Below are 144179 nucleotides of genomic sequence, written 5' to 3'. Positions count from 1 at the left end.
ACATGGTAGGTTACACATTCTCAGGTTACACATTGTAGGTTACACATTCTCAGGTTACACATTGTAAGGTTACATATTCGAAGGTTACACATTCTCAGGTTACACATTGTAAGGTTACACATGGTAGGTTACACATTCTCAGGTTACACATTCTCAGGTTACACATTCTCAGGTTACACATTGTAGGTTACACATTGTAGGTTACACATTCTCAGGTTACACATTCTCAGGTTACATATTCGAAGGTTACACATTCTCAGGTTACATATTCGAAGGTTACACATTCTCAGGTTACACATTCTCAGGTTACACACTGTAAGGTTACATATTCGAAGGTTACACATTGTAGGTTACATATTCTCAGGTTACACATTCTCAGGTTACACATTCTCAGGTTACACATTGTAGGTTACACATTCTCAGGTTACACACTGTAAGGTTACATATTCGAAGGTTACACATTGCATCACGTTTGTTCCTGGAGTTTCCTCACCATCATCAATATACTTTATTTATTTATTTCTCCAACCACACAAGCTCCTACTATTTATAGTTGATCACGTATCCACGTATCATATGTTACATCACATTGATATCAAACGTTTGATCGTATTTCAAAGCCTAAGCAGTCACTTTTTCAACTGGGTTATTTTTGAAAATGTTGTTGCCAATGTTTAATTTATTGCCTGGTTTGATGAAGTCATACAACACATCCACATGGCAGATTCTTCAGACTCATGTGACAGACACTCGGGTTGGAAGTTGAAAAGACTGTAAAATATGGAACTCATTCAGGGTGATGGTATAGGGCCTCAAAGGTGTCAAGGTTATGTAATATATTACTGGTCATCTACTTGTTGGTAGACCTGTAGAACGTATCGCAATGTTCACAACATATTTACTTTGTAGATTAGGATCTTTGTAGAGATCCCTGTCTGGTTCACATCCATCTACAGGATGTGAACCAGACAGGGATCTCTACAGGATGTGAACCAGACAGTGATCTCTGCAGGATGTGAACCAGACAGGAATCTCTACAGGATGTGAACCAGACAGGAATCTCTACAGGATGTGAACCAGACAGGGATCTCTACAGGATGTGAACCAGACAGGGATCTCTACAGGATGTGAACCAGACAGGGATCTCTACAGGATGTGAACCAGACAGGAATCTCTACAGGATGTGAACCAGACAGGAATCTCTACAGGATGTGAACCAGACAGGAATCTCTACAGGATGTGAACCAGACAGGGATCTTTACAGGATGTGAACCAGTCAGGGATCTTTACAGGATGTGAACCAGTCAGGAATCTGTAAAAACTAAGCTCAAATAAAGAAATAAAACATTTGAATTTAAAGACTGAAATACTATTGGTTACTCACTCTTACACCTACTGGGCAGAAACTGTCAAAGTACTCAGACAGAGTTTAACTCTAGCTTTGATAGCTACTCAGACTTCATAGTTTAACTCTAGCGTTGATAGCTACTCAGACTTCATAGCTTAACTCTAGCTTTGATAGCTACTCAGACTTCATAGTTTAACTCTAGCTTTGATAGCTACTCAGACTTCATAGTTTAACTCTAGCGTTGATAGCTACTCAGACTTCATAGTTTAACTCTAGCGTTGATAGCTACTCAGACTTCATAGTTTAACTCTAGCTTTGATAGCTACTCAGACTTCATAGTTTAAGTCTAGCTTTGATAGCTACTCAGACCTCATAGTTTAACTCTAGCTTTGATAGCTACTCAGACTTCATAGTTTAACTCTAGCTTTGATAGCTACTCAGACAGAGCTTAACTCTAGCTTTGATAGCTACTCAGACTTCATAGTTTAACTCTAGCTTTGATAGCTACTCAGACAGAGTTTAACTCTAGCGTTGATAGCTACTCAGACTTCATAGTTTAACTCTAGCTTTGATAGCTACTCAGACTTCATAGTTTAACTCTAGCTTTGATAGCTACTCAGACCTCATAGTTTAACTCTAGCTTTGATAGCTACTCAGACCTCATAGTTTAACTCTAGCCTTGATAGCTACTCAGATTTCATAGTTTAACTCTAGCTTTGATAGCTAGTCAGACTTCATAGTTTAACTCTAGCTTTGATAGCTCCATGTATGACACTCTAGGAACCAAAGAGGGACAAAATCCTAACTTTTCTTCAGCTGTGTCAGTGACTGCTGTTCTGTTCTGACTGTACCCCCAAACCAATAAAAACGCCCCAAGCCAAGAGCAGTTGTTTCTCGAGTCCTGTCTTTCTTCGACCAAGTGTTACCCCTTCTTTCTTGCTTTCGAAAGGAATTAGGGTAGGGAGCGCTTGGCAGACGGGTGGGGGTGTAGGGTAGGGAACGCTGGGCAGGGAAAGTGGGGGTGTAGGGTAGGGAACGCTGGGCAGACTAGTGGGGGTGTGGGGTAGGGAACGCTGGGCAGGCTAGTGGGGGTGTAGGGTAGGGAGCGCTGGGCAGACTAGTGGGGGTGTAGGGTAGGGAACGCTGGGCAGACTAGTGGGGGTGTAGGGTAGGGAACGCTGGGCAGGCTAGTGGGGGTGTAGGGTAGGGAACGCTGGGCAGACTAGTGGGGGTGTAGGGTAGGGAACGCTGGGCAGGCTAGTGGGGGTGTAGGGTAGGGAACGCTGGGCAGGCTAGTGGGGGTGTAGGGTAGGGAGCGCTGGGCAGGCTAGTGGGGGTGTGGGGTAGGTAGCGCTTGGCAGACTAGTGGGGGTGTGGGGTAGGGAACGCTGGGCAGGCTAGTGGGGGTGTAGGGTAGGGAATGCTGGGCAGACTAGTGGGGGTGTAGGGTAGGGAGCGCTGGGCAGGCTAGTTGGGGTGTAGGGTAGGGAACGCTGGGCAGGCTAGTGGGGGTGTAGGGTAGGGAGCGCTGGGCAGGCTAGTGGGGGTGTGGGGTAGGGAGCGCTTGGCAGACTAGTGGGGGTGTGGGGTAGGGAACGCTAGGCAGGCTAGTGGGGGTGTAGGGTAGGGAATGCTGGGCAGACTAGTGGGGGTGTAGGGTAGGGAACGCTGGGCAGGCTAGTGGGGGTGTAGGGTAGGGAACGCTGGGCAAACGGGTGGGGGTGTAGGGTAGGGAACGCTGGGCAGACTAGTGGGGGTGTAGGGTAGGGAGCGCTGGGCAGGCTAGTGGGAGTGTAGGGTAGGGAACGCTGGGCAGGCTAGTGGGGGTGTAGGGTAGGGAGCGCTGGGCAGGCTTGTGGGGGTGTAGGGTAGGGAGCGCTAGGGGGGCTAGTGGGGGTGTAGGGTAGGGAACGCTGGGCAGGCGTGTGGTGGTGTAGGGTAGGGCGCGCTGGGCAGGCTAGTGGGGGTGTAGGGTAGGGAGCGCTGGGCAGACGAGTGGGGGTGTAGGGTGTCTCAGGCCGAGTGTGAACAGCTGAGAGGTGTGATTTCACAGGCTCGCTGCCCCCTGTCAGGCTCTGATTGGGCTGGACAGGAGGTGCAGGCAAGGCCCAGGCTTCAGAGAGACACCAACAGGTGGCAGGCCGCTGCTCTGTGCTGGGGCTGGGGAGGGGGGCAAGCCGAGGAGGAAGCTTGGGAGGGGGGGCAGGCCACGGCGGAGGCTGGGGAGGGGGGGGCACACCCGGTGGATAGAAAAGGCCAGGCGAGGAGTACTGATCTGGACACAATCCACTGGCTGGACACAGAGGAAGGAACACCAGGACGGTACGACAGGAGAGGAGAGGAGAGGAGAGAAAAGAAAGAAGGAGAGAGAGACACAGATAGGTAAGATAGGGACTGGAGGAGAGGACAGCAGCCCAGGTGGGAAGGAAGGAAGGAAGGAAGAAAGGGGAGAGAGAGGTTGATGACTGCTACAGGAATGTTGGGGTCTGGTTGAGGGCCTGGTTGAGGGCCTGGTTGAGGGCCTGGTTGAGGGTCTGGTTGAGGGCCTGGTTGAGGGCCTGGTTGAGGGTCTGGTTGAGGGCCTGTTTGAGGTGTGTTGGCTGTGTCACTGTCAGTGGGAATTTAGTTTGGAGTTATGGCACCAGGTGTGGCTGAGTTATGTTCTGTTTGTGGAGATCTGTTGGCTGTGAGGAACTGTTGCTGGGCAGCTTTTCCAGTAAACCTTTTTTATAGTTAAATACTTTGAAGAAGTATCTAGAAGTTCTGCGAATTGATAAAAGTGAAAGGCTCCTGATTGTTCAATAGATGATTCTGATGTTTGCTACAAGTAGATGGTGAAAAAATGACTATAATATTACTGTTGTGACCAAGGAATCTTTGAATCTCTGTAAAAACCTAAAGTACTCATAATCAAATATCTTAGAGTCACATGTTCTGTGCTCTCTCTCACCATCAAATCCCCCTGATTTGCTGTACCATGTGAGCTGAGAGTGGGGTGGGGGACAGGGGACAGGGGGACAGGGGACAGGGGACAGGGAGACAGGGGACAGGGGACAGGGAGACAGGCGGAGCAGCAGGTGTTGGAACAGTTGTTAGGTAATGTCTATCTGTGGTTTATGACGTTGGGACAACGACACTCTGGACCACTAGCAGGATGAGGAGCAGAAAGGAGAGGGGATGAGAAGGGGGCACAGCCTGGGTGCAATCTAGAGGCCTGTCTGCTGAGGTGTCACACGGTTCCTGTCTTTGATCAACAGTGTGGTGTCAGGAAAGTGAGGACCATGTTAGCTGTTAGCTGTTGGTTTGCCTTTGTCTTGTTAGATTCTTTAAGGTTCCTAGAATGCTTTTAGGTTCTTAGAATGCTTTTAGGTTCCTAGAATGCTTTTAGGTTCCCAAAATTCATTGCAGAGAAGGGAAAGATGTAGTAAGGTAGAATTTAAAATGTTCAGTGGAGCCAGCTTTCTGTACGGAGTTTAGTAGAGAGTGCAACAAGGATAGACTGTCTGAATGACCTATTTCCACACTACGATGGAGACAAGGAAGACTCTGGGATGTGGATGAGACCATGAATCGCAGTAAAGGTACAAAAAATGATTTTGTTAAAAGTAAAAGTTGAATATTATATATTGTCTTGCCTCTACTTTTACTAGTGGTGGTCATCTTCAAACCGTTTCGTTGTTGAGATTTCAGTCAAATGTATTTATTGGGGTTTCAGATGTCACAACGTGACATACGGCACAATGTTGATGAACTTTAATGGCTAGTGACCTTTATGTGTTAGTAGTCAGTGTGTCTCACCCCTCTTGAGTCATCTAGACACATGAAGTCTAAAGTTACTGACCACTAGGGACAGGACAGGCAGCCTGTCATCCAATAGGACTGCAGCATTATCCATCAAACTTCGTCCTCTTTACACTGACTCAGTTTAGAAATAATCTAGGCTATGTTGTGAAAATCCTCTTGATAGGAAAGTATTTCGAATGATTCAGATCTCAATTAAACATTTAAAAAAAAAATTGATTTAGGAATTAGATTTAAGACAATCGTCCCATTGAACAAGATTGAACCTTGTGAGTCTAATCTAACTGTGTGGCAACGTCAACACCACAACGGGTCGTCGTCCTGCTACTGCTTCCTTCAGGTTAATCACCGTGTTTCACTTTAAACTGATTATGGAGGGAACTTCAGTTACACCCCCCTCTCTCTCACTCTGTCCCAAATGACACCCTATTCCCTATGTAAGTGCACTAATTTTGTACAGGGTCCGTAGAGCCCTGTTTAAATTAAGTGCACTATATAACCAATAGGATGACATTTTGTATGCCTCTACAGTTCACCAATAGGATGACATTTTGTATGCCTCTACAGTTCACCAATAGGATGCCATTTTGTATGCCTCACCAATAGGATGCCATTTTGTATGCCTCACCAATAGGATGCCATTTTGTATGCCTCACCAATAGGATGCCATTTTGTATGCCTCTACAGTTCACCATTGTTAGACAGTTAAGATTCTGCTCACACTGCCCTGGGACTGTGTGGTAATGAAAGGGTGCTTTGTGTCCTCTAGCCGTGGGCCTGTCAGGGAGGACATCCTGTCGTTGCCTCCTGTGAAGACATGCTTCCTTATATCCCCATATGAATACTGCCGTTATGGAATGTAAGGAAGTGTGTGGTTACAAGGGGAATGGAGCTCCGAACTGAGAAGAGGATGCTTGTCTGTTTGGATGAAAACTAAAGGCTGCAAGACTGAATGGGTGTTTTATTGTCATTTGAATAGAGGAGTAGAAGTTTAGTGTGTGTGTGTGTGCGTGCGTGCGTGCGTGCGTGCGTGCGTGCGTGTGTGTGTGTGTGTGTGCGTGTGCATGCGTGTGTGGCCCAGCCAACAGGTGGAAGGGGCTGTTCTTCATTCGGAGTCCTTCAGCCCAGACACGTGTGGTCGTTAACCACTAGCTGGGTGTGTGGGTGAAATGGCACCCTATTTCTTAAATAGTGCACTACTTTTGACCAGAGCCTTATAGGCCATTGTCAAAAGTAGTGCCCTTTAAAGGAAATAGGCTACCATTTGTGACATACATCTGCCCTGCCCAGCCCTGCTGCTGACAGTCATGGGGGATTGACAGAACAACTGTCCCCAGTTATAGCAACAGGAGGAGTGGTTTTGGGAAAGAAGGGGAGAGGGAGGGAGAGGTGGGGTTGTCATTGGGAGTGGGGAGTGTTGGGTAGAGGTTGAGTGTTGACTGGTTGTTTGTATCTCTAATAATATTATTTATTTATTTAACCTTTATTTAACTTTTATTTAACTTTTATTTAACCTTTATTTAACCAGGCGAGTCAGTTTAAGAACACATTATTATTTACAAAGACGGGCTAGGATGGGAGAGGTCTACTCTGCTTAGTAACATAACTTTCTCCATGTCTGTCTAGTCCAGTCAAACATGATTTAGCCCACTGCTCATATTAGTTTCCAGATTGGACAGAGATAGTATTGTGAGTAATGTTATGGTAGTGAAGATGACAGCCTCTCCCTATCACTTCATGATGTGTTATACTCCCGTGTCATCACTGTTGTGATTTTACTGACCTCCCTTTTTCCTGTTTTTCTTCATCTCTTTTCTAAACAGGAACAAGAGGACGATGTGGGACTCTGACGTCATGGATCCAAAATATCATCTCCACTACCCTCCTGTCTGTCTTTCTTCCTCTTCTCGCCCCTGTCCTATCTTCTCTCTTTCTTTCTTCCTCTCCTCGCCCCTGTCCTATCTCCCTCCTCCTCTCTCTCTCTTTCTTCCTCTCCTCTCCTCTCCTCTGTCCTATCTCCTTCCTCCTCTCTCTCTTTCTTCCTCTCCTCTCCCCTGTCCTATCTCCTTCCTCCTCTCTCTCTCTTTCTTCCTCTCCTCTCCCCTGTCCTATCTCCCTCGTCCTCTCTCTCTTTCTTCCTCTCCTCGCCCCTGTCCTATCTCCCTCCTCCTCTCTCTCTTTCTTCCTCTCCTCTCGTCTCCTCTGTCCTATCTCCTTCCTCCTCTCTCTCTTTCTTCCTCTCCTCTCCCCTGTCCTATCTCCTTCCTCCTCTCTCTCTCTTTCTCCCTCTCCTCTCCCCTGTCCTATCTCCTTCCTCCTCTCTCTCCTTCTTCCTCTCCTCGCCCCTGTCCTATCTCCCTCCTCCTCTCTCTCTTTCTTCCTCTCCTCGCCCCTGTCCTATCTCCCTCCTCCTCTCTCTTTCTTCCTCTCCTCGCCCCTGTCCTATCTCCTTCCTCCTCTCTCTCTTTCTTCCTCTCCTCGCCCCTGTCCTATCTCCCTCCTCCTCTCTCTCTTTTTCTTCCTCTCCTCTCCCCTGTCCTATCTCCCTCCTCCTCTCTCTCTTTCTTCCTCTCCTCGCCCCTGTCCTATCTCCCTCCTCCTCTCTCTCTTTCTTCCTCTCCTCGCCCCTGTCCTATCTCCCTCCTCCTCTCTCTTTCTTCCTCTCCTCGCCCCTGTCCTATCTCCTTCCTCCTCTCTCTCTTTCTTCCTCTCCTCGCCCCTGTCCTATCTCCCTCCTCCTCTCTCTTTCTTCCTCTCCTCGCCCCTGTCCTATCTCCTTCCTCCTCTCTCTCTTTCTTCCTCTCCTCGCCCCTGTCCTATCTCCCTCCTCCTCTCTCTCTTTTTCTTCCTCTCCTCTCCCCTGTCCTATCTCCCTCCTCCTCTCTCTCTTTCTTCCTCTCCTCGCCCCTGTCCTATCTCCCTCCTCCTCTCTCTCTTTCTTCCTCTCCTCGCCCCTGTCCTATCTCCCTCCTCCTCTCTCTTTCTTCCTCTCCTCGCCCCTGTCCTATCTCCTTCCTCCTCTCTCTCTTTCTTCCTCTCCTCGCCCCTGTCCTATCTCCCTCCTCCTCTCTCTCTTTCTTCCTCTTCTCCCCCCTGTCCTATCTCCTTCCTCCTCTCTCTCTTTCTTCCTCTTCTCCCCCCTGTCCTATCTCCTTCCTCCTCTCTCTCTTTCTTCCTCTTCTCCCCCCTGTCCTATCTCCTTCCTCCTCTCTCTCTTTCTTCCTCTTCTCCCCCCTGTCCTATCTCCTTCCTCCTCTCTCTCTTTCTTCCTCTCCTCTCCCCTGTCCTATCTCCCTCCTCCTCTCTCTCTTTCTTCCTCTCCTCGCCCCTGTCCTATCTCCCTCCTCCTCTCTTTCTTTCTTCCTCTCCTCTGTCTTATCTCCTTCCTCCTCTCTCTCTTTCTTCCTGTCCTCGCCCCTGTCCTATCTCCTTCCTCCTCTCTTTCTTCCTCTCCTCGCCCCTGTCCTATCTCCTTCCTCTCCTCTCCCCTGTCATATCTCCTTCTTCCTCTCTCTCCCTTCCCCCCATTCTCCCCCCCCCCTCCCTCTCGCTTTCCCTCTCGTCCTGAACAGCACGCCTTGCTGTGGCTGGTCAAACGGAACCAAGTCAGGTGTTTCAGTGAGGTTTGGTCCCCTTCAACCAGCTACTGCGTCGTGAACTCAGTCAGCAGACATACATCCACAGCGGGAATGAAAGGCAGTGTACTCTGCTACTACTGTACTACTGTAGCCTACTGCTGCTGTTTTTGTGTCTAATTATTCAACTTTTTTGTACCACTATAGATTACTTATTTAGATGTTTCTGTTACATTCATGTTTATGTTGTGTTTCATAAAATAAAGAATTAAAGATGTGACCGTGCTTTTATCTCTGTCATATTTACATTAGGTTGCTGTGCTATGAGTTGCTGGGTTTTAGCCAAGGGATTAAACTATTAAATTCCCTGTATTAACTAAGGGATGGAACTATTTAATTCCCTGTATTAACTAAGGGATGGAACTATTTAATTCCCTGTATTAACTAAGGGATGGAACTATTTAATTCCCTGTATTAACTAAGAGATGGAACTATTTAATTCCCTGTATTAACTAAGGGATTAAACTATTAAATTCCCTGTATTAACTAAGGGATGGAACTATTTAATTCCCTGTATTAACTAAGGGATGGAACTATTTAATTCCCTGTATTAACTAAGAGATGGAACTATTTAATTCCCTGTATTAACTAAGAGATGGAACTATTTAATTCCCTGTATTAACTAAGGGATTAAACTATTAAATTCCCTGTATTAACTAAGGGATTAAACTATTTAATTCCCTGTATTAACTAAGGGATGGAACTATTTAATTCCCTGTATTAACTAAGAGATGGAACTATTTAATTCCCTGTATTAACTAAGAGATGGAACTATTTAATTCCCTGTATTAACTAAGAGATGGAACTATTTAATTCCCTGTATTAACTAAGAGATGGAACTATTTAATTCCCTGTATTAACTAAGGGATGGAACTATTTAATTCCCTGTATTAACTAAGGGATGAAACTGTTTAATTCCCTGTATTAACTAAGGGATTAAACTATTTAATTCCCTGTATTAACTAAGGGATTAAACTATTAAATTCCCTGTATTAACTAAGAGATGGAACTATTTAATTCCCTGTATTAACTAAGGGATTAAACTATTTAATTCCCTGTATTAACTAAGGGATTAAACTATTAAATTCCCTGTATTAACTAAGGGATGGAACTATTTAATTCCCTGTATTAACTAAGGGATGGAACTATTTAATTCCCTGTATTAACTAAGAGATGAAACTATTTAATTCCCTGTATTAACTAAGGGATTAAACTATTTAATTCCCTGTATTAACTAAGGGATTAAACTATTTAATTCCCTGTATTAACTAAGGGATGGAACTATTTAATTCCCTGTATTAACTAAGGGATGAAACTGTTTAATTCCCTGTATTAACTAAGGGATTAAACTATTTAATTCCCTGTATTAACTAAGGGATTAAACTATTAAATTCCCTGTATTAACTAAGAGATGAAACTATTTAATTCCCTGTATTAACTAAGGGATTAAACTATTTAATTCCCTGTATTAACTAAGAGATGGAACTATTTAATTCCCTGTATTAACTAAGGGATGGAACTATTTAATTCCCTGTATTAACTAAGGGATGGAACTATTTAATTCCCTGTATTATCCAAAGGATGAAACTATTTAATTCCCATTTCAGCGTAGGGCCTACATTAGCTAAAAATGTAACTCCAATGTTGCCAGTAATGTTACCATTGGAGTTAATTTCTTAGCTATGCCTAATTAAACACATGATCCAGTACTTTGGCAATTAGTAAGTATTTTTTTTTAAACCTCCCTCTTTGGGCTGGATGTGTCAATGTGTAGTTCCTGCATGCATAATCTATGAGCAGAATTACTGTCTTACCTCAATTAGCCACGAAATCCCTAGTTTGAAAGCGACTGTTTCTGGAAGACGTGCTGTGCCCACAGGCTTTTATATTTTTTGAAATCGTCTCCAATTAGTCCGATTTTGGCAGTTTATTTACCAATCACGTTTTGTGTCGTATTCCCATTGTGATTGGTCCCTGAACCAATATGAGTGCATTTTGAAATAAAAGCCTGTTTCATGTGTCCATTCTTCCAAAAAAACTGACGAAGGCTGAGGGTTTTACTTTAACCTCTACGGGATCGGTGTCGTTGTTGTTGTCCCCCTCCCCCACCACGTGGGATGGTTGAGCTAATGTGCGCTAATGTGATTAGCATGAGGTTGTAAGTAACAAGAACATCTCCCAGGACATAGACATATCTGATATGAGCAGAAAGTTTACATTCTTGTTAATCTAACTGTACTGCCCAATTTACAGAAGCTATTACAGTGAAATAAAACCATGCAATTGTTTGAGGAGAGTGCACAGTTATGAACTTGAAAATGTATTGATAAACCAATTAGGCACATTTGGGCAGACTTGATACAACATTTTAAACAGAAATGCAACAGTTCATTGCATCAGTCTAAAACTTTGCACATACACTGCTGCCACCTAGAGGCCAAAATCTAAATTGTGCCTAAACTGGAATAATACATTGTGGCCTTTCTCTTGCATTTAAAAAAATATATGTTTTTTTCTTTGTATTATCTTTTACCAGATCTAATGTGTTATATTCTCCTAAATTAATTTCACATTTCCACAAACTTTAAAGTGTTTCCTTTCAAATGGTACCAAGAATACGCATATCCTTGCTTCAGGTCCTGAGCTACAGGCAGTTAGATTTGGGTATGTCATTTTAGGCGAAAATGGAAAAAAAGGGTTGGATCCTTAAGAGGATTTATACAATAAAGAAAGACCTCATCTGAGGTCCTCATCCATGAGTACATGGAAGTCCGATGACTGACACAATATTTTTTTTCTAAAGAACAAGCCCTCAACATAGCCCAGAGGCCAGCAGATGGTGACATTGAGTTAATCTTACCGTCCAACTGCATCGTGTGCCGATACACTGGTATCCCCCGTGGACCGGTTCGTACCTAAAACATTCTCCATTCAGGCTGCAATTCGATTTACTCCTTAAATTGATTTGGGGACAATGTGCTTTCCTCCACCATGCTAAAGTGGCTAAATGCTAATCCCCGGAATGTTACATATCAGGAAGTAGCATTCCTAGGCGTTAGCCATTTTAGCATGGTGGTGGAAAATGCTGTTTCATAAAAAAAGTTTATGATGAAATCGAATTGCAGCCTGAATGGAGAATGTTTTAGGCAATGTTTTAGGCAGTTCCCCTTGAATGAGATGTTAGCTCTCCTAAATGCAACAAAAGTCCAACTTTGAGGGGGGGGGTCTATAAACCCTGCTTAACCATTCCCTTGTTGGTTTAAAATGTAGTGGTAAATATGTTTTACAGTGGTAAATATGAAAATAAAAACTAACCTCCCCACTTCTCTATCATGGTTTAAGTTTAAACCATGTATTTCTATTTGGTGGCGCTGTCCACTCAGTAGTGCTGAATTTCAGCCTCAGCTCCTTTAAGCATAGATTTTCCTTTGTGCTTCCTAATGTTTGCCATTTGTTTGGCATGTGTCCTTGATTTAAAAAAAAATATTTGTTCAAATGCATTAGATTTGTTCATTGATTAATCATTGTATTGCTTTGCCATGTCAGCTGTTTAGAGTGCTCATTGCGGCAGGTAGCCTCGTGGTTAGAGTGCAGGGACGGCAGGTAGCCTCGTGGTTAGAGTGTAGGGACGGCAGGTAGCCTCGTGGTTAGAGTGTAGGGACGGCAGGTAGCCTAGTGGTTAGAGTGCAGGGACGGCAGGTAGCCTAGTGGTTAGAGTGCAGGGACGGCAGGTAGCCTAGTGGTTAGAGTGTAGGGACGGCAGGTAGCCTAGTGGTTAGAGTGTAGGGACGGCAGGTAGCCTCGTGGTTAGAGTGCAGGGACGGCAGGTAGCCTCGTGGTTAGAGTGCAGGGACGGCAGGTAGCCTCGTGGTTAGAGTGCAGGGACGGCAGGTAGCCTAGTGGTTAGAGTGCAGGGACGGCAGGTAGCCTCGTGGTTAGAGTGTAGGGACGGCAGGTAGCCTCGTGGTTAGAGTGCAGGGACGGCAGGTAGCCTCGTGGTTAGAGTGCAGGGACGGCAGGTAGCCTCGTGGTTAGAGTGCAGGGACGGCAGGTAGCCTCGTGGTTAGAGTGTAGGGACGGCAGGTAGCCTCGTGGTTAGAGTGCAGGGACGGCAGGTAGCCTCGTGGTTAGAGTGCAGGGACGGCAGGTAGCCTCGTGGTTAGAGTGCAGGGACGGCAGGTAGCCTAGTGGTTAGAGTGTAGGGACGGCAGGTAGCCTCGTGGTTAGAGTGCAGGGACGGCAGGTAGCCTAGTGGTTAGAGTGTAGGGACGGCAGGTAGCCTCGTGGTCAGAGTGTAGGGACGGCAGGTAGCCTCGTGGTCAGAGTGTAGGGACGGCAGGTAGCCTCGTGGTCAGAGCGTTGGGCCAGTATCCGAAAGGCTGGTGGTTTGAATCCCCGAGCTGTCAAGGTAAAAATCTGTAGTTCTGCTCCTGAACAAGGCAGATAACCCACTGTTCCTAGGCTGTCATTGTAAATAAGAATTTGTTCTTAATTGACTTGCCTAATTAAATAACATTTCTTTTGTTTTCCAGGTGCACCGTGGGTACTGGTGGTCTCCGTGACCAGAAGACGTAGACCATTTATTTAGCTTCATTATTTACTTTCTTTCCTGGTCGGCTGAGGATGGTTGACAATATCACTAGACAACTAGCCTATATCTAGCCAGTGCGCATCCAATCCATCAAACAAGTAGGCTATACGTTAATGACAGTAGGCCTATAAAGTGACTCTTTCAAATAGAAGAGGTTAATGTTCGGTTAGAAGGATTCGATTTTGCAATGGCCTAGGCTTACATTATTGTGGATTTGTGTTCCCATGAGAAGTGTTTTCACGGCAAAAACATAATGAAATTTTACGTAGGCATAGTTACACTTACAGTGCATCGCCAAGATCCATGATTTGAACTTGCAGTCAAATTACCAAATCGTCCTCTAGTGGCCACCTGGGTGGAATGTTATCCATACCCACTGCTTCTATTTCAAACAGTTTAGTAATATTTTAGTCTTCTGTGATGAACAGTGCATTCTGAAAGTATTTAGATCCCTTGACATTTTGTTGCGTTACAGCCTTACTCTAAATTGGATTAAATATATTTTTTCTAATCAATCTACACTCAATACCCAATTAATGACCAAGTGAAAACAGGTTTTTAGAATGTTTTATTTTATTATTATTTTTTTAAACAGACATACCTTGTTTACATAAGTATTCAGACCTTTTGCTATGAGCCTCGGAATTGAGCTCAGGTGCATCCTGTTTCCATTGATCATCCTTGAGATGTTTCTACAACTTGATTGGAGTCCACCTGTGGTAAATTCAATTGATTGGACATGATTTGGAAAGGCACACACCTGTCTATATAAGGTCCCCCAGTCGACAGTGCATGTCAGAGCAAAAACCAAACCATGAGGTGGAAGGAATTGCCCGTAGAGTTCAGAGACAGGATTGTGTCGAGGAACAGATTTGGGGAAGGGCACCAAAACATTTCTGCAGCATTGAAGGTCCCCAAGAACACAGTGGCCTCCATCATTCTTAAATGGAAGAAGTTTGGAACCACCAAAACTCTTCCAAGAGCTGGTCACATGGCCAAACTGACCAATCGAATGGAGAAGGGCCTTGCAAAAGGACAACCATCTCTGTACCAATCAGGCCTTTATGGTAGAGTGGCCAGACGGAAGCCACTCCTCAGTAAACGGTACATGACAGTCTGCTTGGAGTTTGCCAGAAATAACCTAAGACTTTCAGACCACGAGAAACAAGATTCTCTGGTCTGATGAAACCAAGATTGAACTCTTTGTCCTGAAAGCCAAGCGTCACTGTCACACTGTATAAAACACAGGAGGCACAGGAATGTGTCATTGGAGGTTTTATTTCTCCACCGAAAATAAAGTATGTCATGAAAACGTTGGGGACGAAGGCCAAAAGTGTTATTTTTGTTATATTACTGATATTGTAACGGTATTCGTTGTCTGAAGAGGAATCATCGGACCAAAGCGCAGCGTGGTAAGTGTTCATGCTTTCTTTATTAAAACTGAACACTAATAACAAAATAACAACGGGAATAACCGAAACAGTCCTGAAAGGTGCAGAACACTAAACAGAAATTAACTACCCACAAAAACCCTGTGGGGAAAAAGCTACCCAAGTATGGTTCCCAATCAGAGACAACGACAGACAGCTGTCCCTGATTAAGAACCATACCCGGGCCAAAACAAAGAAATACAAACGGAACGGAGAGATCCTTGATGAAAACCTGCTCTAAAGCACTCAGGACTGCAGACTGGGGCAAAGGTTTTACCTTCCAACAGGAAAACAACCCTAAGCACACAGCCAAGACAATGCAAGACAATGTAGGAATGGCTTCAAGACAAGTGGGAGCGGCAGGAAGCCTAGTGGTTAGAGCATTGGACTAGTAACCGAAAGGTTGCTAGTTTGAATCCTCGAGCTGACAAGGCAAAAATCTGTCGTTCTGCCCCTGAACAGGGCAGTTAACCCACTGTTCCTAGGCCGTCATTGAAAATAAGAATTTGTTCTTAACTGACTTGCCTAGTTTAATAAAGGTAAAAAAAATATATATATTAAAAAGTCGCAATGTCGTTGAGTGGCCCAGCCAGAGCCTGGACTTAAACAGGATTGAACATCTCTGGCGAGACCTGAAAATAGCTGTGCAGTGACTCTCCCAATCCAACCTGACAGAGCTTCAAAGGATCTGCAGAGAAGAATGGGGAAAAACTCCACAAATACAGGTGTTCCAAGCATCATACCCAAGAAGACTCGAGGCTGTAATCACTGCAAAAGGTCCTTCAATAAAGTACTGAGTCAAGGGTCTGAATACTTACGTAAATGTCATATTTCAGTTTTGTAAAATTGCCTCTGCTGAGGGTAGGCTACCAGCAGTGGTGCAGGCCTATTGGAGGGTAAACGCAAGAAAACGTTGTTTCCCCATCCTTTTTTTCAGAAAAATACCGGTTAGGCCTATTTGAAGTTCATGGTAATGCACATTGCAGGGCTGGAGCCAGAACGGGCCTTTTTTAAAATTGTTATTATACTAAAGACCACCTTGTCCATGAGAGATTTACACAGCAAAATGTCACGCCGGGGTAATTCTACACAACACAGCTCTTATTTTAAGTGTTTCTAAAATCCCCTATGGGAAAAATGAATGGTAGAAAAACGATTGGAACCATTTCTTTGTTTTACCGCTAGGTTTTATGGGTATTATGACTCACACTGTGGTACTCTATTGCCGGCTGCATACAATGCATTTGGACGGTAAGATGAACTCAATACCGCCATCTTCCGGCCTTTAGGTTCCCCTCAACAAATACCTAATTTATAGGCACTTCGGAGCCTCGTCTACTTCAACCGCAAGAGGGCACTGTGAATTTTCCCAACAGCCCAGTTCTGACACATTTCCATGCTTGTTAACATCAGCAGGAAGTTATCGTAAACATGGCGGACTGTGGAGAAGCAGGTGAGTCTGAAATGACAGCTGTCAACATACTTTAAATAAACACTATAGGTACAGCTCTGGCTACAATATCACGGAATTAACTAACGTGGCAGCTCGTCTGCTGTGAATGTTGTCCAGGTTACAGCAGAGTTGTTATTAGCTCGCTAGCCTGGGAAGTGATGGGCTGGTAGCTAACGTTAGCCTGGGAAGTGAATCGCTGGTAGCTAACGTTAGCCTGGGAAGTGATGGGCTGGTAGCTAACGTTAGCCTGGGAAGTGATGGGCTAGTAGCTAATGTTAGCCTGATAAGTGATGGGCTGGTAGCTAACGTTAGCCTGGGAAGTGATGGGCTAGTAGCTAATGTTAGCCTGGGAAGTGATGGGCTGGTAGCTAACGTTAGCCTGATAAGTGATGGGCTAGTAGCTAACGTTAGCCTGTGGCTTCACTGTTACATGTTGCCGATTAATATTGCATCATTCATATTGGTTGTTACTTGAACCAACATAGTTAAAAACGCTTTTACTAGTTGATTAGTTTTAGTCTGGGTTTCTGTACAACACTTTGTGACATCAGCTGATTGTAAGAAGGGCTTTATAAATACATTTGATTTGTTGATAGTTTATGCACACTAACCATAGATACCGAGCCAGTTAACGTTAGTAGCTGATTAGCTAACCTGTCTGATGTCTATATTTAGCCAGTCAATGCTATAGCTCGTTAGCTACCTACCTGGCTAGTTAGCTACCGACCTGGCTAGTTAGCTACCTACCTGGCTAGTTAGCTACCTACCTGGCTAGTTAGCTACCTACCTGGCTAGTTAGCTACCTACCTGGCTAGTTAGCTACCTATCTGGCTAGTCAGCTACCGACCTGGCTAGTTAGCTACCGACCTGGCTAGTTAGCTACCGACCTGGCTAGTTAGCTACCGACCTGGCTAGTTAGCTACCGACCTGGCTAGTTAGCTAGCAAGACCGCACTGTCAGCTGGATGTAAATGCAACTTTGTCGTCATCACGACACTGTGTTACAGATGGACCTGTGAAGAAAGATGACATCGTACGCGCTAAAGTAAGTATCATTCTAAACCAAAAGTTAATTAAGTTTTTCCAAGTGACAACAAAAATGTAATGAAATTGACAATATTGTCAATAGCATACATATTGTCCACTGTCCAACACACTAACCAGGAAGTTCATCCGCATCATTTAAAAAAAAAATCCGCATCACTTTTAGAATGAAGGGAAGGAGTTGACCAAAGAGGAGAAGCAACGGCTGAGGAAAGAGAAGAAACACCAGAAGAAACAGAAGGATGAGAAGCGCCCGTCAGAAAGAGCGAAGGAAAAGAAGCCTGTCGCTCCATCACAACCTGTGGCAACACAACCCCCAACACAGAAAGGTGTTCTAGTCTGGTTCCATATTGTATCCTCATGGCTGTAACCTACTCTTCTACTGTTGTCAACACGTCTTAAATCTTCTGCTTGTATCATTTTATATCATTGGAAAAACAAATACCAATAGTTGTTTACTCATTTCCATAAAGTGCTAGCTTTCTTCATTGGTCCATTTACCCATGAATCCTATCCAGCATCCACTTCATTGGTCAATGCACCTGTCTGTCTCTGTCCCCAGCTCCCACAGTGTTACCTGCCTCTGCACCAATACCTGTGCCTGCCTCAGGAGCTCCCTCCCACTCCTCTCCTGCCCCCTCCCCAGCAGACAAGCCAGCCAAAAGCAGAGCTGAGCAGAAGGCAGAGAGGAGAGCAAGGCAGGACGCTGATAGAGCCTCTAAGCAACAGAGTTGCTTCTCCAGCAGCAAGACCAAGGCCCCTCCAAGTGAACTAAACCCAGGTACAACACGACTTCTGCTGGTGGACCTGTGGAGCACCTTGTTGACTTGTGATATGATATATCTTATTGTCCTAGAGGGGAAATTACTTGGACAATTAAATAGTGCTGCTGCTTTCATAGACATGCATACAATCAACATATAATAACCCCCCCCCTCATCACACACCCCTCTCCTCATTATACCCCCTCCCCCATCACCCCCCCCCCCCCCCCCTCCTCATCTTAAGCCCCCCATACATCACTATACACACAAAAATGAATGAGTTGATGCCAGGACAGGCTGTGACTAGGGGACAGTTCCACATGATGAAGGTCCTACAGGACAGGCTGTGACTAGGGGACAGTTCTACAGGACAGGCTGTGACTAGGGGACAGTTCCACATGATGAAGGTCCTACAGGACAGGCTGTGACTATGGGACAGTTCTACAGGACAGATTGTGACTAGGGGACAGTTCAACATGATGAAGGTCCTACAGGACAGGTTGTGACTAGGGGACAGTTCAACATGATGAAGGTCCTACAGGACAGGCTGTGACTAGGGGACAGTTCCACATGATGAAGGTCCTACAGGACAGGTTGTGACTAGGGGACAGTTCAACATGATGAAGGTCCTACAGGACAGGCTGTTACTAGGGGACAGTTCCACATGATGAAGGTCCTACGGGACAGGCTGTGACTAGGGGACAGTTCTACATGATGAAGGTACTACAGGACAGGCTGTGACTAGGGGACAGTTCCACGTGATGAAGGTCCTACAGGACAGGCTGTGACTAGGGGACAGTTCCACATGATGAAGGTCCTACAGGACAGGCTGTGACTAGGGAACAGTTCAACATGATGAAGGTCCTACAGGACAGGCTGTGACTAGGGGACAGTTCAACATGATGAAGGTCCTACAGGACAGGCTGTGACTAGGGGACAGTTCCACATGATGAAGGTCCTACAGGACAGGCTGTGACTAGGGGACAGTTCTACAGGACAGGCTGTGACTAGGGGACAGTTCCACATGATGAAGGTCCTACAGGACAGGCTGTGACTATGGGACAGTTCTATAGGACAGGTTGTGACTAGGGGACAGTTCAACATGATGAAGGTCCTACAGGACAGGTTGTGACTAGGGGACAGTTCAACATGATGAAGGTCCTACAGGACAGGCTGTGACTAGGGGACAGTTCCACATGATGAAGGTCCTACAGGACAGGTTGTGACTAGGGGACAGTTCAACATGATGAAGGTCCTACAGGACAGGCTGTGACTAGGGGACAGTTCCACATGATGAAGGTCCTACAGGACAGGTTGTGACTAGGGGACAGTTCCACATGATGAAGGTCCTACAGGACAGGCTGTTACTAGGGGACAGTTCCACATGATGAAGGTCCTACAGGACAGGCTGTGACTAGGGGACAGTTCTACATGATGAAGGTCCTACAGGACAGGCTGTGACTAGGTGACAGTTCTACATGATGAAGGCCCACAGGACAGGCTGTTGACTAGAGGACAGTTCAACATGATGAAGGTCCTACAGGACAGGTTGTGACTAGGGGACAGTTCCACATGATGAAGGCCCACAGGACAGGCTGTGACTAGGGGACAGTTCCACATGATGAAGGCCCACAGGACAGGTTGTGACTAGGGGACAGTTCCACATGATATAGGTCCTACAGGACAGGTTGTGACTAGGGGACAGTTCAACATGATGAAGGTCCTACAGGACAGGCTGTGACTAGGGGACAGTTCTACATGATGAAGGTCCTACAGGACAGGCTGTGACTAGGGGACAGTTCTACATGATGAAGGTCCTACAGGACAGGCTGTGACTAGGGGACAGTTCTACATGATGAAGGCCCACAGGACAGGCTGTGACTAGGGGACAGTTCTACATTATGAAGGCCCACAGGACAGGCTGTGACTAGGGGACAGTTCTACAGGACAGGCTGTGACTAGGGGACAGTTCTACATGATGAAGGCCCACAGGACAGGCTGTGACTAGGGGACAGTTCTACATTATGAAGGTCCTACAGAACAGGTTGTGACTAAGGGACAGTTCTACAGGACAGGCTGTGACTAGGGGACAGTTCCACATGATGAAGGTCCTACAGGACAGGCTGTGACTAGGGGACAGTTCAACATGATGAAGGTCCTACAGGTCAGGCTGTGACTAGGGGACAGTTCAACATGATGAAGGTCCCACAGGACAGGCTGTGACTAGGGGACAGTTCTACATGATGAAGGTACTACAGGACAGGTTGTGACTAGGGGACAGTTCCACATGATGAAGGTCCTACAGGACAGGCTGTGACTAGGGGACAGTTCCACATGATGAAGGTCCTACAGGACAGGCTGTGACTAAGGGACAGTTCTACAGGACAGGCTGTGACTAGGGGACAGTTCAACATGATGAAGGCCTACAGGACAGGCTGTGACTAGGGGACAGTTCCACATGATGAAGGTCCTACAGGACAGGCTGTGACTAGGGGACAGTTCTACAGGATGAAGGTCCTACAGGACAGGCTGTGACTAGGGGACAGTTCCACATGATGAAGGTCCTACAGGACAGGCTGTGACTAGGGGACAGTTCAACATGATGAAGGTCCTACAGGACAGGCTGTGACTAGGGGACAGTTCAACATGATGAAGGTCCTACAGGACAGGCTGTGACTAGGGGACAGTTCAACATGATAAAGGTCCTACAGGACAGGCTGTGACTAGGGGACAGTTCCACACGATGAAGGTCCTACAGGACAGGCTGTGACTAGGGGACAGTTCTACATGACAGGCTGTGACTAGGGGACAGTTCCACATGACGAAGGTCCTACAGGACAGGCTGTGACTAGGGGACAGTTCTACAGGACAGGTTGTGACTAGGGGACAGTTCAACATGATGAAGGTCCTACAGGACAGGTTGTGACTAAGGGACAGTTCTACAGGACAGGCTGTGACTAGGGGACAGTTCAACATGATGAAGGCCTACAGGACAGACTGTGACTAGGGGACAGTTCTACATGATGAAGGTCCTACAGGACAGGCTGTGACTAGGGGACAGTTCCACATGATGAAGGCCCACAGGACAGGCTGTGACTAGGGGACAGTTCAACAGGATGAATGTCCTACAGGACAGGCTGTGACTAGGGGACAGTTCTACACGATGAAGGTACTACAGGACAGGTTGTGACTAGGGGACAGTTCAACATGATGAAGGTCCTACAGGACAGGCTGTGACTAGGGGACAGTTCCACATGATGAAGGTCCTACAGGACAGGCTGTGACTAGGGGACAGTTCTACATGATGAAGGTACTACAGGACAGGCTGTGACTAGGGGACAGTTCCACATGATGAAGGTCCTGCAGGACAGGCTGTGACTAGGGGACAGTTCAACATGATGAAGGTCCTACAGGACAGGCTGTGACTAGGGGACAGTTCAACATGATGAAGGCCCACAGGACAGGCTTTGACTAGGGGACAGTTCAACATGATGAAGGTCCTACAGGACAGGCTGTGACTAGGGGACAGTTCTACATGATGAAGGTACTACAGGACAGGCTGTGACTAGGGGACAGTTCCACATGATGAAGGTCCTACAGGACAGGCTGTGACTAGGGGACAGTTCAACATGATGAAGGTCCTACAGGACAGGCTGTGACTAGGGGACAGTTCAACATGATGAAGGCCCACAGGACAGGCTTTGACTAGGGGACAGTTCAACATGATGAAGGTCCTACAGGACAGGCTGTGACTAGGGGACAGTTCTACATGATGAAGGTACTACAGGACAGGCTGTGACTAGGGGACAGTTCCACATGATGAAGGTCCTACAGGACAGGCTGTGACTAGGGGACAGTTCCACATGATGAAGGTCCTACAGGACAGGCTGTGATTAGGGGACAGTTCTACATGATGAAGGCCCACAGGACAGGCTGTGACTAGGGGACAGTTCTACATGATGAAGGTCCTACAGGACAGGCTGTGACTAGGGGACAGTTCTACATGATGAAGGTACTACAGGACAGGCTGTGACTAGGGGACAGTTCCACATGATGAAGGTCCTACAGGACAGGCTGTGACTAGGGGACAGTTCCACATGATGAAGGTCCTACAGGACAGGCTGTGATTAGGGGACAGTTCTACATGATGAAGGCCCACAGGACAGGCTGTGACTAGGGGACAGTTCTACATGATGAAGGTCCTACAGGACAGGCTGTGACTAGGGGACAGTTCCACATGATGAAGGCATACATGACAGGCTCCAGTCTATTAGTCTCTTTAATCTGCCTCTTGACTTCTAAGGGTATCCCCTATTGAAAAACACATTGGACTTTTACAACGTGAAATAGTAAGTCCCATTTATTCAAAGATTGCTTCCTGTCCTTGTTAGTGGTGAAGAGACTTCCGGAACATGTCCAAGTGGACGACCCTGCAGTGGTGAAGAGACTGGCCAAGAAGTTGGAAAGACAACAGGTTTGTGGCAATGTTATTGACATTATACAATATCCTGCTCTCTGTCCTCAAGGCACTGCTTGACTAGCAGACGCTCCTATCCAAAAATTACTTACAGGAGTAAATTAAGTGCCTTGCTCACATTCAGATTTGTTGTTGTTGTTTACATAGTTGGGTCAGGGATTTGAACCAGCAACCTTTCGGGTTAGTGGCCCAACCTTCTTAACCGCTAGACTACCTGCCACCCTTAACTTGCTAGTACCGCTGAGGTTAGTCATCTCAGTACAGATTTACTTTGTCAGTGTTTCCCCTGGATTCCTTTCCAGGCAAGGCGCACACAACCCCACAACAACATCCAGTGCCTTTAGAACCAGCCCTATAAGGCTATATAATGGTATGGGGAAACATTGGATTAGTTATACATGAAAATATAAACTCAGCAAAAAAAGGAAACGTCCCTTTATCAGGACCCTGTCTTTCAAAGATCATTCGTAAAAATCCAAATAACTTCACAGATCTTCATTGTAAAGAGTTTAAACACTGTGTCCCATGCTTGTTCAATGAACCATAAACAATTAATGAACATGCACCCGTGGAAAGATCGTTAAGACACTAACAGCTTACAGGCAATTAAGGTCACAGTTATGAAAACTTAGAACACTAAAGAGGCCTTTCTACTGACTCTGAAAAGCACAAAAGAAAGATGCCCAGGGTCCCTGCTCATCTGCTTGAACGTGCCTTAGGCATACTGCAAGGAGGCATGAGGACTGCAGATGTGGCCTGGGAAATAAATTGCAATGTCCATACTGTGAGATGCCTAAGACAGAGCTACAGGGAGATAGGATGGACAGATGATCGACCTCGCAGTGGCAGACCACGTGTAACAACACCTGCACAGGATCGGTACATCCGAACATCACACCTGCAGGACAGGTACAGGATGGCAACAACAACTGCCCGAGTAACACACAATCCCTCCATCAGTGCTCAGACTGTCCACAATAGGCTGAGAGAGGCTGGACTGCAGGCTTGTAGGCCTGTTGTAAGGCAGGTCCTCACCAGATATCACCGGCAACAACGTCACCTATGGGCACAAACCCACCGTCGCTTGACCTGACAGGACTGGCAAAAAGTGCTCTTCACTGACGAGTCGTGGTTTTGTCTCACCAGGGGTGATGGTCGGATTTGCGTTTATTGTCGAAGGAATGAGCGTTACTCTGGAGCAGGATCGATTTGGAGGTGGAGGGTCTGTCATGGTCTGGGGCGGTGTGTCACAGCATCATCGGATGGAGCTTGTTGTCATTGCAGGCTATCTCAACGCTGTGCGTTACAGGGAAGCTGCTGCCTCATGTGGTACCCTTTCCGGCAGGCTCATCCTGACATGACCCTTCAGCATGACAATGCCACAAGCCATACTGCTCATTCTGTGTGTGATTTCCTGCAAGACATGAATGTCAGTGTTCTGCCATGGCCAGCGAAGATCCCGGATCTCAATCCCATTGAGCACGTCTGGGACCTGTTGGATCGGAGGGTGAGAGCTAGGGCCATTCCCCCCCAGAAATATCCAGGAACTTGCAGGTAGGTGTCTTGTTGGAAGAGTGAGGTAACATCTCACAGCAAATCTGGCAAAACATCTGGCAAATCTGGTGCAGTCCACGGGGAGGAGATGCACTGCAGTACTTAATGCAGCTGGTGGCCACACCAGATACTGACTGTTACTTTTGACCCCCCTTTTGTTCAGGGACACATTATTCCATTTCTGTTAGGTCACATGTCTGTGGAACTTGTTCAGTTTATGTCTCAGTTGTTGAATCTTGTTATGTTCATGTAAATACACGTTAGGTTTGCTGAAAATAAACAGTGAGTGACGGTGAGAGGATGTTTTTTTTGTTTTGCTGATTCTATAAGCAGCAAGCTAAACTTCACAGCACTAACTACCTGTGCTTCTAATCATTTAGTCTCACATGTTTTTTCCAGACGCACTGCGCCACTATAAAGGTACTAGGTATCAAGGTTCAACTTGTGTGTTGTTAAGTTTAGATTTTTACCGTTTTGGTCAAATCAAATTTTATTGGTCACATACACACGGTTAGCAGATGTTACTGCGAGTGTAGCGAAATGCTTGTGCTTCTAGTTCTGACAATGCAGTAATAACCAACAAGTAATCTAGCTAACAATTCCAAAACTACTACCTTATAAACACAAGTGTAAGGGGATAAAGAATATGTACATAAAGATATATGAATGAGTGATGGTACAGGACGGCATAGGCAAGATGCAGTAGATAGTATAGAGTACAGTATATACATATCAAGGCACCGTCATCTTACCTACCTTCCTGAGATAATGACACTAGTGTGTCTGTCTTTATACTTGACCGTAGAAAGAGAGAGAAAAACATGTTGGTACATGAATCCAGGGTGCTGTACAACACTGTTCCAGTAGGTGGAGCTGTATAACACTGTTCCAGTAGGTGGCGCTGTACAACACTGTTCCAGTAGGTGGTGCTGTACAACACTGTTCCAGTAGGTGGCGCTGTACAACACTGTTCCAGTAGGTGGCGCTGTACAACACTGTTCCAGTAGGTGGCGCTGTACAACACTGTTCCAGTAGGTGGCGCTGTACAACACTGTTCCAGTAGGTGGCGCTGTACAACACTGTTCCAGTAGGTGGCGCTGTATTTCCTTGTTTTGTGATTAGCTCTGCTGCCCTACAGCACACAGTCTGCTTGCTGTGCAGGATTTGATATGTTGTACATTTATTGTAGAGATCGGGAAGTATTCACAACCTTTTACCTATTCCATATTTTGTTGTGTTAGAAATTAAATAAATTTTAATTGTATCTACACAAAATACTCTTGTCAAACTGGTTAAAAAAATCTCTTAACATTTAAAAAAAAAAAAAAAATGTGAAAAATAAATCCCTAATATATCTAGATTTAGATAAGTATTCAACCCCCTGTGTCAATACATGTTAGGATCACCTTTTGGCGGCGGTAACAGCTTTGAGTCTTTCTGGGTAAGTCTCTAAGAGCTTTGCACATCTGGATTGAACAATATTATCAAAAGAAAATTCAAGCTTTGTAAAGTTGTTAATCATTGCTGGACAGCCATTTTCAAGTCTTGCAAAAAAAAAATCAAGTTGATTTTAAGTCAAACTATAACTAGGCCACTCAGGAAGATTCAATGTCATCTTGGTAAGCAACTCCAGTGTAGATTTGTCCAGCTGAAAGGTGAATTTGTCTCCCAGTGTCTGTTGGAAAGCAGACTGAACTAGGATTTTGCCTGTGCTTAGCTCTATTCCGTTTCTTTTTATCCTGAAAAACTCCCTAGTCTTTGGCGATGACAAGCATACCTATAACATGATGCAGCCACCACCATGCTTGAAAATATGGAGAGTTGTACAATGTGTTGTATTGGATTTGCCCCAAAACATAATGCTCTCTATTCAGGAAAAACAGTTAATTTCTTTGCCACATGTCTTGCAGTTTTACTTTAGTGCCTTATTGCAAACAGGATGCATGTTTTGGAATATGTGTATTCTGTAAAGACTTCCTTCTTTTCACTCTGTCATTTGGGTTAGTATTGTGGAGTAACTTCAGTGTTGTTGATCCATCCTCAATGTTCTCCTATCACAGCCATTAAACTCTGTAACTATTTTAAAGTCACTATTGTCCTCATGGTGAAATCCCTGAGTGGTTTCTTTCCTCTCCGGCAACTGAGTTAGGAAGGACGCCTGTATGTTTGTAGTGACTGGGTGTATTGATACACAATCCAAAGTGTAATTAAGAACTTCACCATGATCAAAGGGATATTAGGTAGGCCGTCATTGTAAATAAGAATTTGTTCTTAACTGACTTGCCTAGTTAAATAAATATAAATATTCTGTTTGAAAACCTCCCTGTTTTTGTGGTTGAATCTGTGTTTGAAATTCACTGCTCGACGGAGGGACCTTACAATTATCTGTATGTGGGTACGAAGATGAGGCAGTCATTCAAAAATCCTGTTAAACACTATTATTGCACACAGTGAGTCCATGTAACTTATTATGTGACAAAGGGGTTTAAAAACCTTATTGACTCAAGACATTTCAGCTTTTCATTTTTAATTCATTTGTAAACATAAAAAAAAAAACATGATTCCACTTTGACATTATGGGGCATTGTGTGTTGGCCAGAGACACAAACTAAATGTGGAACAAGTCAAGGGATGTGAATACTTTCTGTGTGTGTTTCAGATCCCCCTACGATCTGACTATGGCTACAAAGTCAGCCTGTTCTCTCACCTGCACCAGTACAGCCGCAAAGCCCCCCTCACCCAGCAACTCAGGTAACTTCCTAGCTGCCCCTACCCCCCCCTTCACCCAGCAACTTGGGTAACTTCCTACCTGCCCCTACCCAGAGCCCCCCTCACCCAGCAACTCAGGTAACTTCCTAGCTGCCCCTACCCCCCCCTTCACCCAGCAACTCAGGTAACTTCCTACCTGCCCCTACCCAGAGCCCCCCTCACCCAGCAACTCTGGTAACTACTTACCTGCCCCTTCTAGTTGGCACATTGTGGTTTTTGTCTCAACCATCTGAAGTTGAAGCTGAGCCAATCAGAGGACTTGGGCCGGCTCGCCCCCTTGTAGTCATAGTACTGATTTCCACATAGACGCCTATTAATTAGAATAATCATTACCCCTAATCTAATCATTACCCCCCCCCCCCGGTATCTGTAATTGTTCTGTCCGTCAGCATTCCCTCTACAGTGATCCACCCCTCCATCGTGCGGTTGGGTCTGCAGTACTCCCAGGGTATCGTGGTGGGATCCAACGCTCGCTCTGTAGCCCTGCTCCACGCCTTTAAACAGGTACAGTACTACTGACCCCAGGCCTGCTCTTAGTTCTAATCCTCCTCGGCTGTATATCTAAAGTAGCCAAACGGGTACAGTACTACTGACCCCAGGCCTGCTCTTAGTTCTAATCCTCCTCGGCTGTATATCTAAAGTAGCCAAACGGGTACAGTACTACTGACCCCAGGCCTGCTCTTAGTTCTAATCCTCCTCGTCTGTATACCTAAACATTTTAAATGTTCTTACAAGTCAATCCACTGTTTTAACCATTTCGGTGGTGATCTCTGTCCCGTCCATACAGGTGATCAGGGACTATACTACTCCTCCTAATGAGGAGCTGGCCAGAGACCTGGTCAACAAGCTCAAGCCCTATATCAGGTACAGGATCTACAGCCTATTTCTCAAATCATCATCTCTTTTTTGTATTTTTTATTAAAAAAAATATGATGTTCATGCAGGGTAGCCTAGTGGTTAGAGTGTAGGGACGGCAGGTAGCCTAGTGGTTAGAGTGTAGGGACGGCAGGTAGCCTAGTGGTTAGAGTGTAGAGGCTGCAGGGTAGCCTAGTGGTTAGAGTGTAGAGGTGGCAGGGTATTCTAGTGGTTAGAGGCGGCAGGGTAGTCTAGTGGTTAGAGCGTAGAGGCGGCAGGGTAGTCTAGTGGTTAGAGCGTAGAGGCGGCAGGGTAGTCTAGTGGTTAGAGCGTAGAGGCGGCAGGGTAGTCTAGTGGTTAGAGCGTAGAGGCGGCAGGGTAGTCTAGTGGTTAGAGCGTAGAGGCGGCAGGGTAGTCTAGTGGTTAGAGCGTAGAGGCGGCAGGGTAGTCTAGTGGTTAGAGCGTAGAGGCGGCAGGGTAGCCTAGTGGTTAGAGCGTAGAGGCGGCAGGGTAGTCTAGTGGTTAGAGCGTAGAGGCGGCAGGGTAGTCTAGTGGTTAGAGCGTAGAGGCGGCAGGGTAGTCTAGTGGTTAGAGCGTAGAGGCGACAGCGGTAGCCTAGTGGTTAGAGTGTAGAGGCGACAGCGGTAGCCTAGTGGTTAGAGCGTAGAGGCGGCAGGGTAGCCTAGTGGTTAGAGCGTAGAGGCGGCAGGGTAGTCTAGTGGTTAGAGCGTAGAGGCGACAGCGGTAGCCTAGTGGTTAGAGCGTAGAGGCGACAGCGGTAGCCTAGTGGTTAGAGCGTAGAGGCGACAGCGGTAGCCTAGTGGTTAGAGTGTAGAGGCGACAGCGGTAGCCTAGTGGTTAGAGTGTAGAGGCGACAGCGGTAGCCTAGTGGTTAGAGTGTAGAGGCGACAGCGGTAGCCTAGTGGTTAGAGTGTAGAGGCGACAGCGGTAGCCTAGTGGTTAGAGTGTAGAGGCGACAGCGGTAGCCTAGTGGTTAGAGTGTAGAGGCGACAGCGGTAGCCTAGTGGTTAGAGTGTAGAGGCGACAGCGGTAGCCTAGTGGTTAGAGCGTAGAGGCGACAGCGGTAGCCTAGTGGTTAGAGCGTAGAGGCGACAGGGTAGTCTAGTGGTTAGAGCGTAGAGGCGGCAGGGTAGCCTAGTGGTTAGAGCGTAGAGGCGGCAGGGTAGCCTAGTGGTTAGAGCGTAGAGGCGGCAGGGTAGCCTAGTGGTTAGAGCGTAGAGGCGGCAGGGTAGCCTAGTGGTTAGAGCGTAGAGGCGGCAGGGTAGCCTAGTGGTTAGAGCGTAGAGGCGGCAGGGTAGCCTAGTGGTTAGAGCGTAGAGGCGGCAGGGTAGCCTAGTGGTTAGAGCGTAGAGGCGGCAGGGTAGCCTAGTGGTTAGAGCGTAGAGGCGGCAGGGTAGCCTAGTGGTTAGAGCGTAGAGGCGGCAGGGTAGCCTAGTGGTTAGAGCGTAGAGGCGGCAGGGTAGCCTAGTGGTTAGAGCGTAGAGGCGACAGCGGTAGCCTAGTGGTTAGAGCGTAGAGGCGACAGCGGTAGCCTAGTGGTTAGAGCGTAGAGGCGACAGCGGTAGCCTAGTGGTTAGAGCGTAGAGGCGACAGCGGTAGCCTAGTGGTTAGAGCGTAGAGGCGACAGCGGTAGCCTAGTGGTTAGAGCGTAGAGGCGACAGCGGTAGCCTAGTGGTTAGAGCGTAGAGGCGACAGCGGTAGCCTAGTGGTTAGAGCGTAGAGGCGACAGCGGTAGCCTAGTGGTTAGAGCGTAGAGGCGACAGCGGTAGCCTAGTGGTTAGAGCGTAGAGGCGACAGCGGTAGCCTAGTGGTTAGAGCGTAGAGGCGACAGCGGTAGCCTAGTGGTTAGAGCGTAGAGGCGACAGCGGTAGCCTAGTGGTTAGAGCGTAGAGGCGACAGCGGTAGCCTAGTGGTTAGAGCGTAGAGGCGACAGCGGTAGCCTAGTGGTTAGAGCGTAGAGGCGACAGCGGTAGCCTAGTGGTTAGAGCGTAGAGGCGACAGCGGTAGCCTAGTGGTTAGAGCGTAGAGGCGACAGCGGTAGCCTAGTGGTTAGAGCGTAGAGGCGACAGCGGTAGCCTAGTGGTTAGAGCGTAGAGGCGACAGCGGTAGCCTAGTGGTTAGAGCGTAGAGGCGACAGCGGTAGCCTAGTGGTTAGAGCGTAGAGGCGACAGCGGTAGCCTAGTGGTTAGAGCGTAGAGGCGACAGCGGTAGCCTAGTGGTTAGAGCGTAGAGGCGACAGCGGTAGCCTAGTGGTTAGAGCGTAGAGGCGACAGCGGTAGCCTAGTGGTTAGAGCGTAGAGGCGACAGCGGTAGCCTAGTGGTTAGAGCGTAGAGGCGACAGCGGTAGCCTAGTGGTTAGAGCGTAGAGGCGACAGCGGTAGCCTAGTGGTTAGAGCGTAGAGGCGACAGCGGTAGCCTAGTGGTTAGAGCGTAGAGGCGACAGCGGTAGCCTAGTGGTTAGAGCGTAGAGGCGACAGCGGTAGCCTAGTGGTTAGAGCGTAGAGGCGACAGCGGTAGCCTAGTGGTTAGAGCGTAGAGGCGACAGCGGTAGCCTAGTGGTTAGAGCGTAGAGGCGACAGCGGTAGCCTAGTGGTTAGAGCGTAGAGGCGACAGCGGTAGCCTAGTGGTTAGAGCGTAGAGGCGACAGCGGTAGCCTAGTGGTTAGAGCGTAGAGGCGACAGCGGTAGCCTAGTGGTTAGAGCGTAGAGGCGACAGCGGTAGCCTAGTGGTTAGAGCGTAGAGGCGACAGCGGTAGCCTAGTGGTTAGAGCGTAGAGGCGACAGCGGTAGCCTAGTGGTTAGAGCGTAGAGGCGACAGCGGTAGCCTAGTGGTTAGAGCGTAGAGGCGACAGCGGTAGCCTAGTGGTTAGAGCGTAGAGGCGACAGCGGTAGCCTAGTGGTTAGAGCGTAGAGGCGACAGCGGTAGCCTAGTGGTTAGAGCGTAGAGGCGACAGCGGTAGCCTAGTGGTTAGTGTAGAGGCGACAGCGGTAGCCTAGTGGTTAGAGTGTAGAGGCGACAGCGGTAGCCTAGTGGTTAGAGTGTAGAGGCGACAGGGTAGCCTAGTGGTTAGAGTGTTGGACTAGTAACCCGAAAGGTTGCTGGATCGAATCCCCGAGCTGTCAAGGTAAAACATCTGTCGTTCTGCCCCTGAACAAGGCAGTTAACCCCACTGTTCCTGGGCCGTCGTTGAAAATATGAATTTGTTCTTTAACTGACTTGCCAAGTTAAATAAAGGTAAAATAAAATATAATGCACATAAATAAGCCTATAGGTTAAAGTATAGGTGATATGTATATTGGCTACAGCCTCATGTCCAACCGATGAGGGAGGAGCCAGAAAAATGTAGCAAACTTTAACGAGACTTTTAATTAGATAAATATTGGCAAAACACTAGTCATGTTTAACAAATATAATGAACGTTAACGTCTAACTTTATGTCGACGTACTTGAGGCACGGTTTGTTCAGATCAAATACACGAGCGGAGAATGAAGGACAGTGCCTGTTTGCTCACTGGACATCACCCACCTTGAATCTGAGCAGAGGCGGTCAGCATTTTGGAAACTATTTAAACCATCAATTTAATTGTTTACAACATGGATGTTTTATGTCATTTTTATGAAGCATGTCTTGCTTAGCCTAGCCAAAGTGCTAGTCTATTGATAATCCTGGTCATATTAGTAACCGTGTGCTAGTCTATTGATAATCCCAGTCATATTAGTAACCTGTGTGGTAGTCTATTGATAATCCCAGTCATATTAGTAACCCGTGTGCTAGTCTATTGATAATCCCAGTCATATTAGTAACCCGTGTGCTAGTCTATTGATAATCCCAGTCATATTAGTAACCCGTGTGCTAGTCTATTGATAATCCCAGTCATATTAGTAACCCGTGTGGTAGTCTATTGATAATCCCAGTCATATTAGTAACCTGTGTGGTAGTCTATTGATAATCCCAGTCATATTAGTAACCCGTGTGCTAGTCTATTGATAATCCCAGTCATATTAGTAACCCGTGTGGTAGTCTATTGATAATCCCAGTCATATTAGTAACCCGTGTGCTAGTCTATTGATAATCCCAGTCATATTAGTAACCCGTGTGCTAGTCTATTGATAATCCCAGTCATATTAGTAACCCGTGTGGTAGTCTATTGATAATCCCAGTCATATTAGTAACCCGTGTGCTAGTCTATTGATAATCCCAGTCATATTAGTAACCCGTGTGGTAGTCTATTGATACTCCCAGTCATATTAGTAACCCGTGTGGTAGTCTATTGATAATCCCAGTCATATTAGTAACCTGTGTGGTAGTCTATTGATAATCCCAGTCATATTAGTAACCCGTGTGCTAGTCTATTGATAATCCCAGTCATATTAGTAACCCGTGTGCTAGTCTATTGATAATCCCAGTCATATTAGTAACCTGTGTGCTAGTCTATTGATAATCCCAGTCATATTAGTAACCCGTGTGCTAGTCTATTGATAATCCCAGTCATATTAGTAACCCGTGTGCTAGTCTATTGATAATCCCAGTCATATTAGTAACCCGTGTGCTAGTCTATTGATAATCCCAGTCATATTAGTAACACGTGTGGTAGTCTATTGATAATCCCAGTCATATTAGTAACCTGTGTGGTAGTCTATTGATAATCCCAGTCATATTAGTAACCTGTGTGGTAGTCTATTGATAATCCCAGTCATATTAGTAACCCGTGTGGTAGTCTATTGATAATCCCAGTCATATTAGTAACCCGTGTGCTAGTCTATTGATAATCCCAGTCATATTAGTAACCCGTGTGCTAGTCTATTGATAATCCCAGTCATATTAGTAACCCGTGTGCTAGTCTATTGATAATCCCAGTCATATTAGTAACCCGTGTGCTAGTCTATTGATAATCCCAGTCATATTAGTAACCCGTGTGGTAGTCTATTGATAATCCCAGTCATATTAGTAACCTGTGTGGTAGTCTATTGATAATCCCAGTCATATTAGTAACCCGTGTGCTAGTCTATTGATAATCCCAGTCATATTAGTAACCCGTGTGCTAGTCTATTGATAATCCCAGTCATATTAGTAACCCGTGTGGTAGTCTATTGATAATCCCAGTCATATTAGTAACCTGTGTGGTAGTCTATTGATAATCCCAGTCATATTAGTAACCCGTGTGGTAGTCTATTGATAATCCCAGTCATATTAGTAACCCGTGTGGTAGTCTATTGATAATCCCAGTCATATTAGTAACCCGTGTGCTAGTCTATTGATAATCCCAGTCATATTAGTAGCCTGTGTGGTAGTCTATTGATAATCCCAGTCATATTAGTAACCCGTGTGCTAGTTGATGCCTCTTTAGATCTCCCCTCTTAATATCAAACAGACATTTCAATATATGTCCCATGAAACTGCTTGCGCGTTTGAGAACGGTGTTTTCCCTCTAATTGCATGTTGGATCATTTGCGCGTAGCCTACAGCCATGTTAACCTTCTTTATAATATAAGGTAATAAAACATGACATTTTAAGCTAAACGTTCTGATCTGTTGCATCAGCCTCGTTGCTTTTTTAAAACATGTTTTAATTATTATGATATATATTTATGTTTTAATGTACAGTGGTTGTATGAATTGTGGATCTGTCGTCCCAGAATCGTCCCCGTCGGTTTTGAACCGTAGACTTATTTTTCTATTGTCTCCGGGACAACGGGATGCCCTTAATTTCCATCCCTGGAGGGAATTATTTTATAAAAACATAAAAAGTATTTGGTTGTAATTGTAATATTGCAATATTTTATAGGCTACCAAGCGGGGGGGGGGGGCAATCATCCTCCAGGAGAGCCTTAAAGGGGCAGTGTTTGTATTTTGAGACGGGCTTGACGATGCAGAGACGCCATAAGACAGAGTGTAGCCTACATTTCTGTCTGACTCTGTGGTAAAAAAAAAGAACGACAGATTTGTACCTTGTCAGCTCGGGGGTTTGAACTTGCAACCTCCCGGTTACTAGTCCAACGCTCTAACCACTAGGCTACCCTGCCGCCCCGTGACTTGAGCTTTTGTCATACTTGTCCATAGGACAAATGGCTACAAAAGTTATTGTCAAACCCTGATTTAATATGAAGCTGATTGAAGAAATCATGTGTATTTTACTTTGTTTTTGTTTTTGCAGTTTTCTCAATCAATGTCGCCCCCTGTCGGCGAGCATGGGCAACGCAATCAAGTATATCAAGAAAGAAATCTCCAATATTCCTAGTCAGTTCAAAGAAGAGGAAGTGAGTTTCAGAATACAGTTTCAATTCTTGTTTGTTTCTGGTTGCATTTTAACTCATGTCCATTTTTATGACAACAACCATTTTCTCTCTCTTTCTCTTTTCTAGGCGAAGACCAAACTGCAGAAGTGTATAGATCGTTACATAAACGAAAACGTAGTTCTGGCTGCCAAGGCCATCTCTAAATACGCCATAGAGAAGATCAGTGACGGAGACGTCATTCTAGTTTATGGATGGTGAGATCTAACGTCTTGTCATTTTATCTGACAGAACATGGAAGTGGATAGGTGGTCACCACCCAGCCACTCTGCATGAAGCACAGAGAAGCTCTCCCTGTAACCATCCCTATTGCTTGAATTGACTCCAATCCTCTCAGCTTTACAGTAGTGCCTAGGGCGTAGGGGTCGGGGTTGGTTTTACAATCCAGTAGTGATCGTCTAGTGATCGAGCTGTACTCCCCCTCTGTAGCAGATCTGAGACCAGGCTAGGTGTCAATAAGGAAGGCATCAGTTATTGAGTTCTCATGTCTCTTCTCCCCCTCTGTAGCTCGTCCCTGGTGAACCACATCCTTTGCGAGGCATATGATAAGAGCAGGAAGTTCCGTGTGATCGTTGTGGACAGCCGGCCTCGTCTGGAGGGAAGGGAGGCTCTGAGACGTCTCGTACAGCGAGGCATCAGCTGCACCTACGTCCTCATCTCTGCCCTCTCGTACATACTACCTGAGGTAACCTCGTCCTCATCTCGGCCCTCTCGTACATACTACCTGAGGTGATCTAGGTCCTCATCTCTGCCCTCTCGTACATACTACCTGAGGTAACCTAGGTCCTCATCTCTGCCCTCTCGTACATACTACCTGAGGTAACCTAGGTCCTCATCTCTGCCCTCTCGTACATACTACCTGAGGTAACCTAGGTCCTCATCTCGGCCCTCTCATACATACTACCTGAGGTGACCTAGGTCCTCATCTCTGCCCTCTCGTACATACAGTGCCTTGCGAAAGTATTCGGCCCCCTTGAACTTTGCGACCTTTTACCACATTTCAGGCTTCAAACATAAAGATATAAAACTGTATTTTTTTGTGAAGAATCAACAACAAGTGGGACACAATCATGAAGTGGAACGACATTTATTGGATATTTCAAACTTTTTTTAAAAATCAAAAACTGAAAAATTGGGCGTGCAAAATTATTCAGCCCCCTTACTTTCAGTGCAGCAAACTCTCTCCAGAAGTTCAGTGAGGATCTCTGAATGATCCAATGTTGACCTAAATGACTAATGATGATAAATACAATCCACCTGTGTGTAATCAAGTCTCCGTATAAATGCACCTGCACTGTGATAGTCTCAGAGGTCCGTTAAAAGCGCAGAAAGCATCATGAAGAACAAGGAACACACCAGGCAGGTCCGAGATACTGTTGTGAAGAAGTTTAAAGCCAGATTTGGATTCAAAAAGATTTCCCAAGCTTTAAACATCCCAAGGAGCACTGTGCAAGCGATAATATTGAAATGGAAGGAGTATCAGACCACTGCAAATCTACCAAGACCTGGCCGTCCCTCTAAACTTTCAGCTCATGCAAGGAGAAGACTGATCAGAGATGCAGCCAAGAGGCCCATGATCACTCTGGATGAACTGCAGAGATCTACAGCTGAGGTGGGAGACTCTGTCCATAGGACAACAATCAGTCGTATATTGCACAAATCTGGCCTTTATGGAAGAGTGGCAAGAAGAAAGCCATTTCTTAAAGATATCCATAAAAAGTGTTGTTTAAAGTTTGCCACAAGCCACCTGGGAGACACACCAAACATGTGGAAGAAGGTGCTCTGGTCAGATGAAACCAAAATTGAACTTTTTGGCAACAATGCAAAACGTTATGTTTGGCGTAAAAGCAACACAGCTGAACACACCATCCCCACTGTCAAACATGGTGGTGGCAGCATCATGGTTTGGGCCTGCTTTTCTTCAGCAGGGACAGGGAAGATGGTTAAAATTGATGGGAAGTTGGATGGAGCCAAATACAGGACCATTCTGGAAGAAAACCTGATGGAGTCTGCAAAAGACCTGAGACTGGGACGGAGATTTGTCTTCCAACAAGACAATGATCCAAAACATAAAGCAAAATCTACAATGGAATAGTTCAAAAATAAACATATCCAGGTGATAGAATGGCCAAGTCAAAGTCCAGACCTGAATCCAATCGAGAATCTGTGGAAAGAACTGAAAACTGCTGTTCACAAATGCTCTCCATCCAACCTCACTGAGCTCGAGCTGTTTTGCAAGGAGGAATGGGAAAAAATTTCAGTCTCTCGATGTGCTAAACTGATAGAGACATACCCCAAGCGACTTACAGCTGTAATCGCAGCAAAAGGTGGCGCTACAAAGTATCAACTTAAGGGGGCTGAATAATTTTGCACGCCCAATTTTTCAGTTTTTGATTTGTTTAAAAAGTTTGAAATATCCAATAAATGTCGTTCCACTTCATGATTGTGTCCCACTTGTTGTTGATTCTTCACAAAAAAATACAGTTTTATATCTTCATGTTTGAAGCCTGAAATGTGGCAAAAGGTCGCAAAGTTCAAGGGGGCCGAATACTTTCGCAAGGCACTGTACTACCTGAGGTAACCTCGTCCTCATCTCTGCCCTCTCATACATACTACCTGAGGTGACCTAGGTCCTCATCTCGGCCCTCTCGTACATACTACCTGAGGTGACCTAGGTCCTCATCTCTGCCCTCTCGTACATACTACCTGAGGTAACCTAGGTCCTCATCTCTGCCCTCTCGTACATACTACCTGAGGTGACCTAGGTCCTCATCTCTGCCCTCTCATTCATACTACCTGAGGTGACCTAGGTCCTCATCTCTGCCCTCTCGTACATACTACCTGAGGTGACCTAGGTCCTCATCTCTGCCCTCTCCTACATACTACCTGAGGTGATTCCAGAACAGATGACTGCCCCTTGGGGGACCGGCGGTGTCATTACACCGTGGAATTGAGAACGAAGGCTTTTGGTGTTTTAGACACGAGTTGATTTAATCAGAAATGTTGTTGTCCTCTTGTAGAAAATCCAAACAGTGATTTTATTTTTCTTCCAATGCTTCTCAGTTTAACCCTCTTTCTTCCCTGTCCTGTTTTTTGTTTGTAACAAATCTCCAATATATTTAACGTCTAGGTGTAATCATTAAACTCCCCCTCTCCCAGGTATCGAAGGTGTTCCTGGGTGCCCATGCTCTGCTGGCTAATGGCTACGTGATGTCTCGTGTGGGCACATCTCAGATAGCTCTGGTGGCCAGGACCTTCAACGTGCCTGTTCTGGTCTGCTGTGAGACATACAAGTTCTGTGAGAGGGTGCAGACTGACTCCTTCGTCTCAAACGAGCTTGGTACTGTGGGAGTTATTTGGCCTCGTTGACTTTATTATGGCATGTAAAGAGCTACAGTATGGGGTTATCTTTCTAGAGATAATGAAGTAATCTAGTTTATGTAAAGAAAGTCATTTCCATTCTGCTTGTAGTCAACACAGATAAGGATGTGCAAATGTTGATTTTTACTTTGATAGACAAACTTATGCACATTTTAAATTCTATTCTATTCCTAAACTGACTAGACTTGAAACAGCATTGACACAAACTTTAGTAAGCATTAGCAGTGAGACTTTCACTAACCCTCGCCTTCGACCAATCACTTTCTTTTCCTCAGACGACCCCGATGACCTGATGGTGACCCGGAAGGGGAAGACCCAGCTGGAGAACTGGCATGACGTCAGCTCCCTGGGGCTGTTGAATCTGGTCTACGACGTCACGCCACCTGATTTTGTGGACCTGGTCATCACAGACCTGGGCATGATCCCCTGCACCTCCGTTCCTGTTGTACTCCGGGTCAAAAACTTGGAACAGTAGGGGGGGGGGGGGAGTAGGGGATGACGTGGGGGGGTCTGATGTAGACTTGATCTGACTGTGTTCTAGAACAAGTGCTTGTCTGGCAAGTTATAGGCTGTCTCAAATGGCCCCCTATTCCCTATATAGTACACTTATTTTGACCAGGGCCCATACGTCTCTGGTCAGAAGTAGTGCTTTATATAGTGCATTACAAAATGCCAACCTATGTTCCAATGTCCAGTCTAGCATCCGTCTTACAATGCATAGACCTACCTGATAAATTGCTTCATTCTTAGTAGCGTGCCAGTGTGGATGTTGGAACGGGACTTTAGATACAAAGTCTCTCCCCTCCTCAGTCTTCCTACGGGCTAGGCTACACACTCACTGGCCCAATTCGGACGACAGAAGTGCCAAACCGCGAGTCTACACTGCACACACATTCACACTTGTGCTTTTGGCATTTAAATAAATGTACATCTGAAATGGCTTTTTAAACAAGAGTTCCTGTGTGTTCTTTTGGTAAGGCCTGAAGCTGGTAAACGGGCCAGAGTGTGGGCCTGAAGCTGGTAAACGGGCCAGAGTGTGGGGAAGTGGGCCTGAAGCTGGTAAGGGGATCAGAGTGTGGGGAAGTGGGCCTGAAGCTGGTAAGGGGCCTGAAGCTGGTAAAGGGGATCAGAGTGTGGGGAAGTGGGCCTGAAGCTGGTAAGGGGATCAGAGTGTGGGGAAGTGGGCCTGAAGCTGGTAAGGGGATCAGAGTGTGGGGAAGTGGGCCTGAAGCTGGTAAGGCTGTGGGGAAGTGGGCCTGAAGCTGGTAAGGCTGTGGGGAAGTGGGACTGAAGCTGGTAAGGGTGTGGGGAAGTGGGACTGAAGCTGGTAAGGGGATCAGGGTGTGGGGAAGTGGGACCAGAGAACAAAGGCACATCTGAATGGCTGTGGGAGCAGTGAAGCCAAGACTGGGACCATGAAACATGAGACCAGCACTTTACATTTATATTACATTCATATTTTTGTTCAGTGTATATTTTCAGTATATCATGTCTATACTGAATACAAATATAAACGCAACAATCAAAGATTTCACTGAGTTACAGTTCATATAAGGAAATCGGTCAATTGAAATGAATGAATTAGACCCTAATCTTTGAATTTCACATGACAAGGCAGGGGCGCAGCCAATCAGAATGGGTTTTTCAACACAAAAAATGCTTTAATACAGACAGAAATACTCCTGTTTCATCATCTGTCCGGGTAGCTGGTCTCAGACAATCCCACAGGTGAAGAAGCTGGATGTGGAGGTCCTGGGATGGCGTGGTTACACCTGGTCTGAGGATGTGAGACCAGTTGGACTGCCAACTTCTCTAAAATGACGTTGCAGGCGGCTTATGGTAGAGAAATTATCATTAAATTCTCTGGCAACATCTCTGGTGGACATTCTTGCATGCTAATTGCACGCTCCCTCAACTTGAGAAATCTGTGGCATTGTTTATTTATTTATTTCACCAGGTAGGCTAGCTGAGAACACCTTTATTTAACCAGGTAGGCTAGTTGAGAACAAGTTCTCACATTGTGTTGTGTGACACAACTGCATATTTGAGAGACCTTTTATTGTCCCCAGCACAAGGTGCACCTGTGTAATGATCATGCTGTTTAATCATCTTCTTGACATGCCACAGCTGTCAGGTGGATGGATAATATTGGCAAAGGAGAAATGCTCACTCACAGGGATGTAAACAAATGTGTGCATAACATTTGAGAGATATAAGCTATTTTTGTGCGTATGGAAATTTCTGGCATCTTTTATTTCAGCTCATGAAACATGGGACCAACACTACATGTTCCTTTTATATTTTTGTTCAATAGACAGTATATTGTCAGTATATCATATCTTCTTTAATCCAAGATGAAATACAAAATGCAAACAGCAAAACATTTTATTATTACATGAACAATCTGTACATACAACAACAATTCAACATTCTCTGCAAACAATGTGTTTTGCTCGTGTCTCCCTATAATGTAATTAATTAATCGATATCTTTGTCAGTTTTCCCAAAAATTAGGGGAGGGGGGAGGGGCTAATGCAACTTTATACTGCATATTATTGCTTCTACTACTATTCATGCTTCATTGATCAAGTATAAGGTTTGATTTCCCAGACACAGATTAACCGTAGTGCTGGACTAAAAACATGCTCGATGGAGAATCTCTATTGAAATAGATGTTTTAGTCCTGTACGAGGCTTAGTCGATGTCCCGGGAAACTGGCCCCAAGCAACTTTTTATTTTTATAAACATGATTTGGCACATACTGTAGACCATAAAGTGAGGTCATGTATTGTCCCGCATCACAATCTCTTAGATTTCATGTTGATCTAGGGAAATGTCTGCAAGGTTGTTGTTTTTTTTTAAAGGCTACAACAATTGCAACATCTGTGGTGATAAAACAAAGATTTAACAACCCCATCAAAACAGATGATTGAAACTATAAAGGTCAATGATACAACTGCCTCCATAGAATACGCTGACTTTCCACGCTAAAGTCAGTTTTTTAAAATGGTCACATATTTTCCCCCCCCCCTGTCTCTTCATGTCAGCATCACTGGAAGACAAGTGTTTTCCAAATAGAGTCCCAGGACCAGGCCTCAGACCAGGGGAGTGGGTACAACCTCAGGCAGATTTGACCTTGCGTCTCTGGGTGACCCATAGCAGGATGGAGACCAGGACTGTGGAGGCCCCTAGAATCCCGAACACCTTGATTATAGGGAACTTCCCCTGTCAACAACAGAGACGGAGAACAACAATGTGACTCGGTGTTTACCATGGCACTTTCACCACAATGGGGTTTTGTTTGAAAGGCTGTGAATTTCCCTCGGTAATTAATGAACGCTCATGCTGTCTTCGACAATCAGAGATTGGATATGAATGAATGTTGTTGAGGATAAAGTTAAAGCCATTGTCTTGCCAATAGTCATACATGGATGATGTGGTGTACTCACTGACCTCTCGGAGACACTTGTATCCATGGAAGTCGTCCACACAGCTACACTCAAAGAAGCCCGGGCCATACGCTGCACAGAGGGAGTTCTCAGGGCAGTTCAACGCTGTAGAAGGGGGGAGGGAGGGAGGGATGGAGGGGGGAGGGAGGGAGGGATGGAGGGGGGGGGGGGGGAGGGGGAGGGAGGATACCTAGTCAGTTGTACAACAGAATGCATTTAACTGAAATGTGTCTTCCGCATTTAACCCAACCCCTGTGCGGGGTGCTGCCTTAATCAACATCCACGTCTTCGGCACCCGAGGAACAGTGGGTTAAACGCCTTGCTCAGAAGCAATGTTATAGTCTCTATGATACTTTATAAACCGATATTATGACAGTAATGCCAACTATAATATTGATGCCAGATCACTGTATTCAGAATCACAGCTGAATGGAAGCAGACATTTTAATTTCCTAGTTTTAAAGTGGGCAATCTGTAATTGGCACATACATTTTTGGACTTCTTAAATGAATGGCATATAGCACACGGATTATTGAAGAATATAACTTATAAATGCCTCATTAGCTTTGTTCAACTTTGGCCGTCATTAGAAAAAAAGATATGCTTTTTATTCCAATGATAGTAAAACAAAGTAATTGCAAACAAACACTGTCTTGCCTCAAAATGTGGTTAAAACTATAATTTGATATCATGAACGGTCAGTCATTCCATCCAAAGCTTTGTCTATGAATTTGAGAGTGGTTACATTTTCCCCAGCCCTATCCTTCTATTTACCAAAACAGTGGTGTTTTTGTCTTTTCAACTACTAGGCTACTTCTTTATTAAACACAACAACAAGGATCATGCAGCAAAAAAAGGTTGACACGTGACTTACACAGATGTCCGGTCTGGTTGCAGATGTCCTTCTGTCCTTCACAGTGACGAGTGTCCCCTTTGACCTCCATTTTATTCCATGATGCATTGCCTCCTGGACAGGTCAGGTTGACAGGCAGAATCCTTACAGAAAGGGTATAGGCTCATTAAAATGTTCTATTCTAATAAGGAACTGATTGGACATTCAAATATGTGTGAATTGTATTCTAATAAGGAACTGATTGGACATTCAAATATATGTGAATTCTATTCTAATAAGGAACTGATTGGACATTAAAATATGTGAATTATATTCTAAAAAGGAAATGATTGGACATTAAAATGTGTGAATTCTATTCTAATAAGGAACTGATTGGACATTAAAATGTGCATTGCAAGGTTGGACTCGGTAACACAGCTCGGTGAGTTGTACTTACAGGTTATCCAACTGGATGAAGCCTTGAAACAGTGAATTGTTCAGTTGAACTATGGGGTTCAGTGAGATATCTCTGTAGAAGAACAGAGAGAGTACAAAAGGCTCTATAAAAACATGAACAAACTGACCAGGTTTGTAGCCTAAATGTAAACGGTCTGTTTAACATACATCATTGCAGCTGTTGATGCCTCTTGAAGGTCCTCGACATGACTTAGAGAACAGTTTGATAGGTCCAACCTGAGTGAGAAAACAGAGTGGCATAAATAACGTTTTTAGGGGAAATAGACAACATAATGTGACAATGAGACATTGGCTACAAGACAAGTAATCAGTTTGTATATTTTACTAAACAGTTGTTACACGTTATTAGAGTTGTTATAGTTGTTGAATGTTTCTACATATGTTATTACATCAAGTGAATAATCAATAATCATCAAAACGAAGCCTGGTGTTGCCGAAGCACAACTTCCTACCCGATGACGTAGTCAGCATTGCTGCTGTTTTCTTTTCGCAGCAGGCAGCAGCATCCGTCAACCAAGCCCGCAGACGCGGAACAGAACTGGCCCAGAGCGGTGCTATTCTGCACTGTTCTGTTGCAGAGATGACATACCTGTTTGTTCAGCAGAAATTCACAACGCCTTTATCAACATCTTCACCAACTGATTAATAATACAAGTCATAATAATCAAGCTACAAATCTCTGTCAATGTAGCAGGCAGGCTAGCAGAAGACAGTTATTTATACCCCGTTTACATCGTAACGTATTTCATTACACCGTAGGTCATCTTCACGGAGTCCTGCACCGCTTCTGAACCGACACGTGAGGTGTTTGTAACGCAATATGGAGGAGAGACTGTGTTTTTATTTATTTAATTAACTATGCCAGTCAGTTAAGAACAAATTCTTATTTACAATGACAGCCTAGGAATAGTGGGTTAACTGCCTTGTTCAGGGGGGCAGAACAACATATTTGTACCTTGTCAGCTCGGGGGGATTTGATCCCCAACCTGTCGGTTACTAGTCCGACACTGACCACTAGGCTCTCGGTCGCCCCTGTGTCTCGTCAGAGATCGCATTTATTTTGGGAGATTGCAAAATATGACCTTTTCATTCAAGATATGATCAATATATTATTTCAGGTGATAATAAAACATGTTTTGTTTAGTTACATTTTCCTCAACTTGTTTCTCTAACTTTATAGCAAGTCAAGTTAGCTTGCACTGCAGAACAGTTAGCTAGCTTAAAGCTAGGCTAGGTTGAAGGTACCACTGTAGCTAGCTTAAAGCTAGGCTAGGTTGAAGGTACCACTGTAGCTAGCTAAAAGCTAGGCTAGGTTGAAGTGTACCACTGTAGCTAGCTAAAGCTAGGTTGAAAATACCACTATAGCTAGCTAAAAGCTGGGCTAGGTTGAAAATACCACTGTACTGCTTGTGACCTCCATCTAATAAGTTATCATCAAAAACAAACACCATTACCATCACCAACTTAAACGTAAACGGAATGCAACAGTCTTATAATTAAACTGGCTTAACAGCCTATGTGTATTATTTAACATTACCAGTAGTGGTGTGTGGATAAAATCACTGGGGAAGCCCAGACAGAATATTTATTGATTTAGACCCATGGAGAGTTACCGGAAGTCACAAAGAAAACTGGAGCTGCCTCCACTATTCCAGCACCATGTCAACTTCAACATTTCAACATCATCAAATCACTTATGCTTATTCTAATACATTGACAACTAAAAAGATACTGAAAACAATTTAGTCCAATCATTATAAGCTAAATACGATGTGGCTGTCCATGGTTCTGATTTCTCTGTGTGTGTGTGTGTGCGCAAGTAAAAACCATGTTGACTCACCCTACTTGTAGAGAAATGCCAATGCCATCCTCCTCACTTTCATGTTGACCAAACGGTCTATGACTCTGTCATACATTACATTTTTTTTAATAGTACTTGTTGTCCCTGGCTACCTGGCCTAACTTCCATTCCTGGGCAGCGTTAGCTGGTTAACATTAGCCTTCTACATCTAGTTTCATATTGAACTTCCATCCTCTCAGGCCAGGGGCACAATGTATGAATTAATGGTTGGATCAGAATTGCCATTACCATTATAATCATTGGCCAATACAGAGAATTGGGTAAAACCACAAGTCAAAATCCCTTTCTCCATCCCATGACTAATTTAGAAAAGGGCCAATTTTAGCTAGCTAGCCACCAGAAAAGGGCCAATTTTAGCTAGCTAGCCACCAGAAAAGGGCCAATTTTAGCTAGCCACCAGAGGACAATAACACAATGAGATGCAACAAGTTTCTGTCAATGACGTATGTATTTTATTTTTAACCTTTATTTAACGAGGCAAGTCAGTTAAGAACAAATTCTTATTTTCAATGACGGCCTTGGAACAGTGAGTTAGTTAACTGCCTGTTCAGAGGCAGAACGACAGATTTGTACCTTGTCAGCTCAGGGGTTTGAACTTGCAACCTTCCGGTTACTAGTCCAACGCTCTAACCACTAGGCTACCCTGCCATATGCTCTTGATGCGATGTGATAGGAGTGAAGCCAAACCCAAACTGGCTTCCCTTTACACTTTTATTTTGGTGTGCCAGGACCATGCACAGTTGAGCTCACTCACTTTAGCTCGACGCTGATTGGCTATTTTATACTCTTTTTTTTTTATCAAGGGAGGCGAAATACTCACTGGCTTCCCTTGCATTCAATTATCGGGGGCGGAAAACAATGTCATACTTTTTTTGGCCAGACAGCATCGAATAGATGGACAGAGACAGAGTAGCGCTGTTTCTCTCGCTTTTTTCAGTAAGAAACATAGAGAGAAGAAAGATAAATAGTATTCTTTTTTCTTGGTGATTTTTTTTGTGGGGGGAAGCCTGGCTTCACTTGGCATGCATGAATACACGTCACTGAACATAACTATTCAAATAGTACTTATAGGAGGAATTCGTAATGGTTTTAAAGGTGCTAGATATCCCATAAAGCCACCAGCAAAACCACATATTTTCATCTAGTTCTTCTACTGAAGATTACGTATAGTTTTTAAAATGTCAATGTATATGGCATCCGCATCACAACTGAGCCTTCAACTGCAATGGGGCGTTGCGATTCCACTCCGTTGTGGACGTCCCCATTGAAATTCATGACATCCGGCATAACATGCTTATGTGTAATGTGAACAAGGCGCCGGATATCATTCATTTCAATGGGGACGTCAACAACGGAGTGGAATCACTTTACGACATCTTCAGTCCAGCCAGAGTCCGTAGAAGAACAGGAGGTTACCAAACCACAGAAGAAGATGAAAATATGTGGTTTTCGGGTGTTGGCTTTATGGGATAGCTAGTAACTTGTAAACAATTACCCATTCATATAAGTACAATTTTAATAGTCATGTTAAATAATACACATTGGCTGTTAAGCCAATTTGATTATATGACTTTTGCCTCCCATTTTAGTTTATTGTGACCCCAATGTCGTTTGTTTTTTTATGATAATTATTAGGTGGAGGTCGCTAGCTACAGTGGTATCTTGAACCTAGTCTAGCTTTTAGCTCTGCAGTGCAAGCTAATTTGACATGCTATAAAGTTAGAGAAACAAGTTGAGGAAAAAGTAACAAAACGAACAAAACAATATTATCACCGGAAACAATATATATATATATATCCTGTCTTGAATTAAAAGGTCATATTTTGCAATCTCCCAAACTAAATGCGATCTCTGACTAGAGACAGGCTCTTCTCCATATTGCCGTTACAAACACCGCAGACGTCCATTCCCTAGTGGGACAAGATGACGTAGCGCCTAATGAAGTATGTCAAGGTGTAAACGGGTCAATAACAACAATGAGTGTAGCATAGTAGTTACAATGTAACAATACAACGTAACACATCCGAGTGTATAAACAATGTAACAACTGTACTCTTGAGCGTAGCAGCAGTTGCAATGTAAGAACATATTCTTCTGAGTGTTGCCTACTAGCAGCAAGTACAATGTAAATAACCGGTTATGACGAGCTGCGCAGCATTCCTGTATAGCATAGAGCTGAAGCAGACCACTTACCTGTAACTCAGTCAGTTGACAACTCCCATATAAATATAAATGAAAGATCAATAAGACCACTGCTGCATTCCGCTGGCTGGATCCAGCTGTCATTTTTGAACGCGATATTCATACGATCAATACAAGATAGACATGTGACTGACTGTAAGCTACTAAAATCACAGCCGCTTCGTTAATACACTCGCATGTCTCCTTGTTTCGTTTCCTTTGTATCATTGTCTGATCTCTACAAGACCTGGATTGGTTCAATCACAATATGGTAACGTGGGGACATCCGGTATTGCTAGTTCTATTATCAGGTTATCCGTCTTTTCACATGAATTAATGATCGATAAGACTGAGACGAGAAAAAATAAAGAAAACCCATCCGTGTGTGTTTGAAAGCAGACAGTGCTTCATAGCATTACAAATTGCCCGACCTTTTTGCACAGCCCAGCCTATAAAGAGGATCTCATATCCAAAATATTGTACAACAATACGAAATGTGTTGCATTATTCATTAGCCATATTTCTTTGTTTCTTGCCTTCAAAACAAAGAAAATGGACAGGCCTACATAGACAAAATACCTAATTTCATTTTTTTTTTTTTACAATTTCATTTATAATAATTATGTTATTAAGAAAAACATTTCAATTGATTTTGGAAGCTGCGGATGACTGTTCTCAAATTCACCGTCATCTGACCATCCCCACATTCTGAAATATGCCATTACAGTAGAGGGGTCAGAAGACGTTAATAAATCATTTACGTAAGTGATTTGAAGCTGTTGTTAGAAAACATAATATATAGCCTATGTTATGTATGTCTTGCCTACAGACTAAAATACATATATATATTATTATATTAGTATATTATTCGTGTAAAATCCTTTAAAAAATTGGCACATAGTTGTTTTGTAATGTTTAAAATAAATGTGGTCCCCTCTACCAGAAATGGTTTGGACCAGAGGACTGTTGCAACGCTTCTTGAAGAGCGATTTGATACATATTGGTTACATTATTGCTTAACGGCTACAATGTAGTCCGTTTTTTGGGGATTTGTATCACATTTGGTCTGTTTCCTGAACTGCTTGCTCGCGAACCAATGAAACCTATTTTGGATAACTTCAAGAAGCAGAAAGAGGCAAATGTAACACATGTTTTGCCTGTTCCCCTCTCTCTCAATCATACCAGTGTGTTGTGAACAACATTACCGTGAGCAACAATAGTGGAATCGACGGTTCGCCTTCAAAATCAAAGTCCCCCATTGAAACTGACGCAAACGAATAAAAATAGTGGTGTCACACCACAATTGGACTAGATAATACTAAACACGCTTTGAATGTTGTTATATATTCAACAAAAGACAAATATTAGTTAATTTGACCAAAAAATGTAAAGTGTTGTTCCTATGTTTCATGAGCTGAAATAAAAGAAAAATAAGTGTTTTCTATGCAAAAAAAGATTATTTCTCTCAAATGTTGTGCACAAATGTGTTTACATCCCGGTTAATGAGCATTTCTCTTTTGCCAAGATAATCCATCCACCTGACAGGTGTGGCATGTCAAGAAGCCGATTAAACAGCATGATCATTACTGACAGGTGTGGTTAAATGAAGGTAAGAAGCCGGATGTGGAGGTCCTGGGCTGGCGTGGTGACACGTGGATTGCAGTTGCAAGGCCGGTTGGACGTACCCCCAAATTCTCTAAAACGACGTTGGAGGCGGCTTATGGTAGAGAAATGAACATTCAATTCTCTGGCAACAGCTCTGGTGAACATTCCTGCATTCAGCATGCCAATTGCATGCTCCCTCAAAACTTGAGACATCAATGGCTGTGTGACAAAACTGCACATTTTAGTGTGGCCTTTTATTGTCCCCAGCACAAGGTGCACCTGTGTAAAAACATTTTTTTTACCTTGGCAAGTCAGTTAAGAACAAATTCTTATTTACAATGACAGCCTACACCTGCCAAACCTTGATTGTCTGAGACCAGCCACTTGGACAGCTGATGAATCTAAGGAGTATTTCTGTCTGTAATAAAGCCCTTTTGTGGGGAAAAACTCCTTCTGATTGGCTAGGCCTGGCTCCCAAGTGGTTTGGCTTATGCCTTCCCAGGCCCACCCATGGCTGCGCCCCTGCCCAATCATGTGAAATCCATAGATTAGGGCCTAATGAGGTTTTCACCATATTTTTTTACCTTTATTAATTTAACTAGGCAAGTCAGTTAAGAACAAATTCTTATTTACAATGATGGCCTACCCTGGCCAAACCCCAACGACGCTGGGCCAATTGTGTGCCGCTCCATCGGACTCCCAATCACGTCCGGTTGTGTTACAGCCTGGAATCGAACCAGAGTCTGTAGTGACGCCTCTAGCACTGAGATGCTAGAGGCTGTGCCACTGAGGAGCCCCAATTGACTGATTTCCTTATATGAACTGGATGGGAAACCGTAGGGGTGTTGGATTGAGCGTGCAGAGATTGACACAGAGACAGGGGAGGCTTTAGTCCGCAAAAACAACTTTACTAAGACAGGAATTAAAAAATAACAAAGAAAAACACTTAGGTTTGGCTCAGTCCTTCTTCTCTACTGTGGCTTGGTGTCGGTCTCTCCCCGTTCTCTCTCGCGGTGCCACCGTGCTCCTTTTCTTTTGGCCTCCACGTGTTGAAAGGTGTAGCCTGGACTCTGACTTGCAGACTGAAATAGAACAGAAAAATTATTTTTCATCTGAGTTTTATTCATAAAGAAAATATATTTCACTGCCTGTAGATGTAAAAATGACTGTATGGATCAGTTGAACCAACTTGGAAACGTACAAACATTTCCAATAGCTACACTCACTGAACACTGGAGGGATTCTAGATCTTTCTGTGCATCAGGTTTATTATACTGGGCCTCCAGTTTTATGCTTCTTGCATGAGTTGTTATTCAGGGAAACTATTTTTGGATTTCTTAGCAGGTGGACCTTGAGAAGACCTACGGGGGAGCTTAGGTGGCCGGTTCGTTTTCTGCCATGTTTCAGTCATGTTTCTACCATATTTCTGCCATGTTTCTACCATGTTTCTACCATGTTTATATATACCATGTTTCAGTCATGTTTCTACCATATTTCTGCCATGTTTCTAGCATGTTTCAGTCATGTTTCTACCATGTTTCTGCCATGTTTCAGTCATGTTTCTACCATGTTTCAGTCATGTTTCTACCATATTTCTGCCATGTTTCTACCATGTTTCTACTATGTTTCAGTCATGTTTCTACCATGTTTCTACCATGTTTCAGTCATGTTTCTACCATATTTCTGCCATGTTTCTACCATGTTTCAGTCATGTTTCTACCATGTTTCTACCATGTTTCTGCCATGTTTATACCATGTTTATGCCATGTTTCTACCATGTTTCTGCCATGTTTATACCATGTTTCTGCCATGTTTATACCATGTTTCTACCATGTTTCTACCATGTTTCTGCCATGTTTCTACCATGTTTCTACCATGTTTCTACCATGTTTCTGCCATGTTTCTACCATGTTTCTACCATGTTTCTATGGCTTGTGGCTGTGTCAATTGTTTTTTGATAGCTTCTTCTGGATTTTTATACAGAGGACTCCCTCACAAACTATAATCAAAGGGTGCAATTTAGTTATACACGCATCTGATCTGTTTTTAATATTCAAAGTATAACATTTGAGTATTTTTAAACATAGCCTCACTCACTGCTGTGCTTATTTGATTCTGACTTGATTTTGTAGGATACTGACGAGAATTTCTGTAAATGTCCTCTCATAAAGTCAAACCAGATTGGGATTACAGGAAGGAAATTAGTTTATAAACTTTTGTCCATAGTACTGTTTTTTCATCAGTGCAATGGACAATGTCTTCGAGGGCCTGCTTCCTGATTTTTTTCAAAACACTCACTGAATGGTGATTTAGCTTTTTCCTCAAGTGCTTCTTTCCCAAAGTCCTCAAGAGTTATCAGACACCAAAAACATCCATGTTGTCTTGTTTTTCCTCTGAAATTAGAGTTCAATTTGTCTATTTGACTCTGTAACTCATGACCTTCACCAATATCGAGTTACTTACGCTACCAAGAACTATGCAAATATCACAATGGATTTAATGTCATCTTGATTTGGTAAAGTTCAACAGTAAACTGAAAATGTACTTGCCCATCTCATCCTTACCTCTGTACTGTGACTTACAAAATTCACTAGCCTGCCATATTAAATGATGTGTGCATACCCATGTACATACCTGTGTACAGACCGGTGTACATACCAGTGTACATACCCGTGTACATACCCGTGTACAGACCCGTGTACATACCCGTGTACATAACCGTGTACAGACCTCTACATCTGTTTTAGTGGCACTCCAGTAATTATTTTCCAACAGTGCTGCCATTATGTCTTCATAGTATCCCTATTAAAGACATTCATACATGCTATGGATCCATCACTAGTACAGGTAATGTGTTGCTGGGAAACACTTCCCTCTCTTTCTATTGCATTCACAAATTGCTCAACCGCGTGTCTGTGTTCCTCAGTCCAGCATAAATACCACAGGAATACAATATATTGGGTTTAGATGAAGTAGAAACTGCAATTTCATAAAGCAACAAAAACATTTTTTTCCGCTTTAGGACGTGATTATACCACCCAGGGGCACAACTTTCACTAGCGATGGGGGTGTCATGTCCCTCCCAAATTCTGAAATTGCATTTTTGTCCTCCCCAGTTTTATTATTGCAATGTGATACAAAAAAACAGCAACGGTGTGCTTTAGGACCATGCGGATGCCTCAGAGTGGTCGGCTGGATTTAGGACCAAAGGCTGTCAGGCTGTGTGAAGGCAAAGCTTCTGGAAGGATGGCTGGACCAGCACAGAAGAGCATAGTTCAGTGTGTATGTGTTGCGTTCTTTCACCGAGTTGTAAAAGCAAGCAGAGCAGAAACTGGCTACTCTTTAGTTTACTGATGCACAGTACCAGACAAAGGTTTGGACACATCTACTGATTCCAGGGTTTTTCTTTATTTTTATTATGTTCTACATTGTAGAATATTAGTGACAACATCAAAACGATGAAATAACACTCATGTAATCATGTAGTAACCAAAAAAGTGTTAAACAAATCCAAATATATTTTATATTTGTGATTCTTAAAAGTAGCCACCCTCTTGGTATTCTCTCAACCAGCTTCACCTGGAAGTTAATTTGTGGAAATTCTTTCCTTCTTAATGCGTTTGAGCCAATCAGTTGTGTTGTGACAAGGTAGGGCTGGTATACAGAAGACAGGGATGGGCAACTCCTCGATGGCCTGATTGGTGTCACACTTTTTCTCCATCCCTAGCAAACACAGCTGATTAATCAAATTGCATTCTAATCTGAAGATCAGGATTAGGTGATTATTGGTGTGTTTGCTGGGGCTGGGGGTAAAATGATGACACCAATCAAGCCCTCGAGGACTGGAATTGTCCACCCCTGCTTTAAGACATGAAGGTCAGTCAATACAGAACATTTGAAGAACTTTGAAAGTTTCATCAAGTGCAGTCGCGAAAACCATCAAGGTCTATGATGAAACTGGCTCTCATGAGAACCGCCACAGATAAGGAATACCCAGAGTTAACTCTGCTGCAGAGGATACGTTTATTACAGCTACCAGCCTCAAAAACTGCAGCCCAAATAAATGCTTCACAGAGTTCAAGTAACAGACACATCTCAGCATCAACTGTTCAGAGGAGATTGTGTAAATCAGGCCTTCATGTCAAATTGCTGCAAAGAAACCACTACTGAAGGACACCAATAAGAAGAAGAGACATGCTTGGGACAAGAAAAACGACCAATGGACATTAGACCGGTGGAAATCTGTTATTTGGTCTGATGAGTCCAAATTTGAGATTTTTGATTCCAACCGCCATGTCTTTATGAGATGCAGAGTGTATTCCCCACCGTGAAGCATGGAGGAGGAGGTGTTATGGTGTGGAGGTGCTTTTCTGGTGACACTGTCAGTGATTTATTTAGAATTCAAGGCACACTTAACCAGCATGGCTACCATAGCATTCTTCAGCGATACGCCATCCCATCTGGTTTGCGCTTAGTGGGACTTTTTGTTTTTCAACAGGACATTGACCCAACACACCTCCAGGCTGTGTAAGGGCTATTTGACCAAGAAGGAGAGTGATGGAGTGCTGCCTCAGATGACCTGGCCTCCACAATCACCCGACCTCAACCCAATTGAGATGGTTTGGGATGAGTCGGACCGCAGAGTGAAGGAAAAGCAGCCAACAAGTGCTCAGCATTATGTAGGCACACCTTCAAGACTATTAGAAAAGCATTCCTCATGAAGCTGGTTGAGAGAATTCCAAGAGTGTGCAAAGCAGTCATCAAGGCAAAGGGTGGCTACTTTGAGGAATCTAAAATCTATTTTGATTTCTAAAACACTTTTTTGGTTACTACATGGTTCCATATGTGTTATTTCATAGTTCTAACGTCTTCACTATTATTCTACAATGTAGAAAATAGTAAAAAATGAAGCCTTTGAATGAGTAGGTAGGTGTGTCTTAAGCTTTTGGCTGGTACTGTATATTGGTAAAAGTCACCTTGTCTGAGAGAGAAGTCCATGGTTATCAACACGCCACACAGCCCTTATTTTTTTTTAATTTTTAATTTCTAAAATCCTCTATGGGAAAAATGAATGGTTGGAAAAATGATTGAAACCATTTCCCTGTTTGACCGTCAGGTTTTATGGGTATTATGACACTGTGGGGCTATATTAGTCTCATAGGTGCAACAGTTCATGAGGATGGCCTGACAATAGCAGATTAAAACCCCATCAAAACATGTTGATGTACACCACATGGTCATAAGTATGTGGACACACCATTAAATTAGTGGATTCGGCTATTTCAGCCACACCTGTTTTTATGTATTTAACCTTTATTTATACAGGTTATTTCTCATTGAGATAACATCTCTTTTCCAAGAGAGACCTGGTCCAATAGCAGCAGGGGGAACAATATTTCAGACAAAACTATTTACATACACTAACACAACATTAAACAAAACTATAAACACACATACAGTACAACAATTACATTTTACGTTAAAAACAGCTGTCCTAAAGACAATTACACTCTTCTATGATATATATATACATCAATCAAGTGTTTAAACTCCACCAACGAAACTAGATCATCACATTTGAAAATGTTCAGGAGAGAATTCCAGGACCACAGAGCTAAGTAACTAAAACTATTTCTACCATGACCTGTTCAAATTTTTGGTACTGTTAGAAGTAAATCAGAATGGGACCGTAATTGATATTTATTTATCAATCTAACTAAAAAAGAAGAGATAAAATGGCATTTTACCCAATATGGGCCTTATAAATCAGTGTATACCAGTGTTTCAGCCTACGCAAGGTCAATGACGACCAGCCAACAGCGCTGTAGAGATCACAATGATGTGTTAGACGTTTCTGATTTGTAATGAACCTGAGGGCTGCATGATACACTGAATAAAGTGCTCTCAGGGTAGTGGCTGAGGCCTGCATATATATAACATCACTAAAATCTAAAACCGACAGTAATGTACATCGTACCAGCTCCTACCTGGCCCCCAAAGAAAAACAAGCCTTATGCTGACAGGTGTATAAAATGAGCACACAGCCATGCAGTCTCCATAGACAAACATTGGCAGTAGAATGGCCAGTTCTGAAGAACTCAGAGACTATCAACATGGCACCACCATCTCCCCAATAAGTCAGTTTGTCAAATTTCTGCCCTGCTAGAGCTTCCCCGGTCAACTGTAAGAGCTGTTATTGTGAAGTGGAAACGTCTAGGAGCAACAACGGCTCAGATACAAAGTGGTAGGCCACACAAGCTCACCAGAACGGGACTGCCGAGTGCTGAAGCGTGTAGCGTGTAAAAAAAATAATCATTGGGTACCAATACTCACCCGCACACAAGCCTAAGATCAGCATGTGCAATGCCAAGCATCATCTGGAGTGGTGTAGAGCTCGCCATCATTGGACTCTGGACTAGTGGAAACGCATTCTCTGGAGTGATGAATCACGCTTCACCATCTGGCAGTCCAACAGACAAATCTGGGTTTGGCGGATGCCAGGAGAACACTACCTGCACCAATGCATAGTGCCAACTGTAAAGTTTGGTGGAGGAGGAACAATGGTCTGGGGTTGTTTTTCATGTTTCAGGCCTCTTAGTTCCAGTGAAGGGAAATCTTAACTGGAACATACATACAATGACATTCTAGAAGATTCTGTGCTTCCAACTCTGTGGCAACAGTTTGGGGAAGGCCCTTTCCTGTTTCAGAATACCAAGGCCTCCATGCACAAAGCGAGGTCCATACAGAAAGGGTTTGTCGAGATTGGTGTGGAAGAACTTGACTGGCCTGCACAGAGCCCCGACCTCAACTCCATCTTTGGGATGAATTAGAAAGCAGACTGCGAGCCAGGCCTAATCGCCCCACATCAGTGCCTGACGTCATTAATGCTCATGTGGCTGAATGGAAGCAAGTCCCCGCAGCAATGTTCCAACATCGAGTGGAAAGGCTTCACAGAAGAGTGGAGGCTGTTATAGCAGCAAAGGGGGGACCCAACTCCATATTAATGCCCATGATTTTGGAATGAGATACTTTTGGCCATATAGTGTGTGTCAATTGTGTGTATAAAGTACACTTTTGGATAAACAGAATTCAGTTTTTCCTCCAGGTTTTCTTAAAATTTCTGCAATGTTGCCAACTAGCTAGCTTACTTTCATTCAATCAGAAATCTTGCTGCTGGGAGCCAGCAGACCATTCAAACCATTTTTGCGATACAAAATTCAACAGACCTCTAAGGGAGGCTTGACAGCAACTTAATAACGGAGGTATGGCAACGCGAGACTATTGAGTAGGCTGCCCCTCGTCATGCCCCCAATGCAATTCACATGCATCCACAGGGCAATTTCAACTGATTTGAACTTTTTGGAGGGGCAACTCAACTTTTATTAACTAATACTTGTATTTCGTTGAATTTAACCACATTCCAACCTGGTCTATCATTATCTAGTCCAATTATGGCATGTTTCCACTATTTTTATCCGTTTGTATCAGTTTCAATAGGGGACTTTTATTTTGAAGGCGAACCGCCGGTTCCACTACTGTTGTTCACAATAATACTGTTCACGACACACACGCCTCAGCCGTTTATACAATTTAGGGAAGTGACGAGGGTTGTCAGGAGCTAACTGCGCCTTTTCATCCAAAAAGTTCTAATGAGAAAGAACATGAATGGTATCATCGGTACGAATTGAGAACGGATTGTTATAACAGGGTCAACGGTAACGGTGAATGTTTTTGGACCTCCACACACAATCGACGAATAAATCTATTTTTTTACAGCCAACAATGAATGTGCAATTACCTACATCTGCAACATGGCTGCTATGAGAACGCTAGTGGGAAAAGTTTAGAGTACTGACGTGGGAGAAGTTGTCTAGTAATCCAGTTCAGTGAGGCAGAAATTGTTGGATAAGCAACATTTTTCCCCCCATTTTTTTTTTCTTCTATCGCCTCGGATTGAACAAACGAACGGAACACTGGATTACGGAGTCAATGCAGAGGAGTGCAAGACCACTTTCGCAATAGACTTTACCTTCTAGATTTGTGGTGCCCTTTTCATCCAAAAATAGTGGTCCTCTCGTCCAGTGGTCCATCTAAAAAATGCATTTCTCCATTCCCGAAACGGAGGTTCGTTCGGGAGAAAATGGATCAACTTATGTGGTGAGTTCCACAAATGATTTGTTTGTCTGTTGCGACATAGTTATTTTACTGCAGATTCCTAGCATGTGAAATCCATTCCAGTGATTTTACTTTTTTCTTTTTAATCGCCCCAACCAGACTCTTGTAATATGACTTTAGAGGTTGGTCCGGTTACTAGTAAACAATTTGACAGGACTTTCACTGTCTGTCATAATACCTCACAAGGCATTGCCATTTTGTAATACAATGTAAATTAACCCCATAGTCCTTGTGGAATCATACACGATTGACACTTCCAATCAATACATTGTGGATCAGTCGATCCACATCAATATAAAGTTACCCTGTAATAAAATCAATGCTTTTATTAGGACTGCAATATAATATCCCAATGCCGATGTAAAACCACAGCAATTCCATCATAGGTGATGATTGGACAGTAGGTGCCAATGCGTCATTGGTTTTATCTGACATTTCTCACTACAGTCACACTGTAAGTATACGGTCTCTGAATGCCGGGTATTGCTATCACAAGAAAACCCCCATTTGGCACAGGTTATAGATCTTATCTTTCAAGGCAAATATGTTTAAAGTTTTATGACTTCTATGTTCAGGATACACTTGCAGGTTCCTTCTCCACAATGCAAAGATAATAAGAGATAATACAAGATAAGAATACAAACATAAAGTAAATGTCTCAGTAGAATATAACAAATATTTAAATATATTTATAATATATATATATATATATATATTAATTTAATACAGGAAGGCACAATTTATTGTCCAAAATGTACATGTTTTGGTTGAAGATGGGTGGCAAGTGTTTAAATTGTGCAGTATTTAGCAATCATAATAAGAGGTGTGTGTGTGTGTGTGTGTGTGTGTGTAAGGTGCAGAGAGTCAGAGCAGGTGGTCAGTCCAGTTCAAATGTTCAGCCGTCTAATGGCTTGTAGATAGATAGACCTCTTGGTCTGGTACCGTCTGCCTGACGGTCAGGGACTGAACAGCTCGTGGCTGGGGTGTGTGGGGTTCTTGATGATGCTGCGGGCCTTCTTCTTCGGGCACTGTTTCAACTAGATGTCCTGGATTGACAGGAGGGTGGTCCCAGTGAGGTACTGGGCTGTCTTCACCACCCGCTGGAGGGCCTTGTGGTTGTGGACGGAGAGAAATTCTCGTACCAGGCCGTGTTGCAACCGGTCAAGATGCTCTCGATGGTGCAGCGGTAGTATTTGGAGAGGACCCGGGTGGCATGCCGAATTTCTTCAGCCGCCTTAGGAAGTAGAGACTCTGTTGCTCCCTCTTGACAAGAGTGGTGGTGATGTCGGTCCATGTGAAGTCCTCAGTGATGTGGACGCAGAGGAACTTAAAACTGCTGACTCTCTCTACTGTAGTCCTGTTGATGTGGATCGGGGCGTGTTCCCTCCTCTGCTTCCTGCAGTCAACAATCAACTCTTTACTTTTGCTGACGTTGAGGGAGAGGTTGTTGTCCTGGCAACATGTTGAAGGTGTGTTATGACCAGCAAGTGCTATGTCAGTGCAATGAACTACACTAAGGACTTGAGGTTGTGAAATGTTTTGTTCTTTCAAGTCCTATTTAAACCTAAATATTTTAGGTACACCCAGCCCCCTACAGTACACCCAGCCACACCCGGTACATCAAGCCACACCCGGTACACCCCACACAGTCTATGCTCACTCTTCTAGAATGATGTAAAAATGCCCAGTGCTGCTGGACAAAGTATAGCTTAGCTTGGTTATGAAGCCCTGAAATGGCCCTGTGAGCTCCTTGCTTGACCTCGTAGTACAATGCCCCTTTGTTTTAAAGCAGATTAAGTGAGCTGTTAAATCCCCTCTCTCGGATCTGAGGTTTGTCACCAAGATATGACAATCAGTCCTGTTTTTCAACTTTAAAAGCATAACCAGCTGGGAAGTGGTTTGCCACAGCTCACAGAACAGGACCGCCGAAAACTCACTACCGAGTTCCAAACTGCCACTGGAAGCAACGTCAGCCCATTAACTTTTAGTCTGGAGCGTCATGAAATGGGTTTCCATGGCCAAGCAGCCGCAAACAAGCCTAAGATCCACATGCGCAATGCCAAGCGTCGGTTGGAGTTGGACTCTGGAGTAGTGGAAACGCGTTCTCTGGATGAATCGCGCTTCACCATCTGGCAGTCCGACGGGCGAATCTGGGTTTGGCGGACATCAAGTGAACGCTACCTACCCGACTGCATGGTGCCAACTGTAAAGTTTGGTGGAGGAGGAATAATGGTCTGGGACTGTTTTTCATGGTTCCGACTAGACCAGTGAAGGGGAAATCTTAACGCTACAGCATGCAATGACATTCTAGACGATTCTGTGCTTCCAACTTTGTGGCAACAGTTTGGGGAAGGCCCTTTCCTGTTTCAGCATTACTTATACCTCTGTGCACAAAGCAAGGTCAGTACAGAAATTTGTTTGTCGAGATCGGTGTGGAAGAACTTGACTGTCCTGCACAGAGCCCTGACCTCAACCCCATCGAACACTTTTGGGATGAATTGGAACACCAACTGCGAGCCAGGCCTAATCGCCCAACATCAGTGCCCGACCTCACTAATGCTCTTGTGGCTGAATGGAAGCAAGTCCCCACAGCAATGTTCCAACATCTAGTGGAAAGCCTTCCCAGAAGAGTGGAGGCTGTTATAGCAGCAATGTTCCAGCATCTAGTGGAAAGTCTACCCAGAAGAGTGGAGGCTGTTATAGCAGCAAAGGGGGCCAACTCCATATTAATGCCCATGATTTTGGAATGTGCTGTTTGATGAGCAGGTGTCCACATACTTTTGGTCATGTAGTGAACATTTATATTCCGACATCGCTCGTACTGATATTTCTTAATTTCTTTTTATTTGGGGGGGGGATTTGTTTGTGTATTGCTAGATATTAATACTGGAGCTAGAAAAACAAGTATTTCACTGCACCTGCAATAACATCTGCACAATACTGTGTGTACACGTCAAATGCAATTTGATTTGAGTTTGAGTGACCGTCTCTACACAGTCCGTATCAAACACAGGCTCCGATGTAGCCTGCAGCTAAATGTGCCAGTGTCTTGCTGTCCGTCTCATTGGCTGAGGAGGATTCATAGTAGAGGTCACTCAATGACTCCTGCAGCCAATGAGACGTACAGTAAAGGAAACTATAATGTCCACAGTGCATTCAGTGCATTACTTAACAGCCTTATTCTAAAATAGATTAAATATAACACTTTCCTCATTGTTCTATACACGATACAAAGCGAAAACAGGTTTTGAGAGTTATGCAAATCTTATTTTTTTTAATATAAAAAATAAAATAAAAATCTACGTATTTACATAAGTATTCAGACCCCTTTGCGATGAGACTCGACATTGAGCTCTGGTGCATCCTGTTTCCATTGATCATCCTTGAGATGTTTCTACAAATTTATTGGAGCCCACCTGTGGTAAGTTCAATTCATTGGACATGATTTGGAAAGGCACACAGTTGACAGTACATGTCAGAGCAAAAACTAAGCCATGAGGTTGACGGAATTGTCCGTAGAGCTCCAAGACAGCATTATGTCGGCACAGATCTGGGGAAGGGTACCAAAGAAATGTCTGCAGCATTGAAGGTCCCCAAGAACACAGTGGCCTCCATCATTCTTAAATGGAAGCAGTTTGGAACCACAATACTCTTCCTAGAGCTGGTCGCCCGGCCAAACTCAGCAATCGTGGGAGAAGGCCTTAGTCAGGAAGGTGACCAAGAACCCGGTGGTCACTCTGACAGAGCTCCAGAGTTCCTCTGTGAAGATGGGAGAACCTTCCAGAAGGACAACCATCTCTGCAGCACTCCACCAATTAGGACTTGATGGTAGAGTTGCTTGACCGAAGCCACTCATCTGTAAAATGTGTGGGGCATGTTTTTAAGCGGCAGGGACTGGGAGAAGAGTTAGGATAGAGGCAAAGATGAACAGAGCAAAATACACAGATCCTTGATGAAAACTTGCTCCAGAGTGCTCAGGACACCTCCCAACAGGACAACGATCCTAAGCACACATCCAAGACAACTCAGGAGTGGCTTCGGGTCCTTGAGTGGCCCAGCCAGAGCCCCGACTTGAACGTGATCGAACATCTCTGGAGAGACCTAAAAATAGCTCTGCAGCGACGCTCCCCATCCAACCTAACAGAGCTTGAGAGGATCTGCAGAGAAGAATGGGAGAAACTCCCCAAATACAGGTGTGCCAAGCTTGTAGCATCATACCCAAGAAGACTTGAGGCTGTAATCGCTGCCAAAGGTGCTTCAACAAAGTACTGAGTTAAGGGTGTGAATACTTATGTATATGTGATATTTCATTATTTTTATATATATGTTTGCAAAAATGTCTAAAACCGTTTTTTGCTTTGTCATTGTGGAGTATTGTGTGTAGATTGGCGTTGGGGACGACGACGAATTAATCCATTTCTGAATAAGAAATTAAACAAAAAAAAGGTCAAGGAGGCTGAATACGTTCCCACTGTAGACGGGTTTCAACCATTAATCATGAGTGATCAGTGTAGCGGAGAGAGGGGCACAGTACAGGAAATGGACCAACAGAGTTCTTACCAGGAAGGAAGTGTTGTTTAAAAAAATATATATATATTTTCTAGAATAGGTACTTTCCTATCGTGTGTATTTGAGTGGTGTGGGGGAATTTTTTTTAAATAACCGTCCCGAATGTTTCAAAATACATTGTTTGTGTATTTGTATTTGTTTAGTAACATTATTTATTTATATTATATAAACATGACCTAACAGTTATATTAATAACATTATTTATTTATATTATATAAACATGACCTAACAGTTATATTAATAGCATTATTTATTTATATTATAAAAACATGACTTAACAGTTATATTAATAACATTATTTATCTCGTATATAAACATGACCTAACAGCGGGAGTATCTACTAATGATTAAATGCTGTTGTTTTGGTAACTTAGTCTGCCTATTAAACATTCTACAGCTCTTACAACAGGCACTAAAGTAAAAAAAAAAAAATATATATATATATATATATATATATATATTTTGTGAGTGGACTTTCTTTCATACCACGCACATTTTAATTGCTTGCTAATAAATACAGTTGAAGTCGGAAGTTTACATACCCTTAGGTTGGAGTCATAAAAACTCGTTTTTTCAACCACTCAATTTCTTGTTAAACAAACTATAGCTTTGGCAAGTCGGTTAGGACATCTACTTTGTGCATGACATAAGTCATTTTTCCAGCAATTGTTTACAGACAGATTATTTAACTTATAATTCACTGTATCACGATTACAGTGGGTCCGAAGTTTACATGCACTAAGGTGACTGTGCCTTTAAAGAGCTTGGAAAATTCTAGAAAATAATGTCATGACTTTAGAAGCTTCTGATAGGATAATTGACATCATTGGAGTCAATTGGAGGTGCACCTGTGGATGTATTTCAAGGCCTACCTTCAAACTCAGTGCCTCTTTGCTTGACATCATGGGACAATCAAAATAAATCAGCCAAGACCTCAAAAAAACTTGTAGACCTTCACAAGCAATTTCCAAACGCCTGAAGGTACCACGTTCATCTGTATAAACAATAGTACGCAACTATAAACACCATGGGACCATGCAGCCGTCATACCGCTCAGGAAGGGACGTGTTCTGTCTCCTAGAGAGGAACGTACTTTGGTGCGAAAAGTGCAAGTCAATCCCAGAACAACAGCAAAGGACCTTGTGAAGATGCTGGTGGAAACAGGTACAAAAGTATATTTATCCACAGTAAAACGAGTCCTATATCGACATAACCTGAAAGGCCGCTCAGCAAGGAAGAAGCCACAAAACTGCCATCAAAAAAAGCCAGACTACGGTTTGCAACTGCACATCGTACATTTTGGAGAAATGTCCTCTGGTCTGATGAAAGAAAAATAGAACTGTTTGGCCATAATGACCATCGTTATGTTTGGAGGAAAAAGGGGGAGGCTTGCAAGCCGAATGACATCATCCCAACCATGAAGCACGGGGGTGGCAGCATCATGTTGTGGGGGGTGCTTTGCTGCAGGATGGACTGGTGCACTTCACAAAATAGATGGCATCATGAGGCAGGACAATTATGTGGATACATTGAAGCAACATCTCAAGGCATCAGTCAGGAACTTAAAGCTTGGTAGCAAATGGGTCTTCCAAATGGTCAATGACCCCAAGCATACTTCCAAAGTTGAGGCAAAATGGCATAAGGACAACCAAGTCAAGGTATTGGAGTGGCCAACACAAAGCCCTGACCTCAATCCTATAGAAAATGTGTGGGCAGAACTGAAAAAGCGTGTGCGAGCAAGGAGGCCTACAAACCTGACTCAGTTACACCAGCTCTGTCAGGAGGAATGGACCAAAATTCACTCAACTTATTGTGGGAAGCTTATGGAAGGCTACCCAGAACGTTTGACCCAAGTTAAACAATTTTAAAGGCAATGCTACCACATACTAATTGAGTGTATGTAAACTTCTGACCCACTGGGAATGTGATGAAAGAAATAAAAGCTGAAATAATTCTCTCTCCTATTATTCTGACATTTCACATTCTTAAAATAAAGTGGTGATCCTAACTGACCTAAAACAGGGATTTGTTTTTACCTAGGATTAAATGTCAGGAATTGTGGAAAAACTGAGTTTAAATGTATTTGGCTAAGGTGTATGTAAACTTATGACTTCAACTGTAAATAAATTTGGGGTGTGCATGTGTGTGTTAGTTCACTGCTTCTCTCTATAGGCCTATATGTCTATTCAGGAAGTTTCTTAAAGCAGCCTGTCTGGACTCCTCCTCGTCATGTTGTAATCCAGGACCTGTTTTCAGTAGGTTAGTTCTCTCATCATGGCCTCCTCTCTTGCCACTGCTGTCCAATGACCACAGCAGCAGGGTTTGTGACGTTATGTGAATATTTTGGGAAAGGTAGGAGAACCCATCGGACTTCGTTTTGAATGGTTTTGTGCGTCAAAATTGGATCTGTATAAATAAAATATATTTATTTTGATTCCATTCATGTTGTCAATACGAAAAGTGACACATCCTCTCCAACCCGACATTAATTAATTTGTTGAGTTAATATTTATAAGTAATAACTTGAAACTATAATGAAATGCCATGGTAACCAAGTGTAATGTCTAGTTTTCAAATAAGTTTTTAGTTATTAAGAAGCATATTCATATAAACAACTAGTCACATCCCTACAAGTAGTAGTCGCCGTTCCAAAGAGCACCCTATTCCCTACATAGTGCACTGCATTTGACTAGAGTACACTAGGTAGGGAATAGGGTGGTTATGGGCCCTGGTCTAAAGTAGTGCACTAGGTAGGGAATAGGGTGGTTATGGGCCCTGGTCTAAAGTAGTGCACTATGTAGGGAATAGGGTGGTTATGGGCCCTGGTCTAAAGTAGTGCACTAGGTAGGGAATAGGGTGGTTATGGGCCCTGGTCTAAAGTAGTGCACTAGGTAGGGAATAGGGTGGTTATGGGCCCTGGTCTAAAATAGTGCACTATGTAGGGAATAGGGTGGTTATGGGCCCTGGTCTAAAATAGTGCACTAGGTAGGGAATAGGGTGCCATTAGTGACATAGATTGGGCCAGCTCTTAGTCTTAATACAGAGGGATTGTGTGTGTACCTTGGAACCAGGAGCCATGGAGGCGTCTGAACCCCCATCACACAGTACAGGGACTTTAGGAAAAATGTCTGCGTTTGGACTTCTCTCACTTCCTGTCTATTAAATATGGGCTCTATATGAGCAGACTGGTATTAGAGGTGGCAACGGTGTGTGTGTGTGCAGTAATTTATAGTCTGTCTTGTTTAGTTGGTTGCAGATTGAAACAGGTCAGGGTCTGTTAGTGATGCTTTGATGTCATCTGTTGGGTACGTTCTGGGTTTATTACTGTGAGGTTCCACTGGGTATGTTCTGGGTTTAATACTGTGAGATTCCACTGGGTATGTTCTGGGTTTAATACTGTGAGATTCCACTGGGTATGTTCTGGGTTTAATACTGTGAGATTCCACTGGGTATGTTCTGGGTTTAATACTGTGAGATTCCACTGGGTACGTTCTGGGTTTAATACTGTGAGATTCCACTGGGTATGTTCTGGGTTTAATACTGTGAGATTCCACTGGGTATGTTCTGGGTTTAATACTGTGAGATTCCACTGGGTACGTTCTGGGTTTAATACTGTGAGATTCCACTGGGTACGTTCTGGGTTTAATACTGTGAGATTCCACTGGGTATGTTCTGGGTTTATTACTGTGAGGTTCCACTGGGTACGTTCTGGGTTTGTGCCCTGTGTGTTGTTTCATAGAAATACTTCTCAATCCAATGTGAATCCCTGGGAATATCCTTTGAGCTAGGGTATAGTCCAATGAACTCATTCTCAGAACTAGTTCCACGTGACTTTGTTCCAAGAAGCATCAAGTGAACTCATTGTGCGCTTGAATGAGTTGTTATTGCCACAATTGGCTTGCATGTGTTGAGAAACTTTGAAGACTGCAGTTCCCATGAACCTCTAGCCCTGGATCTCTCTGGGCCCAAACGTGTGCAGGACGATTTCCAAAGGTCCTAAATCTCCACATTTCATACATTAGAAAGCATCTGAATTCATCTCTGCTCTTTGGAGCAAACTAAGCATCTCCCATGTCTCTTTATGGACTGAAATAGAGACATGTATCAGCAACTGTCTGTTCCCTTTAATTATGCTTTCCGTTAATAATGAGGCATGCATTTTAATGAAAAATCTTCCATTAATGTAAGAGCCACTCAATTTTTGGGACGTATCAATTCCATTCACTTATCAAATAAAATGTATTTATGTAGCCCTTCTTACATCAGCTGATATATCAAAAGTGCTGTACAGAAACCCAGGCTAAAACCCCAAACAGCAAGCAATGCAGGTGTAGAAGCACAGTGGCTAGGAAAAACTCTCTAGAAAGGCCAAAACCTAGGAAGAAACCTAGAGATGAACCAGGCTATGAGGGGTGGCCAGTCCTCTTCTGACTGTGCCGGGTGGAGATTATAACAGAACATGGCCAAGATGTTCAAATGTTCATAAATGACCAGCATGGTCAAATAATAATAATCACAGTAGTTGTCGAGGGTGCAACAAGTCAGCACCTCAGAAGTAAATGTGAGTTGGCTTTTCAGAGCCGATCATTGAGAGTATCTCTACCGCTCCTGCTGTCTCTAGAGAGTTGAAAACAGCAGGTCTGGGACAAGGTAGCACGTCCGGTGAACAGGTCAGGGTTCCATAGCCGCAGGCAGAAGAGTAGAAACTGGAGCAGCAGCACGGCCAGATGGACTGGGGACAGCAAGGAGTTTTCATGCCAGGTAGACCTGAGGCATGGTCCTAGGGCTCAGGTCCTCCGAGAGAGAGAAAGAGAGAACATACTTAAATTCACACTGGACACCGGATAAGACAGGAGAAGTACTCCAGATATAACAGACTGACCCTAGCCCCGACACATAAACTACTGCAGCATAAATACTGGAGGCTGAGACAGGAGGGGTCAGGAGACACTGTGGCCCCATCCGATGATACCCCCTGACAGGGCCAAACAGGAAGGATATAACCCCACACACATTGCCAAAGCACAGCCCCCACACCACTAGAGGGATATCTTCAACCACTAACTTACCATCCTGAGACAAGGCAGAGTATAGCCCACAAAGATCTCCACCACGGCACAACCCAAGGGGGGGTTCACTTATCAATTCAATTCACTTATCAATTAATGATATCTACCCATTTTGATTCTTAAAGAAAACTTAACTTAGAAACGCGTCATGAGCTCAGTTCAACCTCGTCATGAACTCAAAACATACGCTTGTTTTTACCCCGTTGTTTTTTCATTGACATTGTTTACAAACACTGTAGCTACAGAACATGGTTAAAACTACAATAGAATGGATGGTCAGTCCTTTCATCCATCAGCCCTGTCTATGAATTTCAGAGTGGTTACATTTCTCAATCCCTCAGCTTTTATACTGTAACGGTGGAGGGGGAATAGCCAACAGCGTTATTGTTTCTACTGCTGAATGCTGCTTTTAAAGGCCACGTTGCACGTTTACATTTGACAATATAAATAAACTATACACATCTTTGCAGATGGCTTTATTTTTTTGTACCCCCCCCCCCCCCCCAAGAAAATAATGTGTGAAGCACGTACGTTAGTAAGCCACGCCCCCCCCCAAGAAAATAATGTGTGAAGCACGTACGTTAGTAAGCCACGCCCCCCCCCAAGAAAATAATGTGTGAAGCACGTACGTTAGTAAGCCACGCCCCCCCCCAAGAAAATAATGTGTGAAGCACGTACGTTAGTAAGCCACGCCCCCCCCCAAGAAAATAATGTGTGAAGCACGTACGTTAGTAAGCCACGCCCCCCCCCAAGAAAATAATGTGTGAAGCACGTACGTTAGTAAGCCACGCCCCCCCCCAAGAAAATAATGTGTGAAGCACGTACGTTAGTAAGCCACGCCCCCCCCCAAGAAAATAATGTGTGAAGCACGTACGTTAGTAAGCCACGCCCCCCCCCAAGAAAATAATGTGTGAAGCACGTACGTTAGTAAGCCACGCCCCCCCCCAAGAAAATAATGTGTGAAGCACGTACGTTAGTAAGCCACGCCCCCCCCCCAAGAAAATAATGTGTGAAGCACGTACGTTAGTAAGCCACGCCCCCCCCCAAGAAAATAATGTGTGAAGCACGTACGTTAGTAAGCCACGCCCCCCTCAAGTGCTTGATGCAGCACGTACGATAGTAAGCCACGCCCCCCTCAAGTGCTTGATGCAGCACGTACGTTAGTAAGCCACGCCCCCCTCAAGTGCTTGATGCAGCACGTACGTTAGTAAGCCACGCCCCCCTCAAGTGCTTGATGCAGCACGTACGTTAGTAAGCCACGCCCCCCCTAAGCCACGCAGCCTGGGATATTGCCTGTGACGTCGGTTCAGGTGGAAGAATATGGAGCTGACTGGGGACAACCATCTGGTGAAGACTATGGAGCTGACTGGGGACAACCATCTGGTGGAAGACTATGGAGCTGACTGGGGACAACCATCTGGTGAAGACTATGGAGCTGACTGGGGACAACCATCTGGTGGAGACTATGGAGCTGACTGGGGACAACCATCTGGTGAAGACTATGGAGCTGACTGGGGACAACCATCTGGTGGAAGACTATGGAGCTGACTGGGGACAACCATCTGGTGAAGACTATGGAGCTGACTGGGGACAACCATCTGGTGGAGACTATGGAGCTGACTGGGGACAACCATCTGGTGGAGACTATGGAGCTGACTGGGGACAACCATCTGGTGGAGACTATGGAGCTGACTGGGGACAACCATCTGGTGGAGACTATGGAGCTGACTGGGGACAACCATCTGGTGAAGACTATGGAGCTGACTGGGGACAACCATCTGGTGGAGACTATGGAGCTGACTGGGGACAACCATCTGGTGAAGACTATGGAGCTGACTGGGGACAACCATCTGGTGAAGACTATGGAGCTGACTGGGGACAACCATCTGGTGGAGACTATGGAGCTGACTGGGGACAACCATCTGGTGGAGACTATGGAGCTGACTGGGGACAACCATCTGGTGGAGACTATGGAGCTGACTGGGGACAACCATCTGGTGGAGACTATGGAGCTGACTGGGGACAACCATCTGGTGGAGACTACGGAGCTGACTGGGGACAACCATCTGGTGAAGACTATGGCGCTGACTGGGGACAACCATCTGGTGGAGACTATGGCGCTGACTGGGGACAACCATCTGGTGGAGACTATGGAGCTGACTGGGGACAACCATCTGGTGGAGACTATGGAGCTGACTGGGGACAACCATCTGGTGAAGACTATGGAGCTGACTGGGGACAACCATCTGGTGAAGACTATGGAGCTGACTGGGGACAACCATCTGGTGAAGACTATGGAGCTGACTGGGGACAACCATCTGGTGGAAGACTATGGAGCTGACTGGGGACGACCATCTGGTGAAGACGTAGCTAATACTTCTCAGCCTGAAGTCCTTGAATAAAACTAACATGGTCTGCTTGAATTTTACATTTTCTCATTTCTACATGTACAGGAGTTGTGTTGGTAAAAAAAAAAACTGAACTTGACATTGCTAGCTGGCTTCTGACTTATTCATGCTACTTTTATTAGCAACTGGCGAGCTGTATCAGACAGCTTTAGATGCTAAGCTATCCATCTCTGATGTTAGTTTTTTTTAAACATGTCATTAGCTAGCAAGCTAGCTTGAAACTGGTGGGAGAAGTTAGCGAAGATGGTGCACATTACCTGTCTAAGTAGGCTGTAAAAAAAAAATAACAATGCCCCTCTTTATTTCACTGCAAATTGGCTGTGTCGTTTTGGTATAATTTGGCTGAATAGGCTTGTGATCATTTACGTTCAGTGTTTCATTAGTTAAATCAAATTGGAGTGGGTGTGTGGACTTTTCCATGTGAATACTAGTCACCAAAAATTATAATGTTATCAGCCATGACCACAAGGTCCGATAGGAATTCGGGGAACTCCGTGAGGAACGCTGTATATGGCCCAGGAGGCCTGTAAACAGTAGCTATAAGAGGTGATTGAGTAGGCTGCATAGATTTCATGACTAGAAGCTCAAAAGTCGAAAACGCAGTCTTTTTTATTTATTTTTTAAGTGAAATTTGCTATCGTAAATGTTAGTGTAACTGATGTAAAATGGCTAGCTAGTTAGCGGTGGTGCCCTAATAGCGTTTCAATCGGTGACGTCACTCGCTCTGAGACCTTGAAGTAGTGGTTCACCTTGCTCTGCAAGGGCCGCGGCTTTTGTAGCGCGACGGGTAACGATGCTTCGAGGGTGACTGTTGATGTGTGCAGAGGGTCCCTGGTTCGAGCCCAGGTTGGGGCGAGGAGAGGGACGAAAGTTAAACTGTTACATTAGCAACACCTCCGCGGGATGCGCTGGGGATTTGGTCACTAGTGTAGCCAGGAGGAGAGGCCTCATTTACACAGTAAATTCATCATGCTTAAGCCATGTTTCAGTCAGGCCGATCACATCAAGGTGATTAGTGATTAGTTCATTGACTATAACTGCCTTTAAGTAGCCCTATTTTGAGATGTGAGATTTCACAATCTCTTTCTATAATGACAGGAATGGAGGAGGTCTTTATTCCAGTGAGATTGCTAAGGCGAACACTGCCATGTTTAGATTTTCCCAACCTTGTCTAGGCCTAGATCATCTGCTTTCTGAAGACGGTCTAGGCATATACGACATGCTTTCTGAAGACAGTCTAGGCCTATACGAGATGCTTTCTGAAGACAGTCTAGGCCTATACGAGATGCTTTCTGAAGACAGTCTAGGCCTTTACGAGATGCTTTCTGAAGACAGTCTAGGCCTATACGAGATGCTTTCTGAAGACAGTCTACGCCTATACATGATGCTTTCTGAAGACAGTCTAGGCCTATACGAGATGCTTTCTGAAGACATTCTAGGCCTAGAACGGATGCTTTCTGAAGACGGTCTAGGCCTAGATCATCTGCTTTCTGAAGACAGTCTAGGCCTAGATCATCTGCTTTCTGAAGACAGTCTAGGCCTAGATCATCTGCTTTCTGAAGACAGTTTAGGCCTATACGAGATGCTTTCTGAAGACAGTCTAGGCCTAGATGAGATGCTTTCTGAAGACGGTCTAGGCCTAGATGAGATGCTTTCTGAAGACGGTCTGGGCCTAGATGAGATGCTTTCTGAAGACGGTCTGGGCCTAGATGAGATGCTTTCTGAAGACGGTCTGGGCCTAGATGAGATGCTTTCTGAAGACGGTCTGGGCCTAGATGAGATGCTTTCTGAAGACGGTCTGGGCCTAGACGAGATGCTTTCTGAAGACGGTCTGGGCCTAGAACGGATGCTTTCTGAAGACGGTCTGGGCCTAGAACAGATGCTTTCTGGAGACGGTCTGGGCCTAGAACGGATGCTTTCTGGAGACGGTCTAGGCCTAGACGAGATGCTTTCTGAAGACAGACAGGCAGTTCCAGGTCCCTCAAGGCCACCAATAGAACAACTTTATTTAGATAACCAGGCAGACTGAAGTCAAACTTGAAGTCACTTCCCCTGAGGTCACAGAAGTCTGTCATGTTCTACACAGTATACAGTAGTTCTGGACTGTTGTTGAATTGACACATTGCCAGATGCTTTGTCTGCAACTCTGTAAAGCATTCTTGTGATATTTTGTATTAATAAGAAACAGATAATATCTATGACTGATTTTTAAAGTGGGGCTGATGCAAGATTGTGTCATAACATGTTGGTGAGGTGTTGAACTCTTGGACAGAACACTGATTTCCTCCTACAAAAACAGTTTAATCTGTTAGGTTTAGGGGTCCATTGCTGGCTGTAAAACAGTTGAGGGGGGAGAGAGAGGGAGAGGCAGACCTGGCTCTCAGAAGACAGCCTATGTGCACACTGCCCACAAAAGGAGGTGGAAACTGAGCTGCACTTCCTTAACCTCTTGCCAAATGTATGACCATATTAGAGAGACATATATTTCCCTCAGATTACACAGACCCACAAAGAATTAGAAAACAAACAAAAAACAAACCCGACTCCCATATCTACTGGGTGAAATTCCACAGTGTGCCATCACACAGTAGCAAGATGTGTGACCTGATGCCAGAAGAAAAGGCCAACCAGTGAAGAACAAACACCATTGTAAATACAACCCATATTTATGTTTTTATACTTTCTCTTTTGTACTTGTCATATGATGTGAAAATAGTTCATTTGAAATGTCTTTATTCTTTTGGTACTTTTGTGAGTGCAATGTTTACTGTTTATTTCACTTTTTGTTTGATCTATTTCACTTGCTTTGGCCTTGTAAACATGTTTCCCACACCAATAAAGCCCTTCAATGTAATTAAGGGAGAGGGGCGTTGGCTGTGTGTCTGAGGAGGAGAGGGAAGACTGGGTTGGCTGTGTTTCTGTTGAGGAGAGGGAAGACTGGGTTGGCTGTGTTTCTGTTGAGGAGAGGGAAGACTGGGTTGGCTGTGTGTCTGAGGAGAGGGAAGACTGGGGTTGGCTGTGTGTCTGTTGAGGAGAGGGAAGACTGGGGTTGGCTGTGTTTCTGAGGAGGAGAGGGAAGACTGGGGTTGGCTGTGTTTCTGTTGAGGAGAGGGAAGACTGGGGTTGGCTGTGTGTCTGAGGAGAGGGAAGACTGGGGTTGGCTGTGTTTCTGTTGAGGAGAGGGAAGACTGGGGTTGGCTGTGTTTCTGTTGAGGAGAGGGAAGACTGGGGTTGGCTGTGTTTCTGTTGAGGAGAGGGAAGACTGGGGTTGGCTGTGTGTCTGTTGAGGAGAGGGAAGACTGGGGTTGGCTGTGTGTCTGAGGAGAGGGAAGACTGGGGTTGGCTGTGTGTCTGTTGAGGAGAGGGAAGACTGGGGTTGGCTGTGTTTCTGTTGAGGAGAGGGAAGACGGGGGTTGGCTGTGTTTCTGAGGAGAGGGAAGACTGGGGTTGGCTGTGTGTCTGTTGAGGAGAGGGAAGACTGGGGTTGGCTGTGGGTCTGTTGAGGAGAGGGAAGACTGGGGTTGGCTGTGGGTCTGTTGAGGAGAGGGAAGACTGGGGTTGGCTGTGTTTCTGAGGAGAGGGAAGACGGGGGTTGGCTGTGGGTCTGAGGAGAGGGAAGACTGGGGTTGGCTGTGTGTCTGTTGAGGAGAGGGAAGACTGGTTGGCTGTGTGTCTGTTGAGGAGAGGGAAGACGGGGGTTGGCTGTGTGTCTGTTGAGGAGAGGGAAGACTGGGTTGGCTGTGTGTCTGTTGAGGAGAGGGAAGACTGGGTTGGCTGTGGGTCTGAGGAGAGGGAAGACTGGTTGGCTGTGTGTCTGAGGAGAGGGAAGGGGGGTTGGCTGTGTGTTTTTATCATACCAAACACCTCAGTGTTCCAAGAAGAAATGTAATTTTAATGAAGCCTTTCACAATGGAAAATAGTGGTTCATGTTCTCTTTGCCTGTGATTGGGCGCTACATCTGACACCACTGATTGGCTTTTGTTGATTCCAAACATTACTGTTGCGTAGGAGGAGCCTGGTAGCTCTTGTCAAAACAAACAGGGAAGTTGAGCCAACAAGTTAACTTCAGGTTGTGTTACACCATTCATTACTTTATATCCCTAACAGTGTGTTATTGTGTCCCCTGCATCAATACAAAAAACATCTGTGTGTGAAAGGCTTGTGTTACGCTGTGCAATGTATTCCCAGAGCAGAGCAACACTTAATGACTCTACGCTGTGCAATGTATTCCCAGAGCAGAGCAACACTTAATGACTCTACACTGTGCAATGTATTCCCAGATCAGAGCAACACTTAATGACTCTACGCTGTGCAATGTATTCCCAGAGCAGAGCAACACTTAATGACTCTACACTGTGCAATGTATTCCCAGATCAGAGCAACACTTAATGACTCTCCGCTGTACAATGTATTCCCAGAGCAGAGCAACACTTAATAAATCTATACTGTGTCTGAAATGGCACCCTATTCCACATACTGGATAGTACAGGCCCTGCTATAATTAATGATAACTCTATGGGTCCTGGTCTAAGGTAGTGCACTATATAGGGTATAGGGCTCTGGTCTATAGTAGTACCACTATATAGGGAATAGGGCTCTGGTCTAAAGTAGTGCACTATATAGGGAATAGGGCCCTGGTCTATAGTAGTACCATTATATAGGGAATAGGGCTCTGGTCTATAGTAGTACCATTATATAGGGTATAGGGCTCTGGTCTATAGTAGTACCACTATATAGGGAATAGGGCTCTGTTCAAAAGTAGTACACTATATAGGGAATAGGGCCCTGGTCTATAGTAGTGCACTATATAGGGAATAGGGATCTGGTCTAACGTAGTGCACTATATAGGGAATAGGGATCTGGTCTAAAGTAGTGCACTATGTAGGGAATAGGGCCCTGGTTTAAGTAGTGCGTGCCGCACTAGGGGCGGCAGGGTAGCCTAGTGGTTAGAGCGTTGAACTAGTAACCGGAAGGTTGCAAGTTCAAATCCCCGTGCTGACAGGCAGTTAACAGGCACTGTTCCTAGGCCGTCATTGAAAATAAGAATTTGTTCTTAATTGAGAATTTGTTCTTAATAAAGGTTAAAAAAAATATATATATAGGGAATAGGGCCCTGGTCTAAAGTAGTGCACTATGTAGGGAATAGGGCCCTGGTCTAAAGTAGTGCACTATGTAGGGAATAGGGCCCTGGTCTAAAGTAGTGCACTATGTAGGGAATAGGGCCCTGGTCTAAAGTAGTGCACTATGTAGGGAATAGGGCCCTGGTCTAAAGTAGTGCACTATGTAGGGAATAGGGCCCTGGTCTAATGTAGTGCACTATGTAGGGAATAGGGCCCTGGTCTAAAGTAGTGCACTAAATCAAATCAAATGTTATTGGTCACATGGTTAGCAGATGTTATTGGTCACATGGTTAGCAGATGTTAATGGTCACATGGTTAGCAGATGTTAATGGTCACATGCACATGGTTAGTAGATGTTAATGGTCACATGGTTAGCAGATGTTATTGGTCACATATACATGGTTAGCAGATGTTATTGGTCACATGGTTATCAGATGTTAATGGTCACATGGTTAGCAGATGTTATTGGTCACATACACATGGTTAGTAGATGTTAATGGTCACATGGTTAGCAGATGTTAATGGTTACATACACATGGTTAGTAGATGTTAATGGTTAGCAGATGTTAATGGTCACATACACATGGATATCAGATGTTAATGGTTAGCAGATGTTATTGGTCACATGGTTAGCAGATGTTATTGGTCACATGGTTAGCAGATGTTATTGGTCACATACACATGGTTAGTAGATGTTAATGGTTACATACACATGGTTAGCAGATGTTATTGGTTACATACACATGGTTAGTAGATGTTAATGGTCACATGGTTAGTAGATGTTAATGGTCACATGGTTAGCAGATGTTATTGGTCACATGTTTAGCAGATGTTACTGGTCACATACACATGGTTAGCAGATGTTAATGGTTACATACACATGGTTAGTAGATGTTATTGGTCACATGGTTAGCAGATGTTATTGGTCACATACACATGGTTAGCAGATGTTAATGGTTACATACACATGGTTAGCAGATGTTATTGGTCACATACACATGGTTAGCAGATGTTATTGGTCACATGGTTAGCAGATGTTATTGGTCACATGGTTAGCAGATGTTATTGGTCACATACACATGGTTAGTAGATGTTAATGGTTACATACACATGGTTAGCAGATGTTATTGGTTACATACACATGGTTAGTAGATGTTAATGGTCACATGGTTAGCAGATGTTATTGGTCACATGCTTAGCAGATGTTACTGGTCACATACACATGGTTAGCAGATGTTAATGGTCATATACACATGGTTAGCAGATGTTACTGGTCACATGCACATGGTTAGCAGATGTTACTGGTCACATACACATGGTTAGTAGATGTTATTGGTCACATGGTTAGCAGATGTTATTGGTCACATGGTTAGTAGATGTTAATGGTCACATACACATGGTTAGCAGATGTTAATGGTCACACGGTTAGCAGATGTTATTGGTCACATACACATGGTTAGCAGATGTTAATAGTCACATACACATGGTTAGTAGATGTTAATGCAAGCGTTTCTAGTTCTGACAGTGCAGTAATATCTAACAAGTAATGTAACAATTTCACAACAACTACCTCATACACACAAATCTAAAGGAATTAATAAGAATATGTACATATGAGTATATGGATGAGCGATGGCCGAGCGGCAGAGGAAAGGTGCAGTAGATGGAATAAAATACAGTATATGAGATGAGTAATGTAAGATATGCGATAGTTAGTGATGGCTGTTTAACAGTCTGATGGTGATAGAAGCTGTTTAACAGTCTGATGGCCTTGAGATAGAAGCTGTTTAACAGTCTGAGGGCCTTGAGATAGAAGCTGTTTTTCAGTCTGAGTTAGTGATGGCTGTTTTAACAGTCTGATGGCCTTGAGGTAGAAGTTGTTCTTCAGTGTCTCGGTCCCAGCTTTGATGCCTCTGTAATAGGGTGCCATTTCGGGAAGCTCCCTAGTTTCCGTGATGCAAATTGAAGACCGTGTGAGCCGAGTAGCACTAAATAATACCCTTTTAGACAGACCTTACAGTGTGTTGCAAAATAAAATATATTCTGCCAATGGTTTTTAGAGCCCAAGTCATACAGTCCGTTTTCCCATCTCCCATTCACATGCCGTTTATTTTAACAAATCCATTGAATATAGGCTACAACCTCGCAAAATAATTAATTCTTAATTTATTTTTAGGCAGGTCCTAAGAAACATAAGACTAATTTTAAAATGTATTTTCAAAAATGAATAGAATGACGTTGATTTTTTTAAATGATCTTACTGCTAAGTGAAGCCTATATGCTAGAGAGAAGTGCTCAGTAAAGAATCTATTCTCATCTCTTCGACAGGCATTCAACATCCATGTGAATAGCGTTCTGCATTGTCAGGTACGCTATAGCCAGCTGCTCGGCCTACACCAACAGGTAAGACTTCAACATGCATTGCATTCAGAAAGTATTCAGACCCCTTGACTTGAAAACAAATGTATATCTACGTTATACTAAAATGTATTAAAAATATATTTCTCCTCAATCTACTCAATACCCATAGTGACAAAGCAAAAAGAACTTTTTGCACAAAAACAACCCGAAATCACATATACATAAGTATTCAGACCCTTTACTCAGTACTTTGTATAGACACATATGCACATATGGCAGCGATTGCAGCCTCTAGTCTTCTTGGGTTTGACGCTACAAGCTTGGCACACCTGTATTTGGGGAGTTTATCCCATTCTTCTCTGCAGATCCTCTCAAGCTTTGTCAGTTGGGATGGAGAGTGTCGCTGCACAGCTATTTGCAGGTCTCTCCAGAGATGTTTGATCGGGTTCAAGTCCGGGCTCTGGCTGGGCCACTCAAGGACATTCAGAGACTTGTCCCGAAGCCACTCCTGCATTGTCTTGGCTGTGTGCTTAGGGTCGTTGTCCTGTTGCAAGGGGAATCTTTGCCCCAGTCTGAGGTCCTAACCTGCTCCAGAGCACTTTTCATCAAGGATATCTTTGTATTTTGCTTCGTTCATCTTTCCCTCGATCCTGACTAGTCTCCCAGTCCCTGCCGCTGAAAAACATCCCCACAGATTAATGCTGCCACCACCATGCTTCACTGTAGGGATGCTGCCACCACCATGCTTCACCGTAGGGATGCTGCCACCACCATGCTTCACCGTAGGGATGCTGCCACTACCATGCTTCACCGTAGGGATGGTGCCAGGTTTCTTCCAGAAGATACGCTTAGCATACGCTTAGCTCAGAGTCTGAGTTTATGGTCTGAAAGTCTTTAGGTGGCTTTTGGAAAACTCCCAAGCGGGCTGTCATGTGCCTTTTAATGAGGAGTGGCCACTCTACCATAAAGGTCTGATTGGTGGGTTGCTGCAGAGATGGGAGAACCTTCCAGAAGGACAACCATCTCCACAGAGGAACTCTAGAGCTCTGTCAGAGGGACCATCGGGTTCTTGGTCACCTCCCTGACCAAGGCCCTTCTCCCCCGATTGCTCAGTTTGGCCAGGTTGCCAGCTCTAGGAAGAGTCTTGGTTGTTCCAAAACTGAATCAATTTAAGAATGATGGATGCCACTGTGTTCTTGGCGACCTTCAATGCTGGAGAAATGTTTTGGTACCCTTCCCCAGATCTGTGCCTCGACACAATCCTGTCTCAGAGCTCTTTTCACAATTCCTTCCACCTCATGGCTTGGTTTTTGATCTGACATGCACTGTCAACTGTGGGACCTTATATAGACAGGTGTGTGCCTTTCCAAATCATATCCAATCAATTGAATTTACCACAGGTGGACTCCAATCAAGTTGTAGAAACATCTCAAAGATAATCAATGGAAACAGGATGCACCTGAGTGCAATTTTGAGTACCATAGCAAAGGGTTTGAATACTTTTGTAAATAAGGTATTTAAAAAAAAAAATTAAAAAAAATTTGCAAACATTTCTAAAAACCTGATCGCTTTGTCATTTTGAGGTATTGTGATGTCATTATGAGGTATTGTGATGTCATTATGAGGTATTGTGATGTCATTATGAGGTATTGTGATGTCATTATGGGGTATTGTGATGTCATTATGAGGTATTGCATGTAGATTGCTGAGGAAATTGTTTTATTTAATCTATTTTAGAATAAGGCTGTAACGTAACAAAATGTGGGAAAAGGCTGAATACTTTCCGAAGGCATTATGTGCAGCTTCAAAACAAATTGGTGATCAGGAATATGAGCTGTTTACTTTGCTCACCAGCAGAATCAAGCAACAATTACTAGCATAGACCCTACTGGTCTTTTGGTATGTCAACATAACTTGAGACTTGACTTGCTCTTAGAATACATGACTTGGACTCGACTTGAGACTCGACCTGTTCTACTGGGGACTGGACCTGTTCTACTGGGGACTGGACCTGTTCTACTGGGGACTCGACCTGTTCTACTGGGGACTCAACCTGTTCTACTGGGGACTCGACCTGTTCTACTGGGGACTCGACCTGTTCTACTGGGGACTCGACCTGTTCTACTGGGGACTCTACCTGTTCTACTGGGGACTCTACCTGTTCTACTGGGGACTGGACCTGTTCTACTGGAGACTGGACCTGTTCTACTGGGGACTCTACCTGTTCTACTGGGGACTCTACCTGTTCTACTGGGGACTCGAGACTCAGAACTTGTGACTTGAATAACAGTGACTTCTGTGTCTATGCCAGCCCTTATAGTTTACCCAGCTTCATCTGTAGTGTAGTCACGGTGCAGTAACTGTAAACCCATGAACACAAACCCCTTCCTCAGGGAATGTTCTTACAGGTGCTGGCGAAACTACTGGAAGTGGATGTAAAATGAAGTGTTATTGGTAGTGACAGCTGAGCAGAAAGCCCGTGGGACTTTGTAGCTTCATCTACATTTTTAGAGGGACAATAATTCTAATCTGTCACAGAGGTTGTATCTAATAGCATTCTGGTTGTATTCCACTGTGTAGGAGAGAGGTTGTATTCCACTGTGTAGGAGAGAGGTTGTATCTAATAGCATTCTGGTTGTATTCCACTGTGTAGGAGAGAGGTTGTATCTAATAGCATTCTGGTTGTATTCCACTGTGTAGGAGAGAGGCTGTACCCCTAATAGCATTCTGGTTGTATTCCACTGTGTAGGAGAGAGGTTGTATTCCACTGTGTAGGAGAGAGGTTGTCATTTGAGACGTAGCTGGTGTGTCTGCCTGTGGATACTGCGCGAGTATCCAGCACAGAGACCCTGGTCTGCTTCTTCCTCTATACCATCAGTACATTAACGTAGGAAATGAAAAACACCCTGCTGCTTTTCACTACGATTAAGTTCCAAATGACTACCTATTCCCTTTTTATAGTGCCCTACTTTAGACGAGGGCCTATAGGGTAGTAGTGCTCTACTTTAGACCAGGGTCTATAGGGTAGTAGTGCACTACTTTAGACCAGGGTCTATAGGGTAGTAGTGCACTACTTTAGACCAGGGCCTATAGGGGTAGTAGTGCACTACGTTAGACCAGGGTCTATAGGGTAGTAGTGCACTACTTTAGACCAGGGTCTATAGGGTAGTAGTGCACTACTTTAGACCAGGGTCTATAGGGTAGTAGTGCACTACGTTAGACCAGGGTCTATAGGGTAGTAATGCACTACGTTAGACCAGGGTCTATAGGGTAGTAATGCACTACTTTAGACCAGGGTCTATAGGGTAGTAGTGCACTACTTTAGACCAGGATCTATAGGGTAGTAGTGCACTACTTTAGACCAGGGCCTATAGGGTAGTAGTGCTCTACTTTAGACCAGGGTCTATAGGGTAGTAGTGCACTACTTTAGACCAGGGTCTATAGGGTAGTAGTGTACTACTTTAGACCAGGGCCTATAGGGTAGTAGTGCACTACGTTAGACCAGGGTCTATAGGGTAGTAGTGCACTACTTTAGACCAGGATCTATAGGGTAGTAGTGCACTACGTTAGACCAGGGTCTATAGGGTAGTAGTGCACTACTTTAGACCAGGGTCTATAGGGTAGTAGTGCTGTACTTTAGACCAGGATCTATAGGGTAGTAGGGCACTACTTTAGACCAGGGTCTATAGGGTAGTAGTGCACTACGTTAGACCAGGGTCTATAGGGTAGTAGTGCACTACGTTAGACCAGGGTCTATAGGGTAGTAGTGCACTACGTTAGACCAGGGTCTATAGGGTAGTAGTGCACTACGTTAGACCAGGATCTATAGGGTAGTAGTGCACTACGTTAGACCAGGGTCTATAGGGTAGTAGTGCACTACTTTAGACCAGGATCTATAGGGTAGTAGTGCACTACTTTAGACCAGGGCCTATAGGGGTAGTTGTGCACTACTTTAGACCAGGGTCTATAGGGTAGTAGTGCACTACGTTAGACCAGGGCCTATAGGGGTAGTAGTGCACTACGTTAGACCAGGGCCTATAGGGTAGTAGTGCACTAGGACCCATAGGTCTCTGGTTAAAAGTAGATAACCGGCTGCCATTTGGGACACCGGCGATATGTTGTCCCTTTTGAAAACACAGATCTGAATTAAAACACCAGATGGTTCTTGGGGGTCCGGGAGGCTTTAGTTGAAACATCTTGTTTATAGCCTGAGATCGTCTGATGATGAAGTCCCTGAGTTCAACAGGAATGAGTTAAATCAACTCAACCTGGCTAGACAGAGTAGAAACCAGTCGTCTGCTGTCTGAATGTGTTTTACATGGAAACTATCCACATATCTACCGAACTGACTGGGTTTGAAATAAACCTGTGATTCATCCTCAGACTGCTCATAAGTTACACCACGTTTTCCAACGAGCTTCAGATGAGGGAACCATTGTGTATCCATGTTTTCTGGCTTAACTTTGGCCTGGGGGCACCATTGTGTATCCATGTTTTCTGGCTTAACTTTGGCCTGGGGGAACGGTTTTGTGTCCATGTTTTCCTCTCAACCCATTACTCCTATTAGAAAGACTGAATAAAATGTTTAGAATGTAACTTTTTTTAAGTAACCAACAATTGAAAGATATTGTAGCAGGCACCACATTGTTCCCATACTCTTTCTTTATCTTGGGACTGAAATCTGGGTCCAGCGACTGTCAAGCCAAACCTTTTGAGGAGGTGTTGAAGTTGTTACATTACCCTCATCCTTTTTGGGAGAGCTTTTCCACACACTCCTCTATACCAAGTCCCTCACGTGGATACGCCTCTCCAATGGCCTCACGGGGCGACATCCCACTTCAGACACCAGTGTAGCGAATTTGGGGGCAGCCCCAACCGGGACTCAAACCCAGGTCCAGCGACTGTCAAGGTGTTAGGTTCAAGGAAGAGTTTTAATTTTTTACAACAAAATAATTGAAGTTGTTCTGGCTCATGGTGGCCCAACAACCTATTAAGACACTTTATGTTGGTGTTTCCTTTATTCTGGCAGTTATCTGTAGCAGCAGGCTACACAGAGAATGGAACAGCTGGATGTGGGAAACGTCTTGAGTCGCACAAAACAGAAACAGTTCGGAAATGACAATGTCGTCATGTGTACAACATCTAAAAACCTGTGCTACTATACTGAGAGCTTTGCCGTTTCTAAACGGACGTATTTGGGTGTTTTTTTGGGGGGAATCTTTGTTAATGTTTTTTTCAGGGCCCCCCGTAGTACACAACGAGGATGAGGAAGTGATTTGCTGTTTCTCAAAAAAATGTGAAATCACATAAAAGAAGTCTGGACCCTTTTTATAACATGCCTTTAAAACAAAAAATATAGATTTGGTTGTAAAAAAATAACTTTTTCTACAATATGATCTGTATCAGAGTAGTTCTAACTATTATTATGATTAATATAACATGCTCAATATTTTTCAGACTAGTCCTTTTCTTCCCATTTGGTTTCAGACCTTGAACTTGTATGTTTTTAATTTCCTCCCAGATAAAGAAAGAGTATGGGAACAACGTGGTACCTGCTTTCCCCCCAAAGAAGATATTCACGCTGACGCCGGCCGAGGTGGAGCAGAGACGAGAACAGCTGGAGAAATACATGCAAGCTGGTGAGATCACGTTTTCAGTTCTGGGCCCTGTATTTGAGTTTAGGGGTCAACTCCATTTCATTTAAGTTCCAATTCACTTAATTCAGAAGATGATTTAAAATTCCAATTCCAGTATTGTTCAGAGAAAAGTGATTTATTTTCTACAGGGATGTTTAAATTCTCATTCAAATCTAATTTAACTCGACTAAATTGAACTATAAGTGACCTCCATTTTTCCCATGGGGAGGAGGGTATGGGAGAACAGGCAGTAGCCGGCTCAATAAGGGGCAGTATAGTAGAACAGGCAGTAGCCGGCTCAATAAGGGGCAGTATGATAGAACAGGCAGTAGCCGGCTCAATAAGGGGCAGTATGGTAGAACAGGCAGTAGCCGGCTCAATAAGGGGCAGTATGATAGAACAGGCAGTAGCCGGCTCAATAAGGGGCAGTATGGGAGAACAGGCAGTAGCCGGCTCAATAAGGGGCAGTATGATAGAACAGGCAGTAGCCGGCTCAATAAGGGGCGGTATAGTAGAACAGGCAGTAGCCGGCTCAATAAGGGGCAGTATAGTAGAACAGGCAGTAGCCGGCTCAATAAGGGGAAGTATGGTAGAACAGGCAGTAGCCGGCTCAATAAGGGGCGGTAGGTAGAACAGGAAGTAGCCGGCTCAATAAGGGGCAGTATAGTAGAACAGGCAGTAGCCGGCTCAATAAGGGGCAGTATGATAGAACAGGCAGTAGCCGGCTCAATAAGGGGCAGTATGATAGAACAGGCAGTAGCCGGCTCAATAAGGGGCATTATGGTAGGACAGGCAGTAGCCGGCTCAATAAGGGGCAGTATAGTAGAACAGGCAGTAGCCGGCTCAATAAGGGGCAGTATGGTAGAACAGGCAGTAGCCGGCTCAATAAGGGGCAGTATGGTAGAACAGGCAGTAGCCGGCTCAATAAGGGGCAGTATGGTAGAACAGGCAGTAGCCGGCTCAATAAGGGGCAGTATGGTAGAACAGGCAGTAGCCGGCTCAATAAGGGGCATTATGGTAGGACAGGCAGTAGCCGGCTCATGATCTACTGTCCTTAGTAACCTTAATGACCAATCCAAGTAGCAGAATACCTTGTTAACCTCTGTCTACTTCAGCCTATTGTGGTATTGGTGTGGGCATTAGCGTATAGTCTTTGACTAGACCAGACACACTAGGTTTGGATGGTATTCAGATTTTCATATTGTCATTCTGTCGTTCTCTCATCCCGGGATTTACACATAAAAACCCATTCGGCGTCTATTACCAGAATGCTAACAAAAATAGCACAAGTAATAGCGAATTTCCTTGGATTGGAGGCTGCTAGCTAAATATGCTAACGAGCGCAAACGAAAGTAAACTAATTACAAAGACCGGCAATCCAGCTCATAGAGATAAACAGTGGCAAGAAAAAGTATGAACCCTTCGGAATCACCTGGATTTCTGCATAAATTAGTCAAACAATTTGATCTGATCTTCATCTATGTCACAGCGATAGACAGACAGTCTGCTTAAACTAATAACACAAACAATTATACGTTTTAAATGTCTTTATTGAACACACCGTGTAAACATTCACAGTGCAGGGTGGGAAAAGTATGTTAACCCTTGGATTTAATAACTGGCTGATGCTCCTTTGGCAGCAATAACCTCAACCAAATGTTTTCTGTTGCGTGTCAGACCTGCACAATGATCAGGAATGGTCCAAAATTCCTCATCTTTACAAAACCGTTTCAGTTCAGCAATATTCTTAGGTCTGCTGTGAACCTCTCTCGAGGTCACGCCACAGCATTTTAAATCGGGTTGAGGTCAGGACTCTGACTGGGCCACGTTAGAAGGCGTATTTTCTTCTGTTGAAGACATTCTGTTGCTTTAGTTCTGTGTTTTGGGTTGTTGTCCTGTTGCATCACCCAACTTCTGTTGAGCTTCAATTGGCAGACAGATAGCCTTACATTTTCCTGTAAAATGTCTTGTTAAACTTGGGAATTCATTTTTTTCGTCAATGACAGAAAGCTGTCCAGGCCCTGAGGCAGCAAAGCAGCCCCAAACCATGATGCTCCCTCCTCCATACTTTACAGTTGGGATGAGGTCTTGATGTTGGTGTGCTGTGATTTTTTTTTTCTCCACACATAGTGTTGTGTGTTCCTTCCAAACAACTCAACTGTAGTTTCATCTGTCCACAGAATATTTTGCCAGAAACGCTGTGGAACATCTAGGTGCTCTTTTGTAAACTTCAGACGTGCAGCAATGTTTTTTTTTGGACAGCAGTGGCTTCTACCGTGGTGTCCTCCCATGAACACCATTTTTGTTTAGTGTTTTACATATCGTAGACTCGTCAACAGAGATGTTAGCATGTTCCAGAGATTTCTGTAAGTCTTTAGCTGACAACAGCCTTGGTTTCTAAAATGACTGCATCGCCTGGTTCACCAACTACTTACTTCTCTGATAGAGTTCAGTGTGTCAAATTGGAGGGCCTGTCTCTATGGGGCTGCCACAGGGTTCAATTCTCGGGCCTACTCTTTTCTCTGTATATATCAATGATGACGCTCTTGCTGCTGGTGATTCTCTGATCCACCTCTATGCAGACGACACCATTCCGTATAACTCTGGCCCTTCTTTGGACACTGCGTTATCCTCTTGGTGCACCGATCCCTTTAGCGGGATCATTTTCGTCAACATCCGGTGAATTGCAGATCGCCAAATTCAAATTAAATTACTAAAAATATTTAATTTTCATGAAATCACAAGTGCAATATAGCAAAACACAGCTTAGCTTGTTGTTAATCCACCTGGCGTGTCAGATTTAAAAAAAAGGCTTTACGGTGAAAGCAGAACATGCGATTATGTGAGGACAGCTCTCAGCAGACAAAACATTACGAACAGCTAGCAGCAAAGTAGATTGGTCACTAAAGTCAGAAAAGCAATAAAATGAATTGATCTTCCGTGGTGTCCTCCCATAGTTTAATTGATCTTCTTATGTTTGCACTCACGAGACTCCCAGTTACACAATAAATGTTAGTTTTGTTCAATAAAGATTCTCTTTATATCTGAAAACCTCCATTTTTGTTGGCACGTTTTGTTTAGTTATCCACAGGCTCGTGCATGTCACGACGGGCAGATGAAAATTCCAAATAGTATCTGTAAAGTTCGTAGAAACATGTCAAATGTTTTTTATAATCAATCATCAGGTTGTTTTTACAATAAATAATTGATAATATTTCAACAAATCTACCGTGGCCTCCAACTGCTCTTAAACGCTAGTAAAACTAAATGCATGCTTTTCAACCGTTCGCTGCCCGCACCTGCCCGCCTGACTAGCCTGGACAGTTCTGACTTAGAATATGTGGACAACTACAAATACCTAGGTGTCTGGCTAGACTGTAAACTCTCCTTCCAGACTCACATCAAACATCTCCAATCCAAAATCAAATCTAGAATCAGCTTTCTATTATTCAAACAAAACCTCCTTCGCTCACACCGCAAAACTGACTATCCTGACCGATCCTCAACTTTGGCGATGTCATTTACAAAATACCTGGTTCAATAAAGGTGAAATAAATAAACTCTAGGATTCTTCTTTGAGATCTCTTTTGTTCGAGGCATGGTTCACATCAGGCAATGCTTCTTGTGAATAGCAAACTCAAATTTTGTGAGTTTTGTTTTTTTATAGGGCAGGGCATTGTTGTGACTAAAATGAAGATCAGATCAAATTTGATGACTAATTATTTTCAGACATCCAGGTAATTCCAAAGGGTTCACATACTTTTTCTTGCCACTGTACATACAGTGCACTCATGGCTTGGTTTGTGCTCTGACATGCACTGTCAACTGTGGGACCTTATAGACAGGTTTGTGCCTTTCCAAATCATGTCCAATCAATTGAATTGACCACAGGTGGACTCCAATCAAGTTGTAAAACATCTCAAGGATGATCAATGGAAACAAGATGCACCTCAAAGCTTAATTTCGAGTCTCATAGCAAAGGGTCTGAATGCTTATGGAAATAAGGTATTTCTGTTTTTTTATTTTTAACACCTTTGTAAAAATGTCAAACTGTTTTCACTTTGTCATTATGAGGTATTGTGATGTCATTATGGGGTATTGTGATGTCATTATGGTGTATTGTGATGTCATTATGAGGTAGGGTGATGTCATTATGGGGTATTGTGATGTCATTATGGGGTATTGTGATGTCATTATGAGGTACTGTGATGTCATTATGGGGTATTGTGATGTCATTATGGGGTACTGTGATGTCATTATGGGGTATTGTGATGTCATTATGGGGTATTGTGATGTCATTATGGGGTATTGTGATGTCATTATGGGGTACTGTGATGTCATTATGGGGTATTGTGATGTCATTATGGGGTTTGTGATGTCATTATGGTGTATTGTGTGTAGATTGCTGAGGAAAATGTTTTATTTAATCCATTTTAGAATAAGGCTGTAACGTAACAAAATGAGGGAAAAGAGAAGGGGTCTGAATACTTTCTGAATGCCCTGCTTATAGGTAGGAGCTAGCGAATGTAATGTTTGGTGATGTTGGTTGGACATTTTACAAGAGAACGTGAATCAGAGACATTGTGCAAATGAACAAAGTTTTGACACGTGCTTGTCTGGCGCGTGCTCGTCTGGCGCGTGCTCGTCTGGCGCGTGCTTGTCTGATGGAAGAACAGTTCTTTCTCCGGTTGTGCTATTTACAAACAAACACGTGACTGTCTCAACTGTTTCTGTTTCCGGTAAGCTTCATAATGTGCCCGGTCAAATAAAGAACGTGATCTGGTTCAACGGTAAGAAAATAAAAAAAACATACCTCATGACTATTTCCAAATAGCCCGGTATACAGTATAGCGCCTAACACAGGCACACACTGAGCATGATAGTAGTTGAGGCTAAGGCCTCTTGATAAACCTGGAACCAGATATCTGTTCTCTTCAGATCCATTCATAATGTTATCAGGACTAATAGGAAAGTTTGGTCCATTTTGTTTTGATCTAATATGCAGCCAGAGATGTGGACCAACGTTTCAACTCTCACTCAGCTTGGTCCTTTCTAGTTTCTTTGGCAAGATGTCTGTGGCAAGATGTCAGCTAATTCCTTAGGTTACTGGTCCAAGGGGATGGTAGGCTATGCCCCCCCCCCCCCCCCCCCCCCAAACCAAGCATCAGCTTTGGCCAGACACTTCCTCAAGCAGGTCAAGGGTGAACTGAGGCCATACACACACTGACACGCACACGCATGCGCGCACACACACAGACACGCACACACAGACCAACACACAGAAAGAGAAGAACTGAGTGAAATTTAGCTGGTAGCAGTGTTAAGCATTTGTTTTAATCCTCTGAAAGTTACCACAGAACAAACTGAGCCTTGTTGAGGCATATCATAGTCTGTAAGCACACACACACACACACACACACAGACACCGAGTCTTCCTGGCTGACCGACCGCTTGCTGGGAGGATGGTACATAATGGGTTTTAACATGGTTATGGGAAAAATCTACCGCCTCAAAACACAATCTGTTCTCCCTCGTCCCCGAACGCTGTGCGTGTGAGAGACGTGGGCCAGAACTCAGTCCACCACAGGAATTATGTCTGTCTGTCTCTCTCTCTCTCTCTGTCTGTCTTTGTCCTTTTAAGGGCACTTCTAATTGAGTGTACACTCTATTTAGGGGTCAGTATTGCATCACCGTCCCACATACTGTGGCTTCCATTGTACAATACAATCAACCTTCGCTTTGTAAATGGAGGACAGGAAAAGAAACCACTGTAGAGATTCACTGGTTAAGTCAATTAAACCACTGTAGAGATTACCTGGTTTAGTAAATTAAACCACTGTAGAGATTACCTGGTTTAGTAAATTAAACCACTGTAGAGATTACCTGGTTAAGTAAATTAAACCACTGTAGAGATTGCCTGGTTAAGTAAATTAAACCACTGTAGAGATTGCCTGGTTAAGGAAATTAAACCACTGTAGAGATTACCTGGTTTAGTACATTAAACCACTGTAGAGATTACCTGGTTTAGTAAATTAAACCACTATAGAGATTACCTGGTTAAGTAAATTAAACCACTGTAGAGATTGCCTGGATGTCAGGTTGAATTGTCTCCTGCTCTTTGATGATTTACAGATAGTTGAAGCCACGTCAGAAGACCTTCTCGGCTTATTGTAGAGATAACCTTTTACTACAGATTGATGAGTTACAAATATAAGTGTTGATGTGGCCCTCTAATATCTCTCTCGTCTTCTCTCTCTCCACCACAGTGCGACAGGACCCCATGCTCGGAGCCAGTGAGATGTTCAACAGCTTTCTAAGGAAAGCCCAGCAGGTTGGTAGTGGAGCTAGCTAGGCATGTCTTCCACCCTGGCTGTGTAATTGTTGTGTAGCTAGGCATGCCTTTCCAGCCTGTGTTTTGTTCTACATAGGCTTTCTCATCCGGAGGTGTGTGTGTGTTGTGCGGGTGTGTCAGTTCTGTTCTACGTAGAATGTGTCTCATCAGGAGGTGTGTGTTTCCTGTTCTACGTAGAATGTGTCTCATCCGGAGGTGTGTGTGTGTTGTGCGGGTGTGTCAGTTCTGTTCTACGTAGAATGTGTCTCATCAGGAGGTGTGTGTTTCCTGTTCTACGTAGAATGTGTCTCATCAGGAGGTGTGTGTGTGTGTGTGTGTGTGTTGTGCATCAGTTGTTCTATATCGGCAGACTCCTCAGCAAGCTGCTTCTCTGTGATTCAGTGTGTTGTGTCTCTGCTCTGTGAGCCAGCAGGCTGACTCAGTAATGGCTTCAGTTTTGGTAATACGTTCAACCACGGTGGGACTTTGAGGTTGATGAGTGGGACTTCAGTAATGAACTGAAATGTGTGAGTCACACCAGAGAGGAAGAGGTGAAGTGAGAGGGATAACTGGAGCCAAAATCGGTCTTGTCTAGCAGGTGGCTATAAAACAAAATTATATAAATTATTTTGCTTACCAAGCTACAAGTGTTTGTACAGAGGTAAATGAGAGAGTTGAATTTTAACCAAAACATCTAATAGAACAGGGTCCTATAGGAGACCCAGCAGTAAACCTGTCATTGTCCAATAGGAGACCCAGTAGTAAACCTGTCATTGTCCAATAGGAGACCTAGTAGTAAACCTGTCATTGTCCAATAGGAGACCCAGCAGTAAACCTGTCATTGTCCAATAGGAGACCCAGTAGTAAACCTGTCATTGTCCAATAGGAGACCCAGCAGATTCCAACAGAAGAGGTACCCCTGGAGATCTACCTGTCTAAGAGGCAGAAGGTCACGGTCAACATCCTGACCTCTGACCAGACAGAGGACGTCCTCGAGGTAAGCTGTATGTGTGTTTGCCAGCCGGGACACATGCTGATTTTAAACGCTCTTCGTTTTTTTTCGATTCCGTTTTATTATCGTGGAAATGATGAATGATAAAAATTGATCTATAAATTCACAACACTAATGTTCAGTTGGTGTCCTACAGGGAATATCCGTGTTAGGAAACCTGTAGGGAGAGGGATTATTGAAAGTACAGAATGTTTGTCAGAACTAGAGAATGTTTGCCAGCAACAGAGCACCAGAGAATGTTTGCCAGCAACAGAGCACCAGAGAATGTTTGCCAGCAACAGAGCACCAGAGAATGTTTGCCAGCAACAGAGAACCAGAGAATGTTTGCCAGAACCAGAGAATGTTTGCAAGCAACAGAGAACCAGAGAATGTTTGCCAGCACCAGAGAATGTTTGCCAGCACCAGAGAACCAGAGAATGTTTGCTAGCACCAGATAATGTTTGCCAGCAACAGAGAACCAGAGAATGTTTGCCTGCAACAGAGAATGTTTGCCAGCAACAGAGAACCAGAGAATGTTTGCCAGCAACAGAGAACCAGCGAATGTTTGCCAGCACCAGAGAATGTTTGCCAGCACCAGAGAATGTTTGCCAGCATCAGAGAATGTTTGCCAGCACCTGAGAACCAGAGAATGTTTGCCAGCACCAGAGAACCAGAGAATGTTTGCCAGCAACAGAGCACCAGAGAATGTTTGCCAGCACCAGAGAACCAGAGAATGTGTGCCAGCAACAGAGAACCAGAGAATGTTTGCCAGCACCAGAGAACTAGAGAATGTTTGCCAGCACCAGAGAACTAGAGAATGTTTGCCAGCACCAGAGAATGTTTGCCTGCAACAGAGAATGTTTGCCTGCAACAGAGAATGTTTGCCAGCAACAGAGAATGTTTGCCAGCACCAGAGAACCAGAGAATGTTTGCCAGCACCAGAGAACCAGATAATGTTTACCAGAACCAGAGAACCAGATAATGTTTGCCAGCACCAGATAATGTTTGCCAGCACCAGAGAACCAGAGAATGTTTGCCAGCACCAGAGAATGTTTGCCAGCACCAGAGAACCAGATAATGTTTGCCAGCAACAGAGAATCCATCCACTCTTGACACTAGTTGACCCATAAGTGAATGCAGTCCATTCTCTCAGATAGAAAGATAGAAGTTGTAACGCCATACAAACAGCTGCTTTTTGTTCTTGTAACTACGACAACTGTAAACTAGACTGGTGTTCTTCGTAAACTGATGTTACCACAAGGACCATAGACCTCTCTCTCTCTCTGGGATATTTCAATATGTTCAAGGCTGTATAACTGTCAGTGGATAAAATAATGTTTTAGTTTTATATGTGTCAGAGGAAATATAAGTTGTGGATTCATTCAACCACAAAAAAAAGATGACCGAAGATGATCTTTCTGTCTGTCTTCTGATTTGCAGGCTGTTGCGTCGAAGCTGGACCTTCCAGACGACCTTGCTGGTTACTTCAGTCTCTTCCTGGTTCGGGAAGGAGTGGACGGGGGCTTAACGTGTAAGCACTGACTTTTAAACTTCGACCCCTAACCCTAACCATCCCATAACCATATAGAGTACAGTTGGGAATGAAATATATTGATCATTTCTTAGAGGTCATCATATAAGATGAATATTGTTTTGACAGACCGCTCGATGGAGATGTTTTGACAGACCGCTCGAGGGACTTGTTTTGACAGACATGAGGCCAAACCAATATATCATGACCTTGAATGCTCCTTAGCCAATCAGCCCTATAAAATGATCACATGATGTCCTTGAATTGACATCCTGTTTTTGACGGTATCTCTAGTGTCTTCTGTTGTTGACGGTCTCTCTAGTGTCTCCTGTTGTTGACGGTATCACTAGTGTCTCCTGTTGTTGACGGTCTCTCTAGTGTCTCCTGTTGTTGACGGTCTCTCTAGTGTCTCCTGTTGTTGACGGTCTCTCTAGTGTCTCCTGTTGTTGACGGTGTCTCTAGTGTCTCCTGTTGTTGACGGTATCACTAGTGTCTCCTGTTGTTGACGGTATCACTAGTGTCTCCTGTTGTTGACGGTATCTCTAGTGTCTCCTGTTGTTGACGGTCTCTCTAGTGTCTCCTGTTGACGGTCTCTCTAGTGTCTCCTGTTGTTGACGGTCTTTCTAGTGTCTCCTGTTGTTGACGGTCTCTCTAGTGTCTCCTGTTGTTGACGGTCTCTCTAGTGTCTCCTGTTGTTGACGGTCTCTCTATTGTCTCCTGTTGTTGACGGTCTCTCTAGTGTCTCCTGTTGTTGACGGTCTCTCTAGTGTCTCCTGTTGTTGGCGGTCTCTCTAGTGTCTCCTGTTGTTGACGGTCTGTCTAGTGTCTCCTGTTGTTGACGGTCTCTCTAGTGACTCCTGTTGTTGACGGTCTCTCTAGTGACTCCTGTTGTTGACGGTCTCTCTAGTGTCTCCTGTTGTTGACGGTCTCTCTAGTGTCTCCTGTTGTTGACTGTCTCTCTAGTGACTCCTGTTGTTGACGGTCTCTCTAGTGTCTCCTGTTGTTGACGATCTCTCTAGGTCTCTCTAGTGTCTCCTGTTGTTGACGGTCTGTCTAGTGTCTCCTGTTGTTGACGGTATCACTAGTGTCTCCTGTTGTTGACAATCTCTCTAGGTCTCTCTAGTGTCTCCTGTTGTTGACCGTCTCTCTAGTGTCTCCTGTTGTTGACGGTCTCTCTAGTGTCTCCTGTTGTTGATGGTATCACTAGTGTCTCCTATTGTTGACGGTCTCTCCAGTGTCTCCTGTTGTTGACGGTCTCTCCAGTGTCTCCTGTTGTTGACGGTCTCTCCAGTGTCTCCTGTTGTTGACGGTCTCTCCAGTGTCTCCTGTTGTTGACGGTCTCTCTAGTGTCTCCTGTTGTTGACGGTCTCTCTAGTGTCTCCTGTTGTTGACTGTCTCTCTAGTGACTCCTGTTGTTGACGGTCTCTCTAGTGTCTCCTGTTGTTGACGGTCTCTCTAGTGTCTCCTGTTGTTGACGATCTCTCTAGTGTCTCCTGTTGTTGACGGTCTCTCTAGTGTCTCCTGTTGTTGATGGTATCACTAGTGTCTCCTATTGTTGACGGTCTCTCCAGTGTCTCCTGTTGTTGACGCTCTCTCTAGTGTCTCCTGTTGTTGACGGTCTGTCTAGTGACTCCTGTTGTTGACGGTCTGTCTAGTGACTCCTGTTGTTGACGGTCTCTCTAGTGTCTCCTGTTGTTGACGGTCTCTCTAGTGTCTCCTGATGTTGACGGTCTCTCTAGTGTCTCCTGTTATTGATGGTATCACTAGTGTCTCCTATTGTTGATGGTATCACTAGTGTCTCCTATTGTTGACGGTATCACTAGTGTCTCCTATTGTTGACGTTCTCTCTAGTGTCTCCTGTTGTTGACGGTCTCTCTAGTGTCTCCTGTTGTTGACGGTCTGTCTAGTGTCTCCTGTTGTTGACGGTCTCTCTAGTGTCTCCTGTTGTTGACGGTCTCTCTAGTGTCTCCTGTTGTTGACGGTCTCTCTAGTGTCTCCTGTTGCTGACTCATTTTGAAAACTTTCTTTAAAAGTTCACCGGAAAGATCCAGTCAGACATCTTTGTTGTTTCCTCTTTTTATTGTTGACTATATACTGTAAGCTGTTGACTAGATGTACCTACAGTTTTGAGATAAAACCATGTTTTAGAGACAGTTTATCAGACTCACTAAGGTCCTTTCCCTGGAAACACGCAGAGCAGAGCAAGAGGCCACCCTACCTAGCCCTGGTCCTATGGACGCAATGGGGATGCCATATGGGTCCCCAGGATTGAGAAACAGAGGCTGGAGAGGCAGACCAGCAGCTGGAAGGTTGCTGGTTCAAGCCCCGGGTCGGGCTACAGACAAATGGGAATAGAACTGAACTGGCAGCTGGAAGGAAGATGGTCATCGATCCCATGTACCATCTCCTGCCATTGTGCCCTTGAGCAAGGCGCCTAGCCCCCCCCCCCCCCCCCCCCCCCCCACAAGTAAACTCCATCCAGGGGTTCTGGACTGCTACTGACCATGTGTCAACTTCTGTGCATTTGTTGTTGTTGGGAAAGGGAGACGGCACATTTTCCCTTCTAACCAATGGCTTATGAGGTATTATATTCCACAGGAGACATACACGTCTTTATCCAGCATGTTGTCCATCTAGAGGCGTGATACTAGCTGGCTCCCCATGTAATCCCCTCCAGGAACAAAATGTCTGCCATTCAGCATCATTGTCTGGGGGAGGGAAAAAAAAAAAGATAACATGTTAGACTCCCCTGCACAGGCATTTCTGTTGAAATACATCAGCACAATGTTGATGGAGCACATTTCACTTTGGTTATAACCCACAGACCCCCCCCCCCCCCCCCCCCTCGAATATGAATATGAATATGAGTTGTTAGTCTAGCCAGCCGATAGTCAATGAGCACCCATGGCTAGGCTAATGAATTGTCTAAAACCAAAGGGTCCTCTGTTACTCGTCCTCATCAAAATAAAAACAGATGAGTCACTTTCACTTAGTAGTAGCAGCAGTAGTAGTAAACACGTTATGCTTCTGATTATGGGCTGGCATTTCAATAGACATCTAGCTAGCTAGCCTAATGTTTAGCCTAATAATAGCTAGTGAGTTGAGAGCTAGCTAGTTAACTATTGGCTAGCTAACTAGTGCTGTTATAGCAACCCACAATCAGATTTTATTTTCCTGTTGGACAAAGTTAGCTTTTTGGATTGCAACTTTTAACAGAAGAGAAGTCTTTTGTTAGGCCTTCCCAGACACTGAGTGGAAAACAGAATGATAGCTGGCCAGCAGATTAGCTAGACAAGTAACACATTGACGTTACCTGAAGTGAAATGTTGCCAGACCTTCATAGCAGTGATCACGTTGTCCTGATTTCATGAATCACAACAACACAGCACTCAACCCTTAGCTACCCATAGGAGCTAAAATTAGCAAGATAAACTTGTTGTAGCTTTCCGGCAGACGAGACGCTTTGTGGCGTATTTCTGCCTTTCACAGGTCAGAGTGGAAATGACAAATTTGGGACACAGAAAGAGGGGAAAGGGGGGCTAGCTACAACTTGTTAGCGGTGCACACTGAAATCAGTAACAACAAACTCACGCCACGCAACAGGAAGTGGTCGGGCCAAGATTCAACAACCCACATTTCAGGAATTTTACTAAAAATAAAACGTCCGTAAGGGGAAAGAACACACTTAAATGGGAAGGAACTATACAAGGAACTATGCAAGGCAATGAAGGCATGGACATGGACATTTTTTTGCTGATTTCATTCCTAAAATCTCCCACTCGGAAAGGAATTGAGGAGCTGACGTAGCACCAGTGCAAAAGATTAGCTAATCACTTGGTCTGTGTCCCGAAGGGCACCCTATTCCCTATACACACCTATGGGCTCTGTTCAAAAGTAGTGCACTACATAGGGAATAGGGTGCCATTTTGGACTCAGCCTAATTACCTTGATAACCGATTAAGTGCGAGAGCTACCAAACCCGCTGCCAAACCTTCTTCCTCCTCTGTTGGCTCCGTCCACTGGGGCCCTGTCTCCTTCCTGTTTTTCCTCTTCTTCCTGCCAAACCCTCTTTTTCTCACACTCAAACACACCAACACCAACAGAAGAACGATTGCCTCTGTCGATAGAGTCCACCTATTTCTGTTGGAACCGAACTGGGCTGGCAGGGTTCTGTCAAGAGTTCTGCTGAATGAAGGAACGGGTAGAACTATTGAATATGGACACGTTTTCCTAAGGAATCATTTCATGTCCGATTTCAAAGCTCCCAGAGGAACTGTCCTGTTCTGTACTGAACTCTCCAAGCTATAGAAACCAATACTCCTGTTCTGTACTGAACTCTCCAAGCTATAGAAACCAATACTCCTGTTCTGTACTGAACTCTCCAAGCTATAGAAACCAATACTCCTGTTCTGTACTGAACTCTCCAAGCTATAGAAACCAATACTCCTGTTCTCTACTGAACTCTTCAAGCTATAGAAACCAATAGTCCTGTTCTGTACTAAACATCTCCAATCCAAATTCAAATCTAGAATCGGCTTTCTATTTCACAACAAAGCCTCCTTCACTCATGCCTCCAAACTTACCCTAGTAAAACTGACTATCCTACCGATCCTCGACTTCAACAATGTCATCTACAAAATAGCTTCCAATACTCTACTCAGCAAACTGGATGCAGTCTATCACAGTGCCCTCTGTTTTGTTACCAAATCACCTTATACCACCCATCACTGTGACCTGTGTGCTCTAGTCGGCTGGCCCTCGCTACATATTCGTCGCCAAACCCACTGGCTCCAGGTCATCTATAAGTCTATGCTAGGTTAAGCTCCGCCTTATCTCAGCTCACTGGTCACGATAACAACACTCACCCGTAGCACGCGCTCCAACAGGTGTATCTCACTGGTCATCACCAAAGCCAACACCTCCTTTGGCCGACTTTCCTTACAGTTCTCTGCTGCCAGTGACTGGAACAAATTGCAAAAATCGCTGAAGCTGGAGACTTATATTTCCCTCACTAACTTTAAACATCAACTATCTGAGCAGCTGGCCAATCGCTGCAGCTGTACATAGTCCATCTGTAAATAGCCCACCCAATCTACCTACCTCATCCCCATACGGTTTTTATTTACTTTTCTGCTCTTTTGCACACCAGTATTTCTACATGCACATCATCATCTGCTCACTTATCACTCGTGTTAATCTGCTAAATTGTAGTTACTTTGCTCCTATGGCCTATTTATTGCCTTACCTCCTCATGCCATTTGCACACACTGACTCTTTTTTTCTATTGTGTTATTGACTGTACGCTTGTTTATTCCATGTGTAACTCTGGGTTGTTGTTTGTGTCACACTGCTCTTGGCCAGGTCGCAGTTGTGAATGAGAACTTGTTCTCAACTAGCCTACCTGGTTAAATATAGGTGTTCTCAACTAGCCTACCTGGTTAAATATAGGTGTTCTCAACTAGCCTACCTGGTTAAATAAAGGTGAAATAAATAAAAAATGTAATGACTGCTACCGTCCTAAATGTAGCTGGTAGGGAACTGAACAGCAGGCTGTGTCCCAAATGGCACTGTTTCCCTATATAGTGCACTACTGTTGACCAGAGCCCTATTCCCTATATAGTACACTACTTTAGACCAGAGCCCTGTTCCCTATATAGTACACTAGTTTAGACCAGAGCCCTATTCCCTATATAGTGCACTACTTTAGACCAGGGCCCTATTCCCTATATACAGTGCCTTGCGAAAGTATTCGGCCCCCTTGAACTTTGCGACCTTTTGCCACATTTCAGGCTTCAAACATAAAGATATAAAACTGTATTTTTTTGTGAAGAATCAACAACAAGTGGGACACAATCATGAAGTGGAACGCCATTTATTGGATATTTCAAACTTTTTTAACAAATCAAAAACTAAAAAATTGGGCGTGCAAAATTATTCAGCCCCTTTACTTTCAGTGCAGCAAACTCTCTCCAGAAGTTCAGTGAGGATCTCTGAATGATCCAATGTTGACCTAAATGACGACTGATGATAAATACAATCCACCTGTGTGTAATCAAGTCTCCGTATAAATGCACCTGCACTGTGATAGTCTCAGAGGTCCGTTAAAAGCGCAGAGAGCATCATGAAGAACAAGGAACACACTAGGCAGGTCCGAGATACTGTTGTGAAGAAGTTTAAAGCCGGATTTGGATACAAAATGATTTCCCAAGCTTTAAACATCCCAAGGAGCACTGTGCAAGCGATAATATTGAAATGGAAGGAGTATCAGACCACTGCAAATCTACCAAGACCTGGCCGTCCCTCTAAACTTTCAGCTCATACAAGGAGAAGACTGATCAGAGATGCAGCCAAGAGGCCCATGACCACTCTGGATGAACTGCAGAGATCTACAGCTGAGGTGGGAGACTCTGTCCATAAGGACAACAATCAGTCGTATATTGCACAAATCTGGCCTTTATGGAAGAGTGGCAAGAAGAAAGCCAATTCTTAAAGATATCCATAAAAAGTGTTGTTTAAAGTTTGCCACAAGCCACCTGGGAGACACACCAAACATGTGGAAGAAGGTGCTCTGGTCAGATGAAACCAAAATTGAACTTTTTGGCAACAATGCAAAACGTTATGTTTGGCGTAAAAGCAACACAGCTCATCACCCTGAAAACACCATCCCCACTGTCAAACATGGTGGTGGCAGCATCATGGTTTGGGCCTGCTTTTCTTCAGCAGGGACAGGGAAGATGGTTAAAATTGATGGGAAGATGGATGGAGCCAAATACAGGACCATTCTGGAAGAAAACCTGATGGAGTCTGCAAAAGACCTGAGACTGGGACGGAGATTTGTCTTCCAACAAGACAATGATCCAAAACATAAAGCAAAATCTACAATGGAATGGTTCAAAAATAAACATATCCAGGTGTTAGAATGGCCAAGTCAAAGTCCAGACCTGAATCCAATCGAGAATCTGTGGAAAGAACTGAAAACTGCTGTTCACAAATGCTCTCCATCCAACCTCACTGAGCTCGAGCTGTTTTGCAAGGAGGAATGGGAAAAAATTTCAGTCTCTCGATGTGCAAAACTGATAGAGACATACCCCAAGCGACTTACAGCTGTAATCGCAGCAAAAGGTGGCGCTACAAAGTATTAACTTAAGGGGGCTGAATAATTTTGCACGCCCAATTTTTCAGGTTTTGATTTGTTAAAAAAGTTTGAAATATCCAATAAATGTCGTTCCACTTCATGATTGTGTCCCACTTGTTGTTGATTCTTCACAAAAAAATACAGTTTTATATCTTTGTTTGAAGCCTGAAATGTGGCAAAAGGTCGCAAAGTTCAAGGGGCCGAATACTTTCGCAAGGCACTGTAGTGCATTACTTTAGACGAGAGCCCTATTCCCTATATAGTACACTACTTTAGACCAGAGCCCTATGGGCCACTATGTAGGGAATAGGGTGCCATTTGGGATGTAAGCCACTCTCTCCAGACAGCTGCTGTTCCCTCTGGAGGTCTCAACTAAACAGCTGCAGTTTATACACCCACACAGACACATGGTCCAGATGGACTGTCCTCATCTCTCTGTTACTAGATCCTGCTGGGTTCTGTCTAGATGGACCCTGCTGGGTTCTGTCCAGATGGACTGTCCTCATCTCTGTCTGGTACTGGACCCTGCTCATCTCTGTCTGGTACTGGACCCTGCTCATCTCTCTCTGTTTGTTGTCATCTTTGTTGTTATCTAAATCAGATCAGGCTGTACTGCTCATCTCTCTCTGTTAATGTCATCTTTGTTATCTAAATCAGATCAGGCTGTACTGCTCATCTCTCTCTGTTTGTTGTCATCTTTGTTATCTAAATCAGATCAGGCTGTACTGCTCATCTCTCTCTGTTTATTGTCATCTATGTTGTTATCTAAATCAGATCAGGCTGTACTGCTCATCTCTCTCTGTTTATTGTCATCTATGTTGTTATCTAAATCAGATCAGGCTGTACTGCTCATCTCTCTCTGTTTATTGTCATCTATGTTGTTATCTAAATCAGATCAGGCTGTACTGCTCATCTCTCTCTGTTTATTGTCATCTATGTTGTTATCTAAATCAGATCAGGCTGTACTGCTCATCTCTCTCTGTTTATTGTCATCTATGTTGTTATCTAAATCAGATCAGGCTGTACTGCTCATCTCTCTCTGTTTGTTGTCATCTTTGCTGTTATCTAAATCAGATCAGGCTGTACTGCTCATCTCTCTCTGTTTGTTGTCATCTTTGTTATCTAAATCAGATCAGGCTGTACTGCTCATCTCTCTCTGTTTGTTGTCATCTTTGTTGTTATCTAAATCAGGTCAGGCTGTACTGCTCATCTCTCTCTGTTTGTTGTCATCTTTGTTGTTATCTAAATCAGATCAGGCTGTACTGCTCATCTCTCTCTGTTTGTTGTCATCTTTGTTATCTAAATCAGATCAGGCTGTACTGCTCAGCACTCTTTTTTTACTCACTCTCTCCTCTCTCTCTCTCTTTATCTCTTTCTCTCTCCTTCTTTCTCTCTTTCTCTCCTTTCTCCTTCCTCTCTCCTTTCTCTTTCTCTCCTCTTTCTCTCTCTCTCTTTCTCTCTCTCTCTCCTCTCTTTCTCTCTCCTTTCTCTCTCTCCTCTCTTCCTCGCTTTCTCTCGCTCTCCTTTCTTTCTCTCTCCTTTCTTTCTCTTTCTCTCTCTGTCTATTTTTTCTCTAGTTGTGAGGAAGCTGCAGGATTTTGAGCTGCCGTACGTATCTATCACCAGTTTACGGAGCTCGGAGTTCTACATCGCCCTTCGTAAAAGGTATGATACCTCTCCACAAACATTAACTAAGACTGACGCTACCCCACTCTGTTAGACTGACGCTGTCCCACTCTGTTAGACTGACGCTGTCCCACTCTGTTAGACTGACCCCACTCTGTTAGACTGACCCCACTCTGTTAGACTGACCCCACTCTGTTAGACTGACCCCACTCTGTCAGACTGACCCCACTCTGTTAGACTGACCCCACTCTGTCAGACTGACCCCACTCTGTCAGACTGACGCTGCCCCACTCTGTCAGACTGACCCCACTCTGTCAGACTGACGCTGCCCCACTCTGTCAGACTGACCCCACTCTGTTAGACTGTCGCTGCCCCACTCTGTCAGACTGACCCCACTCTGTCAGACTGACGCTGCCCCACTCTGTCAGACTGACCCCACTCTGTCAGACTGACGCTGCCCCACTCTGTCAGACTGACCCCACTCTGTCAGACTGTCGCTGCCCCACTCTGTCAGACTGACGCTGCCCCACTCTGTCAGACTGACCCCACTCTGTCAGACTGTCGCTGCCCCACTCTGTCAGACTGTCGCTGCCCCACTCTGTCAGACTGACGCTGCCCCACTCTGTCAGACTGACCCCACTCTGTCAGACTGACGCCACTCTGTCAGACTGACCCCACTCTGTCAGACTGACCCCACTCTGTCAGACTGACGCTACCCCACTCTGTCAGACTGACCCCACTCTGTCAGACTGACCCCACTCTGTCAGACTGACCCCACTCTGTCAGACTGACCCCACTCTGTCAGACTGACCCCACTCTGTCAGACTGACGCTGCCCCACTCTGTCAGACTGACCCCACTCTGTCAGACTGACCCCACTCTGTCAGACTGACGCTGCCCCACTCTGTCAGACTGACCCCACTCTGTTAGACTGTCGCTGCCCCACTCTGTCAGACTGACGCTGCCCCACTCTGTCAGACTGACCCCACTCTGTCAGACTGTCGCTGCCCCACTCTGTCAGACTGACCCCACTCTGTCAGACTGACCCCACTCTGTCAGACTGACCCCACTCTGTCAGACTGACCCCACTCTGTCAGACTGACCCCACTCTGTCAGACTGTCAGACTGACCCCACTCTGTCAGACTGACCCCACTCTGTCAGACTGACCCCACTCTGTCAGACTGACCCCACTCTGTCAGACTGTCGCTGCCCCACTCTGTCAGACTGACCCCACTCTGTCAGACTGACCCCACTCTGTCAGACTGACCCCACTCTGTCAGACTGACCACACTCTGTCAGACTGACCCCACTCTGTCAGACTGACCCCACTCTGTCAGACTGACCCCACTCTGTCAGACTGACCCCACTCTGTCAGACTGACCCCACTCTGGATTCCTAAAATGAGTAAACGGTCTCCGATTTACCCCTGGTGTATATATTGTCTATGTCGGTCTGTTTTAAATACAGTTGAAGTCGAAAGTTTTTCACAATTCCTGACATTTAATCCTAGTAAAAAAGACCCTGTTTTAGGCCACTTCATTATAAGAATGTGAAATGTCAGAATAATAGTAGAGTGATTTATTTCAGCTTTTATTTATTTCTTCACATTCCCAGTGGGTCAGTAGTTTACATGCACTCAATTAGTATTTGGTAGCATTGCCTTTAAATTGTTTAACTTGGGTCAAACGTTTCGAGTAGCCTTCCACAAGCTTCCCACAATAAGTTAGGTGAATTTTGGCCCATTCCTCCTGACAGAGCTGGTGTAACTGAGTCAGGTTTGTAGGCCTCCTTGCTCGCACACGCTTTTTCAGTTCTGCCCAAAATATCTATAGGCTTGAGATCAGGGCTTTGTGATGGCCACTACAATACCTTGACTTTGTTGTCCTTATGCCATTTTGCCTCAACTTTGGAAGTATGCTTGGGGTCATGTCCATTTGGAAGACCCATTTCCGACCAAGCTGATGTCTTGAGATGTTGCTTCAATATATCCACATAATTTTCCTGCCTCATGATGCCATCTATTTTGTGAAGTGCACCAGTCCCTCCTGCAGCAAAGCACCCCCCACAACATGATGCTGCCACCCCTGTGCTTCACACTTGGGATGGTGTTCTTCGGCTTGCAAGCCTCCCCCTTTTTCCTCCAAACATAACGATGGTCATTATGGCCAAACAGTTCTATTTTTGTTTCATCAGACCAGAGGACATTTCTCCAAAAAGTACAACCTTTGTCCCCATGTGCAGTTGCAAACCGTAGTCTGTCTTTTTTATGCCGGTTTTGGAGCAGTGGCTTCTTCCTTGCTGAGTGGCCTTTCAGGTTATGTCGATATAGGACTTGTTTTACTGTGGGTATAGATACATTTGTACCTGTTTCCTCCAGCATCTTCACAAGGTCCTTTGCTGTTCTGGGATTGATTTGCACTTTTCACACCAAACTACGTTCATCTCTACGAGACAGAACGCGTCTCCTTCTTGAGCGGTATGACGGCTGCGTGGTCCCATGGTGTTTATAATTGCGTACTATTGTTTGTACAGATGAATGTGGTACCTTCAGGCGTTTGGAAACTGCTCCCAAGGATGAACCAGACTTGTGAAAGTCTACAAATTATTTTCTGAGGTCTTGGCTGATTTCTTTTGATTTTCCCATGATGTCAAGCAAAGAGGCACTGAGTTTGAAGGTAGGCCTTGAAATACATCCACAGGTACACCTCCAATTGACTCAAATTATGTCAATTAGCCTATCAGAAGCTTCTAAAGCCAATTTTCCAAGCTGTTTAATGGCACAGTCCATGTAAACTTCTGACCCACTGTCGTGATACAGTGAGGTTTAAATGAAATAATCTGTCTGTAAACAATTGTTGGAAAAATGACTTGTCATGCACAAAGTAGATGTCCTAACCGACTTGCCAAAACTATAGTTTGTTTAACAATACATTTGTGGAGTGTTTGAAAAACAAGTTTTAATTACTCCAACCTAAGTGTATGTAAACTTCCGAGCGTCACACGGGCAGTATCGCAGCTTTCATTGATCTCAAAGAAACACATGGCTGTAGTGAGAACAACACACTGCCGTGACGTCTGTAGTGAGAACAACACACCGCCACGACGTCTGTAGTGAGAACAACACACCGCCACGACGTCTGTAGTGAGAACAACACACCGCCACGACGTCTGTAGTGAGAACAACACACCGCCACGACGTCTGTAGTGAGAACAACACACCGCCACGACGTCTGTAGTGAGAACAACACACCGCCACGACGTCTGTAGTGAGAACAACACACCGCCACGACGTCTGTAGTGAGAACAACACACCGCCACGACGTCTGTAGTGAGAACAACACACTGCCGTGATGTCTGTAGTGAGAACAACACACTGCCGTGATGTCTGTAGTGAGAACAACACACTCCTGGGATGTCTGTAGTGAGAACAACACACTCCTGGGATGTCTGTAGTGAGAACAACACACCAGCTGCGACGTCTGTAGTGAGAACAACACACTCCTGGGATGTCTGTAGTGAGAACAACACACTCCTGGGATGTCTGTAGTGAGAACAACACACTCCTGGGATGTCTGTAGTGAGAACAACACACTCCTGGGATGTCTGTAGTGAGAACAACACACCGCCACGACGTCTGTAGTGAGAACAACACACTGCTGGGATGTCTGTAGTGAGAACAACACACTCCTGGGATGTCTGTAGTGAGAACAACACACTGCTGGGATGTCTGTAGTGAGAACAACACACCAGCTGCGACGTCTGTAGTGAGAACAACACACTCCTGGGATGTCTGTAGTGAGAACAACACACCGCCACGACGTCTGTAGTGAGAACAACACACTGCTGGGATGTCTGTAGTGAGAACAACACACTCCTGGGATGTCTGTAGTGAGAACAACACACTGCTGGGATGTCTGTAGTGAGAACAACACACTGCTGGGATGTCTGTAGTGAGAACAACACACTCCTGGGATGTCTGTAGTGAGAACAACACACTGCTGGGATGTCTGTAGTGAGAACAACACACTGCTGGGATGTCTGTAGTGAGAACAACACACTCCTGGGATGTCTGTAGTGAGAACAACACACTGCTGGGATGTCTGTAGTGAGAACAACACACTGCTGGGATGTCTGTAGTGAGAACAACACACTCCTGGGATGTCTGTAGTGAGAACAACACACTGCCGTGATGTCTGTAGTGAGAACAACACACCGCCACGACGTCTGTAGTGAGAACAACACACTGCTGGGATGTCTGTAGTGAGAACAACACACTGCTGGGATGTCTGTAGTGAGAACAACACACTCCTGGGATGTCTGTAGTGAGAACAACACACTGCTGGGATGTCTGTAGTGAGAACAACACACTGCTGGGATGTCTGTAGTGAGAACAACACACTCCTGGGATGTCTGTAGTGAGAACAACACACTCCTGGGATGTCTGTAGTGAGAACAACACACCAGCTGCGACGTCTGTAGTGAGAACAACACACTGCTGGGATGTCTGTAGTGAGAACAACACACTGCTGGGATGTCTGTAGTGAGAACAACACACTGCTGGGATGTCTGTAGTGAGAACAACACACCGCCACGATGCCTGTAGTGTAGCAGGGTCGTTACAGGCTGTAGTGAGAACAACACTCTTTTCTGCAGCCACAACAGTATATTGGACATCCGTTCTTGACTGCTATCCGAATGGTTTGTGTTCATTGAAATTCAAGCATTGTGAGTGTTGATAACCAATACTCTATCTCTGTCTCTCTATCTGTCTCTGTCTGTATAGTTACTGGGACACGGCGTATGACAGTGATGTCATGGACAACAGAGTGGGACTGAACCTACTGTACACTCAGGTGAGTTCTGAACCTACTGGACACTCAGGTGAGTTCTGAACCTACTGTACACTCAGGTGAGTTCTGAACCTACTGTACACTCAGGTGAGTTCTGAACCTACTGTACACTCAGGTGAGTTCTGAACCTACTGTACACTCAGGTGAGTTCTGAACCTACTGGACACTCAGGTGAGTTCTGAACCTACTGGACACTCAGGTGAGTTCTGAACCTACTGGACACTCAGGTGAGTTCTGAACCTACTATACATATATACTACCGTTCAAAAGTTTGGGGTCACTTAGAAATGTCCTTGTTTTAGAAGAAAAGCACAAAAAAATGTCAGTGTCAGTCTGTTCTTGTTCTGAGAAATGAAGGCTATTCCATGCGAGATATTGCCAAGACACTGAAGATCTCGTACAACGCTGTATACTACTCCCTTCACAGAACAGCGCAAATTGGCTCTAACCAGAATAGAAAGAGGAGTGGGAGGCCCCGGTGCACAACTGAGCAAGAGGACAAGTACATTAGAGTGTCTAGGATGAGAAACAATGCCTCACAAGTCCTCCACTGGCAGCTTCATTAAATAGTACCCACAAAACACCAGTCTCAATGTCAACAGTGAAGAGGTGACTCTGGGATGCTGGTCTTCTAGGCAGAGTTCCTCTGTCCAGTCTCAACATCAACAGTGAAGAGGTGACTCTGGGATGCTGGCCTTCTAGGTAGAGTTCCTCTGTCCAGTCTCTCCGTCAACAGTGAAGAGGAGACTCCGGGATGCTGGCCTTCTAGGTAGAGTTCCTCTGTCCAGTCTCTCCATCAACAGTGAAGAGGAGACTCCGGGATGCTGGCCTTCTAGGCAGAGTTCCTCTGTCCAGTCTCAACATCAACAGTGAAGAGGTGACTCTGGGATGCTGGCCTTCTAGGTAGAGTTCCTCTGTCCAGTCTCAACGTCAACAGTGAAGAGGTGACTCCGGGATGCTGGCCTTCTAGGTAGAGTTCCTCTGTCCAGTCTCAACATCAACAGTGAAGAGGTGACTCCGGGATGCTGGCCTTCTAGGCAGAGTTTCTCTGTCCAGTCTCAACGTCAACAGTGAAGAGGTGACTCCGGGATGCTGGCCTTCTAGGTAGAGTTCCTCTGTCCAGTCTCAACATCAACAGTGAAGAGGTGACTCTGGGATGTTGGCCTTCTAGGTAGAGTTCCTCTGTCCAGTCTCAACGTCAACAGTGAAGAGGTGACTCCGGGATGCTGGCCTTCTAGGTAGAGTTCCTCTGTCCAGTCTCTCCGTCAACAGTGAAGAGGTGACTCCGGGATGCTGGCCTTCTAGGTAGAGTTCCTCTGTCCAGTCTCAACATCAACAGTAAAGAGGTGACTGCCGGGATGCTGGCCTTCTAGGTAGAGTTCCTCTGTCCAGTCTCAACGTCAACAGTGAAGAGGTGACTCCGGGATGCTGGCCTTCTAGGTAGAGTTCCTCTGTCCAGTCTCAACATCAACAGTGAAGAGGTGACTGCCGAGATGCTGGCCTTCTAGGCAGAGTTCCTCTGTCCAGTCTCAACGTCAACAGTGAAGAGGTGACTCCGGGATGCTGGCCTTCTAGGCAGAGTTCCTCTGTCCAGTCTCAACATCAACAGTGAAGAGGTGACTCTGGGATGCTGGCCTTCTAGGTAGAGTTCCTCTGTCCAGTCTCAACGTCAACAGTGAAGAGGTGACTCCGGGATGCTGGCCTTCTAGGTAGAGTTCCTCTGTCCAGTCTCAACATCAACAGTGAAGAGGTGACTCCGGGATGCTGGCCTTCTTGGCAGAGTTTCTCTGTCCAGTCTCAACGTCAACAGTGAAGAGGTGACTCCGGGATGCTGGCCTTCTAGGCAGAGTTCCTCTGTCCAGTCTCAACGTCAACAGTGAAGAGGTGACTCCGGGATGCTGGCCTTCTAGGTAGAGTTCCTCTGTCCAGTCTCAACGTCAACAGTGAAGAGGTGACTCCGGGATGCTGGCCTTCTAGGTAGAGTTCCTCTGTCCAGTCTCAACGTCAACAGTGAAGAGGTGACTCTGGGATGCTGGTCTTCTAGGCAGAGTTCCTCTGTCCAGTCTCAACGTCAACAGTGAAGAGGTGACTCTGGGATGCTGGCCTTCTAGGCAGAGTTCCTCTGTCCAGTCTCAATGTCAACAGTGAAGAGGTGACTCTGGGATGCTGGTCTTCTAGGCAGAGTTCCTCTGTCCAGTCTCAACGTCAACAGTGAAGAGGTGACTCTGGGATGCTGGCCTTCTAGGCAGAGTTCCTCTGTCCAGTCTCTCCGTCAACAGTGAAGAGGTGACTCTGGGATGCTGGCCTTCTAGGCAGAGTTCCTCTGTCCAGTCTCAACGTCAACAGTGAAGAGGTGACTCTGGGATGCTGGTCTTCTAGGCAGAGTTCCTCTGTCCAGTCTCAACGTCAACAGTGAAGAGGTGACTCCGGGATGCTGGCCTTCTAGGCAGAGTTCCTCTGTCCAGTCTCAACGTCAACAGTGAAGAGGTGACTCTGGGATGCTGGCCTTCTAGGCAGAGTTCCTCTGTCCAGTCTCAACGTCAACAGTGAAGAGGTGACTCCGGGATGCTGGCCTTCTAGGCAGAGTTCCTCTGTCCAGTCTCAACGTCAACAGTGAAGAGGTGACTCTGGGATGCTGGCCTTCTAGGCAGAGTTCCTCTGTCCAGTCTCAACGTCAACAGTGAAGAGGTGACTCCGGGATGCTGGCCTTCTAGGCAGAGTTCCTCTGTCCAGTCTCAACGTCAACAGTGAAGATGTGACTCTGGGATGCTGGCCTTCTAGGTAGAGTTCCTCTGTCCAGTCTCAACATCAACAGTGAAGAGGTGACTCTGGGATGCTGGCCTTCTAGGCAGAGTTCCTCTGTCCAGTCTCAACGTCAACAGTGAAGAGGTGACTCCGGGATGCTGGCCTTCTAGGTAGAGTTCCTCTGTCCAGTCTCAACGTCAACAGTGAAGAGGTGACTCCGGGATGCTGGCCTTCTAGGTAGAGTTCCTCTGTCCAGTCTCAACGTCAACAGTGAAGAGGTGACTCCGGGATGCTGGCCTTCTAGGCAGAGTTTCTCTGTCCAGTCTCAACGTCAACAGTGAAGAGGTGACTCCGGGATGCTGGCCTTCTAGGTAGAGTTCCTCTGTCCAGTCTCTCCGTCAACAGTGAAGAGGTGACTCCGGGATGCTGGCCTTCTAGGCAGAGTTCCTCTGTCCAGTCTCAACGTCAACAGTGAAGAGGTGACTCCGGGATGCTGGCCTTCTAGGTAGAGTTCCTCTGTCCAGTCTCAACGTCAACAGTGAAGAGGTGACTCTGGGATGCTGGCCTTCTAGGTAGAGTTCCTCTGTCCAGTCTCAACGTCAACAGTGAAGAGGTGACTCCGGGATGCTGGCCTTCTAGGCAGAGTTCCTCTGTCCAGTCTCAACGTCAACAGTGAAGAGGTGACTCTGGGATGCTGGCCTTCTAGGCAGAGTTCCTCTGTCCAGTCTCAACGTCAACAGTGAAGAGGTGACTCTGGGATGCTGGCCTTCTAGGCAGAGTTCCTCTGTCCAGTCTCAACGTCAACAGTGAAGAGGTGACTCCGGGATGCTGGCCTTCTAGGTAGAGTTTCTCTGTCCAGTCTCAACGTCAACAGTGAAGAGGTGACTCCGGGATGCTGGCCTTCTAGGTAGAGTTTCTCTGTCCAGTCTCAACGTCAACAGTGAAGAGGTGACTCCGGGATGCTGGCCTTCTAGGCAGAGTTTCTCTGTCCAGTCTCAACGTCAACAGTGAAGAGGTGACTCCGGGATGCTGGCCTTCTAGGTAGAGTTTCTCTGTCCAGTCTCAACATCAACAGTGAAGAGGTGACTCCGGGATGCTGGCCTTCTAGGTAGAGTTCCTCTGTCCAGTGTCAACATCAACAGTGAAGAGGTGACTCTGGGATGCTGGCCTTCTAGGTAGAGTTCCTCTGTCCAGTCTCAACGTCAACAGTGAAGAGGTGACTCCGGGATGCTGGCCTTCTAGGTAGAGTTCCTCTGTCCAGTCTCAACGTCAACAGTGAAGAGGTGACTCCGGGATGCTGGCCTTCTAGGCAGAGTTCCTCTGTCCAGTCTCAACGTCAACAGTGAAGAGGTGACTCCGGGATGCTGGCCTTCTAGGCAGAGTTCCTCTGTCCAGTCTCAACATCAACAGTGAAGAGGTGACTCTGGGATGCTGGCCTTCTAGGTAGAGTTCCTCTGTCCAGTCTCAACGTCAACAGTGAAGAGGTGACTCCTGGATGCTGGCCTTCTAGGTAGAGTTTCTCTGTCCAGTCTCAACGTCAACAGTGAAGAGGTGACTCCGGGATGCTGGCCTTCTAGGCAGAGTTCCTCTGTCCAGTCTCAACGTCAACAGTGAAGAGGTGACTCCTGGATGCTGGCCTTCTAGGTAGAGTTTCTCTGTCCAGTCTCAACGTCAACAGTGAAGAGGTGACTCCGGGATGCTGGCCTTCTAGGTAGAGTTCCTCTGTCCAGTCTCAACGTCAACAGTGAAGAGGTGACTCCGGGATGCTGGCCTTCTAGGTAGAGTTTCTCTGTCCAGTCTCAACGTCAACAGTGAAGAGGTGACTCCGGGATGCTGGCCTTCTAGGCAGAGTTCCTCTGTCCAGTCTCAACGTCAACAGTGAAGAGGTGACTCCGGGATGCTGGCCTTCTAGGCAGAGTTCCTCTGTCCAGTCTCAACGTCAACAGTGAAGAGGTGACTCCGGGATGCTGGCCTTCTAGGCAGGGTTCCTCTGTCCAGTCTCAACATCAACAGTGAAGAGGTGACTCCAGGATGCTGGCCTTCTAGGCAGAGTTCCTCTGTCCAGTCTCAACGTCAACAGTGAAGAGGTGACTCCGGGATGCTGGCCTTCTAGGTAGAGTTCCTCTGTCCAGTCTCAACGTCAACAGTGAAGAGGTGACTCCGGGATGCTGGCCTTCTAGGTAGAGTTCCTCTGTCCAGTCTCAACGTCAACAGTGAAGAGGTGACTCCGGGATGCTGGCCTTCTAGGTAGAGTTCCTCTGTCCAGTCTCAACATCAACAGTGAAGAGGTGACTCCGGGATGCTGGCCTTCTAGGTAGAGTTCCTCTGTCCAGTCTCAACGTCAACAGTGAAGAGGTGACTCCGGGATGCTGGTCTTCTAGGCAGAGTTTCTCTGTCCAGTCTCAACATCAACAGTGAAGAGGTGACTCCGGGATGCTGGCCTTCTAGGTAGAGTTCCTCTGTCCAGTCTCAACGTCAACAGTGAAGAGGTGACTCCGGGATGCTGGCCTTCTAGGTAGAGTTCCTCTGTCCAGTCTCAACGTCAACAGTGAAGAGGTGACTCCGGGATGCTGGCCTTCTAGGCAGAGTTCCTCTGTCCAGTCTCAACGTCAACAGTGAAGAGGTGACTCCGGGATGCTGGCCTTCTAGGCAGAGTTCCTCTGTCCAGTCTCAACATCGACAGTGAAGAGGTGACTCTGGGATGCTGGCCTTCTAGGTAGAGTTCCTCTGTCCAGTCTCAACGTCAACAGTGAAGAGGTGACTCCTGGATGCTGGCCTTCTAGGTAGAGTTTCTCTGTCCAGTCTCAACGTCAACAGTGAAGAGGTGACTCCGGGATGCTGGCCTTCTAGGCAGAGTTCCTCTGTCCAGTCTCAACGTCAACAGTGAAGAGGTGACTCCTGGATGCTGGCCTTCTAGGTAGAGTTTCTCTGTCCAGTCTCAACGTCAACAGTGAAGAGGTGACTCCGGGATGCTGGCCTTCTAGGTAGAGTTCCTCTGTCCAGTCTCAACGTCAACAGTGAAGAGGTGACTCCGGGATGCTGGCCTTCTAGGTAGAGTTTCTCTGTCCAGTCTCAACGTCAACAGTGAAGAGGTGACTCCGGGATGCTGGCCTTCTAGGCAGAGTTCCTCTGTCCAGTCTCAACGTCAACAGTGAAGAGGTGACTCCGGGATGCTGGCCTTCTAGGCAGAGTTCCTCTGTCCAGTCTCAACGTCAACAGTGAAGAGGTGACTCCGGGATGCTGGCCTTCTAGGCAGGGTTCCTCTGTCCAGTCTCAACATCAACAGTGAAGAGGTGACTCCAGGATGCTGGCCTTCTAGGCAGAGTTCCTCTGTCCAGTCTCAACGTCAACAGTGAAGAGGTGACTCCGGGATGCTGGCCTTCTAGGTAGAGTTCCTCTGTCCAGTCTCAACGTCAACAGTGAAGAGGTGACTCCGGGATGCTGGCCTTCTAGGTAGAGTTCCTCTGTCCAGTCTCAACGTCAACAGTGAAGAGGTGACTCCGGGATGCTGGTCTTCTAGGTAGAGTTCCTCTGTCCAGTCTCTCCGTTAACAGTGAAGAGGTGACTCCGGGATGCTGGCCTTCTAGGTAGAGTTCCTCTGTCCAGTCTCAACGTCAACAGTGAAGAGGTGACTCCGGGATGCTGGTCTTCTAGGTAGAGTTCCTCTGTCCAGTCTCTCCGTTAACAGTGAAGAGGTGACTCCGGGATGCTGGCCTTCTAGGCAGAGTTTCTCTGTCCAGTCTCAACATCAACAGTGAAGAGGTGACTCCGGGATGCTGGTCTTCTAGGTAGAGTTCCTCTGTCCAGTCTCTCCGTTAACAGTGAAGAGGTGACTCCGGGATGCTGGTCTTCTAGGTAGAGTTCCTCTGTCCAGTCTCAACGTCAACAGTGAAGAGGTGACTCCGGGATGCTGGCCTTCTAGGTAGAGTTCCTCTGTCCAGTCTCAACGTCAACAGTGAAGAGGTGACTCCGGGATGCTGGCCTTCTAGGTAGAGTTCCTCTGTCCAGTCTCAACGTCAACAGTGAAGAGGTGACTCCGGGATGCTGGTCTTCTAGGTAGAGTTCCTCTGTCCAGTCTCTCCGTTAACAGTGAAGAGGTGACTCCGGGATGCTGGCCTTCTAGGCAGAGTTTCTCTGTCCAGTCTCAACATCAACAGTGAAGAGGTGACTCCGGGATGCTGGTCTTCTAGGTAGAGTTCCTCTGTCCAGTCTCTCCGTTAACAGTGAAGAGGTGACTCCGGGATGCTGGTCTTCTAGGTAGAGTTCCTCTGTCCAGTCTCTCCGTTAACAGTGAAGAGGTGACTCCGGGATGCTGGTCTTCTAGGTAGAGTTCCTCTGTCCAGTCTCAACGTCAACAGTGAAGAGGTGACTCCGGGATGCTGGCCTTCTAGGTAGAGTTCCTCTGTCCAGTCTCAACGTCAACAGTGAAGAGGTGACTCCGGGATGCTGGCCTTCTAGGCAGAGTTCCTCTGTCCAGTCTCAACGTCAACAGTGAAGAGGTGACTCCGGGATGCTGGCCTTCTAGGTAGAGTTTCTCTGTCCAGTCTCAACGTCAACAGTGAAGAGGTGACTCCGGGATGCTGGCCTTCTAGGTAGAGTTTCTCTGTCCAGTCTCAACGTCAACAGTGAAGAGGTGACTCCGGGATGCTGGCCTTCTAGGTAGAGTTCCTCTGTCCAGTCTCAACATCAACAGTGAAGAGGTGACTCTGGGATGCTGGCCTTCTAGGCAGAGTTCCTCTGTCCAGTCTCAACGTCAACAGTGAAGAGGTGACTCCGGGATGCTGGCCTTCTAGGTAGAGTTCCTCTGTCCAGTCTCAACGTCAACAGTGAAGAGGTGACTCCGGGATGCTGGTCTTCTAGGTAGAGTTCCTCTGTCCAGTCTCAACGTCAACAGTGAAGAGGTGACTCCGGGATGCTGGCCTTCTAGGTAGAGTTCCTCTGTCCAGTCTCAACATCAACAGTGAAGAGGCGACTCTGGGATGCTGGCCTTCTAGGTAGAGTTTCTCTGTCCAGTCTCAACGTCAACAGTGAAGAGGTGACTCCGGGATGCTGGCCTTCTAGGTAGAGTTCCTCTGTCCAGTCTCAACATCAACAGTGAAGAGGCGACTCTGGGATGCTGGCCTTCTAGGTAGAGTTCCTCTGTCCAGTCTCAACGTCAACAGTGAAGAGGTGACTCTGGGATGCTGGTCTTCTAGGCAGAGTTCCTCTGTCCAGTCTCAACATCAACAGTGAAGAGGTGACTCCGGGATGCTGGCCTTCTAGGTAGAGTTCCTCTGTCCAGTCTCAACGTCAACAGTGAAGAGGTGACTCCGGGATGCTGGCCTTCTAGGTAGAGTTCCTCTGTCCAGTCTCAACATCAACAGTGAAGAGGTGACTCTGGGATGCTGGTCTTCTAGGCAGAGTTCCTCTGTCCAGTCTCAACGTCAACAGTGAAGAGGTGACTCCGGGATGCTGGTCTTCTAGGTAGAGTTCCTCTGTCCAGTCTCAACGTCAACAGTGAAGAGGTGACTCCGGGATGCTGGCCTTCTAGGCAGAGTTCCTCTGTCCAGTCTCAACGTCAACAGTGAAGAGGTGACTCCGGGATGCTGGTCTTCTAGGTAGAGTTTCTCTGTCCAGTCTCAACATCAACAGTGAAGAGGTGACTCCGGGATGCTGGTCTTCTAGGTAGAGTTCCTCTGTCCAGTCTCAACATCAACAGTGAAGAGGTGACTCCGGGATGCTGGCCTTCTAGGTAGAGTTCCTCTGTCCAGTCTCAACATCAACAGTGAAGAGGTGACTCCGGGATGCTGGTCTTCTAGGCAGAGTTCCTCTGTCCAGTCTCAACATCAACAGTGAAGAGGTGACTCCGGGATGCTGGCCTTCTAGGTAGAGTTCCTCTGTCCAGTGTGTGTTTTGTCCATGTTAATATTTTTTTTTATTGGCCAGCATCCCGGAATTTGAATTTGAATTAAAATATGCAGTTGTATCAAGTCTTAAATGTATATTAGCCAATCACAGACGACAGAACCCCCAGAACCCCCAGGAACCACCACTTCATCACTAACAGTAATACTTCTAACAGTCTACTGTCCTCATTTTTCAAATGTAATGTTATTTCCTGCTCCTTTTCTCCTCTCCTCCTCCTCCTTCTACTGCACTACTTTTTACTATGGCCTGTAGTCCTCTGGTCCAAATTACTGCACTACTATTTACTATGGCCCATAGTCCCTTGGTCCAAATTACTGCACTACTATTTACTATGGCCCATAGTCCTCTGGTCCAAATTACTGCACTATATAGAGAGTAGGGTGCCATTGGAAACAGAGCCCGCCCTCTATGCAGACACACACACACACACACACTCAGCAGCAACAACAACATGCTGTTTTCTTACGCAGATTGCTGATTTGATTAGAATCTGCCTGCTGGCTCAGCGTTCCATGTGTGTGTGTGTGTTTGGCAGGCTGTTGACTCAGTGCTCCGTGTGTGTGTGTGTGTGTGTGTGTGTGTGTGTGTGTTTGGCAGGCTGTTAACTCAGTGTGGGCGCATAGCTAATGTTACGGGCCAAAGAATGCAATCTTTTCTTGGAAAGAGAATCAACTCGTGTGTGTGTGTGTGTGTGTGTGTGTGTGTGTGTGTGTGTGTGTGTGCTTGCCATTTTGTGCAACTTGTGTGTGTCATTTGACTTGTGTGTATGTGTGTGTTTAATTCTACTTGAACAAAACAACAGTGGAATAGTTTGTTTTGAACTTAGAATACAAATGTGTTTCTCGGATTTGATGTAAAGCCTCTCCAAGAATGGTTTAGAGCAGAAAGATGATTGTTGTCTCTCTCCTCTCCCTAGACGGTGTCTGACATAGAGAGAGGCTGGATCCTCGTTAACAAGGACCAGCACAGACAGCTGAAATCACTGCAGGAGAAAGGATCCAAGAAAGAAGTAAGTATGGGCTGATCCTCGTAACGCAACACCGTCTCCTCCGGCTGTAACCGTGTCCTCCGGCTGTAACCGTCTCCTCCGGCTGTAACAGTCTCCTCCGGCTGTAACCGTGTCCTCCGGCTGTAACCGTGTCCTCCGGCTGTAACCGTGTCCTCCGGCTGTAACCGTGTCCTCCGGCTGTAACCGTCTCCTCCTGCTGTAACCGTGTCCTCCTGCTGTAACCGTGTCCTCCTGCTGTAACCGTGTCCTCCTGCTGTAACCGTGTCCTCCTGCTGTAATCGTGTCGGCCGGCTGTAACCGTGTCGGCCGGCTGTAACCGTGTCGGCCGGCTGTAACCGTGTCGGCCGGCTGTAACCGTGTCGGCCGGCTGTAACCGTGTCGGCCGGCTGTAACCGTGTCGGCCGGCTGTAACCGTGTCGGCCGGCGGTAAACGTGTCGGCCGGCGGTAAACGTGTCGGCCGGCGGTAACCCTGTCGGCCGGCTGTAACCGTGTCGGCCGGCGGTAACCCTGTCGGCCGGCGGTAACCCTGTCGGCCGGCTGTAACCGTGTCCTCCAGCTATAGTGGAGAAGAAGCTAACAATCCACACCTTGTACTCTTTGTCATGTCACAGGGATATTGTCATGCTGAAACAGGAAACAACCTTTCCCAAACTTTTGCCACAAAGTTGGAAGTACAGAATCTTCTGGAATGTCATTGTATGTTGTAGCGTTAAGATTTCCCTTCACTGGAACTAAGAGGCCCAAACCATGAGAAACAGCCCCAGACCATTATTCCTTCTCCATCAAACTCTACAGTTGGCACTAACCATTCTCCTGGCGTTTCCACTGCTCCAGAGTCCAATGACGGCGAGCTTTACACCACTCCAGTTGACACTTGGCATTGCGCATGGTGATCTTAGGCTTGTGTGCGGCTGCTCGGCCATGGAAACCCATTTCATGAAGCTCCCGGCGAACAGTTCTTGTGCCGACGTCGCTTCCAGAGGCAGTTTGGAACTCGGTAGTGAGTGTTGCAACCGAGAACAGACTGACTTGTCAGCAGCAGGTGTGGCTGAAATAGATCCACTGATTTGGAGGGTTCTCCACATACTGCTGTGTATACAGTGAATATCAAATGATTTTCCAGTGCTTCTCTACGTCTCTCTCCAGTTCATTAGGCTGTGCCAGACGCTGAAGTACTTCGGCTACATACAGTTTGACCCGTGTGTGACAGACTTCCCGGAGAAGGGCTGTCACGCGATCGTCTCCGCTGGCAACAACGAACTCAACTTCCAGGTCAAGCTACCCAATGAGCAGATGAAAGAGGGGAGCTTCAAGGTCACGCGCATGAGGTGCTGGAGGGTCACTTCCTCTGTAAGTAACCCTCCCCCAAATTACGTTACTCTCTCTATTCTCCTCTCCTCCTTTCTCCTCTCCTCTATTGTCCTCTATTCTCCTCTCCTCTCCTCTATTCTCCTCTCCTCTATTCTCCTCTCCTCTATTCTCCTCTGCTATCCTCTTCTCTATTCTCCTCTTCTCTATTCTCCTCTTCTCTATTCTCCTCTCCTCTATTCTCCTCTCCTCTCTTCTCCTCTTCTCTATTCTCCGCTCCTCTCCCCTTCTCTATTCGCCTCTATTCTCCTCTTCTCTATTCTCCTCTTCTCTATTCTCCTCTCCTCTCCTCTATTCTCCTCTCCTCTCTTCTCCTCTTCTCTATTCTCCTCTCCTCTCCCCTTCTCTATTCTCCTCTCCTCCTTTCTCCTCTCCTCTATTGTCCTCTATTCTCCTCTCCTCTCCTCTATTCTCCTCTCCTCTATTCTCCTCTCCTCTATTCTCCTCTCCTCTTCTCTATTCTCCTCTCCTCTCCCCTTCTCTATTCTCCTCTTCTCTATTCCCCTCTCCTCTTCTCTATTCTCCTCTCCTCTCCTCTATTCTCCTCTCCTCTATTATCCTCTCCTCTATTATCCTCTCCTCTATTCTCCTCTCCTCTATTCTCCTCTCCTCTATTCTCCTCTCCTCTCCTCTTCTCTATTCTCCTCTTCTCTATTCTCCTCTTCTCTATTCTCCTCTCTTCTCCTCTCCTCTTCTCTATTCTCCTCTCCTCTCCCCTTCTCTATTCTCCTCTTCTCTATTCCCCTCTCCTCTTCTCTATTCTCCTCTCCTCTCCTCTATTCTCCTCTCCTCTATTATCCTCTCCTCTATTATCCTCTCCTCTATTATCCTCTCCTCTATTATCCTCTCCTCTATTCTCCTCTCCTCTATTCTCCTCTCCTCTATTCTCCTCTCCTCTATTCTCCTCTTCTCTATTCCCCTCTCCTCTCCTCTATTCTCCTCTCCTCTATTATCCTCTCCTCTCCTCTCCTCTTCTCTATTCTCCTCTTCTCCTCTCCTCTTCTCTATTCTCCTCTTCTCTATTCTCCTCTCCTCTCTTCTCCTCTTCTCTATTCTCCTCTCCTCTCCCCTTCTCTATTCTCCTCTCCTCTATTCTCCTCTATTCTCCTCTCTATTATCCTCTTCTCTATTCTCCTCTCCTCTTCTCTATTCTCCTCTCCTCTTCTCTATTCTCCTCTTCTCTATTCTCCTCTCCTCTCCTCTATTCTCCTCTCCTCTCTTCTCCTCTTCTCTATTCTCCTCTCCTCTCCCCTTCTCTATTCTCCTCTCCTCCTTTCTCCTCTCCTCTATTGTCCTCTATTCTCCTCTCCTCTCCTCTATTCTCCTCTCCTCTATTCTCCTCTCCTCTATTCTCCTCTCCTCTTCTCTATTCTCCTCTCCTCTCCCCTTCTCTATTCTCCTCTTCTCTATTCCCCTCTCCTCTTCTCTATTCTCCTCTCCTCTCCTCTATTCTCCTCTCCTCTATTATCCTCTCCTCTATTATCCTCTCCTCTATTCTCCTCTCCTCTATTCTCCTCTCCTCTATTCTCCTCTCCTCTCCTCTTCTCTATTCTCCTCTTCTCTATTCTCCTCTTCTCTATTCTCCTCTCTTCTCCTCTCCTCTTCTCTATTCTCCTCTCCTCTCCCCTTCTCTATTCTCCTCTTCTCTATTCCCCTCTCCTCTTCTCTATTCTCCTCTCCTCTCCTCTATTCTCCTCTCCTCTATTATCCTCTCCTCTATTATCCTCTCCTCTATTATCCTCTCCTCTATTATCCTCTCCTCTATTCTCCTCTCCTCTATTCTCCTCTCCTCTATTCTCCTCTCCTCTATTCTCCTCTTCTCTATTCCCCTCTCCTCTCCTCTATTCTCCTCTCCTCTATTATCCTCTCCTCTCCTCTCCTCTTCTCTATTCTCCTCTTCTCCTCTCCTCTTCTCTATTCTCCTCTTCTCTATTCTCCTCTCCTCTCTTCTCCTCTTCTCTATTCTCCTCTCCTCTCCCCTTCTCTATTCTCCTCTCCTCTATTCTCCTCTATTCTCCTCTCTATTATCCTCTTCTCTATTCTCCTCTCCTCTTCTCTATTCTCCTCTCCTCTTCTCTATTCTCCTCTTCTCTATTCTCCTCTCCTCTCCTCTTCTCTATTCTCCTCTTCTCTATTCTCCTCTCCTCTCTTCTCCTCTCCTCTCTTCTCCTCTTCTCTATTCTCCTCTCCCCTTCTCTATTCTCCTCTCATCTTCTCTATTCTCCTCTTCTCCTCTCCTCTTCTCTATTCTCCTCTCCTCTATTCTCCTCTTTTCTCCTCTCCTCTATTCTCCTCTATTCTCCTATATTCTCCTCTCCTCTATTCTCCTCTCCTCTTCTCTATTCTCCTCTGCTCTCCTCTTCTCTATTCTCCTCTCCTCTCCCCTTCTCTATTCTCCTCTCCTCTATTCTCCTCTTCTCTATTCTCCTCTTCTCTATTCTCCTCTTCTCTATTCTCCTCTCCTCTTCTCTATTCTCCTCTTCTCTATTCTCCTCTCCTCTCCTCTATTCTCCTCTTCTCTATTCTCCTCTCCTCTTCTCTATTCTCCTCTCTTCTTCTCTATTCTCCTCTCTTCTCCTCTCCTCTCTTCTCCTCTTCTCTATTCTCCTCTCCTCTTCTCTATTCTCCTCTCATCTCTTCTCCTCTTCTCTATTCTCCTCTCCTCTCCCCTTCTCTATTCTCCTCTCCTCTCTTCTCCTCTTCTCTATTCTCCTCTTCTCTATTCTCCTCTTCTCCTCTCCTCTTCTCTATTCTCCTCTCCTCTCTTCTCCTCTTCTCTATTCTCCTCTCCTCTCCCCTTCTCTATTCTCCTCTCCTCTATTCTCCTCTCCTCTATTCTCCTCTCTATTCTCCTCTTCTCTATTCTCCTCTCCTCTTCTCTATTATCCTCTTCTCTATTCTCCTCTCTTCTCCTCTTCTCTCTTCTCCTCTTCTCTATTATCCTCTCCTCTCCCCTTCTCTATTCTCTTCTCCTCTATTCTCCTCTATTCTCCTCTCCTCTATTCTCCTCTCCTCTATTCTCCTCTATTCTATTCTCCTCTTCTCTATTCTCCTCTTCTCTATTCTCCTCTCCTCTATTCTCCTCTCCTCTTCTCTATTCTCCTCTTCTCTATTCTCCTCTTCTCTATTCTCCTCTCTTCTCCTCTCCTCTTCTCTATTCTCTTCTCCTCTATTCTCCTCTATTCTCCTCTCCTCTATTCTCCTCTCCTCTATTCTCCTCTATTCTATTCTCCTCTTCTCTATTCTCCTCTTCTCTATTCTCCTCTCCTCTATTCTCCTCTCCTCTTCTCTATTCTCCTCTTCTCTATTCTCCTCTTCTCTATTCTCCTCTCTTCTCCTCTCCTCTTCTCTATTCTCCTCTCCTCTCCCCTTCTCTATTCTCCTCTTCTCTATTCCCCTCTCCTCTTCTCTATTCTCCTCTCCTCTATTCTCCTCTCCTCTATTATCCTCTCCTCTATTCTCCTCTCCTCTATTCTCCTCTCCTCTATTCTCCTCTCCTCTATTCTCCTCTCCTCTATTCTCCTCTCCTCTATTCTCCTCTTCTCTATTCCCCTCTCCTCTTCTCTATTCCCCTCTCCTCTTCTCTATTCTCCTCTCCTCTCCTCTATTCTCCTCTCCTCTATTCTCCTCTCCTCTATTCTCCTCTCCTCTATTCTCCTCTCCTCTATTCTCCTCTTCTCTATTCTATTCTCCTCTTCTCTATTCTCCTCTTCTCTATTCTCCTCTTCTCTATTCTCCTCTATTCTCCTCTTCTCTATTCTCCTCTATTCTCCTCTCTTCTTTTCTCCTCTCTTCTCCTCTCTTCTCCTCTCCTCTTCTCTATTCTCCTCTCCTCTTCTCTATTCTCTTCTCCTCTCATCTTCTCTATTCTCCTCTCATCTTTTCTATTCTCCTCTTCTCCTCTCCTCTTCTCTATTCTCCTCTTCTCTATTCTCCTCTCTTCTCCTCTTCTCTATTCTCCTCTCCTCTCCTCTCCCCTTCTCTATTCTCCTCTCCTCTATTCTATTCTCCTCTCCTCTATTCTCCTCTCTATTATCCTCTTCTCTATTCTCCTCTCCTCTTCTCTATTCTCCTCTCCTCTTCTCTATTCTCCTCTTCTCTATTCTCCTCTCCTCTCCTCTTCTCTATTCTCCTCTCCTCTTCTCTATTCTCCTCTCCTCTCTTCTCCTCTCCTCTCTTCTCCTCTCCTCTCTTCTCCTCTTCTCTATTCTCCTCTCCTCTTCTCTATTCTCCTCTCCTCTTCTCTATTCTCCTCTTCTCCTCTCCTCTTCTCTATTCTCCTCTCCTCTCTTCTCCTCTTCTCTATTCTCCTCTCCTCTCCCCTTCTCTATTCTCCTCTCCTCTATTCTCCTCTCCTCTATTCTCCTCTCTATTCTCCTCTTCTCTCTTCTCCTCTTCTCTATTCTCCTAACCTCTCCCCTTCTCTATTCTCCTCTCCTCTATTCTCCTCTCCTCTATTCTCCTCTTCTCTATTCTTCTCTATTCTCCTCTCCTCTTCTCTATTCTCCTCTCCTCTTCTCTATTCTCCTCTCCCCTTCTCTATTCTCCTCTCCTCTATTCTCCTCTTTTCTCCTCTCCTCTATTCTCCTCTATTCTCCTATATTCTCCTCTCCTCTATTCTCCTCTCCTCTTCTCTATTCTCCTCTGCTCTGCTCTCCTCTTCTCTATTCTCCTCTCCTCTCCCCTTCTCTATTCTCCTCTCCTCTATTCTCCTCTCCTCTCCCCTTCTCTATTCTCCTCTCCTCTATTCTCCTCTCTATTCTCCTCTTCTCTATTCTCCTCTTCTCTATTCTCCTCTTCTCTATTCTCCTCTCCTCTCCTCTATTCTCCTCTTTTCTCCTCTCCTCTATTCTCCTCTATTCTCCTATATTCTCCTCTCCTCTATTCTCCTCTCCTCTTCTCTATTCTCCTCTGCTCTCCTCTTCTCTATTCTCCTCTCCTCTCCCCTTCTCTATTCCCCTCTCCTCTATTCTCCTCTCCTCTCCTCTATTCTCCTCTCTATTCTCCTCTTCTCTATTCTCCTCTCCTCTTCTCTATTCTCCTCTCTATTCTCCTCTTCTCTATTCTCCTCTCCTCTCCTCTATTCTCCTCTCCTCTATTCTCCTCTCTATTCTCCTCTTCTCTATTCTCCTCTCCTCTTCTCTATTCTCCTCTTCTCTATTCTCCTCTCCTCTATTCTCCTCTCTATTCTCCTCTTCTCTATTCCCCTCTCCTCTATTCTCCTCTCCTCTCCTCTATTCTCCTCTCCTCTATTCTCCTCTCCTCTATTCTCCTCTCCTCTATTCTCCTCTCTATTCTCCTCTTCTCTATTCTCCTCTCCTCTTCTCTATTCTCCTCTTCTCTATTCTCCTCTTCTCTATTCTCCTCTTCTCTCCTCTATTCTCCTCTTCTCTATTCTCCTCTCCTCTTCTCTATTCTCCTCTCCTCTTCTCTATTCTCCTCTCTTCTTCTCTATTCTCCTCTCCTCTCTTCTCCTCTCCTCTCTTCTCCTCTTCTCTATTCTCCTCTCCTCTTCTCTATTCTCCTCTCATCTCTTCTCCTCTCCTCTATTCTCCTCTCCTCTCCCCTTCTCTATTCTCCTCTCCTCTCTTCTCCTCTTCTCTATTCTCCCCTTCTCTGTTCTCCTCTCCTCTCTTCTCCTCTTCTCTATTCTCCTCTCCTCTCCCCTTCTCTATTCTCCTCTCCTCTATTCTCCTCTCCTCTATTCTCCTCTCTATTCTCCTCTTCTCTATTCTCCTCTCCTCTTCTCTATTATCCTCTTCTCTATTCTCCTCTCTTCTCCTCTTCTCTCTTCTCCTCTTCTCTATTCTCCTCTCCTCTCCCCTTCTCTATTCTCCTCTCCTCTATTCTCCTCTATTCTCCTCTCCTCTATTCTCCTCTCCTCTATTCTCCTCTATTCTATTCTCCTCTTCTCTATTCTCCTCTTCTCTATTCTCCTCTTCTCTTCTCTATTCTCCTCTCCTCTTCTCTATTCTCCTCTCCTCTTCTCTATTCTCCTCTCCTCTTCTCTATTCTCCTCTCTTCTTCTCTATTCTCCTCTCCTCTTCTCTATTCTCCTCTCCCCTTCTCTATTCTCCTCTCCTCTATTCTCCTCTCCTCTACTCTCCTCTATTCTCCTCTCCTCTATTCTCCTCTCCTCTATTCTCCTCTATTCTATTCTCCTCTTCTCTATTCTCCTCTTCTCTATTCTCCTCTTCTCTATTCTCCTCTCTTCTTCTCTATTCTCCTCTCCTCTTCTCTATTCTCCTCTGCTCTCCTCTTCTCTATTCTCCTCTCCTGTCCTCTTCTCTATTCTCCTCTCCTCTTCTCTATTCTCCTCTCCTCTCCCCTTCTCTATTCTCCTCTTCTCTATTCTCCTCTCCTCTTCTCTATTCTCCTCTCCCCTTCTCTATTCTCCTCTCTTCTCCTCTCCTCTTCTCTATTCTCCTCTCCCCTTCTCTATTCTCCTCTCCTCTATTCCCCTCTCCTCTATTCCCCTCTTCTCTATTCTCCTCTTCTCTATTCTCCTCTCCTCTATTCTCCTCTCCTCTATTCTCCTCTTCTCTATTCTCCTCTTCTCTATTCTCCTCTCCTCTATTCTCCTCTCCTCTATTCTCCTCTTCTCTATTCTCCTCTTCTCTATTCTCCTCTCCTCTATTCTCCTCTCTTCTTTTCTCCTCTCTTCTTCTCTATTCTTCTCTATTCTCCTCTTCTCCTCTCTTCTCCTCTCCTCTTCTCTATTCTATTCTCCTCTTCTCTATTCTATTCCCCTCTTCTCTATTCTATTCTCCTCTTCTTTTCTCCTCTCTTCTTCTCTATTCTTCTCTATTCTCCTCTTCTCCTCTCTTCTCCTCTCCTCTATTCTCCTCTCCTCTCCTCTCCTCTATTCTCCTCTTCTCTATTCTATTCTCCTCCTCTATTCTCCTCTCCTCTGTTCTCCTCTTCTCTCCTCTACTCTCCTCTCTTCTCATCTTCTCTATTCTATTCTCCCCTTCTCTATTCTCCTCTCCTCTATTCTCCTCTCCTCTATTCTCCTCTTCTCTATTCTCCTCTCTTCTTCTCTATTCTCCTCTTCTCTATTCTCCTCTCCTCTTCTCTATTCTCCTCTCCTCTATTCTCCTCTCCTCTATTCTCCTCTCCTCTATTCTCCTCTTCTCTATTCTCCTCTCTTCTACTCTATTCTCCTCCTCTATTCTCCTCTCCTCTATTCTCCTCTCCTCTATTCTCCTCTTCTCTATTCTCCTCTTCTCTATTCTCCTCTCTTCTCTATTCTCCTCCTCTATTCTCCTCTCCTCTGTTCTCCTCTTCTCTCCTCTTCTCTATTCTATTCTCATCTTCTCTATTCTATTCTCCTCTTCTCTATTCTCCTCTCCTCTATTCTCCTCTCCTCTATTCTCCTCTCCTCTATTCTCCTCTTCTCTATTCTCCTCTCTTCTTTTCTCCTCTCTTCTTCTCTATTCTCCTCTTCTCCTCTGCTCTCCTATTCTCTATTCTCCTCTTCTCTATTCTCCTCTCCTGTCCTCTTCTCTATTCTCCTCTTCTCTATTCTCCTCTCCTCTTCTCTATTCTGCTCTTCTCTCTTCTCCTCTCCTCTATTCTCCCGTCCTCTTTTCTCCTCTCCTCTGGGTAAACTGCTGAGCTCTACACCGTCATCGTTTTCATCAGACCACTTACCCTAATACATAGCCCTGACACACACACACAGATTCCCACCTATGTGTTATCTCTGTATCGACCCACTGCCTGCTCTCAGAGCCCAATCCTTTACTGTAATATATATATATATATATATATATTGTTTCCCATCCAGACGGCTGTAGCTATTTCTAAGGCATATTAGGGTACAGTTCAGGGAAGGACATACAGTATCACTGCAGTTTTAACTGTCAATCTTCTCCACCTACCTCTATAAATGTAGACTTCTCTTGAAGGGATAGAGATTGATCACATAATGAGTTCATCTGACCATGGCAGTGGTTTCTTTTTTGAATCCATATCAATGTATTACAACAGACTATTAAAGAGTGAAACTGTAGCAGCAGTAGCATCCAGATGCTGACAGGGAACATTGTTCAGTTCTGTATTTGGTACCACACAGCACTTTTAAGAGACAGTTGGAACTGAAACCAACCATCAAAAGCCTGTACATGGACCAGCGGCTAACTCGACTACTAAACCCAGCGGCTAACTCGACTACTACTCTACCATTGTTCCTGTTCCCAAGAAAGCTAAGGTAACTGAGCTAAACGACTACCGTCATCATGAAGTGCTTTGAGAGACTAGTCAAGGACCATATCACCTCCACCCTACCTGACACCCTAGACCCACTCCAATTTGCTTACCGCCCAAATAGGTCCACAGACGATGCAATCTCAACCACACTGCACACTGCCCTAACCCATCTGGACAAGAGGAATACCTATGTGAGAATGCTGTTCATTGACTACAGCTCGGCATTCAACACCATAGTACCCTCCAAGCTCGTCATCAAGCTCGAGACCCTGGGTCTCGACCCCGCCCTGTGCAACTGGGTACTGGACTTCCTGACGGGCCGCCCCCAGGTGGTGAGGGTAGGCAACAACATCTCCTCCCCGCTGATCCTCAACACTGGGGCCCCACAAGGGTGCGTTCTGAGCCCTCTCCTGTACTCCCTGTTCACCCACCAACTCAATCATCAAGTTTGCGGACGACACAACAGTGGTAGGCTTGATTACCAACAACGACGAGACGGCCTACAGGGAGGAGGTGAGGGCTCTCGGAGTGTGGTGTCAGGAAAATAACCTCACACTCAACTTCAACAAAACTAAGGAGATAATTGTGGACTTCAGGAAACAGCAGAGGGAACACCCCCCTATCCACATCGATGGAACAGTAGTGGAGAGGGTAGCAAGTTTTAAGTTCCTCGGCATACACATCACAGACAAACTGAATTGGTTCCACTCACACAGACAGCATTGTGAAGAAGGCGCAGCAGCGCCTCTTCAACCTCAGGAGGCTGAAGAAATTCGGCTTGTCACCAAAAGCACTCACAAACTTCTACAGATGCACAATCGAGAGCATCCTGGCGGGCTGTATCACCGCCTGGTACGGCAACTGCTCCGCCCTCAACCGTAAGGCTCTCCAGAGGGTAGTGAGGTCTGCACAACGCATCACCGGGGGCAAACTACCTGCCCTCCAGGACACCTACACCACCCGATGTCACAGGAAGGCCATAAAGATCATCAAGGACATCAACCACCCGAGCCACTGCCTGTTCACCCCGCTATCATCCAGAAGGCGAGGTCAGTACAGGTGCATCAAAGCTGGGACCGAGAGACTGAAAAACAGCTTCTATCTCAAGGCCATCAGACTGTTAAACAGCCACCACTAACATTGAGTGGCTGCTGCCAACACACTGACACTGACTCAACTCCAGCCACTTTAATAATGGGAATTGATGGGAAATGATGTAAATATATCACTAGCCACTTTAAACAATGCTACCTTATATAATGTTACTTACCCTACATTATTCATCTCATATGCATACGTATATACTGTACTCTATACCATCGACTATATTCTTATGTAATACATGTATCACTAGCCACTTTAACTATGCCACTTTGTTTACATACTCATCTCATATGTATATACTGTACTCGATACCATCTACTGTATCTGCCTATGCTGCTCTGTACCATCACTCATTCATATATCCTTATGTACATATTCTTTATCCCTTTACACTGTGTACAAGACAGTAGTTTTGGAATTGTTAGTTAGATTACTTGTTGGTTATTACTGCATTGTTGGAACTAGAAGCACAAGCATTTCACTACACTCGCATTAACATCTGCTAACCATGTGTATGTGACAAATAAAATTTGATTTGATTTGATTACTAAACCCAGCGGCTAACTCGACTACTAAACCCAGCGGCTAACCTGACCACTACTAAACCCAGCGGCTAACTCGACCACTACTAAACCCAGCGGCTAACTCGACCACTACTAAACCCAGCGGCTAACTCGACCACTACTAAACCCAGCGGCTAACCCGACCACTACTAAACCCAGCGGCTAACTCGACCACTACTAAACCCAGCGGCTAACTCGACTACTAAACCCAGCGGCTAACTCGACTACTAAACCCAGCGGCTAACTCGACTACTAAACCCAGCGGCTAACTCGACTACTAAACCCAGCGGCTAACTCGACTACTAAACCCAGCGGCTAACTCGACTACTAAACCCAGCGGCTAACTCGACTACTAAACCCAGCGGCTAACTCGACTACTAAACCCAGCGGCTAACTCGACTACTAAACCCAGCGGCTAACTCGACTACTAGACCCAGCGGCTAACTCGACTACTAAACCCAGCGGCTAACTCGACTACTACTAAACCCAGCGGCTAACTCGACCACTACTAAACCCAGCGGCTAACTCGACCACTACTAAACCCAGCGGCTAACTCGACCACTACTAAACCCAGCGGCTAACTCGACCACTACTAAACCCAGCGGCTAACTCGACCACTACTAAACCCAGCGGCTAACTCGACCACTACTAAACCCAGCGGCTAACCCGACCACTACTAAACCCAGCGGCTAACCCGACCACTACTCAACCCAGCGGCTAACCCGACCACTACTAAACCCAGCGGCTAACCTGACCACTACTAAACCCAGCGGCTAACTCGACCACTACTAAACCCAGCGGCTAACCCGACCACTACTAAACCCAGCGGCTAACTCGACCACTACTAAACCCAGCGGCTAACTCGACCACTACTAAACCCAGCGGCTAACTCGACCACTACTAAACCCAGCGGCTAACTCGACCACTACTAAACCCAGCGGCTAACCTGACCACTACTAAACCCAGCGGCTAACCCGACCACTACTAAACCCAGCGGCTAACCTGACCACTACTAAACCCAGCGGCTAACTCGACCACTACTAAACCCAGCGGCTAACTCGACCACTACTAAACCCAGCGGCTAACCCGACCACTACTAAACCCAGCGGCTAACTCGACTACTAAACCCAGCGGCTAACTCGACTACTAAACCCAGCGGCTAACTCGACTACTAAACCCAGCGGCTAACTCGACTACTAAACCCAGCGTCTAACTCGACTACTAAACCCAGCGGCTAACTTGACTACTAAACCCAGCGGCTAACTCGACTACTAAACCCAGCGGCTAACTCGACTACTAAACCCAGCGGCTAACTCGACTACTAAACCCAGCGGCTAACTCGACTACTAAACCCAGCGGCTAACTCGACTACTAAACCCAGCGGCTAACTCGACTACTAAACCCAGCGGCTAACTCGACTACTAAACCCAGCGGCTAACTCGACTACTAAACCCAGCGGCTAACTCGACTACTAAACCCAGCGGCTAACTCGACTACTAAACCCAGCGGCTAACTCGACTACTAAACCCAGCGGCTAACTCGACTACTAAACCCAGCGGCTAACTCGACTACTAAACCCAGCGGCTAACTCGACTACTAAACCCAGCGGCTAACTCGACTACTAAACCCAGCGGCTAACTCGACTACTACTAAACCCAGCGGCTAACTCGACTACTACTAAACCCAGCGGCTAACTCGACCACTACTAAACCCAGCGGCTAACTCGACCACTACTAAACCCAGCGGCTAACTCGACCACTACTAAACCCAGCGGCTAACTCGACCACTACTAAACCCAGCGGCTAACTCGACCACTACTAAACCCAGCGGCTAACTCGACCACTACTAAACCCAGCGGCTAACTCGACCACTACTAAACCCAGCGGCTAACTCGACCACTACTAAACCCAGCGGCTAACTCGACCACTACTAAACCCAGCGGCTAACTCGACCACTACTAAACCCAGCGGCTAACTCGACCACTACTAAACCCAGCGGCTAACTCGACCACTACTAAACCCAGCGGCTAACTCGACCACTACTAAACCCAGCGGCTAACCTGACCACTACTAAACCCAGCGGCTAACCTGACCACTACTAAACCCAGCGGCTAACCTGACCACTACTAAACCCAGCGGCTAACTCGACCACTACTAAACCCAGCGGCTAACCCGACCACTACTAAACCCAGCGGCTAACTCGACCACTACTAAACCCCGCGGCTAACTCGACCACTACTAAACCCCGCGGCTAACTCGACCACTACTAAACCCAGCGGCTAACTCGACCACTACTAAACCCAGCGGCTAACTCGACCACTACTAAACCCAGCGGCTAACTCGACCACTACTAAACCCAGCGGCTAACTCGACCACTACTAAACCCAGCGGCTAACTCGACCACTACTAAACCCAGCGGCTAACTCGACCACTACTAAACCCAGCGGCTAACTCGACCACTACTAAACCCAGCGGCTAACTCGACCACTACTAAACCCAGCGGCTAACCTGACCACTACTAAACCCAGCGGCTAACCTGACCACTACTAAACCCAGCGGCTAACCTGACCACTACTAAACCCAGCGGCTAACTCGACCACTACTAAACCCAGCGGCTAACCCGACCACTACTAAACCCAGCGGCTAACTCGACCACTACTAAACCCCGCGGCTAACTCGACCACTACTAAACCCCGCGGCTAACTCGACCACTACTAAACCCAGCGGCTAACTCGACCACTACTAAACCCAGCGGCTAACTCGACCACTACTAAACCCAGCGGCTAACTCGACCACTACTAAACCCAGCGGCTAACTCGACCACTACTAAACCCAGCGGCTAACTCGACCACTACTAAACCCAGCGGCTAACTCGACCACTACTAAACCCAGCGGCTAACTCGACCACTACTAAACCCAGCGGCTAACTCGACCACTACTAAACCCAGCGGCTAACTCGACTACTAAACCCAGCGGCTAACTCGACTACTAAACCCAGCGGCTAACTCGACTACTAAACCCAGCGGCTAACTCGACCACTACTAAACCCAGCGGCTAACTCGACCACTACTAAACCCAGCGGCTAACTCGACCACTACTAAACCCAGCGGCTAACCCGACCACTACTAAACCCCGCGGCTAACTTGACCACTACTAAACCCCGCGGCTAACTCGACTACTAAACCCAGCGGCTAACTCGACTACTAAACCCAGCGGCTAACTCAGCCGCTGGGTTTAGTAGTCGAGTTAGCCGCTGGGTTTAGTAGTCGAGTTAGCCGCTGGGTTTAGTAGTCGAGTTAGCCGCTGGGTTTAGTAGTCAACTCGACTACTAAACCCAGCGGCTAACTCGACTACTAAACCCAGCGGCTAACTCGACTACTAAACCCAGCGGCTAACTCGACTACTAAACCCAGCGGCTAACTCGACTACTAAACCCAGCGGCTAACTCGACTACTAAACCCAGCGGCTAACTCGACTACTAAACCCAGCGGCTAACCCGACCACTACTAAACCCAGCGGCTAACTCGACTACTAAACCCAGCGGCTAACTCGAATACTAAACCCAGCGGCTAACTCAGCCGCTGGGTTTAGTAGTCGAGTTAGCCGCTGGGTTTAGTAGTCGAGTTAGCCGCTGGGTTTAGTAGTCGAGTTAGCCGCTGGGTTTAGTAGTCAACTCGACTACTAAACCCAGCGGCTAACTCGACTACTAAACCCAGCGGCTAACTCGACTACTAAACCCAGCGGCTAACTCGACTACTAAACCCAGCGGCTAACTCGACTACTAAACCCAGCGGCTAACTCGACTACTAAACCCAGCGGCTAACTCGACTACTAAACCCAGCGGCTAACTCGACTACTAAACCCAGCGGCTAACTCGACTACTAAACCCAGCGGCTAACTCGACTACTAAACCCAGCGGCTAACTCGACTACTAAACCCAGCGGCTAACTCGACTACTAAACCCAGCGGCTAACCTGACCACCACTAAACCCAGCGGCTAACTCGACTACTAAACCCAGCGGCTAACTCGACTACTAAACCCAGCGGCTAACTCGACTACTAAACCCAGCGGCTAACTCGACTACTAAACCCAGCGGCTAACTCGACTACTAAACCCAGCGGCTAACTCGACTACTAAACCCAGCGGCTAACTCGACTACTAAACCCAGCGGCTAACTCGACTACTAAACCCAGCGGCTAACTCGACTACTAAACCCAGCGGCTAACTCGACTACTAAACCCAGCGGCTAACTCGACTACTAAACCCAGCGGCTAACTCGACTACTAAACCCAGCGGCTAACTCGACTACTAAACCCAGCGGCTAACTCGACTACTAAACCCAGCGGCTAACTCGACTACTAAACCCAGCGGCTAACTCGACTACTAAACCCAGCGGCTAACTCGACTACTAAACCCAGCGGCTAACCTGACCACCACTAAACCCAGCGGCTAACCCGACCACCACTAAACCCAGCGGCTAACCCGACCACTACTAAACCCAGCGGCTAACCCGACCACTACTAAACCCAGCGGCTAACCCGACCACTACTAAACCCAGCGGCTAACCCGACCACTACTAAACCCAGCGGCTAACCCGGCCACTACTAAACCCAGCGGCTAACCCGACCACTACTAAACCCAGCGGCTAACCCGACCACTACTAAACCCAGCGGCTAACCCGACCACTACTAAACCCAACGGCTAACTCGACCACTACTAAACCCAGCGGCTAACTCGACCACTACTAAACCCAGCGGCTAACCCGACCACTACTAAACCCAGCGGCTAACTCGACCACTACTAAACCCAGCGGCTAACCCGACCACTACTAAACCCAGCGGCTAACTCGACCACTACTAAACCCAGCGGCTAACCCGACCACTACTAAACCCAGCGGCTAACCCGACCACTACTAAACCCAGCGGCTAACCCGACCACTACTAAACCCAGCGGCTAACCCGACCACTACTAAACCCAGCGGCTAACCCGACCACTACTAAACCCAGCGGCTAACCCGACCACTACTAAACCCAGCGGCTAACCCGACCACTACTAAACCCAGCGGCTAACCCGACCACTACTAAACCCAGCGGCTAACTCGACCACTACTAAACCCAGCGGCTAACCCGACTACTAAACCCAGCGGCTAACCCGACTACTAAACCCAGCGGCTAACTCCACCACTACTAAACCCAGCGGCTAACTCGACCACTACTAAACCCAGCGGCTAACCCGACTACTAAACCCAGCGGCTAACCCGACCAGTAAAAACCCAGTCCTTTGGGTGGTGTTCTGTTCTTGATACACACGGAAAACTGTTGCGTGTGAAAAATCCAACAGCGCTGCAGTTCTTGACACAACATACACCATAGACATATAATCTACACACCACGGAAGTCAGCTCAGTCAGCAGTACATTTTTAATTTTAGAATGTTAAGTGTTAATGCAAAAATCATATCGCACCCGAATCGATTCGTTCCTCTGATCAAACCGAATTGCAGTGAATCGTTTCAAAACTAAAACTTTATAATTCCTGTATCATATCGGAGCCTATGTATCTAGATCAATATCGTCTTGAAATGGAAAGATGCACATCCCAATGACCACCCCTCCTATGGAAAGATGCACATCCCAATGACCACCCCTCCTATGGAAAGATGCACATCCCAATGACCACCCCTCCTATGGAAAGATGCACATCCCAATGACCACCCCTCCTATGGAAAGATGCACATCCCAATGACCACCCCTCCTATGGAAAGATGCACATCCCAATGACCACCCCTCCTATGGAAAGATGCACATCCCAATGACAACCCCTCCTATGGAAAGATGAGACTCTCACAAACACGATGGTGTTCTCTGTTTTTTGCGTAAGACACCCACAAATGTCACGGGACATTTTCTGAAGTTGGTACCGCCGATCTGTCAACTTCTGTGTGTAGCATCCAACCGGTTTGGGCTGCACACGAACAGTCGTTTTCCTCTAGAACACCCACACGCCTTACGTACATATGGAAGTACTTTAGAGACAACAAATAAAAAAGGACTTAGTTACAGAGGTAAAGAGAAAGTATTAATAAAACTCCAGAGATCTGTGTAGGACAGACACTTCAAAACATCCATCTGTTTTGCCATATATGAATGTGTTTCCAATAGCAGTAAGGGATATATGAATGTGTTTCCAATAGCAGTAAGGGATATATGAATGTGTTTCCAATAGCAGTAAGGGATATATGAATGTGTTTCCATAGGCTAATAGCAGTAAGGGATATATGAATGTGTTTCCAATAGCAGTAAGGGATATATGAATGTGTTTCCAATAGCAGTAAGGGATATATGAATGTGTTTCCATAGGCTAATAGCAGTAAGGGATATATGAATGTGTTTCCATAGGCTAATAGCAGTAAGGGATATATGAATGTGTTTCCATAGGCTAATAGCAGTAAGGGATATATGAATGTGTTTCCATAGGCTAATAGCAGTAAGGTATATATGAATGTGTTTCCATAGGCTAATAGCAGTAAGGTATATATGAATGTGTTTCCATAGGCTAATAGCAGTAAGGGATATATGAATGTGTTTCCATAGGCTAATAGCAGTAAGGGATATATGAATGTGTTTCCATAGGCTAATAGCAGTAAGGGATATATGAAGGTGTTTCCATAGGCTAATAGCAGTAAGGGATATATGAATGTGTTTCCAATAGCAGTAAGGGATATATGAATGTGTTTCCATAGGCTAATAGCAGTAAGGGATATATGAATGTGTTTCCATAGGCTAATAGCAGTAAGGGATATATGAATGTGTTTCCATAGGCTAATAGCAGTAAGGGATATATGAATGTGTTTCCATAGGCTAATAGCAGTAAGGGATATATGAATGTGTTTCCATAGGCTAATAGCAGTAAGGGATATATGAATGTGTTTCCATAGGCTAATAGCAGTAAGGGATATATGAATGTGTTTCCATAGGCTAATAGCAGTAAGGGATATATGAATGTGTTTCCATAGGCTAATAGCAGTAAGGGATATATGAATGTGTTTCCATAGGCTAATAGCAGTAAGGTATATATGAATGTGTTTCCAATAGCAGTAAGGGATATATGAATGTGTTTCCATAGGCTAATAGCAGTAAGGGATATATGAATGTGTTTCCATAGGCCAATAGCAGTAAGGTATATATGAATGTGTTTCCATAGGCTAATAGCAGTAAGGGATATATGAATGTGTTTCCATAGGCCAATAGCAGTAAGGGATATATGAATGTGTTTCCATAGGCCAATAGCAGTAAGGGATATATGAATGTGTTTCCATAGGCCAATAGCAGTAAGGTATATATGAATGTGTTTCCATAGGCCAATAGCAGTAAGGGATATATGAATGTGTTTCCATAGGCCAATAGCAGTAAGGGATATATGAATGTGTTTCCATAGGCCAATAGCAGTAAGGGATATATGAATGTGTTTCCATAGGCCAATAGAAGTAAGGGATATATGAGTGTGTTTCCATAGGCCAATAGCAGTAAGGTATATATGAATGTGTTTCCATAGGCTAATAGCAGTAAGGGATATATGAATGTGTTTCCATAGGCCAATAGCAGTAAGGGATATATGAATGTGTTTCCATAGGCCAATAGCAGTAAGGGATATATGAATGTGTTTCCATAGGCCAATAGCAGTAAGGGATATATGAATGTGTTTCCATAGGCCAATAGCAGTAAGGGATATATGAATGTGTTTCCATAGGCCAATAGCAGTAAGGGATATATGAATGTGTTTCCATAGGCCAATAGCAGTAAGGGATATATGAATGTGTTTCCATAGGCCAATAGCAGTAAGGTATATATGAATGTGTTTCCATAGGCCAATAGCAGTAAGGGATATATGAATGTGTTTCCATAGGCCAATAGCAGTAAGGGATATATGAATGTGTTTCCATAGGCTAATAGCAGTAAGGGATATATGAATGTGTTTCCATAGGCCAATAGCAGTAAGGGATATATGAATGTGTTTCCATAGGCCAATAGCAGTAAGGGATATATGAATGTGTTTCCATAGGCCAATAGCAGTAAGGGATATATGAATGTGTTTCCAATAGCAGTAAGGGATATATGAATGTGTTTCCAATAGCAGTAAGGGCAAATTCAATGTCTCATCAAATAAATAATAATAAGAAGAAAAAATTGCTGTCCCAACTGACCAACAGCAGACTAGATGACCCTTGGAGAGGCACTGTACAGACAGACTGCCATTGAGAGACCCTGTGTCTGCCTCAAGGGGGGCTGGGCGGAACGCCCTGCCAACGAGGGGCTGGGCAAAACGCCCTGCCAACGAGGGGCTGGGCGGAACGCCCTGCCAACGAGGGGCTGGGCGGAACGCCCTGCCAACGAGGGGCTGGGCGGAACGCCCTGCCAACGAGGGGCTGGGCGGAACGCCCTGCCAACGAGGGGCTGGGCGGAACGCCCTGCCAACGAGGGGCTGGGCGGAACGCCCTGCCAACGAGGGGCTGGGCGGAACGCCCTGCCAACGAGGGGCTGGGCGGAACGCCCTGACAACGCGGGGCTGGGCGGAACGCCCTGACAACGCGGGGCTGGGCGGAACGCCCTGACAACGAGGGGCTGGGCGGAACGCCCTGACAACGAGGGGCTGGGCGGAACGCCCTGACAACGAGGGGCTGGGCGGAACGCCCTGACAACGAGGGGCTGGGTGGAACGCCCTGCCAACGAGGGGCCGGGCGGAACACCCTGAACACCCTGCCAACGAGGGGCCGGGCGGAACACCCTGCCAACGAGGGGCTGGGCGGAACGCCCTGACAACGAGGGGCTGGGCGGAACGCCCTGCCAACGAGGGGCTGGGCGGAACGCCCTGCCAACGAGGGGCTGGGCGGAACGCCCTGCCAACGAGGGGCTGGGCGGAACGCCCTGCCAACGAGGGGCTGGGCGGAACGCCCTGCCAACGAGGGGCTGGGCGGAACGCCCTGCCAACGCGGGGCTGGGCGGAACGCCCTGACAACGCGGGGCTGGGCGGAACGCCCTGACAACGAGGGGCTGGGCGGAACGCCCTGACAACGAGGGGCTGGGTGGAACGCCCTGCCAACGAGGGGCCGGGCGGAACACCCTGAACACCCTGCCAACGAGGGGCCGGGCGGAACACCCTGCCAACGAGGGGCTGGGCGGAACGCCCTGACAACGAGGGGCTGGGCGGAACGCCCTGACAACGAGGGGCTGGGCGGAACGCCCTGCCAACGAGGGGCTGGGCGGAACGCCCTGCCAACGAGGGGCTGGGCGGAACGCCCTGCCAACGAGGGGCTGGGCGGAACGCCCTGCCAACGAGGGGCTGGGCGGAACGCCCTGCCAACGAGGGGCTGGGCGGAACGCCCTGCCAACGAGGGGCTGGGCGGAACGCCCTGCCAACGAGGGGCTGGGCGGAACGCCCTGCCAACGAGGGGCTGGGCGGAACGCCCTGCCAACGAGGGGCTGGGCGGAACGCCCTGCCAACGAGGGGCTGGGCGGAACGCCCTGCCAACGAGGGGCTGGGCGGAACGCCCTGCCAACGAGGGGCTGGGCGGAACGCCCTGCCAACGAGGGGCTGGGCGGAACGCCCTGCCAACGAGGGGCTGGGCGGAACGCCCTGCCAACGAGGGGCTGGGCGGAACGCCCCCAACGAGGGGCTGGGCGGAACGCCCTGCCAACGAGGGGCTGGGCGGAACGCCCTGCCAACGAGGGGCTGGGCGGAACATGTCTACAGACTGCCTGATATTGTGTTGATGATAAGCAATAGGGATGACTGGATCATTCATTTCTATGAGGAGTTGGAAAGATGATGATGATGACCGTGGGGGAGCAGGGAGTGGAAGATGCAGGAGACGATGATGATGCTAGAAAGCCAGCCATAGTAACCCCCTCCCCTTTACAGCAGGTCCCGGTAGCCAACGGAACAGCCTCCACCTCCCCCTGCTCCTCAGCCAAGTGTGAGGTGAAGTTGGAGCTGGCCTTCGAGTACCTGATGAGCAAAGACCGTCTCCAGTGGGTCACCATCACCAGCCCACAGGTCAGGGTTCTGTCTGGGGTCACAGAGAGTTTGTGACCTCTACTGATAATAAATTAAATCTAGTGTCTCTAGAGTCACTGTTTGTGTCTCTTGTATCTAAAGCCCTGGTTTGTGTCTTCAGGCAATCATGATGAGCATCTGTCTGCAGTCGATGGTTGATGAGCTGATGGTCAAGAAATCAGGAGGCAGCATCAAGAAGGTGTGTGTGTGTGTGTGTTTCTGTGTGTTTCTGTGTGTGTGTTTCTGTGTGTGTGTCTGTGTGTCATTTTCCTGTGTGTGTGTGTTATCTCTGACAGATGCTGAGGAAACGTCCCAACGGCTCCCTCCACCGGTCTGAAAGTCAGCAAGCTGTGAAATCACCCCCTCTACTGGTGAGACACGGAACTGCATGATTAGAAAATAGGCATTTTGTTAGCTTGAAATCCAGAACCTGTTTTGTGCTAACATTCCACTCCTTGTACTCTGTGTCATACCAAACATTTGGCTTGACAAGAAGTGGAATTATAGCTAAACAGACTGGAACCCAGGCTATCAGTTGGCTGTTTGAATTGGTAGGATAGGGTGTTTAGTTTTAATGCACCTGAATTATAGCTAAACAGACTGGAACCCAGGCTAACAGTTGGCTGTTTGAATTGGAAGGATAGGGTGTTTAGTTTTAATGCACCTGAATTATAGCTAAACAGACTGGAACCCAGGCTAACAGTTGGCTGTTTGAATTGGTAGGATAGGGTGTTTAGTTTTAATGCACCTGAATTATAGCTAAACAGACTGGAACCCAGGCTAACAGTTGGCTGTTTGAATTGGAAGGATAGGGTGTTTAGTTTTAATGTGAACGTTCACAACACATTTCATCTTGATATTCAGGCAGTTTAGAGTGTTGATTTGGGGGACTTATTTGTGGAGGAATGTGACTGTTTTTCTGGGTGATTTGTGCTTCCAATGACGACTTTTATATTTTAGTGTGTGTGTGTGTGTGTGTGTGTGTGTGTGTGTGTGTGTGTGTGTGTGTGTGTGTGTGTGTGTGTGTGTGTGTGTGTGTAAAAATACAAAAACACAGTCATGGGAAGCACAAATAAAACATCACAAATGACCCATATCTATAGCTAGATATAGATCTATAGATGTAGATAGGAAAGGTTTGGGTATTATGTGTGTATGTATGTTGTGTGTGTGTATATATGTCTTCCCTGTTAAAATAAAACAGCTTTTGAGATGTTTGACATTGTTTTTCCATCTTGTCCTCTGCAGGACTCCCCTGACCCAGACCGAGAACAGATAGTCAAACTCTCAGTGAGTAACAGTTCTGCTTTCATCTCCAAAAGCCCTGGGTTGAATGTTGAGCCCAAAAATTACATATAGAATCATCATTATCAGTGAATCAGAATCGTCATTAACATCAGTGAATCAGAATCATCATTATCAGTGAATCAGAATCGTCATTAACAGTGAATCAGAATCGTCATTAACAATGAATCAGAATCATCGTTAACATCAGTGAATCAGAATCGTCATTAACATCAGTGAATCAGAATCGTCATTAACAATGAATCGTCATTAACAGTGAATCAGAATCGTCATTAACATCAGTGAATCAGAATCGTCATTAACAGTGAATCAGAATCGTCATTAACTTCAATGAATCTGAATCGTCATTAACATCAGTGAATCAGAATCGTCATTAACATCAGTGAATCAGAATCGTCATTATCAGTGAATCAGAATCGTCATTATCAGTGAATCAGAATCACCATAAACAGTGAATCAGAGGATATCTATATAGTCTGCTTTAGGTGTCTGTTGCTCTTCTCTCTCTCCATATCTCCTCTCAGACCAAGCTGAGCTCTGTGTCACTCAGAGGGATCAGCGCCTCCAACTCGGCCAACGACGTCAGCGGCAACGATTTCCATGGCAACTACGCCTTTGAGGGGATCGGGGACGATGACCTGTAATATTCAACCTCCTCCTCCTGACTAACGCGACCCGCAAATTTCCAAGCCGAGCTGAGCCAGGCAGAAATGAGTTTGTCTGGTTTGTGATTGTAGCCCTTCCCGAGGGTCTGCTACCAACCATATCTTCTTGTTTGATCCTCTTCATAAAAGGCTGCATCCCAAACGACACCCTGTTTACTTAGTGTGGCACTTTTGAGCAGAGTCCCGTTGGCCATTTGGGACACAGACAAAACTGCCGTCTATCTCAGTGGTTTCCCAACCTTTTTTGAACCGTGGCACACTTTAATGGGTGATACAAATTAATTCGGCACACCTAAAATATCCCTATTAATTTTATTTTTTTTGTGATAATGACCTCCATCTGACCTGAAACATACTGCAAATCATCTATTTTCTGTGACAAATGTGTTTTATAGATTAAATAGGGTTCATTGGAACTGTTTTCATAGTTCCTTACTCATCATGGTTAAATGTGTGTGTACCCCTTTAAGAGAACCCACAACTCTGCACTATAATTTGTATTCTTTCTTTCTGCTAAAATAGGTCTTTAATTGTTAAAGGTTTGAGCTACAGACGAGTGGTTTTCTGCGTTGTAGAAGTGCAAACACAGACACAAGCCATGCTCCATAAGAAATGACTGACTTTGGCTAAGCCTAATCAGACTTGCCTGTACTCATGGTTTTCACTGCCCATCCTCTTGTTCATCAATCAGCTCATTGTTTTTTCCCACGTTGTCAATAATATTTAGAAGAAAAAATAAATCTCAAACTGCAGTCTTAAGTTGAAAGGGGTTTAAACGAGGACATTTGCAACTGTCATTTTGAACGTGTTGTTATTAGCATAATAATGGATGTTTTCCACTTCTTCACCACGTTCCAGACTTATATAACAGTATTCATAGATTTACATTCTTCTGTAAAAAAAAATAGAACATTGCCGTAATTCTAAAAAGGAGGCTCCTTTTCAATCACAAAGTGTCATTCTGCGTTTTATTTCTAGTGTGTTTATTCTGTCACATCAGAAATCCAAGGTAGAAACCAGAACTGATTTTGTTAAAAGGCTGTCAGATCTCTCTCTCTCTCTCTCTCACTCAGAGAGAGAAAATCTTTATACTCTCTTTGGATAATTCATTCCAATCATTTAAAAGTTAACAGCAAGTAAGTTTAGGTATTTTGCTATGTTCACAAATCTACAAAACAGACCAGACATCCTACAGCCTTCTTCAGCTGGTTCTTCTGCCTTTTGACAACCAAGACCAGACATCCTACAGCCTTCTTCAGCTGGTTCTTCTGCCTTTTGACAACCAAGACCAGACATCCTACAGCCTTGTTCAGCTGGTTCTTCTGCCTTTTGACAACCAAGACGAGACAGAAGTCCGACAGAAAGGCATTAGCACAGTGCTTATGAAAGCTGGCTAACCAAATGAGCCGTCTCTGTTTAGGAGTGTGTAGAATAAGTTGTGTTATTCATTTTGGAGGTACTGCTTAGTGACATTACTTAAACACACAATATAACTGTTCAAATTTGCCAAAAAAAAAAAGTGTTTTTCAGGATCGTATTTTGAAAGAGTATATTTGTGTTATTGATCTCCCCTGTTGTAGTGAAGGTTCGTGGGAAGGTTAGACTACAATGCTTGAGCATATTTCTTGTAAGATTTATAATATAAGGCCTTAATCTTGCCTGTTGCCATTGGTCAACTTTACCAACCATTCTTTCAGTCTTAGCTAATGGGAGCTCGCCAGATAGATTCTTGCCGAAGGAGACGTCGTTTGATTGGTCTGTCGGTTCGGCTGGCACTTCCCAAACCGATCATTTTGCACAGTATTATGCCGCGTTCACGTACTAGTGGGAATTAGAAAACCTCTGAAATGGCTGACTTGTTTGTAGTTATACACAAGCTGCGTTCAACCAGTTAGCAAGTCGGACATGTCAGAGTTTCCTTGTTCTGACAGGCACTTGAATGTGGCAATATAGATGGACGACAAACATCATGGGCTTAGTCTCAAGGGCACCCTATTCCCTATATAGTGCACTACTTTTGACCAGCGGTGTAGGGAATAGGGTGCCTTTTGGGACCTACCCATAGCATATTTCCAAGGGGGTTTGTGAAACTCCCATCTGTGATTTCTTCTGTTTTTTTTTTTCTTTCCCTTTTTTCGTTTCAGACATTTGTTTTTTAAGGTGTCTCGTAAAAGCCAAACGTATAGTTTACTAACGCATTTTGCACAAAATAAACATAAAAAAAAACCATGGTATGAAGTCACTTTGTATAAGAACAAAAATCATTGAACATTTACTAATACCTGTATCATCCATAGTTTATTACAGAGCCATATATTTAGAGACTTAGGCCAAATATTATGTTATGATTCTAGACATTCAGGTACATAGCATTGTATAAATATTCCCCATGTAACGTTAATGGTTTGCTAACATGGCTGCTATAGAACGTTGTAGTGTCATGTTAATGGGGTTCTAACATGGCTGCTATAGAATGTTGTAGTGTCATGTTAATGGGGTTCTAACATGGCTGCTATAGAATGTTGTAGTGTCATGTTAATGGGGGTTCTAACATGGCTGTTATAGAATGTTGTAGTGTCATGTTAATGGGGTTCTAACATGGCTGCTATAGAATGTTGTAGTGTCATGGTAATGGGGTTCTAACATGGCTGCTATAGAATGTTGTAGTGTCCTGGTAATGGGGTTCTAACATGGCTGCTAACATGGCTGTTATAGTGTCAATGTTGTAGCGGCATGTTAATGGGGTTGTTACGGGGGTTCTATGGCTGTTATAGAATGTTGTAGTGTCTAACATGGCTGCTATAGAATGTTGTAGTGTCTGGTAATGGGGTTCTAACATGGCTGCTATAGAATGTTGTAGTGTCTATAGAATGTTGTAGTGTCATGTTAATGGTGTTCTAACATGGCTGTTATTGAATGTTGTAGTGTCATGTTAATGGGGTTCTAACATGGCTGCTATAGAATGTTGTAGTGTCATGTTAATGGGGTTCTAACATGGCTGCTATAGAATGTTGTAGTGTCATGATAATGGTGTTCTAACATGGCTGTTATAGAATGTTGTAGTGTCATGTTAATGGTGTTCTAACATGGCTGTTATAGAATGTTGTAGTGTCATGTTAATGGGGTTCTAACATGGCTGTTATAGAATGTTGTAGTGTCATGTTAATGGGGTTCTAACATGGCTGTTATAGAATGTTGTAGTGTCATGTTAATGGGGTTCTAACATGGCTGCTATAGAATGTTGTAGTGTCATGTTAATGAGGTTCTAACATGGCTGCTATAGAATGTTGTAGTATCATGTTAATGGGGTTCTAACATGGCTGTTATATAATGTTGTAGTGTCATGTTAATGAAGATCTAACATGGCTGCTATAGAATGTTGTAGTGTCATGTTAATGGGGTTATAGAATGTTGTAATGTCATGTTAATGGGGTTCTAACATGGCTGTTATATAATGTTGTAGTGTCATGTTAATGAAGATCTAACATGGCTGCTATAGAATGTTGTAGTGTCATGTTAATGGGGTTCTAACATGGCTGCTATAGAATGTTGTAGTATCATGTTAATGGGGTTCTAACATGGCTGTTATATAATGTTGTAGTGTCATGTTAATGGGGTTCTAACATGGCTGTTATAGAATGTTGTAGTGTCATGTTAATGGGGTTCTAACATGGCTGCTATAGAATGTTGTAGTGTCATGTTAATGGGGTTCTAACATGGCTGCTATAGAATGTTGTAGTGTCATGTTAATGGAGTTCTAACATCGCTGTTGTAGTGTCATGTTAATGGGGTTCTAACATGGCTGCTATAGAATGTTGTAGTGTCATGTTAATGGGGTTCTAACATGGCTGTTGTAGTGTCATCTTAATGGGGTTCTAACATGGCTGTTATTGAATGTTGTAGCGTCATGTTAATGGGGTTCTAACATGGCTGTTATAGAATGTTGTAGTGTCATGTTAATGGTGTTCTAACATGGCTGTTATAGAATGTTGTAGTGTCATGTTAATGGTGTTCTAACATGGCTGTTATAGAATGTTGTAGTGTCATGTTAATGGGGTTCTAACATGGCTGTTATAGAGTCATGTGAATGGGGTTCTAACATGGCTGTTATAGAATGCTGTAGTGTCATGTTACGGGGGTTCTAACATGGCTGTTATAGAATGTTGTAGTGTCATGTTAATGGGGTTCTAACATGGCTGCTATAGAATGTTGTAGTGTCATGTTAATGGGGTTCTAACATGGCTGTTGTAGTGTCATGTTAATGGGGTTCTAACATGGCTGTTATAGAATGCTGTAGTGTCATGTTATGGGGGTTCTAACATGGCTGTTATAGAATGTTGTAGTGTCATGTTAATGGGGTTCTAACATGGCTGCTATAGAATGTTGTAGTGTCATGTTAATGGGGTTCGAACAGGTTGTTGTGTCACCCTCAAATGTCCCAACTTTCTAAACACATGGCTCTGATTTATTGTAATCAAACCTATTCCAAACTGTATACAATATTATATTTTTTTTAAGTACATTTATCATTGTTTACAGACTTGTTGGGGAAATGAGTTAAATTAAGTGTTTTACAAATCCCACGTCTTATTTTGAAGAACAAAGTTTTTTTTGGGGGGGGGGGGGGGGTGGAACATTCTGTTGGGTTCATTTGGTAAATTTCAATGTGGCAATCAGAGAAGAGGATTATGATGGTGTATCGTTAAAATGGAGATTAGTCTGTATTTAAAAAATGTAAAAGTATTTCCACCATTTTGTTAACCATTCCACAGGAGTTCTCTCAAGTGATTCCCATTTATAAGCTTCAACATAACATAACCACCAGGCTTTTCCCTCTTGTTGACTTGTGCTAACAGACTAGAATAAATAGCCAACTAGGCTAAGAGAAGGATGCTGAATTAAATGGCATCTCAACCAGCTGTACCACAATGGCAAGTAAATGAATGCAAACCTATTGACTGTGCTCTTATAGGTCAGCTAGAATGAATGTAAAGAAGGATGTTAGATCCATTTCCTAAGTGGCACCCTAATCTAGTGCACTACTTTTGACCAGAGCCCTATGGGGCCTTGTAGAAAGTAGTGCACTAGATAGGGGATATGATGCCATTTGGGACACTTCAAATTGTTCTCTTGTGAGTCCCAAATAGTGCACTACTTTTGACCAGAGCCCTATTATAATACACCATTCAGAGGATCAATATGAAGCCTATCGGGACGAGTGTCTGTTTTCATTGCTGTATTATACTGTTACAGAACATAAATAAAAATGTTTAGTCGCCAAATTCTAACAAAGTGTTTGTGTGTTATTAGCCTGGAATGTTGGGGCCAATTACCTCAACGCTGAATGCAATGAGCTTGTCGACAACAGGCCTTCTATTTGAATCCCGGGCCAGTTCTGACCTGAGAGAATGTCGCCCTCCTGTGTCAGTAATGGGGAAATGTCTCCGGTTACTGCAGTCAGAAGGACCAATGAGCATAAAGAACAGGAGCATTCTAATCTCACACTGAGTGAACAAAGTCCATGTTTATTTCAAAATACTTAAGGCAATTATGAAACCACTGCATAAGAACAATAGTTACACTCAGGGACTAATGCAGGTAGTAATAATTCACGATCCTTGTATGTTTGTCCCATATAAAACCAATTTAAAGGAAAGATTCACCCATTTTGACTTTTTGTTGCATCTGAGCGATGTTCTGACTCAACTTGTCATACCAGCCGTATCTCTCCTGTTTCAATAACTCCGACACGAACGTCGTTCAGAGATGCACAAGAACAATGACATTCAAAAATGAGTGAATTTTTTCCTTTTTAAAATCGTTACACACCAAGACATGGCTGTAATTCTGCCAGGTTTGTGGATTGACATTTCAATTATCCTGTTTTTTTTTTTAAATGAAGGAAAATTTGCAATTTCATTTTACTGCCTGAATTGAAATGGGCGGGGGCAAAACAAACAGTTTCTATTGGACAAATTCAGGTGGGTCGAAACGTTTTGCAACAGAATCAGCGGAATGAATACACCCGTCTTCTCACACACAACATTTCCCTACACTGGACATGGGGCTTCAAACTATGTTCCATCATTTCTTTTACAACTACTTTCTTTTTTTTTTTACTGCATATAGTAATTCACTTGATGATAAGATTTGTAAAGTTCATGGTCCTTGTATATTTGTCCCATTTATAACAAACTTAATGCCACTGAAAACGTCACATTCTTCGAGATGGGGGAAAAACAAAGTTTATATATATATAAAAAATGCACTTCTAATGAGGAAATACAATCACAAAAAGCTGTATACTAATCAGATTCAACTTTACACGTCGCCTTGGGTTCCATCTCAAATGGAGCTATTCCCTTTATAGTGCACTGTTTAAACAGGGCCCGTAGGGAGCCATTCCCTTTATAGTGCACTGTTTAAACAGGGCCCATAGGGAGCCATTCCCTTTATAGTGCACTGTTTAAACAGGGCCCATAGGGAGCCATTCCCTTTATAGTGCACTGTTTAAACAGGGCCCATAGGGAGCTATTCCCTTTATAGTGCACTGTTTAAACAGGGCCCATAGGGAGCCATTCCCTTTATAATGCACTGTTTAAACAGGGCCCGTAGGGAGCCATTCCCTTTATAATGCACTGTTTAAACAGGGCCCATAGGGAGCCATTCCCTTTATAGTGCACTGTTTAAACAGGGCCCATAGGGAGCTATTCCCTTTATAGTGCACTGTTTAAACAGGGCCCATAGGGAGCCATTCCCTTTATAGTGCACTGTTTAAACAGGGCCCGTAGGGAGCCATTCCCTTTATAGTGCACTGTTTAAACAGGGCCCATAGGGAGCTATTCCCTTTATAGTGCACTGTTTAAACAGGGCCCATAGGGAATAGAATGCCATTTGGGATGTATCCTTGCTTCAAGTAAAAACAGACATAAGGACGTAACAATGGGCTAACTTCACAGTTAATATGATCACAGCGTTTCCAAAGCAACACTAGCCTTGTCCCAGATCTGTTTGGGCTGTCTTGTCATTACCTAGCCTGGTCCCCGATCTGTTTGGGCTGTCTTGTCAACTCCTATGGTCATTGACCGTTCTAGTTGGTTATGAAGAAAAGTACAAACAGACCTGGGACCAGGCTAAATCCACACACCGTTAGAGCGCCTTAACGGGGCCAGATAGAAATACCATGAATAGAGCAGACATGACTCCTTATTCTACCTGAACGTGTCCAAATAAGTAACAGGTGGGGGAGAGGCTGGGTTGAGGGTTGTCATGGAGAGAGAGGCTGGGTTGAGGGTTGTCATGGAGAGAGAGGCTGGGTTGAGGGTTGTCATGGAGAGAGAGGCTGGGTTGAGGGTTGTCATGGAGAGAGAGGCTGGGTTGAGGGTTGTCATGGAGAGAGAGGCTGGGTTGAGGGTTGTCATGGAGAGAGAGGCTGGGTTGAGGGTTGTCATGGAGAGAGAGGCTGGGTTGAGGGTTGTCATGGAGAGAGAGGCTGGGTTGAGGGTTGTCATGGAGAGAGAGGCTGGGTTGAGGGTTGTCATGGAGAGAGAGGCTGGGTTGAGGGTTGTCATGGAGAGAGAGGCTGGGTTGAGGGTTGTCATGGAGAGAGAGGGGGGGGGGGTTGAG

The 144179-nt window shown here is 45.3% G+C and overlaps 3 protein-coding genes across 4 annotated transcripts; 2 read left to right on the top strand and 1 right to left on the bottom strand.

Annotated features, from left to right (window-relative positions):
- The first annotated feature begins 16201 nt into the window (after positions 1-16201).
- Positions 16202-38368, top strand: LOC139414883 (translation initiation factor eIF2B subunit delta-like). The gene is made up of 13 exons (XM_071162481.1): positions 16202-16258; positions 17265-17302; positions 17468-17630; positions 17864-18082; positions 22457-22539; positions 26756-26847; positions 27255-27369; positions 27653-27729; positions 33897-33999; positions 34105-34232; positions 34543-34720; positions 37195-37375; positions 37692-38368. Exons 1-13 carry the CDS (start codon positions 16237-16239, stop codon positions 37889-37891), a joined length of 1599 nt encoding a protein of 532 aa, XP_071018582.1. The 5' UTR covers positions 16202-16236; the 3' UTR covers positions 37892-38368.
- A 1268-nt stretch (positions 38369-39636) lies between these two features.
- On the bottom strand, positions 39637-46669 carry LOC139414882 (all-trans retinoic acid-induced differentiation factor-like). The gene is made up of 7 exons (XM_071162480.1): positions 46229-46669; positions 42627-42763; positions 42322-42390; positions 42155-42226; positions 41740-41861; positions 40870-40970; positions 39637-40641 (listed from the first exon to the last, which is right to left on the bottom strand). Exons 1-7 carry the CDS (start codon positions 46319-46321, stop codon positions 40537-40539), a joined length of 699 nt encoding a protein of 232 aa, XP_071018581.1. The 5' UTR covers positions 46322-46669; the 3' UTR covers positions 39637-40536.
- Positions 46670-55387: 8718 nt separating this feature from the next.
- On the top strand, positions 55388-138072 carry LOC139414881 (sorting nexin-17-like). 2 transcript variants are annotated; one of them, XM_071162478.1, is made up of 15 exons: positions 55388-55978; positions 75491-75565; positions 81045-81162; positions 87426-87490; positions 88377-88487; positions 89922-90012; positions 98725-98812; positions 103557-103626; positions 113192-113284; positions 114432-114635; positions 134449-134583; positions 134705-134782; positions 134880-134954; positions 135832-135873; positions 136413-138072. In XM_071162478.1, the coding sequence occupies exons 1-15, from the start codon at positions 55919-55921 to the stop codon at positions 136530-136532; spliced, it is 1425 nt and encodes a 474-aa protein (XP_071018579.1). In that variant the 5' UTR covers positions 55388-55918; the 3' UTR covers positions 136533-138072. The 2 variants fall into 2 exon arrangements, with proteins under 2 accessions (XP_071018579.1, XP_071018580.1); XM_071162479.1 differs by having other exon boundaries at positions 55398-55978; positions 134452-134583.
- The last annotated feature ends 6107 nt before the right edge of the window (positions 138073-144179 follow it).

This window comes from Oncorhynchus clarkii, chromosome 8 (assembly GCF_045791955.1).
Source record: "Oncorhynchus clarkii lewisi isolate Uvic-CL-2024 chromosome 8, UVic_Ocla_1.0, whole genome shotgun sequence".
Classification (NCBI taxonomy): Eukaryota; Metazoa; Chordata; class Actinopteri; order Salmoniformes; family Salmonidae; genus Oncorhynchus; species Oncorhynchus clarkii.
This window is presented reverse-complemented; position numbering and strand designations above follow the sequence as displayed.

What these genes read in the sequence shown, in the direction of transcription:
- LOC139414883 (XM_071162481.1), top strand. Translation starts at nt 16,237, where the DNA reads ATGGCGGACTGTGGAGAAGCAG. An exon ending in GGCGGACTGTGGAGAAGCAG is followed by an intron (nt 16,259 to 17,264) that starts GTGAGTCTGAAA and finishes ACTGTGTTACAG; the next exon opens with ATGGACCTGTGAAGAAAGAT. An exon ending in TGCTCCACGCCTTTAAACAG is followed by an intron (nt 27,370 to 27,652) that starts GTACAGTACTAC and finishes CCGTCCATACAG; the next exon opens with GTGATCAGGGACTATACTAC.
- LOC139414882 (XM_071162480.1), bottom strand. Translation starts at nt 46,321, where the DNA reads ATGACAGCTGGATCCAGCCAGCGGAATGCAGCAGTGGTCTTATTGATC. An exon ending in AATGCTGACTACGTCATCGG is followed by an intron (nt 42,391 to 42,626) that starts GTAGGAAGTTGT and finishes TTTCTCACTCAG; the next exon opens with GTTGGACCTATCAAACTGTT. An exon ending in TTCATCCAGTTGGATAACCT is followed by an intron (nt 41,862 to 42,154) that starts GTAAGTACAACT and finishes CCTTTCTGTAAG; the next exon opens with GATTCTGCCTGTCAACCTGA.
- LOC139414881 (XM_071162478.1), top strand. Translation starts at nt 55,919, where the DNA reads ATGCATTTCTCCATTCCCGAAACGGAGGTTCGTTCGGGAGAAAATGGA. An exon ending in TGCTCGGCCTACACCAACAG is followed by an intron (nt 75,566 to 81,044) that starts GTAAGACTTCAA and finishes ATTTCCTCCCAG; the next exon opens with ATAAAGAAAGAGTATGGGAA. An exon ending in CAGGAGGCAGCATCAAGAAG is followed by an intron (nt 134,783 to 134,879) that starts GTGTGTGTGTGT and finishes TATCTCTGACAG; the next exon opens with ATGCTGAGGAAACGTCCCAA.